This window comes from Acartia tonsa, chromosome 12 (assembly GCF_053477335.1).
Source record: "Acartia tonsa isolate MP-2025a chromosome 12, ASM5347733v1, whole genome shotgun sequence".
Lineage (NCBI taxonomy): Eukaryota > Metazoa > Arthropoda > Copepoda > Calanoida > Acartiidae > Acartia > Acartia tonsa.
The window spans coordinates 40,028,385-40,172,563 of NC_137271.1; the positions used below are offsets into that span (position 1 = coordinate 40,028,385).

Here is a 144,179-nt window from a genome sequence, read left to right on the forward strand (position 1 = left end):
AACCATACAGCCCATTTTTCATCTAATAAATGAAATTGTAAAAAATAGTAATGATAAAAAGTATACAGTTGGAGTTTTTTGTGATTTACAAAAAGCTTTTGATTGCTGTTCTCATAGAATCTTGCTGGACAAACTTTCTAAGCTTGGAACCAATGGTACAGAATTGACATGGTTTAAAAATTACTTAGCAAATAGACAACAATTTGTTTACATCAACAATGAAAAGTCTAATATGAAATATATTACCAAAGGTGTACCTCAAGGATCTATTTTAGGACCCTTACTATTTTTAATTTATATCAATGACTTAGCTAAATGTACTATTCTATTTACATTACTTTTTGCTGATGATACCAGTTTTTTAATTTTGGGTAAAAACCATCATGATATTATTGATATTCTTAATATTGAATTAAGAAAAATAACTTATTAGTTTTGAACAAATGAGTTAAGCCTACATCCATCAAAAACTATATTTATGATATTTACAAAAGATGAATCAACAATTGACTTTGATAGCATTAGTATTAATCTTGATCACAATAATGATAACCAAAATGATCCAAATTTGGTACACAAACTTTCATATGTCAACTCAAGGAGTGAAACTCCTGCAATTAAATTTCTAGGTGTTTATCTAGATCCTAAATTAAACTTTAAATATCATATTGATATGATAAATAAAAAGATTTCACGCTCATTATTTGCTATAAATGCTGCAAAACATATTATTGGTGGAAAAGCATTGCAAACTCTATACAATTCACTTGTCCATAGTCATCTTACATATTGTGCCCCTATTTGGGGAAGTGCAGCAGCATCAACTCTTGATAAAATTGTAAAACAGCAAAAAAAAGCACTGAGAATAATTACCAACTCAAAATATAATGCACATACTACAATTTTATTTAAAAATTTAGAAATTCTTCCTGTAACTCAACAAATTGTCTATTCTAAATTACAATTTATGTTTGATTACGTTAATCATAGGCTTCCATGTTCTTTTGATAACTTATGGATTAGAAATAGCACAAGAACAACAAGAGTTCTTAGAAATAATCAACAGTACAATGTTCCATTTGTTAGACTTGAGACATTTAAAAAATTCCCTTACTCTGATCTACCAAAGTTATGGAATGAAATCATTATTCCTAACACTAATCCTAATCCTGAAAATGATAATAATAATGATGAGGTTATGTATACTTTTAGCACAGTTATGTCAAGAAAACAGTTTTGTATGAAACTTAAAGATTTTTTGTTGGAAAAACTTAATTTTATTTGTATTAGAGAAAACTGTTCTGAGTGCATAAACAGATCTTAAAAATTGATTTCATAAAAAAAACCTAGTGATTTTTTAAGGAGGGGGGGGAGTTGTCTTTTTGTCGGGGGGGGGGGGGTGTTGTTTGTTTTTGGCGGGGAGGGGAGGGTTGAATATAGGGCAACGATCAAAGTGGCATTCTATAAAAAGATATTATTTTGAATTGAGAAATTTCTGTTTTTGAAAAAATAATAAAATTATAGAATGACAAAGTTTTGAAGTATTGCTTTTTTTTTCCTTTTTATGTGCTTTTTTCTTTCTCCTTTCTTTTTAAATAAAAACTTTACTTATTAATCTTCAATGAAATTTTAAAACTTAAAATATGGTATTAAAATTATGATCTATCTTATAATTTTTCCTTTTATACTCTCTTTGCTTTCATAATTGATTTATTTTGTTTTATTTTTCTTTAAAATCCTTTATCTATTTTTTTCATTCTTCTTATTATTTACTGATTTCTCTAACATAATATAAATGTTTATTTGTGTTTTTTTTCTTTTTTTTACCATCCTCACAACTCAATTTAACTAAATTAAAGTTTCAATTTTCCCTTTAACATTTAATTTTTTTATGTTCTTTTTTTTCTTTTCGTCTTCCTTAAAAAGGGGCTTCAGGAATCAAATACACTATCCCCATTTTCGTCAAGATAGTACTCCTGTAGCTCCTGGTGCATATCCTGAAAATTTTCCTTCTTTTCCACCAATTTATATTTAGCTAATAATTAAACTCTTAGTATATATTATTTTATTTTTGTATGAGACTAAACCTCATAATGTAAACTCTAAATTGTCGATAGATAGCAGCATTTTAGAGTATTGTATGTGCTATCTCCTAAGCTAGGGGGTACCTAGCAGCACCAAATAAACATTATTATTATTATTATTACTAATTATATTTTTGAAATTTTAAGTCTAGGCAACGTAATTTAATATTGTAATTTCTTTTATAAGTATTGAAAATCTTTCAAAATTGTCATTGTAAATAAAAAGTAATTTTGAAATGCCTAGAACTTTTTGGTTTTTGAAGGTGAAGGCTTCAAATTTGGGGTATTGGGTCTACTTGAGGCAGTCTTTCAGTAGTTCAAGCATTGTATTACTTACAGGGTTCCTTTAAATTATCAAAGAGATACTCACTACATTAATACTTATTTGTGATCTAAAGTATGATTCTAACATGCCAGAATTTACAATCCCTGCAACACATTTTGCACTCATGGACATATAAATGGGCTTGCTTGTAAGTTTATACTTTTTCTTATTTATTTAGGAATACAGGAATAAATAATAGTTATTTCTCACATCGTATTATAAACGGCTTTCCGCGGATATAGAATGTACAATCATAAGGTTAAAACTAGTTTTTCTAGCCCGGAGGTGCCGAAGGCACCGGCTAAAAATCTGGTTTTAATCTTATGATTGTACATTTTTATATTCGTAGAAAGCTGGATATAATATGATGCTAGACATAGTTTTTTCGTATGGATGAGAACCGGTTCCTATCCACCGGATTTGAATGAATACGAGAAAATACAATAATTTTACCTAGAGGTTTTTAAGCTTTGCATACAAAATTAGATGATCTAAATTATTATTATTAACTAGTGCCTTCGCCCCAAGAGGTAATGAACTGGGTTTGATCATTTAAGAGAAAAAAAAGAAAAAAATAGGTATTTAAAAGAAAAATAAATAGCTACCAAAAAATTATTAGGTACCTAAAAAAAACAAATTATTAGGTACCTTCAAAAGTTATTTCTAAGAAAATAGCATAAAACCACCACAGGACCAGTAGTTTTTTCCCTGAAGAGTAGAATAAAATCGGTTCAGAGGTTACCAAGATCTTAAGCTTCTGACGGACAGAGGGACAGACATCATTCTACTTTGTATTATACATAGATATAGATTGACCCACCATTTTTACAAGACTATAAAATACTTTTACCCTTCTTTAAGACTTTGATGTATTTGAAAAAATGTTAAAAATAAATTCGATGTAAAATATTTTAATAAAAACTATAAAAAAAATAACTTACTTAGACTTATATATATTTTAAAATTAAGGGAGGGTTGAAATTTACTCCTTGGATATTAAATTAGATATCTTTTACAGGTTGCATAGAATATTATTAAAACTTTTATGAATTGATAATTTAAAAAATTTATTTACATTATTCTTAATTTATCAAAGTTTTACTCCTAAAAACCCAGGACTGTAGCCTAAAATGTATCCACTCGTGTTTGAAATCTTGGTCCTACACTACGACACTACTAAAGACATTTAAAAAGGATCCTACTGTTGCTATGTCAGATGCGCGATATAAATAGTTAGAGTAGGTGGAATGCTTTGAATTACCATGCAAGGTTAGGACTTCAAGACAAAGATTGTGTAATCATACTATTGGCTGTCTTAAGGTCGTTTGATCATATAACCATGCATGTCATTAAGAAGGTTTTAAATAAGATTTAATTGTGCAGGCTTCCGAGGCTAAACTTCAATGAGTAACTAAGTTTCTTAAATTCCTATTCCATTACATATGTGTCTTACCTGGATGGTGATAGTTGAACCAAGGTCCAGGACGGAATGACATAGAAAAATATTTGATATTGGTTATAAATGATTCTGGCCTAGCAATAACCAATAATTTCATAATTTTGATAAACACATCTAGCTTGAATAAAAGTTTAGCATATCATTATTCATAATAAACACAAAATCAAATTTTAGGTCTTTGTTGCCATTTTGTTATATTATAAAATTGAAAAAAAATAGTGTAATTTACAAATTCTTATTAGTTGTATGTTTTAGATATTAAAAAACTTCTTTTCTTAAAGAAATTGAGGAACATAAAGAATAAAGTATTATATAAAGATAGTTGTATTTTAATCTTTTAAACAAATTTACCTACATGTGTTTTTATTTATTTAGTAGTAGATTTACCAGTAAATGTATAATTGTTAAATGTCTGAAAAAGCTATAATCCTGTAATGTAAATATTTTTTCTTTCAAATTTTAAAAACAGTATTTCAACTCAAGCAATATGTGTTAAAGAGACAGTAAAGTTTTTTATTCTTCTTTAAAAAAAACTTTATAGAAGTCTAAATGAGGTATATAACACATTTCTAATAAATATTTGATTTAACTATGTATCTTTTTTGCAAAATTTTTTCAAAAGTTAAATGATGTAATACTAAATTAACAGCGCTGTCTCTTTGAAATGTTTATTCGGATATAGTCTCTTTCGTGGCAACGCCCCTTAAGGGGCGATTCGTCGTATTTTCAAAATGGCTTTTAATAGGTTATTTTAGGTTAGGTTATATTCGGTTAGGCGATTACTCCACAGGGTTAGAGCCCCCACAGGGGCTAAAAGTAGGAGAAAAGCTACTTTTAAAATACGAAGAAACGCTCCTTAAGGAGCGTTGCCACGAAAGGGACTATACCCGTTTATTCACGTAATAATTGATCAAGTCTTTCAGTTTGGTGGGGGGGGGGGGGGGGGGGGAGCCAGTTATTGTGCCAAGGGAAAAACCCAAATTTATTAATAATATTCGTTAAATTGACAGATAATTGTATTAAAATTATTGGTTCATTATAGGTTTATTGAAAATATAATCATGCTTTTAAATTTTATTTAAATATAAGTAAAGCTTTTGATAAAACTAACCGAAACCCGCGCTCATAAAACCTACTAAATATAATTTACCTATAGAATTAACAAAACATATTATCTATAACAATTACAATAACAGAGATAATCTTATAAAAAGATGTTTTTAAATTAATGACACAAGCCATTTAAATTCTAGTGTTTCATATAATAATTTTAATGATAAAAAATGTTAGGTTTTAGATAAAAAAGGATGACAACATCCATAAAAGCGAAGCACTGAAACGGTGGGAAAAACGGACATTAACACTTGTATAGTGCCAGAACTGAATAATCAGAATATAAATATATAAGAGTCGAGGCAAAATTGTAAGTAAATTTGTTGAAAAACTTCTTGATGCAGGATAATGTTCATGGAAATACTTACATTTTTAGGGCTTTGTTGTCCCAGGAATCAATATACCAAAAATCAGATCAATCTGATGATTAGATCACATAAAAATTTGTTGTTAAAAAAGTAAAAAAATAAACATTTTAAAATGGACGTACGTACATTCTGGTAATGATTATAGAGTTACTACACTTCCTAAATCGTACCTAACTACTAATGGAATCACCATGCAAAGTTTTAGGACAAATCTAACATGCCTAACTTAACGAAAAAAGCTATCCGTCATGGACGGACCGACCCTAATTATAGAAACGCTTCGCTTTTAAAAATGTTAATCAAATCAGGTAGTCAAAAAATAATATTTTTCTATTAAAAAGAAAAAAATTCATTCGAACAATTTTAGAACCAAAGCTGAGATTGAATCCTAAAAAAATGCCTACCTTCGTACAATCATCTGTTCTGTTTTTTTTATGATATGGTTGATTACATATGATTTCTACCTTGTTTGAATATTTATAATATAAAGTAGAATGATGTTTGTCCGTCCGTCTGAAGCTTAAGATATTGTAACCGCTAAACAGAAAACAATCCTACAAGACCTGTGTAAGTTTTAAGCTATTTTATTAATGTGTAAGCGACTTGCTATTTTTTCTGGTTGTCTGTGATATGAAATATAGCACAACCTTACCACAAAACAAGATTTTGAATCTTTGTAGATATATCTAAGCTATAGTGCCGCCTCTCCCCTCTTTCAAATTAAGAGCACCTATAATGCTATGAGGGAAGCCACATTAACTTTTAAAAAGCTTTAGAAGCCTAAAAATTTATTGAGATAAGTTAAGTCGGAATCAAAGATGTGATGCAATTGGTTTGTGAATTATTGTTTTCATCTACTCTTGTGTGTTCGTTTTTTGTTTGTCTTTCCATGTGCATCAAATATTTAGCATCCTATTACAGAAAGAAATAGCTCTATGAACACTGAACAGGGTCTATACCATTAAACTAGGGATTAATTACATGATTTTTATTTTATTTCCATTGAAAATTGTGTATAGTTTAAGATGTGATACATGTGTTCTCAGTACTGTTTATAAATGGTTAGAACCTGCAACAAAGTTATAAATTGCGTTGCAGATTTGGGCCTTCAGAAGGATGTAGTACGGGGATCTCCAGCTCTTCCAAATAAGAAATGTTGCCGACTAAAAACGATATGCATACCACGTAATATATGCAAATACATCCTTTTAAAAATGGAAATACAATTTTTTGTTTCTTTGTTCTATAAAAATTCTTCAACCATTGAACCCATTGATCTTCTCATTCAAATCAGGCTCCATATGTGTCCTGATAAGGTTTTCTAACCCGCTGTACCTATAAGGCTTTCCTGTACAGTGCCGATTTGTAGGTCTATTAGAAATATTAAACTTTTCGAGGAGGGTACCTCTACCCTCCCAAGAGGAATCGCCTCGAATTAAGATCCTCGTTATACTAAATTGTTAAATTTTTTTATTAAAAAAAAGTTCAAAAGATGGGTTAAATCAACCCCTCTCATTAAATTGGCCTTAGAGACATCTAGGGGCGCCACCACAAGTTAGTTTAAATTAATGTATACACTAAAATTAATATATTTGAGAAACTAATTAATTAATGTTAACTAAATTCTTTAATATTACCAACGTGTTAGAAAGTATTGACGTTTGGACGTTTGATAACATTTCATGAGTTTATTTTTAGTTTTGATCAATTGTTACCTTAGTTAATATAACAAATAATAATTATTTTTTCAATATATTCAAGGTTTTATAAAATATTGGTTCTTTATCGGGTTTTTACAAGTTTAATATTTTTTTCTCCATACGTTTAATTTAATTTACTTTAATTTTACAAGCGGACAAAGTAAGCGTAAAGTGCCTCCGAAATATGACGTCATACAATAAAATGACTAATAATAGGCCAGTATTCATTTTAATTGACCAATAGTAAATTTTGTACTTGCCTTTCATTGGTCATTTTATTGTATGACTTCTTTTTTTTGCGGCTTTTTACGCTGTGTCTGAAACTTTGATATACAATTATGACATGACCGTCAGAACAACAATTAATAAGTAAATTATGTACTAGATGCTCATTAGTTCCTAAGTATAGTTCAATTTCACAAAAAAAATTCAGCCTTAGTCGTTACATCCTAAAAATGTTTAAACCAGATAGACATAATCAAGGATGACAAAATCCATAAGTAGCGAAGCTAAAAATATTATGAATGGACATTTGGAAAAAATTTACTACAGAACAGTGTCATACAATAAACATTAAATTTGGTAAAATATGGAAATCAACAAACCTTTAAACTCACAAAAACTTAAAAATCTAGGAATCGATCTAGCACCGCAATTAATAGACAAATCTTAATGAAACTTCGTGAAAATATGTGTAGAATGTAAAATTAATCAACCCCTGAAAATTTCAGCCCTCTATCTTGAAAAGGAATCTAGGAATCGATCTAGCATCCCAAATAACAGACAAATGGACAAAACAAGGTATAGATTAGATGGGCATATGTCATAGAAATCTTGACTAAAAATTTCAGCTGTCTATCTTAAATAGGAGCCTAGAAAATCACGTTTCCCCCACTTTGTCTTTGTCTCTGACGGACGGATATTGCGAAAATAAACAAGGATGACAACATCCATAAGTAGCGAAGCTCAAAATTTGTTTATAGACATCAGGAAAAAATAATCTTTTGAGTATGTTAAAAAAAATAATTGAAATAAATCACGAAACCTTTTAAAAATGTATAATATATTTTGAAGCATTAAGCCAAGAAGACAAACATAAATTCTAGGAGTTGATCTAGCACCCCAACCAATAGCAAGTCTTTATTAAACTTAATGAAAATATGTTTAATATTGACTTATTTAATCCTTAAAAATTCCAGCTGTTTATCATAAACAGGAGTCGAAAAAATCATGAAAACTTGAAAACTAGGAATCGATCTAGCACCCCAACCAATTATCATATCTTTAAAAACTATATAGACTTGTTTTGAATTTGACTTGATTAAACCCTAAAAGTTCCAGCCGTTTATCTTGAACAGGAGTTGAAATATTCATGAAAACTTGAAAAACTAGGAATCGAGCTAGCACCCCAATCAATATACAAGTTTCAATGAAACATATTAAAAATATGTAGGATGCAAATTTACTTAATCCCTGAAAATTTCAGTCGTCTGTCTTGAAAAGGAGTTGAGAAAATTACGAAAACAAAAAAATCTAGGAATCGATCTAGCACCCCCAATAACAGACAGATGGACAAAACAAGGTATAGATTAGATGGGCATATGTCATAGAAATCTTGACTAAAAATTTCTGCTGTCTATCTTGAATAGGAGCCGAGAAAATCACGTTTCACCCACGTTGTCCCAGACAGACGGACGGACGGACATTTCAAATTATAGAGTAGCTTCGCTACTAAAAAAGGAAATATAGTGAGTGTGTGTGTGTTTGTGAGGGAGAGAAAGAGGAGAAAGAGAGAGATAGAGAGACAAATAGGAAAAGATAGTGAAAACGAGAGGAAGATAGAGAGAAAACAAGGATGACAACATCCATAAGTAGCGAAGCACAAAAAATCGTCGATGGGAATACGTACAGGTACGGTAGATTTAAAAGGTTTTTACTAAAATCAAGAATAGATTTATTGGATAAAATAGACATGAAACCTTGTTTTATTTTGCATAATGACGATGGTCAAAGTAAATTATATTAAAGATGCTCATAACAATGGGAAAAATTATTTTGATACTGATACAGTCATATCGTTAGTTTCAAAAACTAATTTAAGGCTTCAAAATATTAAAATTGGTGGCAAATATTGCTAAATTCCCTAATTTTCATACTGGGGTTAAACGTGTGAAAAAAAGGGGTTAAATGGGTATATGATAAATATTGAAATAGCTATACATTTTCATACGGCCAGGATATCGTTGTAAATCACTAATTATCCCTTTCAAAAACTTAGCTAGACCGTTTAATTTTATTGGGCAATTTGAGTTTTTTAAAAAATATTGGATTTCTCAAATAAAATAGCATGTTCATATGATCACAGAACCTTCGGATATTACAAAAAAAATTTTCTAGCAAAAGTTTTTTTTTGTTGAAATATACATGAAAAAAATTTAAATAGATATAAAATTTGTATAATAGATAAGATTTTTAACACTGAAAGGTTTTTTTACTATATTTACTTAATATGCATGTCATTATAAAGTATAAACATTGTTTACTGAAGCAAAATGTTGTCCAGATTATATCCGCGGAAAGCCGTTTATAATACAATGAAAGAAATAACTATTATTGTCCATGTTTTACCTTTTACCTTTATTTTGGCAGAAAATAGTAGTAAATCATATTCAATTGAATATGGGGGGGGGGGCAACTCTGTTTAACTTTAGCCAAATAAAGGAAATCGGAGGGTTTATCCAAAGAAATAATATGAAATGTACATGGATATATTGAGAAAGAAAATTTGTAGTTAATTTAGCTTGCTAACATAGAACTCGTTTATTGTTCATTAGTTCATCTAGTAGAAGGGGAGTGGGTAGATTGGGGGGTGGGGGCTATGAGTTTCACTTTATCAGAATACATGAAAATATGATGCAGCATCCAAGTAATAATATTTCCGTTGTAGTAGCGCCTCTAAAATGGAATGGACACACACACAAATAATCTTTGATTCATACCCAGGAATCTGAGGGGATTAGAAAATGGACTTTGCATTGATGTACATCACCAAAAATTATAAATAAAAATCTATACAATATAAAACATTGGTTGAAAAGATTGGGCACTACAAGTTCGGACCCTACCAATCACAATTCAATTTTTATAACCTACGATTAAAAAAACTTATTAATAAAACTTTGAGTACTTGTGTCATTAATTATCAAATGTCCTTAACAGTGCAGTGGTCCTTTTTTGGGATAGTATCGACTTTAAAATGGATTTATAATTACTTGGACATTACATCAGATTTTTATGTTCTATTAAAAAGTGAACTATTCGGCAGGCTAAAATTTATATCTCCCCCATTCCTCTTCTTTATCCCTTCCCTTCCATCCCGACCAACAAATGTGAGGGGATATTGCAACCTAAATTTTTCACTTCTTGTAGTCGATATAAACCAATAAAATTGCATGTTGACAAGGATATTGATCAGAGATCTAAATTGATAAGACAATGGCCGATAAATTGATGTACATCGCTAATATTAATACACAAATTTACCCCTTTTTTTACTACAATTAGTGGTTGAAACATTGGACACCCAACTTAATGAACAAACCAATCAAAATTCAAAACTTAATAAAAGTCCCCAAATTTCTAAAGCCAACAAATATATGATTAGTGTGATCAACAGCCCATTGTCCCCTCCCTCTCTGGATATTGATAGAGCTATATTATAAAATACTCATGTTGCATGTTGCCGTTGTTTACTCAGCTGGGCCCAGGAAGGGAACTTTGATGATAAACAAAAATACCCCTCATTAGATTAAAATTTAAGTTTAAAATGTCTGGACTCTTAACTTTATTGTGTTTTAAATTGTCACATAATCTTTAAGCAACGATCACAGAGTTGATAAATACATTTTATACCCAAATTTTTTAAGCTAATATAATTTACAGTCCAATGTCCACTCCCTCCGTGACTCTGCTAGTTCAATAAGCTTAGTACTCAGATTTCATACATTTTCAACCCCCCCCCCCCCCATAAAATAGGGTTAAAATCATATCGATGCAAAGAAACAATAAGTTATAAAGACATCCTGTTACTTTTTTTTACAAGAAATACTGGTTAACTTCAAGCGTAGTTTGTAGTATATTTAGAATTGAAAACAAAACCATATGTTAAAAATAACCTCCCATTAAAAAAAATATTTACCCTCCCCCCCCCCAAAAAAAAAAAAATAAGCTTGGATGCCCCTGGTACATCCCCAGTAATGATAAACAAAATTACCCCATATGTAGATTAAGATTATTGGTTGAAAAGTGTGGACACTGATAGTCTTAAACCAACCAATGAAAATACAATAAAAGTACCCAAAGTTTTGCGCCAACCAATAAAATAAAGTAATTTTAAAACTTTGGGTACCAATTTAATTTACAGTCTAATACACCCTCCTCCCTGGGGACAGTAAAGAATTTCTGTTATGATCTTTATGTAAGAATGTTAAAAAATATTGAGAGGGTTTTACCTATTAGAAGCTAACCTGTAAAGTTCAGCTAGATCAAAACAGACGCACACATTCAACGGCAAAATTTGTGCTGTGTTGTTATTTTTGTTTTTTTTGGGTCAGTAGCTTAAAAAATATCTGAACTAGTATCCTATTATATGTATACTAGCAGCTACGCCCCTAGCATCTAGAGGCTCTTTATTCGAAGGGGCAAAAAAAGAACTAAAGAATAGCTTAAAACCATCGTAAACCTTAAATATGAAAATATAACAGCATAAAACCATCACAAAAATTATGTGAAGCTTACCTAGAATAGAGAACCCAATCTGTTTAGCAGTTATTGAAATCTAAAGCTTAAGACAAAAAACTCCAACTTCTTTATATAATAGGATGTTATTTTTTTCTAAATACTTATACTCTTCTTATATTTATTTAAGTCTCGTTGTAAGTAAAAGATCCCTCCCCTCCCCCTATTATGATGTATGATATATGATGAATGATCATCGGTCAACTTTTGCTAAAAGAGATGGGGGGGGGGGGGAGTTCAGTATAGGTCAAGTGAAAGTTAAATCCTAAAGGGTATTATTTTCTTCCATCCAAAGTTGTAAGTCAAATATAAATATGAAGGGGGGGGGGGGGTGAGGGATATTTTTAAGGTTTAATTATATCAACAAGGATCACAACATCCATAAAAGCGAAATGGTAGTACAATCAAACATTAACATAAGCATAAATGTATAAGTATAATCAAAATTATAAGTAAGTATTATATAGTTGCAACGCTTTCTAAATCTATACAATATCTATACATTAAATTAATGATGCACAGACCAACGCGTCAAGTCTCAAGAACCAACACAAATCATAGAAAAACCTCGCTTAGCTTAGACATACATTTATTAAACTTTAACAGTATATAGTCCTCCCCCTCCCCTTTATGATAGGAAGTTGGTCATGAATATGATGTTTACAAATGAGCAATTTTTTTATAAGTTACAATACACAAATTGTCAAAATCCATAAAAGCGAAACAAATTTAAAATGCATGATAATTTTGATTATTTCATTTAATTTAAGCATTCTTATAATTGTACATTCTATATCCTAGAAAGCGGTTTATATTAATTGTAAGTATGACTGAGTCTCTGAGAATTTGAATGTTTATTATTTTTTGGTTAGATTTATAATAAAATTTGTTCAACATGATTTTTAATATTAAATGCGCTGTTAACTCTATATTTGTTTGTCTGACTTTATATTCACTGAGCTTTGCTTTTAAGGGTGTTATCATACTTGTTTAGTTACATTCAGAGCAGAAGCCAAGCTACTCCTTTTTAAACATTTTGATTTTTTGAATTTTTAGTTACAAAGCTACTCTGTAATATGTTATTTGACAAGGATGACAACATACATAAAAGCAAAGCTCTAAAACGAACATTAACACATTTAGAGTTGCAAATAACAACTTTGGAGACTTTTTTTCTTTAATTTTGATTGGTTGGTTTATTAAGCATGAAATGCTGCCAAAATGAAAATAAAAAAACAAGCGAAATTAGCAATAAGAACTAAGATTAACTATCTTGCTACGAGATTGCGTGATGATAGAAAAAAAATGTATTCACCAAACCTTTATTATTCCAAGTCATAAAATTCTAGTGAGGCCATAAACCTTCTTCGTATGATAATATTTTCCGGAATTTTTTTGATTTTCTGACAATGTTTGACCGTAAAGATATGTGAACATATGTAGTATCTTACAAATACATCCCAAATCTAGCATAAGTTGACCCCTTCTATCCGTATGAAAATGTTAACAAAGGTGTGAAGTCTCAATTTCCGGTCGTTTGAATATATCGGGGAATTTGTATATTTTTAGGGTTATTTTAGTATTTTGAAAATATTGAAAACAGTAACATTTCTCTACGAAATCACCCATCGTTTAAGATTTTGAGTATGTTTTGAAAAATACTATAAACTAAAACTATCATTGCCAAAAATAAGATCAATCTGATGATTAGATCACATAAAAATTTGTTGTTAAAAAAGTAAAAAAATAAACATTTTAAAATGGACGTACGTACATTCTGGTAATGATTATAGAGTTACTACACTTCCTAAATCGTACCTAACTACTAATGGAATCACCATGCAAAGTTTTAGGACAAATCTAACATGCCTAACTTAACTAAAAAAGCTATCCGTCACGGACGGACTGACCCTAATTATAGAAACGCTTCGCTTTTAAAAATGTTAATCAAATCAGGTAGTAAAAAAATGATATTTTCCTAATAAAAAAATTACATTCGAACAATTTTAGAACCAAAGCTGAGATTGAATCCTAAACAGATCTATAGTATATGTAGATGTATTTACAGACAACTACCTCCCTTTATTTTTCAAAGACCTCTTTCGTCTGCCTCTAAATGATTTTCTCTTACTTGACTGTGTTAATATAAGCGACACCATTGGTTGATTTTCAATGACCCAATAGGAAGGTTGCACAAGACTGTTGCGATGGGAAGATACAAGTTCAGTTCACAAAAGACAAAGGACGACCTCTGGAAATTTTAGGTCGACCTATAGAAGCTTTAGGTTGACCAATTTTAGAAAGGTATTTGTGGGTTGTACTTTTTTAGGTTGACCTACAGAAAAAATCGGTCGACATTTAAAAGTTATTTGTGAACTGGGCAACAGTTATTTAATCCTTTCTCCCTTTAGTGTTTTACTCTAATAAATCCTAAAAAAATACGTACCTTCCTAGAATCACCTGTTATGTTTTTATGATATGGTTGATTACATATGATTTCTACCTTGTTCGAATATTTATAAGTAGAGCGATGTTTGTCTGTCTGATGCGTAAGATATCGGTAACCACTAAACAGATAGGTGTCTACTTTAAAGAAAACAATCCTACAAGACCTGTGTAGGTTTTAAGCTATTTTATTAATGTGTAAGCGACTTGCTATTTGTTCTGGTTGTCTGTAATATGAAATATAGCACAACCTTACCACAAAAATAGATGTTGAACCTTTGTAGGTATATCTAAGCTATAGTGCCGCCTCTCCCGTCTTTCAAATTAAAGCACTTAGATGCTAGTAGGCATAGACGTCTAAGGGGGGGGGTAATGGGGCGATTACCCCCCCCCCCAAAATAAAAAATCTCTTATAAAATAAATTTAGTTTACCCACCCCAAAAATTTTACCCCGGGGGTAAATTTGGGGGGGGGGTAAACTAAATTTACCTCTGCCAACAGATTTCAGGGGGGGTAATTACCCCCCCCAAGCAAATTTTACCCCCGGGGTAAAAGTTTTCTGGGGACAAAAAAAAATTTGCGGCGCGCTTCGCGCGCCATTTTAACCCCCCCCCCCCTAAAAAACGAATTACCCCCCCCCCCAAAAAAAAAAAGCTTGGCCGCCCCTGCTAGGAGAGAAGCCACATTAGCTTTTAAAAAGCTTTGAAAGCCTAAACATTAATAAAGAGTGCGGGGATAAGTTAAGTTGGAATCAAAGATGTGATGCAATTGGTTTGTGAATTATTGCTTTCATCTACTCTTTTTTGTTCGTTTTTGTTAGTCTTTCCAAATGCATCAAATATTTAGCATCCTATTACAGAAAAAAATAGCTCTATGAACACTGAACAGGGTCCATACCATTAAACCAGGGATTAATTATATAATTTTTATTTTATTTCCATTGAAAATTGTGTAGAGTTTAAGATGTGATACATGTGTTCTCAGTACGGTTCAGAAATGGTTAGAACCTGCTACAAAGTTATAAATTGCGTTGCAAACTACCACGTATGTTAGGTTCACTTAAAAACGATTTGCATACCACGTCTTGTAGATTAACATTATGTAACACATCCTTTCAAAAATGGTAGTAAGGTTTTTTGTTTCTTTGTCCTATACAATTTCGTCAACCACTGAACTTATTGATTTTCTCATTCTTATCAAGCTCCACATGTGTCCTGGTATGACTTTAGGCTTTTCATTTCTAAAACCGCTGATCCAATAAGGCTTTCCTTTACAGTGCCAATTCCTGTAGGTCCATTAGTGATATTAAACTTTTTGAGGAGGGTACATCTACCCTCCCAAGATAAATCGCCTCGAATTAAAGTCCTCGTTCTCCTAAATTGTTTAATTTTTTAATTTTAAAAATAAAATTCAAAGTATGGTTTAAATCACCCCAATCCCATTAAAATAGCCTTAGAGACATCCAGGAGCGCAACCACAAGTTAGGTAAAGTTAATGTATACACTAAAATTAATATATTTGAGAAACTATTTAATTAATGTTAACTAATTTTTTATATTAACGACGTATTAGAAAATATTGATTTATTTTCGGGCTTTTTACGTTTGATAACATTTCATGAGTTTATTTTTAGTTTTGATCAATTGTTACCTTAATTAATATAACAAATAAAAATCATTTTTTCAATATATTCAAGGTTTTATAAAATATTGGTTCTTTATCGGGTTTTTACAAGTTTAATATTTTTTTATGCGTTTAATTTAATTTACTTTAATTTTTCAAGCGGACAAAGTAAGCGTAAAGTGCCTCCGAAATATGACGTCATACAATAAAATGACCAATGATAGGCCAGTATTCATTTTAATTGACCAATGGTAAATTTTATACTTGCCTCTCATTAGTCATTCTATTGTATGACTTTTTTGGCGGCTTTTTACGCTTTTATATACAATTATGGCATAACCGTCAGAACAACAAATTAATAAGTAAATAATATACTAGATGCTCATTAGTTCCTAAGTATAGTTCAATTTCACAAAAATAATTCAGCCTGAGTCGTTACATCCCAAAAATGTTTAAACCAGATAGACATAATCAAGGATGACAACATCCATAAGTAGCGAAGCTAAAAAAATTATGAATGGACATTTGGAAAAAATTTACTACAGAACAGTGTCATACAATAAACATTAAACTCACGAAAACTAAATTTTTTTTTTAAATATAGGAATCAATATAGCACCGCAATTAAGAGAATAGTAAAACATGATGAAAATATGTAGAACATGAGCATATTCAATTCCTGATAATTTAAGCCGTCAATCCTGAATAGGAATAAAAAATTCTTGAAAACCTAAAAATCTAGAAATCGATCCAGCACCCCAATAAATAGACAAATCTTTGTGAAAATATGTGTAGAATATAATAGTTATTTCTCGTATCGTATTATAAACGGCTTTCCGCGGATATAGAATGTACAATTACGGCACCACGGGGCTAAAAAAACTAGTTTTAATCTTATGATTGTACATTTCTATATTCGTAGAAAACTGGATATAATACGATGCTAGACATAGTTTTTTCGTATTCATGAGAACCGGTTCCTATCCACCGGATTCAAATAAATACGAGAAAATTAATTAACTCCTGAAAATTTCAGCCCTCTATCTTGAAAGGAATCTAGTAATCGATCTAGCACCCCAAATAACAGACAGATGGACAAAACAAGGTATAGATTAGATGGGCATATGTCATAGGAATCTTGACTAAAAATTACAGCTGTCTATTTTTAATAGGAGCCGAAAAAATCACGTTTCCCCCACTTTGTCTCTGACAGACGGACGGACGAGAGGAAGATAGAGAGAGGAGAAAAAAAGAAGGAAGAGACCAAAAAAAGAGTGTGAAACTCAAATAGAGAGAAAGAAAGGGAGAGATATTAGGAGACAGAGAGAGAGAGAGAGAGAAATAGGGAAAGATAGAGGAAACGAGATGAAGATAGAGAGAGAGAGAGAGAAAGAGAAGGAATTGAAAAAAATAGAGTAGGAAATTCAAATAGAGAGATAGAAAAGTAGAGATATAAAGAGATAGAGAGATTGACAGATACACAGAGAAAGAGGGAAAGATAGAGAGAAGAGAAGGAATTGACAAAAAGAGAGATAGAAAGAGAGAGAGATCTTAGGAGAGAGAGAGAGAGAGAGAGAGAGAGAGAGAGAAATAGGGAAAGATAGAGAAAACGAGATGAAGATAGAGAGAGAGAAAGAGAAGGAATTGACAAAAATAGAGTGGGAAACTTAAATAGAGAGATAGACAGGGAGAGACATAAGAGAGAGAGAGATAGAGATTGCAGATACACAGTGAAAGAGAAAAAAGATAGAGAGGAGAGAAGGAAGTGACAAAAAGGGAGATAGAAAGGGAGAGATATTAAGAGAGAGAGTAAGAGAGAGAGAGAGAGAGAGAGATATCCTGTAACGTATCAACGTAGATGTTAGTATATCGGAAACATCACAGTTTCTCCCATCAGAGAATGAATAGGCTCCGACATACAGTGATTTTTATATTTATTTTAAAAGATTTTTATTAAAACATGATGATTTTTAACTTTTTTTAACATCAAGTTTTTATATGATATAATTATCTGATTTTTGGAATACTGATTACTAGGACAACAAAAAATTTAAAAGCTAAGCATCTCTATAATCAAGTCTTAAAAATGTAAATATGTCCTGAAACATAATCCTGTTTTCATTAAGTTTTTCAACAAATTTACTTACGATTTTATGTCGACTTTTATACATTTATGTTTTAATATGTATTTTTTGAGCAATATAATTAGGTGAGAAAAAAAAGTAGAAGCTATGCTTAAGCATAAATACATTTTTTTTTATATAATTCATATCAATTTATTAAAGGATAGAAAAAATTATCTGGTGCAGTTCACGGTAAAAATTTTCTATGTTCGATTATCTAAAAAAACTATGAACTTAAAAGGTTGCTAGCTCCCAATCGGATAAGCTTACATTTTAGGTCCGCACATTTACAGACGGCATAAAATGGACTAGCCAAGAACCTATAAAGCACAAGTAATAAAGTACAAATAATCAAATGCTTTCTTAAAGTCTAAACTACACTAATTCATGCTAAAATATATGCTTCGCCCTTAGACTCCGGGGAGCATATTGGACCTAACATCTACGAAATCCTGAGCTTTAGACAGAAAACATAAGAATACGTGGACATAGACGTCCAATGTATAGGGGGGGGGGGGGGTAGGGTAAGGGGGTGTTACCCCAATCAAACTATAAACTTTAAAACCCCTCATTTTACCCCCTTTAAAAAGGCTTGGACGTCCTTGTTCGCGGAGATAATTAAATATCATTTTAATTGTAATGTGATTTTGCCCCTAGATTCTAGGTATTAAAACATCCAAAATCATACAAATATTTTAAATCCAAATTGCAAAATTTGCACCTCGCAATAAATTATCCGTTTGCTTGTTTTTCTCAAAAATCCAATTATTTAAATGAAATGTTTATTATCATTGTGTATATTCCCAATAAATTAACGGTTATGACGTAACCAAAATTTTTTAGTTTGTATCTTTAAATTTGTTTATTATGATTATTCTGTGGTCTCAAGAGTTTTGAAATTTCAAATAAAAGTTTAAATTAGATATTAATCCTACTTATATGAGGGTGCTCTAGGCTTGTTAAACTTAGATTATTGCAAAGCTACTATTTATTTATGTTTGTTGGTTAATAATTTAATAAGTAAGTCAGAATAAATCAAACAAGTTTGGTTACATGCCAAACGACATATTGTGTCAAAGAACACAGTAATAGTGTCTGACTGATTATGACGTAACAAAAAAAATTAGCCAATGAGAGGCCGTTATTGACCAATGGTAAAATTTATAGTGGCCTCTCATTGGCTAATTATTTTTGTTACGTCATAATCAGTCAGACACTATTACTGTGTTCGTGTCAAAAAGTTTATTAGGGTTTTAGGAAGAGGTAAGTAACTCCTACCTGAATTTTTTTTTTGGAGTGGGGGAGATTTAAACTCCAATTATGGTGTTAAAAAACTTCTTTTATTTGAAAAACCAAATTAGCTTTGAATTTTTTATGCCTTTTTTTCAAGAGGCCACTTCTTCTCTTAATTAAAAAAAATCAAATTGCTTTTTTTGGTAAATACACGTCATATTTGTAAAAAGCGTAGAAATAATTTGATTTAATATTAAATTAGTTCATTTATTATTTTTTGGGATTGTTATAAAATGTATGATGTTTACATTAATTTATTTTCATTTAAAGAAAATTTCAAATGGTTATTCAGAAATACAGACGTCATTTATAAAAAATCTTTATTGCTAGTAAAAAAAGGTTGATCAAAAAATAACTAATCTATATTGGAAAAGTGATTATGATACCAGCATTATCAGTTATCAATTTTAATATTCATCAAATCAGCCATTAAGTATTTAAATAATAATGCCACATATTAGAATATTAAAGTAAAAAGTTGTTTTGTTATACATTATTAAAATAGGTTCTTTAAAGCTTAAAGTTTTATAAGTGTTTAAATTTTGATTTTAGTAGACATATATACAGATATTTGGCTGAGATTAGATAATAGACATAAAATAAAAAAAAACCTAGACGCTCATGAGTTATACATTAGAGTAAAACACAAGAGGGAGAAAGGGTTAAATAACTGTATCTCCCCATCACAACCGTCTTGTGCAACCTTCCTATTGGGTCATTGAAAATCAACCAATGGTATCGCTTAAATTAACACAGCCAAGTAGCAGAAATTTAGAAGCAGACGAAAGATGTCTTTAAAAAAGGAAGGGAGGTAGTTGTCTGTATATACATCTATACTATAGATCTGTTAGTTATCCTAAGAAATTGAATACAGTCCTTTTCGTGGCAACGCCTCTTAAAGGGCGTTTCGTCTTATTTTCAAAGTAGCTTTTGAAATTTTTTAGGTTAAGTTATCTAATGATTGGGTAGGCAATTGGCCCTGCAGGGTTAGAGCCCCCCGCAGGGGCTAGAATTAGGAGAAAATCGACTGTGAAAATGCGAAACGCACCTTGAGAGGCGTTGTCACAAAAGGGACTATACCCGAAATTTAATATGCATCATTTATATTAGTTGATAAATTACATTGCTTCCATAAAATCCGCAACAGATGGACTATACTATCCTATAATATAAAGTAGTAAGGTTTTGTTTGTTGGAAGCTTAAGATCTCAGAAACTGATGGTCCGAATGCGTTGTACTTTTCAGGGAAGCCTTACAACAGTCTTAGATTGGTTTTATGCTTTTTTCAGACCTCTAGAGGCTAGGGACGAAGCAACTAGTGTGAGCTATAAAGTAAAGTCTACTTGGCGAAAAGATTCCTCAAAAGTAATTTCAGAAGCACATTTTAAATAGTAACTTTAAGTAAATTACATTTTCTGAGCAGTTTTAGGATATTTGGAATTATCACACAGAGTTTGAAATTGTTAGGACAATTTTAATGTGTCTACATTAGCGATAAAAATCAATGGTTACAGATGAAAAGACCAAAACTAAATGTTGAAAGTCTTCGCTGTCCAAAACAATTGTAAAAAGAAAGTAAGAAGAAGATAAGACAAGACAATCTAAATTCTATTTGGGATTATCTCTCTTTTATCTTCTTTACAGTGTGGTTTAGTTTTTCATCTTCTAGAAAATTAAATGACTATTTTTTTTTTAATACGAGCGGCTACGCCCCTAAAGGCCTAGAGGAGCACTTGAGGATTTTCTTTTGTAGGGGGGGGGGGGGTAATTTTTTGTCTGGGGGCGATTTCTCTTGGGAGAGATCGAGGTGCTACCCTCCCCAAAAATATTTATAAACCTTCCCGGGACCTATGAGAAGCTACCCTGTAAAGGAGAACCTGATTGGTTCAGCAGATAGCGAGATCCTTCTGTACAAACAAACAAACAAAGAGACGGACAGACATCTTCCTACTTTGTATTATAGATATGTAGATTGTAGGTACCATTTCTGTTTTAAATTTTGACCTGTTTTTTAGTAGCGAAGTTGCTCTATAATTCCAAATGTCTGTCAGTCTATCCATTATAGACAAATCAGCTCCTATAATAAATAGAAGGCTGAAACTTTTGACAACATTCCCATCATTAAGGAGCATAATCAACTATATAACCTCCATGACGCTTATATAGCGTGGCAAGGAAAATTAATATTTATTTATCTAATTATGATAATAATATATATTATATATTCAACACAAAAATAATATAATATACATGTAAATTATTTATTTAACAAGAATAACAACAAAAATAATACATTTATAAATATATGATTGTATTCTTCGTAAGTAAAAATGAAAATTTGGATATTGAATTATCTGATTAAAATGTTATTTCATACCATTTCGCTTTGACACCTTTATATTTTGTATTTTAAAAAAGATATTTTAGTATTTTTGGTCATTTAAAAATGTTTTGTTGAAATAAAAAAAAATCTTTACCTGGTTAAACCTGGCAAACTGTAACCGTCAGGATGGAGATATAAGTTTGTATAAATAGCAGAAATGAAAAAGTCAGTAAACTATAGACCTCTATCTTTACTCATAGAAAATGAGACAGAAAACCAGGTGGAGCGTTTATCCCCCTCCCCTGTTAATTAGGGTAAGTACAATAAAATATGCAGGGTCCGCTATTCAGCCAATTAAATCCATTTAAAATTGCCGAAAATCAAACATTTTGTTGGAGTAAAACTTGTTTTTTGGTGTAGCTTACAGGGAAGTGGGTAAGAAGAGGAGAAAAAAAGAGAAGGGAGTTGAAGGGAAATTTTTAATTTTCACTTATTATTGTTTGTCAGAATCACAATCCCTTTTTCCTGAGAAATGTACAATCATAAGATTAAAACCAGTTTTTTTAGCCCCGAGGTTCTATATCCGCGGAAAGCCGTTTATAATACGATGAAAGAAATAACTATAATAACATTTAAATTTTACAAAACAAGTAATCATTTTAAAACTTTAATAATTTTTCAAACTTTAAAAAGAAGTATGTACTTACGTATATTATGTTTACATTATCAAATTAAACAAGATCAATTATTTCCATAAGTAACATAGCAGTAACATAAAACTGACTACATGTTGAATGATATTAAACTGTTATACAGTAATTATATCTGCAAGATAAGAACAGAAGTTTAAACTCCTCTTATATAACTTAGTAAGGTTGTTTTGTCTGCCTGTCTATCTTTATTACCTAATTAAACTCTTAGGCCTGGTTTTATGCTATTTTTTTGCCTTCTACATCTCTTTCCATTTCAGGGATAAAGGTGGATGCACTAAAAGAGAAAAGGACACGTAAAATATATATATACTAGCGGCGCTTCGCCCGTAGCCTCTAGGGGCTTTGCCCCAAGAGATAATTAAAATATAAATAAAAATAAAGTACTACTGGTGCTTGGTCTAATGTGTTCCCAAGAAATTTTTTTTTTTTTTTTTTTTGGGGGGGGGGTTGGGAGTGTCCCACCCCCCAAGAAAATAGCTTAAAACCACCACAGGACCAATAGGTAAATACCCTGAAGAGTAGAATCCGATCGGTTTAGTGGTTACCGATATCTTAAGGGACGGACGGACGGACGGACAGACAGACAGACAGACGGACGGACAGACAGACAGACAGACGGACAGACATCATTCTATTTTGTATTATAGATATATATTTAAAATTTTAATAACATGCCGATTAACAATTGGATCAATGCAACTAAATAAATAACAAGGATGACAACATCCATAAGTAGCGAAGCATAAAAAATAAAATCATGGATGGTAATATGTACAAGTAGATTTGAAGTGTATTTATTAATTGATTTATTGAAGAAAATAAACACGAAACCCTGTTTTATTTGTATAATGATGACGGTCAAAGTAAATTACATAAAAGATGCTCATAACAATGGGAAAAATTATTTTGATAATGATATCCCAAAAAAAGTTTTAAAATTGGACCAAAAACACCAAAGATATGGGGGAAAATATAAAAATAGCCAAAAACCTGCAAAAAGGAAGTCTGACCGTCATGGTTGTTTTCTTTAAACAACAGGAAATTTAATTTTGATATATATAACTGAAAAAAATTTTGAAATCGTACCATAAACATCAAAGATATGGAGAAAAATTTGAAAATACAAAAATAGCCTAAAACTAGCTGAAAGGCAGTCTGACCATCATAGTTGTTTTCTTTAAAGGACAGGAAATTTAATTTTGATATCTATAACTAAAAAATTTTTGAAAATCGGACCATAAACACCAAAGATATGGAGAAAAATGTGAAAAATACAAAAATAGCCTAAAACCTGCTTAAAGGCAGCCTGACCGTCATAGCTATTTTCTTTAAACGACTGGAAATTTAATTTAGATATCTATAACTGAAAAAATTTTAAAAATCGCACCATAAACACTGAAGATATGGAGAAAAATGTGAAAAATACAAAAATAGCCTAAAACCTGCTAAAAAGCGGTCCTACCGACATCAATGTTTTATACTTAATTGTGCTCCTTAATGATGGGCATGTTGTCAAAAAATTTCAGCATTCTATCTTTTATAGGAGCTGAGTAAATCCCATTTCCCCCATAGCGTTACGGACTGACGGACTGACGGACTGACTGACTGACTGACGGACGGACAAAGTGAATTATAGAGTAGCTTCGCTACTAAAAATACAATAATTATTCTTTGTATTAGGCACGACTTGGCCTCGCTGAGAAATGAGATTTTCTTGCAGTTCATATAGGATTTCTCACCTCCAGGTTGACTTTGGTCTATCTGGTTTTATCTTTCCTTTGGGGTTCCACGACAAGTCTTGATTTTTTCAAATCATCATGTCTTTTCCTTAGTTACATACTAATATTTTTCAGTTTTTTACACTTATTATATAGTTAAAGAGTAGCTGCACTAAACTATATGTTTTAGATAAAATGTTTTAAATAAATGACTAATATGGAAGAAATTCGATATGAAGATGTAAGTTGATATACTTTATCAAGATTATAGCGAAGCTACTCTTTTATATTTGAATATGTTAGATGGTCAGCCGGTTTTATTGCACAATTATGGCGATATCATTACGTATATGTAGGAAAGCTAATTAATATCGAGTTTTTTTCTGTACCTTTATTACCCTCTAACCACTAAACTGATTGTGTTCTCCATATCAGAAAAACTTCGGGATAATGTTAGTATATAATTTTCAAAATTCAAGTCTTGGAATGGTTCTTGGCTATTTTATGTCCTATATCTCCCTCCAACTTCAAATTAGAGCTCGGTATGATAGGGGCACTAAAAGATGCATGAAAAAAAATATTTTTTTTCTAGATTGCAAGTAAGCTGAGCAAAGAAAAGATCAAAGAGTTTAGAGAAATATTTTCATTTTTTGACAGGTAAACACAAATCTTATTATTTTGTTCAGATTTTTTTCAACTGTTAGGTTTTGCCATCAGGTTTTGGACGGACGTACAGACAATGTTTTAATTTATATAATAGACTAGCGGCTACGCTAATAGAGGCCTCCAGGGGCACTTTGGAGGGGAATGGAATCCAAAAATTTATTTTTTTCATTTAAATTTTCTAAAAAGTAAAGTTTATTTTTTTGGGGGTAGATTTCTCTTATGAGGTTGATAGTACCATCCCCCAAAATAGTTATAAACCTTCCCGTGACTTATGAGAAGCAATCCTGTTAAGGAGAACTTGATCGGTTCAACGGTTAGTGAGATCCTTTGGTACAAACATACAGAGAAACAAACAAACAGATATCCTGTTACTTTATTATAAGGATTACATTTTAGTTATTTTTTGTGTATTGTATCATCCTTGTATGTGATTGGAGATTACATGTTTTTTTTTTCTAAATTAAAATAAGTTGTTCGTTCAATATCTAAAATAACAAAAAAGATCAAATTTAATTTACATATGCACATATTTGTTATCATAAATATAAAATATCCCAAGTAATCAGATAGTGTATCTGTTCTCAAACAAGGATTACAACATCCATAAAAGCTAAGCTCTAAAACGGAAGGACAAACGCACATTAACACTTGTACAGTTTCAGAACTGAATAATCAGAATATAGTATAAGAGTCGAAGCAAAATTGTAAGTAAATTTGTTTAAAACTGCTTTATACAGGATAATGTTTATAGATATACTTACATTTTTGGAATTTGTTTATAGAGTTGCTTCGCTTGAAATATTGTACTTTCTTGTCCCAGGAATCAGTATACTAAAAATAAGGTCAATTGGATAATCGGATCACCCCCCTTCCTTTGGACGTCCCTACCTCCAACTATGTTAAGTAAGAAATCTAGGGGGTATTATGAATGCTTTAGTTGCAAAATAAGGGATCTATAGAAGTAATAGAACTTTATAGTAATTAGTATTAGCTAACATGTTCTACAAACATATAAATCTTAAATTACTTCCTTAAAACTTTTAGAAGTTTTTCGTTGTTTTAAAGAATGGAAGAAAATTAAAAGAGCTGAGTTGACAAAAAAAAGTTTGATTTGTGTTTTCATTCTTGTGGGAAATCATAAGATTTTCCATTTGATTTGATTTATTTCAGTGAGGCCTTAAAATATGTTGAATCTGATTGTATGTAATTGAGCAGCTTTATATGTTTGATAGATTTTAAAAGTTTTATTAATTTATCCCCTTTTTTAAAAGCGAAGCTTTTCTATAATTAGGTTCGACAGTACGTCCGTCCATAAGTAACGGATAGCTTTTTTCGTTGATTTAGGCATGTTAGAATTGTCTTATCGATTTCAAACTTTGCATGATGATTCCTGTAGTAGTTAGGTAAGATTTTTTTTTACCAGAATGTACGTACGTCCATTTTAAACAAGTTAATTTTTAACTTTTTAACAATTTTTAATGTGATATACTCATCCGATTGATTTTGGAGCACTGATTCCTATTACAATAAGGTACAATATTATAAGTGAATCATCTCTATAATCAAGTCCTAAAAATGTCAGTATGTCCTTAAACAGTATTCTGTATTTAAGAAAGAAGGTGTATCAACTATTTTTTTTATAGCTAGCCGGTTCTTTTAGTAAGTAGTAGATGTAAAATTTTTCATAGAATTCAGATATGCAATCGGTTTTTTTTGTAGACCTCTTATTTTTTAAGTAATTTAAGTTTAAAAAAAAAAAAATTAAGTCGATTTTAAGGTACTAAAATGCAACAAAAAAAAGAAAGAAAATGGTCATTATGAACAAAAATAGTAAGATCTTTAATTTGACACCTTACTTTTTCAATTCTGTCAGGTAATTATTGAAAAAATCGATTTTTTTAAACCCACGAGAATAAAAACTTTGAACTTAATTTTATTATTTCACAAATAAAAAAATATGGGTTCATATATACCATTAGAATCAGAAAAATATTACGAATCCATTGTAAGCAAAATTGAAAAAAAAAGTTTACAATATAGTATATAAACTACAATAAAAGGAATTATATGAAAATATCATATTATGTTGTACAGGCAACGTCTTAATTCTTCAATTGAGTATAAAAATGGGAAGGGGGTAAAGAGGGGGTAAAGAGGGGGTAAAAAAGGGAAGACAATAGTGTTGTCTGAACAAAAAAAATAATTGGCCATTTCTGTAATTTTTTAATTTTTTTCAATTTTGCTTACAATGGATTCGTAATATTTTTCTGATTCTAATGGTATATATGAACCCATGTTTTTTATGTCTGTTTGAGAAAATATTTAGGTCTAAAGTTTTTATTATACCGAGGTTAAAAAAATAGATTTTTTCAATAATTACTCAACAGAATTTTAAAAGTAAGGTGTCAAATTAAAGATCTTACTATTTTTGTTCTTACTGACCATTTTCTTCTTTTATTTTGTTGCGTTTTAGTACCTTAAAACCGACTTAATTATTTTTTTTAAAAACTTAAATTACTTAAAAAATAAGAGGTCTACAAAAAAACCGATTGCATATTTGAATTCTATGAAAAATTTTACATCTACTACTTACTAAAAGAACCGGCTAGCTATAAAAAAAAAAGTTGATACAACTTCTTTAGAATAAATTTACGTATAATTTTGTCAAAACTTGTATATCTATATTTTGTATATTCAGTTTTGAAACTCTACAAGAGTTAATGTTCGTCTGTCATACCGTTTAAGAGCTTCGCTTTTATGGATGTTGTCATCCTTGTTCCCATCAATGAATACAAGTTCCTTAATGCTGTATATTACAATTATATCTAATCTTTAGGTTTTTTTTGGTTGCCCCTCCCTTTCTATTATTTTTAAATGATAAGATAGGGGTGAAAGTCCTTTAAATGGTGATGGGCTAACACTCTTTTAAACCCTACTAAACTTCATAATTGGTCCAGCTGTTTACGAGAATCTTCAGAACATACACGCGCTCATATATAATTTCTAGTTGCTCAATTACACTGTAATTGCACTAATTTCCTCACCGCAAAAAGATTTTCCATTCTGATTATCTTAATTGATTTCTATCAAGCTAAATTAAAGTGTTTACACAAATATACATAAATGGAAAAGGGTACTTTTGTAAGTTTTAGATTAGGTTCTATATAGGCACACTTGAGCATTGCTTGGTTTGTTAACCCACTAGGGTAAAGCATACATAAGATAGAGAAAAGGATATTGATTGCCTGCAAGTAAAGAAATAAGGGACTAAAATAAAAAACATAGTCTTGACTATAGTTTTAGTAGCTATAGATTTTACTTTGTCTGACAATTATAATTTCTAATATTTCTTAAGGGAGTTTTTCAATGGTTTCAAGCCATGTTTTTTTTCCATCCCAAAAAAAAGAATGAATGGCACAGAAATATTTTTTGTAAACAAAAAAAATATGGAAGTTGGGTTAACCTCACCAAACCTTGGATCGAAGTCCCCATTTTAAAAAAATTACCCCATCCAAACTAATATTTAAAAAATAAAAAATGAAAAAAAAGTAAAAAGTTTACAGTTTCTGTTATCCAAAATTTGCCACTAGTATCATTATATTGCATCTATGCTACTAAAAGCATTACATATCATCCATTAAAAGTTTTGCATAATTTTCCATTACAAATACACAAACTTTTTCTTTCTTTCTTTTACATCAGGAATAAGGTCATAAGTATAATTGGTAGTGAGAAAATAACAGATGGATGTAAAATGGCGATATTTATGACATGTTTACAAGTTAGTTACCTATTTTTCTAAACAGTTGCAATATATTATGACTTAAGAATATTTTTTAGAAATTGAATTTATAGTGACATGAAGTTGGCTGATACTAAATATATGAGGGGAAACAGCTGAACATGACTGCGGTTATATTATTTAGACATATATAGATAGATATTATATATTTAAATTTTATTTATCACTCTATCCAGAACACAGGGTATGTATTATAATGTTTGTACATAAATTTTTAATTAAAGCAAAACAAAATTAATGAAAACCAGCTGTATATCAGTCGGGGCTTTGCCACTTACCTATAATTTTCTAATAGAACATCTTGAATATAACTATACAAAAGCTTCCTTGCAAGGACGTCGAAGCTTTTTTTTTGTTGGGGAGGATAAATGAGGATTTTCAAAGATTTTTTTTGTGAGAGAGGAACATAATTTATTTCTCAAAATATGGTGGGTACTAACTTCCCTTTACCCCTCCCCCCACCCCTCGTTTTGGAAGTTTTTGCTTCTTTAAAAATTTTAAACTTAAGTTTATAAGATAAACCACTTTATAACTACATCCCCCCTTTCACTTTTTGCTTAAAAAAATAGGGTAATAATGGGTTGATCTTCAATTAACCCTGTAAAACTACCCTTCCTATAAAAAGCTTCGCCATAAAGACAGACGGACGGTTAGATAATAGGACATCCTATCTCATGCATAATGGTGATCCTGCGACAAGGAAAAACTTGATTTGACCTCATTAAGTATTTGGAACAATTATAGATAATAATATTAGTATTATTATTATATTGGGCTGCATAATACATAACATAATCCTCAATATCAATAAATATTAATGTTTTATGTAAATAACCAAAGGAGGATCGAAATAGCAATTTCTTGATAATTTTTAAATTCAATTATTTTTTTAAGTTTACAAAGGAGAAGTTAAACAACTAATAATTGGAAATTGAGAAAACATTACATAAGTGAAGCTACCAGTTGCGTGAACAGGGTTTTACCGGGGGTGGGGGGAGGGTGGAGTATTCCTGAAGAAGGTGAAAAAGGGAAAGGCAATTTCAATTTTGAATTTGGTTGTTGACATTCCATTCCCATTCCATACTATGCATCTATAAAAAAAACCTTTTATAGAAGCCTGCTTAATCATCACATATTACAACAAAAGAATGTTAACGGCAAGAAATAATTATGAAACACAACCTATTTATATTACAAGCAGTACAGCTATTCTTATTACCAAGCATAGAATAATCTTCGCAAAAAAAACAAAAAAAAACCTAAATATTATTATTACCTTTACAGCCATGCGGTAAGTTGAACTGGAAGACATATTTAGTTTTAATTAGTATCGCTACTTATTATTATCGCTAATCAGGTAAAATTTCCAATGCAGGAATATAAACTTACTGGTTTCCTTAGCCTTACATAGATACTCAAAGACTTTTAAGCCCCTAGGCAAGCCTATTGAAACAATGTGGTAATTTTTAAAAGATAAGCTTTTCTATAATTAGGTTCAGTAATCTGTCCATCCGTCCGGAACGGATAGCTTTATTCGTTAGTTTAGGTATGTTAGAATTGTCCTATCGATTTAAAACTTTGCATAGTGATTCCTGTAGTAGGTAGGTAAGATTTAGAAATCGCAGCGACTCTATAATCCAAATTTTGCTGGAGCCGGAGTTGGAGCCTTAATTTTCGTTAAAAAACGGCTCCGGCTCCGTACTAGATAAATAAAGAGATTTTTTTTATAAATCATAATTTGGTAACTCTGTTTTGTCATGTGCAAATGCCCCTTTTAAGTTTTTCAAGTCCCTTTTTATCAAAAATTTAACTTTTAAAATCTTCAAAAGTCAAAATTAGACGTGGGGAAAAAAATATGTCGAGTTTTTCTAGATTTTAGGTCGGAGACGGAGCCAAATCTTGAGCCGAAGCCAGAGCCGCACCAAAATCAAACGGCTCTGCAACACTGCTATAATCATTACCAAAAGTACGTCCAGTTTAAATATGACGATTTTTATAACAACAAGTTTTTATTTGATATGATAATCATATTGATCTGATTTTTCGAATACTGATTCCTAGAACAACAAAGTACAATGTTATATGCGAATTATCTCTATAATAAAGTCCTTAAACATTATCCTGTATTTATTCAGTTTTTCAACAAATTTACTTACAATTTTGTTTCGACTTTTATATATTTATGTTCTGATTATTTAGTTCTGACACTTTACAAGTGTTAATGTTCGTTTGTCCTACCATTTCAGAGCTTCGCTTTTATGGATGTTGTCATCCTTGTTATTATAAAAAGAAAGAGGCAAAACTATCATAAAATATTTGTCTTATCCAACTTCTTATCCAATTGTCTATGTCTTTCTTATTATGATTAGTTATACAACTAATAATACTATGCTTTTTTCCTTATTACACACAAATATTTTTACTGAATAGCCCAAACTTAATTAAATAATATACATAATTAATATCAATTCTTCAAATGTTTCATTTCCAATATACTATCAATTACAAAAGCTTTATTTTTTAAGGATCTTATGTAAATTAATTTGTGACTGGGAATTTTTGGATATAGATTTATAAAGTCTAGATGACCAATCTCTTAATTATACCAATAGGAATGCATGGTAAAAAGATGAATTTTTTTAAAGTTCATTATTGTGTCTAAAATGACCATCTAGTGTAATTAATCTATTGTTTTAGGGATGGTGAAGGAAATATCACTTCATTTGAATTGGGACAGGTAATGTATTTTTAATTTTATTGTAATATAAATGAAATATACCTATAATTTTACCCTTTCTTTACTGTAATTTTTTTTTCTCGTATTCATTCGAATCCGGTGGATAGGAACCGGTTCTTATCCATACGAAAAAACTATGTCTAGCATCGTATTATAAACCGCTTTCTACGGATATAAAAATGTACAATCATAAGATTAAAACCAGGGCTAAGAAAACCGGTTTTAATCTTATGATTGTACATTTTTATATCCGCGGAAAGCTGTTTATAATACGATGCAAGAAATAACTCTAATATTTGTGATATTTATTAGGGAAATTTTAAAGATACAAAATTCAATTTGCATTTGTGGTTGTAATCATTCTTTTTTTTGTGAATACTTTTTTAGTTTTTTCCTCAAACATATTTAGCTATAAAATCCCCCAATCTAAAACACACAGAACAAATATAAACAATTCAGCATTTATATAAACAATTTTTTTCTAACTTATGTATACATCACTATATTATTATTAGCGCAGCTACTCTGTATATTGGTATGTTCTTTTGTTTGATTGCAGCCAGTCCTTAAATATAATATTGATAGTCTGTTCTTTTGAATGTCCATAGTCAGTACTTTGGAGTGTTATTCGTTTGTCTATTAATGTCAGTTGTATGTCTTGTAAATGACTGTTTTATGTCCTTTTAAATGTCTATAGTCTTTCTTTGGAATGTCCATAGTATGTCCTTTTGAATGACCATAGTCTATCAGTCAGTCCAAAGTCAGTACTTTGGAATGTTAGTAGTTTGTTCATTCATGACAGTTATCTTATGAATGGTTGTTTTCTGCGCTTTTAAATGTTAATAGTCTGTACTTTCAATTTCCATAGTCTGTCTTTTTAAAGTCCATATTCTCTTTTTTAATGTCCATAGTCTGTCCTTTTGAATGTTAATAGTCTATCTTTTTAAATGTCCATAGGCTGTCTTCTAAATGTCTATAGTCTGTCTTTTTGAATGTCCATAGTCTGACATTTTAAATTTCCATGGTCTGTCCATCAAATGTTAAATAGTCCGTCTTTTTAAATATCTATAGGCTGTCTTTGTGAATGTCTATAGTCTGTCCTTTTGAATGTCCATATTCTGTCCTTTTGAATGTCTATATTCTGTCCTTTTAAATGTCCATATTCTGTCCTTTTGAATGTCCATAGTCTATCCTTATGAATGTCATTGTCCACTGTCTGTAATTTTAAATTTCAATTGTTTGTCCTTTTGAATGTTCATAGCCTGTCCTTTTGAATGTCCATATTCTGTCCTTTTGAATGTCCATAGTCTATCCTTATGAATGTCATTGTCCATTGTCTGTAATTTTAAATTTCAATTGTTTGTCCTTTTGATTGTCCATAGTCTGTCCTTTTGAATGTTCATAGCCTGTCCTTTTGAATGTCCATATTCTGTCCTTTTGAATGTCCATAGAGTCTGTAATTTTAAATTTTAATTGTTTGTCCTTTTGATTGTCTATAGTCTGTCCTTTTGAATGTCCATATTCTGTCCTTTTGAATGTCCATATTCTGTCCTTTTGAATGTCTATAGCCTGTCCTTTTGAATGTCCATAGTCTGTCCTTTTGAATGTCCATAGTCTGTCCTTTTTAATGTCCATAGCCTGTCCTTATGTTTGTAATAAATAGGGGAAATGTAGACTTTTTATGGATAATAAAAGTTTAGTCTTCACAGTAAATTTTTATAAAATTGGAATCTTTACACCTCTCTAAATTCTTTTTACTAACAATTGCATAGAAAACATAAATTTCACGTCTTGTAGAAAAAAAAGTATCTTTTTAATTTTAAATTATCTAAAAGAGTTTTTTTTTGGAATATAAAGATTGAGTAAACAAGGTTGACAACAGCTATAATTATCAAAGCACAAAAAGTCACAGATAATAATAGTAATTTAAAGATGCTCAGTAGTCATAAAACAAGAATAAATCAATAAGAATCACGAAACCTCTCACATTTTTCAATGTGTTTTAATTTATATGTTTTGTAGCATGACTGATAAATGAACGGTCAAAGAAAATTATATAATTAATTCTCAATAGTAAAGGGAATATTCTTGAAAATATTTAGCAGTCAGTCTTAAATAGAAGCCGAGAAAGTCAAATTTCCCCTATAGAGTTACAGACTGACAGACAGACACCCAGATAAAGTGAATTATTCAGTAGCTTCGCTACTATTAATGTAATCTACCCTACTACCCTATCCATAATTCAGGTAATGAGAACCTTTGGCTGGAATCCAACTGAACTAGAATTGCAGGTATTAATCAAATTAATGTCTATCTATCTATCTATGTATATAACTATCTATCTATCTACATATCTATCTGTCTATCTATCTATCTATCTATCTATCTATCTATCTATCTATCTATCTATCTATCTATCTATCTATCTATCTATCTATCTATCTATCTATCTATCTATCTATCTATCTATCTATCTATCTATCTATCTATCTATCTATCTATCTATCTATCTATCTAACTATCTATGTATCTATCTATCTATCTATCTATCTATCTATCTATCTATCTATCTATCTATCTATCTATCTATCTATCTATCTATCTATCTATCTATCTATCTATCTATCTATCTATCTATCTATCTATCTATCTATCTATCTATCTATCTATCTATCTATCTATCTATCTATCTATCTATCTATCTATCTATCTATCTATCTATCTATCTATCTATCTATCTATCTATCTATCTATCTATCTATCTATCTATCTATCTATCTATCTATCTATCTATCTATCTATCTATCTATCAATCTAGGAATTGATCAACGAGATAGATCAGGATGGAAATGGGATGATCAGCTTTACTGAATTTCTTTGGCTTATGACAAGGTGTGTTTAAATTATCATTAACGTTATTTTATTTAAACCATTTCTAACTACTTCCCTTTTTTATTTCCACCAATTCAATTTTTGAAATAACGTTTTTCCAAATATTTCATTTGTAGTATCAAAACTTGAAAAAGAAAATTGCGGGGGTAATTTTTTTGTGGGGGGAAGGGAGCAAAAAGCAAATATTTTATATAATTGTTTTTGATAAAAATTAGAAGAAACTTTTTCTATCCAAATTAGGTAAAATTCTAAAGTACATAAATTTATTCGACTTTTTTCTTTTTCTTGTTTTGTATATGAGAATTAGGGACATTTATGACATGCACTTTTTAGGGATACTTTAATAAAAAGAGAAAAAATTGCTTATTGTATTATTGTAAGAGAATAATGGGGAGTTTAACCCCACGATAAAATTGTTTCCCCCCTTACCCCAACCCCATACAAGTTTTACCCTCAAAAGTTTTAGGGGGTTATAGGCAACTCCAAGAGAATTTTTCTGTCAAAACAATATTATGTTGTTTTTGCTCCTAATGAATCAGGCTTACACACATAAAACATACATCTACGCCACTTATGTTTACGTAAAACCCTGGAGAATTGACTAAATATACAATATAATTATTGCATACAGGGGAATATTATGTTACACAAAATTATATCAACTACATAATTTATAAAAAAAAGCTGAAATTTTTTAAATTATCAATTTTTGTTCGATATCTGTCGACCATCAAGGATCTATTGATGTGTTATTTCAAACATTTTTCGTCAAAAAACAAAAGAAATCACATTAAATAAATGTGTTTAACTTATTCAATCACCAACACCTTTATTGTATAAAAAAGCCTTTTCTCCCTCGCAAATATCTCGTCTACCATAAAATCAAAAGTTCATTTGTCAGTTAGTATTTTTTACAACGAAATTCTTTTTTTAAGCTAAAAGAAGTTATCATAACCCTAAAAAATATACAAGTATGATTTTTTCTACGACAAGTTGGTGATTGTGAGTGCCTCACTGGCAAAAAAATGAATTTGCAGATTTACTTTTCTTCAATACAAATATAAAAATAAAAATATTTTTGCAAACTCAGGACAGAGATATAGTTTCTAGAATAGAGAAAGGTATTTTAAAGAAATATTGAGATTAAACAAAAAATTGGTCAATTGAAAATAGTTGATAAAAATATTGACTTTCATTTTTTAAAGTACATAATGAAACAAGGATGACAACATCTATAAGAAGCGAAGCTACAAAATCATGGATGGACATCCGGAAAAAATGAACTATAGAGCAGTGCCATAAATTATAATAAACTAAAATAAATCACAAAAACTTTTAAAATTTATAATGTGAAAATCTACGAATGAATCCAGCACCCCAACCATTAAGTAAATCTTAACGAAACTTTATGGAAATATGTAAAAAGTAAATTTATACCATCCCTGAAAATTTCAGCCGACTATCTTGAATAGGAGTTGAGAAAATCATAAAAACTTAAAAAACTAGGAATTGAACTAGCACCCGAATCAATAAACGAATTACAATGAAACTCTAAAGAAGCATGCAGACTCTAACAGACGGACGGACGGACATTTCGAATTATAGAGTAGCTTTGCTACTAAAATGGGTTTAAATAATCACAGGGCCTTTTTTGCTGTAAATTATTATATTTTGTTATTTACATGTTATGTGAAAGACATTTTAACACATTTTTCGAGATTTATCATATTTAGATATTATCCCCCTAAGTGGGAACCAGGTTCACAAAACTTTCACGTGCAATTAAATTATGTCGAAGTTGAACTAAAAATCAGGTCCCCAACAGGTGGCAAATTTCAATACAATTCAACTAACCTAGAGGCAGTATTTGACGCAAATACTAAAAAATAAGCAAATTTAGGGGTCATTGAATCAATTTTGAACGGATTTATGCATTGATTATTCTGAAACATATTTAGTAGAAATTAGTTATCTTCCAAAATAAGATAATTTTGTAAAGAAGTATTTTCTTGAAATTGAAAGATATCTTAAAGCATTTTGAGTTATGGCTAAATAATGATGTAACATATAATAAGTTGACGAGCCCAACATGTTTACAGTAAAATCACCCTAAATGAATAATAAAGCTGCTATTCTGAAAATTCAGATTTGCCTATTTTTTTGGTTCGCAGTTTATATACCAACATTCTCATATTAATTAAATTTTTATTTAACTTTTCTGTGTTTGATATTGTATGTGCTAAAATGTTATTTATGTTTTGTTTAAGAAACATGGAAAATATTTTCTTTTTTTTCTTTAGAAAATAATTATTAGATTCAATCGAACAAACATCCTATATATTCAAAGAAGCAAAGCTTAAAAATTGTTAATTAAAAATATGGCATTCTAGTTTTCTTGATATGTACCTCTACATTTCGACCAGCTTTAAGAAATATTAGACACCTAAACTAACGCTTTTCTGATAATGAGCACATGACTCCAGGGAACTTGGAATTTTTACATTACGGCCCTTGAGGTGTGGAGAGGGGGGGGGGGGAAGTCGACCACGCCCACTTTTAATTATAGTTTTATAAAAATAGATTGGGCCCTCTTGTACGTAAGTCATACAGTGCAGTGGCAGCACATTTGATTGAGTATTTCATTGTTTAAGGCCCATTTTTCTTGGAAGGGTGGTGGTACTCTCCATCAAAATAGTTTAAAACCTTCCCAGAACTTACAGGAAAACCATATCAATTATCGAGATCCTTCTGTACAAACAAACACAGATGCTGTCACTTTATTAAAGGAATATTAAATTGATCAATATCACCGACGTTAATTAGGTATGATACTACTGCAAAGAGCTTTTTAAAAGCGAAGCTTTTCTATAATTAGGCTCGGTCCTTCCGTACGTCCGTCCGTCCATCAGTCCGTCACGGATAGCTTTTTTCGTTAATTTAGACATGTTAGAATTGTCCTATCGATTTTAAATTTTGCATGGTGATTCCTTTAGTAGTTAGGTACGATTTAGAAAGCGTAGCAACTCTATAATCATTACCAAAACGTCCGTACGTTCATTTTAAACATGTTGATTTTTTTACTTTTTTAAATAGCTTTTTTCGTTAATTTAGGCATGTTAGAATTATCCTATCGATTTCAAATTTTGCATGGTTATTCTTGTAATAGTTAGATACGAGTTAGAAAGCGTAGCAACTCTATAATCATTACCAGAATTTCCATACGTCCATTTTAAACATATTGATATTTTTACATTTTTAACAACAAATTTGTATGTGACCTAATTATCCGATTGTTCTGATTTTTGGTATACTGATTCCTGGGACAACAAAGTACAATGTTATAAGCGAAGCAACTCTTTAATCAAGTCCTAAAAATGTAAGTATGTTCATAATCATTATCCTGTATCAAGCAGTTTTTTAACAAATTTACTTACAATTTTGCTCTGACTCTTATACATTCGCATTCTTATTATTCAGTTATGACATTATACAAGTGTTAATGTCCGTTTGTCCTACCGTTTCAGAGCTTCTCTTTTATGGATGTTGTCATCCTTGTTGATAAACAACGTTTCAAACAGACCTACACGACAAAAAATCCAATATTAGAAAATCTTTGTTGTAGAAAATCAATTTTTGTTTGATAAATTGTTAATAGAAAACAAATTATATTATTTTTTTTACGTAAGTAATGTATGTACTTCATGGAGGAATCGAACTAAATAGTACAAAAAAATATCCTGTAAATATATCCTTCTGTGCGTTTTCAGTACTAAAAGTTAACTGAAGCAAAAATTATTTGGTTTGTTGTTCTTAGTAGTAAAGATTTTTGTAAGTCTGGTTTTAAACTATTACAAGATTTACTATCAAAAGATCAATCAGACTCGAAGAAAACCATTTCAATCTTTTTTTCCTTAACGAAGCTACTTTATAATTGGAAATGTCCGTCAGTCAGCCAACTTTAGAGAAAAAAAGCTGTTTTACTTTGCTTCTATTTACGATAAACCAATGATTTTTTTTGAAAATCCATAAATCAATATGCGTCCAATATGATTTACTCGTTTTGTTTATTTACTTGTTTTCTATAAATTAATCATCTGCTTTTTCAATCGATTGGTCCGTAAGTTCATCCATGATTTTTTGTGCTTTTCTACTTACAGATCTTGTCATCCTTTTGTTTATATTATTTTAGGACAGGAAAAATAAATGCTAAGTTAATTAGTTGATTCCCCACCCCCCTTGCCATTTAATCTATATGTAAATTTGCCTTTGATAGATGTTAAAACTTAGGAGAAAGACGGCTAATAAATCAACTAAACCGACATTAGCGCCTGTCTTTCTGCATGTAGTAAACCTCAATTTTTGTTTCTGTAATTTAGTAATTTTAGTATGTATCAAATGCGTTTCTAAAGTCAAAGTGACACTAATTTAAAAAGTTTTTTATTTGTTTGATCATTTATTATTAACCACTGAACTGATTGAGATCTCCAAATAATAGATTCCAGGTCCCATGATGGTTCTAGGCTATATTATTTTCTGACGTTTCTTTCCTATTTTCTGCACTTTCCCTTTCAATCTGTATGCATGCAGCATAGCCCATAAAAAAGCTAGATGCGCAACAGCTAGTTAGATTTATAAAGTAAGTCATCATTGTTAACGTTTAAATAAGAGAGGGGTAGGTTTCTGGTAGAATCCGTAAAGGTGTGTGTTTTAAGGCCTAAAAATAGTAGTAAAACGATAATATTCACTAAATATGTGTATTTTTTATTGAAAAGAACTATAGCCAAAAAAATCTTTTTTAAAAGTTAACATAAATTTTTATTGTTCTACTACTGTTGTTTTTAACTTATAACACATAACCTTTACGGATTTTACTAGAAACCTACCCCTCTCTTTCTAAAATCAGAAATAAACTTAAAGTTCATATTCTTTACATACCTTGAACTTTGAAGTGATTTCCAAAATATGATATAATGCTTTAATTAATGAAAATTAAGAATAAGTTTAAAATCAAAATATACCTCTTCAAATGGTTAATGTATTAAATTAATTCAACAAAACTTGTTATTTTAAAGTGGATTTTAACTAAAAATCAAAACATTATGTAATCTATTAAAGTAACAAGCAGTGCCGGAACTCTAAAATTATTGTAACCTTCAAAGTGTATATTTAGGCTTCTAATCGGTGGCCTTCATTCAAGGAAGGCAGATATCTTAATGTCTATATTTTAAGTATGCGTTGACCCCCCCCCCCCCACCAACATCCCTCTTATGTACATTCATTATTCTAATGCTGCACACTTTTTGACATTAATGTTTTTAATCCTCAACGTATAAACTCTTACAAGTATCAAAAAGTTTTTACACATTTTTAAAAGCGAAGCTTTTCTATAAATAGGGTCGGTCCGGAACGTTTTACGTTAATTTATGCATGTTAGAATTATACTATCGATTTCAAACTTTGCATGGTAATTCCTGTAGTAGTTAGGTACGATTTAGAAAGCGTAGCGACTCTATAACTCTTACCAAAATGTCCGTACGTCCCTTTTAAATATGACGATTTTTAACTTTTTTAACAACAAGTTTTTATATGATATAATTATCCAATTAATCTGATATGAAGAGTCTCTATAACCAAGTCCTAAAAGTATAGTATGTCCATAAACATAATCCTGCATCAAGCAGTTTTTCAACAAGTATACTTACAATTTTGCTTCCACTGTTATACATTTATATTATGATTATTCATATCTGACATAATACATGTGGTAATGTCCGTTTGTCCTACTGTTTCAGAGCTTCGCTATTATGGATGTAGTCATCCTTGTTATGTAGGTACTATAACATTGTTTATTGGCAATCAACAACTAAATTATTTGTTTATTTATCCAATAACATTAAATGATAATTGAAATAAACTAATTGACTTTCTTATGACAAATGCCAGGTTCGCCGTATCTGCTCTTGCTGAACTGCCACACTATGATTTTGTGGTTTCGGCCGGCCAACATGCATTATGCATCAAGATTGGATTACTTATAACCAACCTCCTTCTTGGTTTTCTAATAATTTCCCCCCGATTGCTTTGTACACTTTTTATAAGAAGCGAAGTCACTTGATAATTTACATTCTCTGTCCACTCATCCTTCCATTGGGCTCCTTCGAAGGAAAGGGATTCTGATAGCTTTATGAGATATTTTTTAATCTTCTTTGTTACTGTTTCTGATACTTTATTTTCTTACTTCTGTTACTAGTGACTACGTCCTTAGAGGCCTCTAGGGGCACTTGAGGCGGGGGAGTAAAATTTTTTTTTGGAGGGGTATTTTTTTCAGGGGCAATTTCTCTTGGAAAGGTGGTGGTACCCTCATAAAATAGTTATAAACCTTCCCAGGACCTATGAGAAGCTACCCTGTAAGTGAGAACCCGATCGGTTAGTCGGTTAGCGAGATCCTTCGGTATTGACAAACAGACAGACATCCTGTTACTTTATTATAATGATTTTTTTTTTCGTTGGTAGAGTAGACAAATTTCCATGAGGTAATTAATCTTTTTTTTCAGGGAGGGCTACAAGCCCTCATTTTGAGTGATAAATGTTGTTAATTCTACTTGACTTAATATTATGCGCCATAATATTTTACAGGGTTTCAAAGTATTTTTTTGGGGTTAATATATGGATAGGAGTTATTTTTTTTAATGGGGAAGGGAGGTATTCACCTATTTGCCTTCTCTCCCCTTCCCTTGAATATCAAAGTAAGTCCATTATTAATTTTTTTGTTTTATAGTTCCTTGTTTCCTGCCCTGCAAAATGACATCGTCATTGTCATCCTTGTTTTAATCCTCGTTGATTTTTATTGCCTGACGCGTGTTGATCACACTAATTGGATTATACACACAGATTAGGGTGTTACATCAATGTCAACACATTTATTTTCAAAATGTGTCAGCTGTTTATTTTATACTAGAGGCTGCGTTCCTAGCATGTTGGAGCTCTGTATTCCAAAGAGTAACCTCAAACCAAACTTAGATATTAAGATTAAAAAACGATAAACCCTTCCTCGGAACTTGACGATCTTTTGGTACAAACAGAAAGACACCCAGTTACTTATATATAAGTGACAATGTCTTTGATAGACAGAAAACAAGAAAGTAAACGTGTAGGAGAGGAAATTTGCCTGTAGGCTATATTAAGCACTTTTAATTTGGTTGTTTTGTATGAAAACTTTATAGGCTTAGCTTCAATTAAGTTTGGTACTACGATTTTTCCCAATAAAAACTGTCAACAAATAAAACACAAAGTTCCAAGTTTATACTAAACAAGGATGACAAAATCCATAAAAGCGAAGCTGAAAAATCAGGCATACAAACGAACATCGGCCTAAATGTAAAGTAGCAACGGATTCAATATTCAACATTATAAAGAAATATAAACAAAATTTTTGTTAAAACCTGTCCCAAAGTTCTAAAAGACAAGATGCTTGAGATACTTTGCTTATAATATATTGCAATTGTGATTTTCCTAACTGTTATGTTCGGACGTACCGACCCTTATAATATAAATCTTTGCTTTTTTTTAAATTAAAAAGGTTGTGAAAAAAACTATGATAATATAAAAGAAATTTCTATACTCTTATATTGCCATGCAGTCTTTATTAATCCTCCTTAATAAAGTAAGAGGATTTTTGTTTGTCTGTCTGTCTGTTTTAATGGACATTATACGTTGTTTCATTTTTTTACTTTTTCTTTTAAAATCTAAAGTATAAAAAATGGTAGCCCCTAATATAAAATAGATTATGAATTTTGTATGATTTTAAAGTTTTTTTTCACAGATATTCTCTAAAATGACGCAGATTTATGTATTTCTAAGATGAGAACAAAATTTCATCTTTTTCTTTTCACACAAAGGGGACTATCCACGAACGAGAGCAAGTGATTTTAAGCACCTTCCAGCATTGATTCTAAACGTTATTTAGGCGAATATACTAGGGTTATGTTCAATATCATTATATCAATTTAAAAAAACATTAGTTTTATCATAATTTTCTATGAATAAAACTTTGAAATGTTAAGCATTTTCTTATATGAAACATCATCAACTGTTTTGTTGAGTTTAATGGTTCAAATAAAATAACACGCAAAAACATAATCAAATGCTGTAAATTATGAAATTACACTTAAAACTGTTAACAAGTTACCATCCCTTTATCTAAATTAACACTTTTCATTTTAAAAAGTTTACTTTTGTGTCACAGTAGTTTGAACTCAACAAAACATTCGATAATATATAGTAAAAAATTACTAACATTTAGAAGCTTTTTTTATGTAAAACCATGGTAAAACCTATTTTTTTAAAAATTGATATGACGATATTAATCATATCCCTAGTATATTCACTAAAAAAACATTTAGAATCACTGCTAGAAAAGCTTAGAATCACTTGCTCTTGTTCGTGGATAGTCCCCTTTCAGCTTGTTCAGAAATTGAAAGAAAAAGAGATAAGTTTTTTTTTTATAATTTTTTTACATAAAGTAAACAATCTAACTAAAGCCTTTATTTAACTTTAACTGTATTTTCGCTCTCTTATTACTTAAGACTTATAATTTCGTTAAAGCCCAAAGGTATAAAAGAAGAATAGGGGGTGAGGGGTGGTGGTGTATGGAAAGAAGTCGACATTGCACTTTAATTTTTGTTAGAGAAAAAATAAAAAAATAGGAAAGGATAATTTTTAAAGGGTGATTTCTCTCAGGGAGTAAGGGAGGGGACAATGGATCGAATATTCAATTTTTAGGAGTCTCAGACTTTGGGGACTGGCTTAAAGGGAATGTGCAAGAATTTAGCAGTTTCTGACTGAGTTTGGGGACTTGCGCATAGAATGCCGCTACTCGTTATGTATGTTTTGAATATTGCAGACGGGGAGAAGGGATAAGGGAAGTGGGGGGAAGGGAAATAAACACTCGTTGTGTTAGTTTGGAATGTAGCAGACGGGGAGAAGGGAGAAGGGAGGTGGGGGCAAGGGGCAAGGGAAATAAAAAGGGGCAGTCATGTTCTTGCTAGCAGCTGGCCGGGTCCAATAATCTTTTAATATAAAAATCACACCAAAAAACCTCAATATATTTCATCAAAAACAAGTTATAATTTCACTTTACATGACGCTATGGAAATCTATTATTCAATTAACAATCCCTTTATAATTTCCTACAAATTTATTGGATTAAACTGGATTTCATGCCCTTTCTTTGATAACTCTTATATTGAATTAATTGCCCATTGTCCCCTCCCTTACTCCCTGGATTTCTCTTGTTTGAAGGTACCCTACCCCAAAGTAGCCATAAACCTGTATGAAGCTTAAATGTTAATAACTATAACAGTCCAGCGGTTAGCAAAAACCTTCGCTACATACAGACAGTCATCGTGTTGCTTTTCAAATATTAATTCATCATTCTTTTATGCTGAGGAAATTTATTTTACAAAAATTTAAAATCTAAATAAGCAATAACTTTATTCTAAGTTCTTTTATGTTGAGGAAATTTAATAAAACCTTACATGTGAAAATTGAAATTTAGAACACGGAAATTTCAATTTTAAAATAATTTTTTTTTTATCAATTTAGGTAGTATTTTTTACTAAAACAAACCCATCTATCAGGCCCCTTTTATTTAAAAAAAAATCTAAATTGAATTTCAGTAAAATTTATCTTTTTGGTGCTTCGAAAACTTAGATTTAAATGATTTCAAAGTGAAAAAAATAACTGCTCTACTAGTTTATTTCATTACAAATGCCCCAAAGACTTTTAGGAGAATCATATCGGCCCAATAATTAGAGTTATCTTCAGCTACACACAGACACTTAAATGATTTTATCTTACTTCTATCTACATATCTTTTTTTCTCTTCAATATTTTTATTTATTAATTTTAATTTCATTTTCATATTCATCTTTTTTACAGGGAAATTCATGACAATGAAGTAGAAGACGAAATACGAGAAGCATTTAGAGTATTTGATAAGGTATTCAATTTTGATTTATAGAGAAATAAAATATTCTTAAAGACAAAGGTTAACAGAAATCAGCTCATACAATGAACACATTAAAAGTGTCGGACTGATTATGACGTAAAAAAAAAATTAGCCAATGAGAGGCCATTATTGACCAATGGTAAGTTTATAGTGGCCTCTCATTGGCTAATTTTTTTACGTCATAATCAGTCCGACACTTTTACTGTGTTCCATACAATCTTTAAAAATCAGTCTAAACTGTTCCCAAATGGCGATATTCTATTGAATAAGTTCATTTTGAACCGGCTTTTGCGTGGCGAAGGCACGGCTGATGATACTTTGATGAAATAGACCACAACCCCCTTCACTTATAGAAACACTTCACTTTAAAAATAGAAAGAGTAATATCGTCCATAAACCAGGACATGATATTGGGAAAAGGACATTTATTGAACATTTGGTGCTTACAAATATAATTCAATGGATTTTTCAAAACCTGTACCAGGTACCACACTAGTAACCCCCCCCCCCCCCGAATAATAGTGGCAAAATCGATTTATCTTTACGTTGGTATGTTCAAATTTAAAACAAATTCCTCTCTTTGAAGAATTTACATATTTTAATAAACACTCGAGGCTCACATATATAATAATAATTTATATAATGTGCTTTAAAGAGAACATGAACCTTTTATAGTTTTTAAAAGCGAAGCTTTTCTATAATTATGGTAGGTCCGTCCGTCCGTCCGTAACGGATAGCCTTTTTCGTTAGTTTAGGCATGTTATTTTTTTAATATTTATGATTTTTCTAGCATTACCAAAAGACTAACGGGCCAAGTAAATTAATTGCTTAATGCTCATTGGTATAGAGAATCTTTACTATAAATTTCAGACGTCTATCTTGTGTAGGAGCCGAGAAAATCATGTGTCCCTAAAATGTTTCAGACAGACGGACTTTAAGACAGACTTTTTGAATGATAGTATTGTGGTAGGGGTGAAGCGTTTCAACCCTACATAAGCTGGGATAGCTGGGATTAGCGCCGGGGTGTTATTTGATAAACTCGGAGCATCGCATACTCTGGAAGGGCTTGTCCGTATGCCGCCTACCACAGTATCTTTGTTTTTATCTAACCTTTAACAAGATTTATATTTTTTAGGAAGGTCATGGTTTCATAACAGTTACAGGTCAGTTTTTTATTTTAGTACCAAGGCTACTCTATAATCCACTTTGTCTGTCAGTCCGTAACGCTATGGGGTAATAGGATTTTCACAGAGACTATTCAAGGTCATATATGATCTTGAATAACTTTGTAGCTTTTAATTTCCATTCGTGATTATTTGTTCTTTGCTACTTATGGGCCATTGTTGTTTAATTTGATTCTACATGTCAGAAATTGAATTATAAATGAGAAAGTATCAAAATCATGAAGGTAATGTTCATGAATAAAGCAAAAAAGAAATAGAATAAACATAAATAAACAATTGCTGCGCCACTAGAATCATGGTAAATTTGTTTAGATCTTGCAAATGTAATGCAGAGCCTGGGGGAGAAGTTAACACCAGACGAAGCCAAGGTTTCTTTATCTTCTTATTCATATATTTTCTTACATATATTTTCTATCCATCTTTTCTTCTATTCAATCCAAGCAATTTTAAAGGGATGAGACAATGACTGATAAATTGATCCAATATTGATGCACAAAATTACCCCATCTGTAGATTTAAATTACTGGTTAGAACGTTTAGACACTCAACTCAATGAACCAACCAATCAAAATTCATTAAAAGTCAACAAAGTTGTTCAGCCAAAAAATAAGAAAACGTTAATATAAAACTCTGGGGAAAAGTGTAATAAACAGCTCAATTCCCCCTACCTCCATGAGTTACTCCAGTTTTAACCACCATTTTATCATACAAAATATTGATTCATACAGTGGCGTGCACAGCAATTCACCAGGGAGTGGATTCATATATCTACCTATATTTCTTTGTAGGAGCTAACAGAAGAAGCAGATCTAAATGGAGATGGAATTGTCAATTATGATGAATTCATTGCCATGATATTTAAGGTAAATAAAAAATAGGATTTTATTCCCATTGGGCAATTTCTATATTTCTTTTTTTACACAAACGTCTAGCAATCAAAATCCCTCCCCCTCTACTTTTTTTAATAGATTGAAAAAAGGATCTGTTTTTTTCTTTATGCCTAACACCTGCGGGGCCACCACATGAAGTTCCCAAATCCTGCGGGGCTACCATATACCTATTTCCTTACCTGACCTGATCTTAAGTAACCATAAACACCCCTTTCTCTCAATTAGTTTTAAAATAACTTCCATTAGCTTTTATGTATATATGTAAATTCTACTTATTTTCAAATAATTAATATCTTTACCTCCTTTTTTATATTCTTTTAGAGATTAGTTCTATATATCATTCTATTCTCAAATCAATCAATCAATTTTTTAATCAATCAATCTATTATCAGAGAACAAGTACTGGAGTGACAGAAGACAAGAAGAAAAAGAAAAATTATATTGGACAAGATCCAAACAGAGGAGTCAGCTTTGTCTAAAAAAACTCAAATCTCTAATTGAATAATTTTTATTTTAAACAAGTATGACAACATACATAAAAGCGAAGAGGGTCAACAGACGACCATTTGTTAAATGTCAAGTCACAATGTATGTCTTTTTTAACATCGTTGAGATTTCTGAATAAAATTCAGAACGGATTTTAAATTATACCTGTTACAAAAATCATGATACCAAGCTTGAAATTTTAAACTGTAAAAAGTTATTTATAATAGAACATCTAGAATCATTTGAAGTTTCAAAAGTTAGAACATATTTGAGCTCTTAAAGTATGTTATGAAAAAATTTATCTTCAGTAAAAATACTTCAACATTCCATTAAATGTATTTATGTAATATGTCTTTTTTTAACTCTTGATATCTCCTTTCCGCAATATATTTATAAAAATTAAATTGTATTGTTTTTCAAAAAGTGAATGATTATGATAGGTGGAGAAAGTCACTCAAATAACAGCTACGTAACGTCATTAAAATGAGAGATCATCTGTTTCTTTTTTAGGGGTTTTCTTTCCCACTTTTCTATTATCTCCCTCATTTTTATGACGTCACGTGTCTGTTTTTGAGTGCCTTTCTCCCCCTACATGATTATAATTTTAAATATGAAATTTTTTAATGAAAACCATCCTTTAATGACAACTTGCCAATTGGAAACTTACAAAATTATATCCATAAAGACGAGGCAAAATAATTTCAATTATAACTTAATTTTAGATCTTTTTTAATTTTTTGATAAGGTTAACTTGATAAACAAACAAACAAAAATATAGCTATTCTTGCTTATGTTCTCTTTAGTATAAAAATAATTTTAGAGCAGCTGTGCTTCTGAGAAACCATTATGTATTAATTCTAATATTATTTCTTACTAAGTATGTTCAAATGTTTTGTAATGTTTATGTAAGCAAAACTTAGACAAGTGTTATTTATAATGTTATATTCTGTTTTTTAAATCAAATATATTGTATTTTGTTGTGTATCTGTTTTTTTTATCATCAAAGCTTAAATTTGTTTAAGGGTAGGTTTTGGGTGAATTAAAATTTAAAGGCTGTGGCCGCGGCTGAGGGTAGCTAAATCTTCATCAAAGTTTTCGCGAATCAGCTGCTAATTTAGATTAGTCTAAACGGTTTGACTGTGTAATACAGTGGCTACGGTTAACTGAGACTGAATAAAAACGAGTGTGGCCGAGGATTAAAGTGGCTGATTTTAAATTTTGGTGGCTTAGGTTGAGTAAGTCGTGCAACTGACAGTGAGGTTGATTAGATCGCTGGTGACAGGTACCTTTATTGGGTGGCTTTCGAAGCCTCATGACTAATGGTAGCTGTTGCTTGCCCTACATTTACCTCTTTTTTAAAGAAGATTAATTGACTATAAGATTACTTTTTCAGGTAATCAAAAACATACATTTAATCGAATAAAAGATCTATAGTATAGGTGTATATACAGACAACAACAACCCTTTCTTTTTTAAAGACCTCTTTCGTCTGCTTCTAGATTATTTTCTGCTACTTTGCAGTGTTAACATAAGCGATAGCATTGGTTGATTTTCAATGACCCAATAGAAAGGTTGCACAGGGTGGTTGCGATGTGGGAGATACAGTTATTTAACCCTTTCTCCCTCTAGTGTTTTACTCTAATAACTGAATAAAATGATATTGATTAGGATTTATAGGAACAGAAAAGGACAAATAGTGAAAAGAAAAAACAATCCACTGCAAATCCATACTAGAAAGCATTTTGTTTTTTTTTGTCTGAAGCTTGAGATTTCGATAACTATCGAGCTTTAAATAGGTCAATGAATGGTTTTAGGCTAATTTCCTTACTCCTAATTGACTTACTCCTTCGAATGCAGCGCTCCTAGATGCTAGGAGCGCAGCTTCTAGTGTACAATATAACAATAATAACAAGTAATAACAACCTTTTTATCTGGCTTCAAAAAAAAATTATTTTGACTGTCGGTTATAACTTATTCCTGGTTAAAATAAAGTTTTTCTTGGGACAAATTATCCATTTCTGGAAATTAATTAGGTACAGTTACATGTAAGTGACCACAGTTGGAATGAATAGGGTTTTTAAAGAAAAAGTAGAAAAGGCTGACAAGGATATATTGATAAAAATGCCGCTTATTTCTCTTTTTAGTACGTTTCTCGGAGGCTATTTAAGATAGATGGCTTGTTTTTGTTGAAAGATTCCTTGTTATCGATGTGGATAACTTGGATGTTACACAAGATTTTCATGTATTTTAGTATAGTGATACTCCTGGAAAGCTAAAATAAAAATAACCTCCTCCCCCTTCTACCGGATGAACGAACTGACCAATAAATGAAGTCCATGTTAGCAACCTAAAATGATAACCTGTTTTTCCTTGTAATAATATCCACACATATCCTAAATCCTTTATTGTGACGTCTAACAATTATTTACGGGTGAAAAATAATATTATAATTGTTACAATTTATTTGCAAGTATAAGATTTTTTGTTACAAATTTTGTAAATAGACAAAAAATATAAATAATATTAAAAATACAAAACAGTGAAAAAATAAGTAAGATTATGAAAGAGCACACATGAAAACGAAACAAATTCAAAAAATATCAAATCAAGCCAAATACCTTTAAAATAAAGGAAGTAAACATTGATAGCTCAAAATAATAAATTGATAATAACCTTAAATCTGCAGGGTTATATACATTATACATATTCTTAAAAAATTAAAATACTTTTTATAAAAATTGCATCATTAGTTTACCATTAATAACTGCTTGATTAGAGCAATACTGAAAAATCTTGTATAGTTAGCAAGGGCGTCCAAGCTTTTTCATTTTTTGGGGGGAATGGGAAGGGAATTCAAAATTAAATTTTTTTTGGGGGGGGGCGGGGGGGGGAAGGAAATCACCGCTTTACCCCTTTAATGCCTGTTTTGATGGGCCTGCGATAAAACCATTAAGAAAGTTTTATTTTTTGTTTACTGCGTCTGTATATGTGTTTGTACCGAAGGATCTCACTAACCACTGAACTGATTCGGTTCTTCTTTACAGGGTAGGTCCTGGGAAGGTTAATATAACTATTTTTTACTTTTCTTTTAAAATTACAATGGTAAGTGTAGGGGGGACTATTCCCCTACCCCCTCAAGGGCTCCCTGAAGCCTCTAGTGGCGTATCCGCTAGTAATGAATAGAATATTTAAGACAGAATTGTTGGTTTCAAATGAATATTCCAGGGTTTTTCCAAGTCAACTGGAACAATAATATCCACAATAGTCGCGCATTTCTTACCCAGCTTCAGAGAAAATACAGGGTCGGGTCTAGAAATAAAATATGTTGATAATGAATGTTAAGAAAAATCTGACATTTACCTTAATTTTTGCCTAAAACGTTTAATCATAAAAGAATATAATTAAATTATGATTAAACGTTTTACATATTATATTATTCTTCATATTTCATACATACAAAGAAGATAAAGAAGAAGAAAAAAATCCAGGTAGAAGATTCTGCCTGCCTAGCCTGAAATTAAATTGAAACATTTGCAAGACCCAAAAGTTATTCTGGCTGTTAGTAAAATTGCATGATTTCAGAAATTATCCAGATATAATATTAAAATAAATGCTTTTTGAATAGTTCAGAACGACTGGCATTCAACCATCTTTCCCCAATACACATATGCAAAACACACATCCTGATACTTTATCTTAGTACCTGGTTGCCAAAATATTTTCACTGTTTCTGAGATCTATTTGCAGACTCTGTTCTTTTTCAGATTTGTTTTGTGCAACCAGAAATGCACAATCTTCCATTTTCTACAAAAAAACAAACAAGTATTACTCCATCCATTCAAGAAAAGCTTAACTAATCAAACATTTGAAATATAAGTTAATGAATGAGGTATACGAACAGTTTATCATTGATTTTGGTCCTAATCGTCTCATGCATCCTTGAGTCAAGTTTAAGAACAATATGATGGCCTTATCAGGTATATATATTTTAAATAGTTCGAACAAGTTTATCGTTAACATACGATACAATATCCTTGATATAATTCCAATATTGGTTTACGCAACCCGCGACCGTGGCTAAACACGTAGCGCATCTGCTCGTCGTCGGGAGGTGATAGGTTCGAATCTCGGCTTAACACCGGGCCATAACTAAAGACGTCAAAAATGGTTTCTACTGCTACTGAGTCAGTTCACGACCTTAATAGTTAGAGTAGGGCGAATGCCTTGGCCCATGAACAGGCTGAACTCACAAGCATGCACTGCACAGTTAGGACTTCTCAGACAAAGGTAGTGCAGTCAAAGAGTTGGTTGTCTGATGTGTGTTACTTTAACCTAATACCCCGGGTGTTTGGACAGAAAAGAGAGACATTTGGCTCCCCTTGGTTATACTGGGTTGTTGGATCATGGAGTTTGAGTGTGATGGACAGCGTCCCTGCCCCCTTGACCTGATGATGTAATAATAGTTTAGAAGATCCCCCAACCTTCATGGGATTCTTACCAGAGCTTGATCTTTAAATCATTTTAGTGGTGATTTAAAGATCAAGCTCTGATGATGTAATAATAGTTTAGAAGATCCCCCCACCTTTATGGGATTCTTACCTGATGATGTAATAATAGTTTAGAAGATCACCTTCATGGGATTCTTACCTGATGATGTAATAATATTTTAGAAGATCCCCCCACCTTCATGGGGTTCTTACCTGATGATGTAATAATAGTTTAGAAGATCCCCCCACCTTCATAGGATTCTTACCTGATGATGTAATAATAGTTTAGAAGATCCCCCCACCTTCATGGGATTCTTACCTGATGATGTAATAATAGTTTAGAAGATCCCCCCACCTTCATAGGATTCTTACACTGCTGCATGGTTGACCTGATAATATTAGTAAATATCATTAGGGGAGCTTTATAACAGATCAATAGCATAGATGTATAATACATACAACTATCTCCCTTTTTCAAAGACCTCTTTTGTCTGCTTCTAAATTGTTTTCTGCTACTTGGCTGTGTTAATATGAGCGAAACCATTGGTTGATTTTCCATGACCCAATAGAAAGGTTGCACAAGGCAGTTTCGATGTGAAGATACAGTTATTTAACCATTTCTCCCTCTAGTGTTCTACTCTAATAGCCTTTTTGTCTTAATTAAAGAATCTAGCTAACTGCTGAACCGATAAGGTTCTCCTTTACAACGTAGCTTCTCCTAGGTCCAGAGAAGAATTATAACTACAGTGTGTTTTTTTTTATGAGAACTTTTTTGAAAGAAATTTTACCCCACTTGTAGTTATCAGAATTTAATAATAAACGGCTTATTTTCTTCGTTTTTTATAACCATTTATAGAACATCAAAAAAATATTTAAGTTTTTATTAAAAAAGTACAGTAAAATCAAAAATTCAAAACCTGGGTGTCAACATCAAAAAATGATTTTAGCGCATTTTTCTCATGATCAAATCTTCTACCCTTTGCAAGAATGGCTGCAAAACGCTTCAAAGTTGAGATACAGAGTTAAAAATTGATACAGATACTTTTGGGGACATGTACTATAACATATTGAAGTTTGAAGGCCATATCTCAACCAGGGAGGGAGTAATGGCCCCCCAAAGTGGACTACTGAAAATCCAATTTTTTTCTTGCAAAGGGTAGAAGATTTGAGCTTAAGAAAAATGCGCTAAAACCTTTTTTAGATGTTGACACCTAAGTTTTGAATTTTTTATTTTACTGTACTTTTTAATAAAAACTGAAATATTTTTTTAATGATTTATAAATGGTTATAAAAAACGAAGAAAATAAGCCGTTATTCATTAAATTCTGATAACTATAAGTGGGGTAAAATTGCTTTCAAAAAAGTTCTCATAAAAAAAAACACACTGTATATTTTGAGAGAGGTTACACAACTCTCTCAAATTTGTTTTTAAAGTTAAAATTGAAAATGGGCAAGGGTTGACTAACCACTTACCCCCACTAGATTCATCTGGGTGACGTAGTCTCTAGTTATTTATTTAAAGGCTAAATCCGACTGAGAATTGGTCATTTAAAATCTCACCAAAAAGTTCTCCCACTACCTAACGTTGTTATTCTATTAAATTTATCTATCTATATGATCATCTATCAATACATTAATCTATATAACTATGTAACTATATACTTTTTGTAAAAGCGAAGTTTTTCCATAATTAGGGTCGGTCAGTCCGTCAGTCCGTAACGGATAGCTTTTTTCGTTAATTTAGGCATGTTATAATTGTCCTATCGATTTATAACTGTGCATGATGATTCCTGTAGTATTTAGGTACGATTTAGAAAGCGTAGCAACTCTATAACCGATACCAGAATGTCCGTATGTCAATTTTAAACATGTTGATTTTTTTACTTTTTTAATAACAACTTTTTATGTGATAAAATCATCCGATTAATATGATTTTTGGATTACTGATTCCTATTACAATAAAGTACAATATTTTAAGCGAAGCATCTCTATAATCAAGTCTTAAAAGTGTCAGTATGTTTTGCAACAAATTTATGTATAATTTTGTCAAACCTTATATTTTGTATATTCAGTTCTGACACTCAACAAAAGTTAATGTTTGTCTGTCATATCGTTTCAGAGCTTCGCTTTTATGGATGTTGTCATCCTTGTTACAGTTGTAACCTGATAATAGCATCTTCAATAATGTTTCCACTTGACTTTAGACCAAACACCTAAAATTAAAATAAATAATTAAAAATTATCTTCAAGAATAGCGCAACACAAACAGCTAAAAACCTTTTTCACGAAATAATTTATGTACTAAAAAAAGGAACTTTTGAAAGATAAAAAAGGTAGTTTTGTCAATGAATTACTAAATATCGCATTTTTTTTTTATCTATCCTAAGCTTCATTCAGATATAGGCAAAACCAGCTACTGTCAACCCCACCAAACAGCTTGTTAGAAGCTATAGCCTCAGTAATACCCATTAAAACAGCTTTTATAAAACTAAATTAGCTACAGCAACTTATGGTGCGGATTCAAGAAAGCTTAGTGGGATTGCAGAAAGATTCAACCACCCCCTCAGAATCAGCCGAGCTAGTGAAGGCTCGGCAATTAGCTCATAACATAACTATTAAAAACAGTTATGAATTATTTCAGTAATGGAATAGTTATTTCTTTCATCGTATTATAAACCTCATTCCGCGGATATAAAATGTACAATTATAAGATTAAAACCAGTTTTTTAGCCCCGAGGTGCCGAAGGCACAGGTTAAAAAAACTGGTTTTAATCTTATGATTGTACACTTTTATATTCGTAGAAAGCGGTTTTTAATACGATGCAAGACATAGTTTTTTTCGTATGGATGAGAACCGGTTCCTATCCATCGGATTCGAATGAATACGAGAAAATTCAATTCTCGAATTAATAAGAAGAGTCTTAGCCTAATTAAGATATAGCAATCTCTCTTTTTTTTTTAAATTTAATTGCAAAGCATCCAAACGGGTTTAAATGTGGAGCCCAGTCGCTACTGCCATGCGGCTGCCGAGCCCTGACATATCGATAGGGAACAAAAACGAAAGAATTGGTGTATTACCTTGAGTTTCAAAGGTTGGTCTAGCTGGTCATCAGATGACACATGGATCTTAAAACTGGCAGAACTTGTTTGGGACAGATTCTTGTTAAACCTTAAAAAAAACGCCACGTCAAAAAATTGTCCTACGACAAACGCAGGAGTCCCAAACATCGGAGTGGACACTTAACCTAACCTAACCAATTCAGACCATCTTATAGATTTTTAAATGCCTAACCCCTGTGGGGGGCTTATTTGTTCATTCATATCTTAACCCAACCTAATCTGTATAGAAATACTTAATAAAATTATTTTAACAATCCTGCGTTTGTCCACTCCGACGTTTGGGACTACTGCGTTTGTCCTGGAACCCAAAAAATGCATACATAAGTATGTCGATATCGCTAATAAGTTAATAACCCCTTTTTGCTTTTTTTAAAGTCAATGTGAATATTACCAAAAAAAATTACCATTGATATTGTATATGTAAAAAAAAAGGATTTTATTCAATGATATACTTTTTCTTTGAGTAAAATTTTATAAGGAGATTATAAAAATTCATATTTTACTAAAAATGAGAAATATTGGATTCCTATAATATTAATATTACAAATACGTAACATGTGCAGAAATTCAAAGGATTTAAAAACTTTTTAGTGCGAAGCTTTTCTTTTATTGGGGACGGTCCGTCAGTCCAGAGCGGTTAGGTCTTTTCATTAATTTAGAGATGTAAGAATTGTCCTTCCGATTTCAAACTTTGCATGATGATTCATATAACAGTTTGGAACTATTTAGAAAACGTAGCAACTCTATAATAATTACTAGAAAGTCCATACGTCCATTAAAACATGTTGTTTTTAAATTAGACTAGCGGTTTCGCAACTAGCATCTAGAAGGGAAGGGTAGATAATTAGCCTAAAACCATCCTAGGACCTATGTGCAGCTTTCCTAATATAAATAACCCAATCAGTTCATTAGTTATAGAAATCTTAAGCTACAGACAAAAAAACCTAACTACTTTATATTATACTAGCGGCTTCACCCCTAGCCTCTAGGGGCTTTTTTTCCAAAAGGTTCAGGGGAGAATTTTGAAACTTTGTTTACATTTTTTTTTAGATATTTTCTGAATTTTATAACTTTTTAAAACTCTATAACTCATTATATAACTTTTTATATTTATTTATATTTTTTAAAACCTTAGAATTTTTTCTCTTTTTTAATGTTTTCAAAAAATCTTTTTGCCATTAGCCTTTTTGGGGCTTTGCCCCTACAGGAGAAGGAAGGTTTCACAATATTTTTTAATTTAATAATACAAAGTTCAAAAGAAGAAAAGAAATTCAAAAAGAAGAAAAAAATTTTAAAATATAAAAAACTTAAAGAAGTATAAAAAATATAAAAATTTTAAAAATATATAAAAACATAAAAAAAACATTAAAATTAGAAAAAAAAGAAAATTCTTTTTGGGTGGGGGGGAATTTTCATTTTTGGGGGTTGGGGATTTATGGATATACATTGCTATTATTATGTACACAAAAGAAGGGTTTGATTTAAGTTTAAGAGATTTTTTTTATTTAAATTTTTATGAACTGAATCTTTTGTATCCAGATTTTTTAATGATCTCACAATTTAAAATCAACACAGGAAAAACACAGAGTTAGCCATAGTTCAGAATCTAGACCATCATTATCCTCTGCTTCCATTTCATGCAGAGTTATGAAAATAATAATTACCCTACAGACTGCAGAGTTAAGAATAATACTTACCCTACATACTACAGAGTTAGAAATAATACTTACCCTACAGACTAGAGAGTTAGGAAAATAATAATTACCCTACAGACTACAGAGTTGAGAATAATATGTACCCTACAGACTGGAGGGTAAACCATAGTTCAGAATCTTGACCATCATTATCCTCTGCTTCCATTTCATACAGAGTTAGGAAAATAATAGTTACCCTACAGACTACAGAGTTGAGAATAATACGTACCCTACAGACTGGAGAGTGAGCCATAGCTCAAAATCTTGACCATCATTACCCTCTGCTTCCATTTCATGTAGAGTTAGGAAAATAATAATTACTCTACAGTAGGGCGGGTTCATATCGGAATTAGACAAAGAGGGGATGTGCAAGAGATAAAACTAACTTAAATAAAATGTCTGACTGAAAAAGAATTTTAAAAAATTGATATTTAGAATGCAACCATTTAACAATTATTCCTTAATAAAAAAATATGCAAAGACGACATTCAAGTCCTTTCCACTTATTATCTCAGTTGCTATTAGCGCTAGAGGGCTAAATATTTTTGTGCATTTTCCCAGTTTAATAATGAATTTCCGACTGTCAAAGTCATATTCCTTACCCTTTATTTACCAACCTTTTACCAACAACCAGAAATACAATTGTAGAGCTATTTGTAACTGGGAGTAAAAAAATTATTGAATCAGAACTATGGCTTCATGGTGCTCCCAAGAAAGGCCTTAAGTAGTAGAATCAGGAACTTTTGTCCGTTTCAAAATATCTCGTTCCTAGCCATAGAAATTAATAAAAAAAACACCATTTTTAAAGGTTTATTGAGAATTGTCAAATTTGAAGAGGTTTTATGAGGTTTTCTCAGACTAGAAACGAGATTTATTGAAAAGGTCAAAAGTTCCTGATTCTACTCCTCAATGCCTTTCCTGGGAGCACCATGAAGCCATAGTTCTGATTCAATAAATTTTTGACACCCATTTACAAATAGCTATACAATTGAATGCCTGGTCGTCAGCGGTTTTAAGACTTAGGATAAATTTTTGATCATCCAAAGGTGTATTATACTCATACAAATCATTTGCAGATCCACTCTTTGGTCTCAGAAAAAAATGTCCAAAATTGACCCACCCTACTCTACAGACTACAGAGTTGAGAATAATACTTACCCTACAGACTGGAGAGTAAGCCATAGTTCCGAATCTTGACCATCATTATCCCCTGCTTCCATTTCATACAAAGTTAGGAAAATAACAGTTACCCTACAGACTACAGAGTTGAGAATAATACGTACCCTACAGACTGGAGAGTGAGCCATAGCTCAGAATCTTGACCATCATTATCCTCTGCTTGCATTTCATGTAGAGTTAGGAAAATAATAATTATCCTACAGACTACATAGTTAGGAAAATAATATGTACCCTACAGACTGGAGAGTGAGCCATAGTTCAGAATCTTGACCATCATTATCCTCTGCTTCCATTTCATGCAAGGTTAGGAATCCCTCTAGTGTAAGTTCACCATCCTAGAAAGCAATGGATTTATTATTACTTTGATCTTACATTAGATTACCATGTACTCTAAAAGAGTTGTAGCTGACTAACTAATTTTTCCCTACACTATAATATCTATGTATACTGTATCCATTTAGAAAGCAGATGTTAATAACTTGCTGCAAGCTAAATTTTGATACTTTCCCTAAAAACTATTTTCTTTCAACAAACCTACAATTTTCTAGCTATGTAGCCGTCTTTACGTTACCTTTAGAGGAAAGTTTTCCAGCACAACCTCCCATTCCTCATCGGATATCTAAACATATAAGTAATTTAAATTATTTCTTACCAATTTATGTTTTGTATTGTCTTACTAATAGCTTCGAATCTAGCCTCTAGGGGATGGTGGGAAAGATTATTAAAAAGTACAAACAATTTAGACCAGCAATTTCCGAGATCTTATGTTTCAGACAGAAAAATGTTTTGATGCTATATATGTACATACATATATGTATATCTATTTTTGATTCCGTAATGATTGATAATAAATTTTTTATCAAAATTCATATTATGTGGTTAGAGTTTCAAGGAGTCCAGCATTAGGGGGGGGGGGGGGGGGGTTGAAAAGAGGCGGGTACCTGTTCACCGCTTGTCCTCCAGTTAAACAAGTTAAACTCTTCTTTTGATAATGAACCATTCTCATCCAAATCCATCTAAATTAAATTACAAATCAAAATCTTAAGGTCTTTTTGAATAAAATTTTATTTTTAATTTTTTTTATCCTTTTGAATACATGATTGACTTTACTAATTATAATAATTTATTGGTTAATTACATTATACATCAAAGTTGAGATAAAAGGTCAAAACAAATTCTGTTTGTTAACATATCAGAGATTCTGAATTCGAGTATGGATTTGCAAAATTGCAATCATGAGTGACATACTAACAATAAAATCTTCATATGGATCGCTCAGCTTGGACTATGAGCAAAATTTATTTCAATTTAAATGGTTGGTTGTCTGTAATGCTTTTAATGCAACTATTGTATGCTTGATTTTGCCTTTTTGGATTTGTTAACGTCCATATGAAGTTTGATTTAAAAACGGCGATTCCAACACCGTAAAAACAAGCTTACCATGTCAAAAATTAATTTTAGAACATCTTTACAATCATCTGTTAGCTTGATTTCTGGAGATCTAAAAATAGATTATTTTCTATTTCACAAACAAATCAAAATGCTGAAATTGTAATTTAAATGCTAAATTTAGATATAAAATGATTAATAGTATATAACATTAATTAGCGGCTTGGCCCCTAGCCTCTAGGGGCTTTGCCCCAAGAGATGATAAAAAAAAGTTTTGTTTTTTGGGGGGTTGGGGGTGTTCCATCCCCCAAGAAAATAGCCTAAAACCACCACAAGACCAGTAGGTATATTCCCTGAAGAGTAGAATCCGATCGATTCAGTGATTACTGAGATCTTAAGCTTCAGACGGACGGACGGACGGTCGGACGGACAAACGGACGGACGGACAGACATCAAGCTACTTTGTATTATAGATAGAATTATTTTGAAAAAGTCAATTTGTTCTGAAAACTTTCACTAGCCCTAATCTCAGTGTAAGGCCATCTATAATACAAAGTAGAACGATGTCTGTCTGTCCGTCTGTCTGTCCGTCTGTCTGTCCGTCTGTCTGTCCGTCTGAAGCTTAAGATCTCAGTAACCACTGAACCGATTGGGCTCTACTCTTCAGGCAATATACCTACTGGTCCTGTGATGGTTTTAAGCTATTTTCTTGGGGGGTGGGACACCCCCAACCCCCCAAAAAAATGAAAAATACCCCCCCCCAAAAAAAAAAAAAAAATTTTTTTACTTTTTCTTTTAAAATCTAAAATACGAAAAATTAGGTTGATCAAACCTCTTGGGGCAAAGCCACTAGAGGCTAGGGGCGAAGCCGCTAGTAATTTTATAAAGAACAAAAATTTAATTAAGAAAATTAGTTTGTGCTCTAGCTTTACTAGAAGCTAAGATAATAAAAATGATAACCCCCCTGGATTCAAACCCCAAGGGTTAAGGATTAAATACTTGCTTTCAACCATGCATTTTTTTATTTTGTTTTCATTTTTATATTTTTATTACTTTTTCTAAATACGCGTGTTTGGAAAATTTAATATTTTAATTCTAATCCTTTTTTAAAACTAAATTAATAAATATGAATTGCGCTTAAATATTCAAATTATAAAATTTGCGAGAACTTATGATTTTACAATTTTATTCGAAATCATAAATTTAATTCTAAATTGAAAGGATTAACAAGGTTTTTTACATCCAAATACATCAAGCTATGATAATTTATTATACTTTGTACACAATCAATGATGATAAACAAAAAGCCCCTTTTGTAGTTTAGAATTAATAATTTAAAAATTTGGATATTGCTAGTTTTGCCAAGATTTTCAGCAAATAAATGAGACAATATAAAACTTTGGGCACCAGTATAATCTAAAGTTCAATGCCCTCTAAGTCACTGAAAATAGGGATTAACAGATATTAAGTGAAAAGAAAGATTCAAAAACAGACTGACATACATGTTTTAATTATAGAGTAGCTCGCTACTAAAAATAATTCTAATACTTCTCAACAATTTTGATCTCCTTATCGTTTTCTTCGGCTAAGCTCTGTCTGAAAATTAAATAAATGTTTTAATAGTGGATATAATAACATTACCAGTAGGGCTTCGAAACCGATTAATATCTTCTGGATTAGAACCGATTCTTTTCCATACAAAAAAAACAAGTTTAACATCGTATTACAGACACATTTCCACGAATATAAAAATAAAAATTATAAAATCAAAGCTAGTTTTGTAAGTCCGGATCATTGTCCCTCGGGTCTAACAAAACTGGTTTTAATATTAAAATTATTCATTTTAATATCCACAGAATGCTTTCTATAATACGATGCAATAAAAAAAAATAATTTTGCACTGTATAGTATAACTAGCTACTGTGTCACTAGCATCTAGGTTAGAGAGGCCAATACAATAGCCTAAAACCATCCCTTGAAGACTTGAATGCAAACATAAAATAGCTTTAAACCACCCGAGGAACGTATGTGCTGCTTCTCTAAAATGGAGAACCAAATTGGTTCAGTGGTTAGCGAGATCTTAGCGACAAACAAAAACACTTACTACCTTATGTAATAGGAGGGTTACTTGAATGTTTTCTAGAACTGGGTAACCGCAGGGAAAAGGGAATGTGATTCTGACAAACAATTCTAAAGGAAAATTTCCACACAACCCCATTCCCCTTTTTCTACCCTATTTACCCACCCCTCTTCAGTTATGTAAAAAAAAACAAGATATACTACAACCTTACACCACAAGGTTTGTGATTTTTCGTAGAATTGATTGTTAAAATAACAGATCTATAGTATAGACGTATATACAGACAATTACCTCCCTTCCTATTTCAACGACCCTTTTCGACTGCTTCTAAATTATTTTCTGCTACTTGGATGTGTTAATATAAGCGACACCATTGGTTGATTTTCAATGACCCAATATAAAGGTTGCACAAGGTTGATGCGATGGGGATGTCAATTATGATTTGTTTTGAATGATGAATACTTCATCCATTTATAGTTAAAGCAGTTCATTGGAATTCCAAAACAAATTATTTTAAATCCTCTTAAAGAGAAATACAATTACCTAAATTCTATTAAATGTTTAAATCATCATAGTTTTATTTTAAAAACAAATTAGGTATATATTAAATTAAATTGTTATTTAATGTAATTTCGAAGCATCTCTTCGAACCTATATTTGCAAAGCATGGCACAAAAATTACCAAAATTATACAAAAAATTTAGTTTTGAATTCGAACCTTTCTAACAAAAAATACTTTTTCCAGTATGGCTTCGAAGCGGATTGATATCCGCTGGATTAGAAACGGTTTCCAGCCAATCATATTTTATACATTTTTCCGCGAATATTAAAAAATTACAATAAGTCTGGTTTTTAATCTTTTCATTTTTTATTTTAATGCTGCTTAAAACTGTCTATAAAACAATACGATAAACAACTATTTTACCATTAAATTTTGTTGTTATTTACCTCAATTTAGATCCAGCAGAATGTGGGATGAGAAAATAAGTTCCAGGATCCAGGTTTCCTATCCAGGTACTCTGCCCATTCTAAGATAAACAGATAGATAGAGAGAAAATAGAGAGATAAATAAATAAATATTTAGTATACAAACAGATAGAAAAATAGTAAGATTAATAAGTAGATAGATAGATGGACAGATAGATTAATAGTTATTAAATTATAGATGGATAGATATCTAGATACAAAAAATAAATAGACAGATATATATACAATAGATAGATAGATAGATGAATACATAAATAAACGGATAGATAGATATACCTGAATAGTTGTCATTCCAATGTATTTTCTCTCTTGTCCAAAAATAAATAATCTCCCATCCACTTTTTTCCCTGATCTATGGCTTGATAGAACCTGAATGAACAAAAGGTAAAACCAAAGATTAGCAACTCCAAATGAATATGTTGCATATGGGTAAAATAGGTATAAAAATCAAATCACATGTCACAAGATTTTAAAATACCAAAATCAACAGCTATTACTTTTTACAAATTGTTTTGTTTTTGCTAAACTTTTTATGATAAAATTGTTTTATAATGTATGTATATTTTAGTGTTCTTAACCAGTGGCGTGCTCAGGTTTTGTAAGAGTTGAGCGCGAGGCATACTCGAAAGTTTGGATCAAGTCAAGCTGAGTATGCCAATAGCCTGTTTTGGCACACACTACTTGACTTGGGGGAATATTGGCATACTCTACTTGACTAGGGGGAATATTGGCACACTCTGCTTTACTTGGCGTCATATTGGCATACTCTGCTTTACTTGTCAAGATATGCTTATTCTAAAATTTTGAAATAATTTATGTGTATATACGTCCCTAGTAGTTTTTAAATCTGACAAGTAGTGACAAAACCTTGTCTAATCTGAGTTTTGACAGGTTTTCCTCAGGTTTTAATCTGCCCGCCCCTCATCAATCAACTCTGACATTTGATTACATTTCGTCAGATTGTAATCTGACAAAACCTGTGTTTTTGCGCAAAAAGGTACTAAAACTCAGATTACTCAGGATTTGCCGCCAAATTTTTAATCTGTCAGGGGGGATTTCAGATTATAATCTGACGAATCTGACTCAATGTGAGCAAAGTTCAGGTGATTAAGATCGTAATCTGTGATTAAATTGACCCTCAAAATTTGCCCAGTTAATCCCTTATCTGACATTTGATGACAAACAGTCATACTCTAACCTGACATTTGATGACAAACAGTCATACTCTAATCTGACAATTGATGACAAACAGTCATACTCTAATCTGCCATTTGATGACAAACAGTCATACTGTAATCTGACATTTGATGACAAACAGTCATACTCTAATCTGACATTTGATGACAAACAGTCATACTGTAATCTGACATTTGATAACAAACAGTCCTACTCTAATCTGACAATTGATTACAAACAGTCATACTCTAATCTGACATTTGATGGCAAACAGTCATACTTTAATCTGACATTTGATGACAAACAGTCATACTCTAATCTGACATTTGATGACAAACAGTCATACTCTAATCTGACATTTGATAACAAATGGTCATACTCCTAACTGACTTTTAGTGACAAACAGTCATACTCTAATCTGACATTTGATGACAAACAGTCATACTCTAATCTGACATTTGATGACAAACAGTCATACTCTAATCTGACAATTGATGACAAACAGTCATACTCTAATCTGACATTTGATGACAAACAGTCATACTTTAATCTGACATTTGATGACAAACAGTCATACTCTAATCTGACATTTGATGACAAACAGTCATACTCTAATCTGACATTTGATAACAAATGGTCATACTCCTAACTGACTTTTAGTGACAAACAGTCATACTCTAATCTGACATTTGATGACAAACAGTCATACTCTAATCTGACATTTGATAACAAATGGTCATACTCCTAACTGACTTTTAGTGACAAACAGTCATACTTTAATCTGACATTTGATGACAAACAGTCATACTCTAATCTGACATTTGATGACAAACAGTCATACTCTTATCTGACAATTGATGACAAACAGTCATACTATAATCTGACATTTGAAGACAAACAGTCATACTTTAATCTGACATTCGATGACAAACAGTCATACTCTAATCTGACATTTGATTACAAACAGTCATACTCTAATCTGACATTTGATGACAAACAGTCATACTCTAATCTGACAATTGATGACAAACAGTCATACTCTAATCTGACATTTGATGACAAACAGTCATACTCTAATCTGACAATTGATGACAAACAGTCATACTCTAATATGACATTTGAAGACAATTAGTCATACTCTAATCTGACATATGATGACAAACAGTCATACTCTAATCTGACAATGGATGACAAACAGTCATACTCTAATCTGACATTTGAAGACAAACAGTCATACTCTAATCTGACAATTGATGACAAACAGTCATACTCTAATCTGACATTTGATGACAAACAGTCATACTCTAATCTGACATTTGATGACAAACAGTCATACTCTAACCTGACTTTTGATGACAAACAGTCATACTCTAATCTGATATTTGATGACAAATAGTCATACTCTAAACTGACTTTTAGTGACAAACAGTCATACTCCATACTGACTTTTAGTGACAAACAGTCATACTCTAAACTGTCTTTTAGTGACAAACAGTCATACTCTAATCTGAATTCAAGTGAAAAATAGTCATACTCTAATCTGACTCTTAATGACAAATAGTCATACTCTTTTTTTAAACAAATAATAATTCTGATATTTTGATTTTAATAGCAATAAATTTTACAAAATTAAAAAATATTTAATTAAAAAATATAAAACTATAAAATTAAATGATGGTACTCTTCAAAAGATTCTGGTTGTTCTAGTTGTGCAAATGGGTCAACAGAAGTAACTATCATAAACGATTTTGTACTTATGTAACAATCTTTTAATTAAGTTATTCTATTGAAAATTTTCTCTTTCTTGGTTTCTCACTTCTTTGTTTGTGTGGTAACTGCATCAAAAACTGTTCATCAACAATTTAAAAATAAGTTATGATGTAGTTTTAAGATTTTCAAAACCACCTCAACACCAGACTAAAAAAAATAACAACCTGACATTGAAGTGATTCTAAAATTTTGTGTTAAATTAATTTTTGACAATAGGTATACTAATTAGAAATGATTACAAATCAACATATAATATCTAAAGGGATAGTTGCATAAAGTGCATTAAAAAAAGTTTGATGGCAAACATAAGTTACAAAAATACCATCTAACATATATAATTTTCAAGTCTTGATATTTTTAAAACTACCTGGTAGAAAATTGAAATTATTACAAATGTATGTCCTCTAGATAAACTATTGAACATAAAAAAATATGCAGTTCACTAAATTCAAGTTTAAATGCAATTCTTGCAACTACCCCTTTGATGCAAAAAATAAGGAAAAATTTAATACTATTAATTAGATATCTATGAATATTTGATTTCAACATTCAATTATACAAATTATACATTAAACTAAATAATAATAATATATCAGAAAAAAAAACTAAAGAACACAGAATATGCAACAATATTTTTTGTTTTTGTTAATTTAGCTAAGATCAAGATTTATATTGTGATATATTTTGAAGTAGTTTCTATATTTTTTTAATATCCTCCCCCCCATAAAGTTTTTTTGTCTCTTATTTTGAATGTTAGATTTACAAAATTTCTTTTTAAATTACACAAATATGCAACCTTTACTGTAATTATTTTACTCCTAGCTATCACCAATTTTTTTGTAACAAAGTAACATTGATTATAATCCTACTAAAACCTTTTTTTAAATGACTCAGTACTTATAATCTAAAGTGTTCTTCTAACTTTTACACAATTTTAATGAAAATTTTTAAAACTTTCAGTCTGTATGTTTGGCATGTAACATCCAATCAATATTTTTAAATAATATTCAAAGATTTTAAGCCAACAAATTAGAGATTATAGAACCAGTATAATTTCCAGTCCAATGTCCACTCTCTCTGTGGTTTATGCAAATAACTTGATTGTTATATAACACAAAAATTTAACCACAAAAACGATTATCTAGAAAAAAAACTAACCGGAAAGGATATCTAAAAAAGATACAACACAAAATATTTTCTCCAACTATTTAAATTTAATATAGTTTTTTTAATATATTTTTTTTCCTTTTAAAACTTAAACTTTACTATCTATCTATTGAAAGTAACAATTCATATATTTGTTTCTCCTTATATAAAAGTAACAGGATGTCTATATGAGAGTGTCAGTTTGTCTGTTAATACAATGGGATCTCTCTAACTGCTGAACCAGTATGGTTATAATTAACAATGTAGCTTCTCATAGGTCCTGAAAAGATGTTTTTTACCTTTTCTTTATAAAACTAAAATTGAATATTAAGGGGAGTTGATTCGTCCCCCCCTCTCCGATTAGAGGCTTTTAGGGGTGTAGCCGCTAATTAGAAATAAAATACAGGGAGGGTAAAACCATGGGCATTTTAATACACTATTCCCCAAAGTTTTCTAATAACCTTTCCTTGTTCTTTGTCTCGCCAGCTCTAGGGATATTTATTGTATTTTTATTGATTGGTTCATAAAGTTGAGTGTTCAAACGTTTCAACCACTTATTTCAATCTACAGATGGGTTAATTTTGTGTATTATCATTGGGGATATACAACAACAATTTATCGGCCCTTGCCTTATCCCTTTAGATCCCTGAAGAAAATAGCAATATGTAATGAAACTCAGGGATAAGACAATGGCAGATAAATGGATGTACATATCAATGGCACACAAAATTACACCTTCTGAAGATTAAAATTAGTGGTTGAAACGTTTGAACACTCAATATAATAAATCAACCAATCATAATTTTGTAAAAGTTATTAAACCAACGAATGAGAAAACATTATCATAAAACTTTGTGTACCAGTGTTATAAACAGCCCAATGTAGGGAAAAAGAAAGTACCCAAAGTTTTATCACCACATTGTCCAGAGAGAGAGGGAACAATGAGCTATTTATTACACTGGTCCCCAAAGTTTTTTTAATAACGTTTACTCATTCGCTGATTTAACAACTTTAGGGACTTTTACTAAAAAAAATTGTGTAAACAAAAAAGTGGAAAATCAACCCGCCTTAACATACATCTCCAATGATGATGCACAAAATTACCCCTTCTGTAAATTATAATTAGTAGTTAAAACATTTGGAGACTCAAAATGAGTAAAAAGTCCCTAAAGTTGTTGTGCAAATGAATGAAAAAACGTTAAAGATTTAACAGGAATTCAAGAGATAAACCAATGGACAAAACAATTATTCATATCCCAAATGATGATAAACAAGATAATCCTACTGTAGAATAAAATTATTGGTTGAAAAATTTGCACTCTTCTAATGTAGAAAAAAAAAACATTCAAAATTTAATAAGAAAAACCTGTAAGTGTTGTCAACCGAATATAACTTTGGGTGCCAGCGTAATTTAAAGCCCAATGTCACCTCCCTACCTGGTCAAAAAGAGAGGGAGGAGACATTGAACTGTATATTACAATAATACCAAAGTTTTAATTCATTCGCTCTACACTTTGGGTACTTTTATTAAATTTGATTAGTCAATTAATATACCAGCAGTGTCCAAACGTTTTAACCAATAATTATAGAATTTAGAAGGGGTATTTTGATGTATCATCCATTGTTTTATCCCTTTTATCACTGACAATGTTATACGTCTCTGAAAAGCAGGTGGATTCTAAGCTGTGAAGGATTAATTGTAGTATTAATTATAGACAGTTGACCAATGATATTGGTCATCTTTTAGCTAGGCTACTTCAAGTAAGAGCATCATCTAAAAATCAGTCTGCTAAAATGAATATCAGGAAATATCTCTCAATTTTATAAATGCACCTCAGCCCCCCCCCCCCCCCCCTTATATTAAACTTTCCAAAATTTCACCTAAACATATCAAAGCTTCTCTTTTGACGAGGAAACATACAAAAGCGAAGCTCCAAAGTAGTAAAACCAGGGAAAAGGGATTGGATACTAACAAACAATTCTAAGTGAAAATTTCCCCACAATCTCCTTCCCCTTTTTCTGCAGTTATTACCCACTTCCCTTCATTTACATCAAGAAACAAGTTTTACGCTAACTCTATGCCAACAACATATTTATCAAAAAAAATAATATTTGTTGATTATCAATAGGATAATTCTAGCTAACCGGACCGACCCCAATTATACAAAGTCGCTTTTAAAAAAACCAGGGATCTAAAGGGATAAGACAATGGCTGATAAATTGATTTACTTCCCCAATGATTATACACAAAATCACCGTTTCTGTAGATTAAAATTATTGGTTGAAACGTTTGAACTTTCAACTTAATGAAACAACAAATCAAAATTAACTAAAGAGCCCAAAGTTGAAAAGCCAATGAATAAGAAAACATTTTTATAATAATTTGAGGACTAGTGTAATAAACAACCCATTGTCCCCTCTTTCTCTGAAAAAAAAACAGTTTAGTATTTGGGGAGGGAGGGGACATTGGGCTCTTTATTACTATAGTCCCCAAAGTCTTATGATAATGTTTTCTTATTCATTGCAAACTTCGTTGAAAACTTTGGGGACTTTCAACCAATAATTGTAATCTACAGAAGGGATAATTTTGTGTACCATCATTGGGGATGTACATCAAATCATCGGCCATTGTCTTATCCCTTTCGATCCCTGAAAAGAAGTTAGCTATGCATAAGTAACAATTGTTAAATGTCCTATAATTCTGGTTGGTCTTTCCATATGTCCGCTCAAAACGCATAGCTCTTTTGAATAATTTAGATATGTCATAATTGTCCTATCAAATTCAAACAGTTAGGTACGATCTAAGAAGCGTAGTATTCAATTCAAGTATTTTATAAAGATGCATGCTTGTCATTCTTGTTCAAGGGCGTGCAAGCATATTTAAATAGGGAGGGGGAAAATAACCAGTTTGTAAATACTAGACTTTGCAACATTAATAACAAGGATGACAATATCCACAAGAAACAAAGCAAAAAGCTTATTATTAGAGAGGATGGTCAGCTGATATAGAAAAGAAAAAAAATATGAAATAAATTTTAGTACCAAATATTTAAGGGGTCAATATTAAATATTAGCATCGCCCACTTAGAGTTACTGACGGACTGATGGACAAAGATAATCATAGAGTAGCTTTGCTACAAAATAGAAGTGGAAAAAAATTTAAATACCAAATATTTAAGCGGTCTATCTTAAACATTAGCATTGCCCACATAGAGTTACGAACAGTCTAAAGGACAAAGATAATTATAGAGTAGCTTTGCTAAAAATAGAAGTGGAAAAAAGTTCAAATTAATATAGTCGTCGACTATATAGCTGTTAAAATGATAGCCTTGGCAGACATATTATCGTCAATCTATTTTTTCAAGTATATTACTTAGAGAATCAATTTGAATATCTTCAGGGAGGAGGGCAAAGTATCCAAAGTTTTAAAATCACGTTGATCTATTCGTTGGATAAAAAAAAACTATAATTTTATTAAACTTTACTTATAAAGGGATGGCTACCCCCCCTATCCAAAAAAAAGCTTGGACGTCCTTGATACCACGAGTTTTTAGGAGGTAATTAAGTTAGGTCTGTACATCCGTAATTAATAAATTCTGTCCCATTGCAATGCATTAGTTTCAAGCTTTGCACGATAAATAGTTGGCTGGTTTTGCTGTGCTACTTATTGTTGAAATTGTACTTGGTTAGAATAAGTATAGCTAGTTTGAAGTGCACTTTTATTTTATAGCTGTTTATTATTAAAATAAGAAACATATATTGCTGCGGTATTTCTTCTATTAGAAATAATTACAGAATGCTATTGTTATGTTAGTATGGATAGGATTTCATAGTTCTTATTAGACATTCTATTTAAAATATTTTGCTTCGCTAATCATGATCATAATTTTCCTTATTAATATAAAATTGTCAGCTAGATTTTCTTCAAGAGACGGAGAGGGAGGGAGGGAGGGAGAGAGAGAGAGGGAGGGAAGGGGGAGAGAGAGAGAGAGAGAGAGAGGGAGAGAGAGAGAGAGAGAGAGAGAGAGGACAATGAGCTGTTTAAAACACTTGTTCTCAAAGTTTTATATTTACGTTTTCTTATTCGTTGGCCAAACAATATTGAGAAATTTAAATGAAATTAGATTGGTTGGTTATTAAATTGAGTGTCCAAATACTTTTACCACTAATTGTAATCTACAGAAGGGGCAAATTTGTGTTTTAAAATTGGAGATGTACATCAATTTATTAGCCAGTCTCTTATCCATTAAGTTCCCTGACTATTTCAGGACATAAATACTAGGACGTCCAAGCTTTATTTTTTTGGAGGGTGGTTAAAATGAGGCCCTTCGAAGGTCAGAGGGGAGGAAATTGGGGATCAAATGTACTTTCAAAATTTTTTGGGGGGAGGGTATATAATAGTTAGTTCTATATAGCTGCACATCTTATAGACAAAAAAAAACTTCACTACTTAGAGATAAATTGTTCATAAATGTATAAATAGATTTAATTATATCTGCACTACTTGACTTAATTTTTAAAAGCAAACCTTTTCTATTATTAGTGTCAGTTCGTCCGTAGTAACTGATAGCTTTTTCCGTTAATTTAGGCAAGTTATAATTGTCCTATCGATTTCAAACTTTGCATGATTATTCCTGTAGTAGTTAGGTACGATTTAGAAAGCGTAGCAACTCTATAATCGTTACTAGAATGTCCGTAAGTTCATTTTAAACATGTTGATTTTTATCTTTTTTAATAATATAATTTTATTTCATATCCGATTGACTGAAATACTGATTCCTAATAAAAAAGGTACAATATTATAAGCGAAGCATCTATATAATCAAGTCAGAATTCTGTATTTAAGAAGTTTTGTTACAACAAGGATGACAACATTCATAAAAGCGAAGAACTGAAACGGTAGGTCAAACGGACATTAACACTTGTATAGTGTCTGAACTGAATAGTCAGAATATAATGTATAAGAGGCAACGCAAAATTGTAAATAAATTTGTTGAAAAACTGCTTGATACAGGATACTGTTTATGGACATTCCTACATTTTTAGGACTTGATTATAGAGTTGCTTCGCTTGAATACTGTTCTTTGTTGTCTTCGGAATCAATATACCAAAAATCACATCAAAAATTTGTTTTCAAAAAAGTAGAAAAATCAATGTTTAAAATGGATGTACGGACATTCTGGTAATGCTTATAGAGTTGCTACTCTTTCTAAATTGTACCTAACTACTACAGGAATCACCATGCAAAGTTTGAAATCGATAGGACAATTCTAACATGCCTAAATTAACGAAAAAAGCTATCTATCTCGGACGGACGGACCGACCCTAATTATAGAAAAGCTTCGCTTTTAAAAATATACATATAATTTTGTCAAAAATTTTATATTTATATTTTGTAAATTCAGTTCTGATACTCTTTAAGAGTTAATGTTCGTCTGTCATACAGTTTCAAGGCTTCGCTTTTATGGATTTTGTCATTCTTGTAACTTCATAAAAATGCATGTTTATCATTCTTGTTAAAAGCAACGCTATTCTTATTATATCAAACAAGGATGACAACATCCATAACAGCGAAGCACTGAAACGGTAGGACAAACGTTAATGTAAACGTTATGGTAATTGCTACGCTTTCTAAATCGTACCTAAATACTACAGGAATCACCATGCAAAGTTTGAAATCGATAGGACAATTCTAACATGCCTAAATTAACGAATAAAAGCTATCTATCTCGGACGGACGGACGGACGGACCGACCCTATTTATAGAAAAGCTTCGCTTTTAAAAAACGTTGTCTGGGAGGTAATGGTGTGCAAGCTTTTTCAAATGGGGAGGGGGCAAATACCCAGATTTAGAATACTAGACTGCGAAATATTAATAACAAGGATGACAACATCCATAAAAGCGAAGCTCTGAAATGGAAGGGCAAACAAACATTAACACTTGTAGATTGTCAGAACTGAATTAGCAGAATATTAATGCATCAATACAAACAATATTGTAAGTAAATTTGTTGCAAAACTGTTTATAGAGATGCTTTGCTTATAACATTGTACCTTGTTGTAATAGGAATCAGTTTTCAAAAAATCAGAAGAATCGGATAATTTTAACATACAAAATTTGTTGTCAAAAAAGTTAAAAATCGACATGTTTCAAATGCAAGTACAGAATTCTGGTATTGATTATAGAGTTGCTACGCTTTCTAAATTGAACCGAACTACTACAGGAATCATCATGCAAAGTTTGAAATCGATAGGACAATTCTAACCTGTTTAAATTAACGAAAAGAGATAACTGTCTGTGACTGACGTACGGACGGACGGTCGTACGGACAGACCAACCCTAATTATAGAAAAGCTTCGCCTTTAACAAGAAAGATAACATCCATAAGAAACAAAGCACAAAACTTATTATTATAGAGAGGATTGTCGGCTGATAAAAAAGAAGAAAATATGAAATAAATTTTAGTACTAAATAATGGGTACAGTCCCTTTCGTGAAAACGCCTCTTAAGGGGCATTTCTTCTTATTTTCACATTAGTTTTTATAATTTATTTTAGGTTAGGTTATTTTAGGTTTAGGTGAATTTCCCGCATGGGCTAGAAATAGGGGAAAAGCTACTGTGAAAATACGACGAAACACCCCTTAAGAGGCATTGCCACGAAAGGGACTATACCCCCAAAAATTAAGCAGTCTGTTAGTTTACAACATTGCATCGCCATCCATAGTGTTACGGACGGACTGATGGACAAAGAGGATTATTGAGAGAATTGTAGAGTTCTACACAACTTATAATTATTACTTTATTTTTATCCAGGGATAATAGGAGATAAGTCAATTGACTATATTTTGATATACGGCCCTAATGCAATGATAATAAATGAAGAAAGTTGAGGAAGGGGAAATTACACTAGAACCCAAAGTTTTAAAATCAAGTTTTTAATCGTAGGATTAAAAACTTTGGGTACTTAAATTAAATTTTTATTTGGTAGTTTTTTTTAAAGCTTTCAACTAATAGTTTTAATTTACAGAAATGGTAATTAATTATGTTTGTTTTATCCTTTAAGGTCCCTGACAAAGTTTCCCCTTCTGTAGATTAAAATTATTGACCAAAAATTAAGACAAAGCAATCAAAATTCATGGAAATAAAATAAGATAATGCGGTTATAAAACTTTGGGTACCAAAATGCGGTTATAAAACTTTAGGTACCAATGTAATTTACGGTCAAACGGCCCCTCCTTCAAAAATATAAAAAAAATGAAATAATTATGCCTAACAAACAGCAACCCAATTTCAACTCTATCCAATGGCCGAGTTATTGATGTATATCCCTAATGATGATTTACAAAAGAACCCCTTCTGTAGATTACAATTAGTGGTTGAAACGTTTGGACACTCAACTAAATATTACACAAACCAATCAAAATCTAATAAGTCCCCAAAGTTGTTAAGCCAACGAATAAGAAACGTTTTTATAAAATTTTGGGGACTCTAACTTTCGATAAAGGGTTGTGGGAATCTTAACCCTATCTTATATTTTATTTGTTTAGGAAGGGTAATAAATCAGGGATGTTAAGGGATAAGACGATAATACAATGGATAATAAATTGATGTACATACCCAATGATGATAAACAATTACCCCATATATAAATAAAGTTTATCTGCTACCAACCAACCACAATTCAATAAAAGTACTCAAAATATTTGTAGCAAGGAATAAGAATAAGGTGGTAATAAGATTTTAAGTACCAGTGTAATTTACAATTTCTTGTCCCCTTCCCTGGATATAAATTGATCATAAATGCTTGATTAAATCCCCCATCTCTTCTTATACTCTATCATTCTTAACCCAAGCTATTTCAACTCCGCCCATTTCCTTATTAGTATTCAAAACGTTTGGGATTTGATAATATACACAAATTTAAAACAAAATGTATTAATCATTTACTAAATTATTGTTCTTACCTCTTGGTTTACTTTTAGATGATCATGTTGACGTTTTTCGTTCTATATATTTTTTTCTCTCTTTGGTTTAAGGTTAAATGAATTATAATTAAACATTGCTAATAAACAGCCAAATTTCAAACCGTTAAATTGCAGCATTTGAATTTAACTGATTAAAGCACTATTTAAATAAACAATAGAAATATAATTTGAACTTTGAGTTGGAATTCCTTATTTGAATAGTTATTATTAACTTATTATTAAACAACACTTATTACATTGAATCTTTGCATCAAAACTCACGTAGTATCTTCACACTGTAACCTGTTTTTCACAACTGGCTGACCGAAAGCAAGTGCGCGCGCGCACACACACACACACACACACAAACCCATTCACCCATTCTCTCATGACTAAAGGTTACCTTGCGGTTATTAGAGAGAGAGAGAGATTTCAATTCAAGCAATAATTTAAATCTACAGATGGGGTAATTTTGTGCATCACAATTGGGTATATACTTCAATTTATTGGCACTTGTCTTATCTTTTTAGATCCCTGTGCGGTTATACTTATTTAGATTGACGTATCTAACAATTTAGGTTAAGTTGTGTACATTTGAAGTTGTTAAGGTAGCGAATAAGAAAACGTTATTATAAAATTTTGGGAACTAGTGTAATAAACAGCCAATTATTCCCTTCCTTTCTGCAGACTAAACCACTGGGAGGGAGGGGGGGATTGTTTCTCCATTGAAAGTTTGAGAATAAAATGCCTATTCTTTTTCATATTTTCCATTTCACATTTTTTATTTAGTAGAATGCAGGGAGGGAGAAGAGATTGGACTGTTTATTACACTGGCCCCCAAAGTTTTTTAATAACGTTTTCTAATTGGTTGGCATAACAACTTTGGGAACTATTATTGATTTTTTTGGTTGATTAATTAAGGTAACTTTTCAACCACTAATTGCTTTCTACAGAAGGTGTATTACATCAATTTATCGGCCACTGTCTTGTCCCTTTAGATCCCTGAGTAGAATTAGATCAATCATGTCCATATCTAGCGAAGCATTTTGTTAGAACATCCAGGGACCTTGGGGGATAAGACAATGGCCTAAAAATCATTGAAATTTCCCCAATAGTGGTTAACAAATTTACCCCTTTTGTAGATAAAAATTATCAGCGGAAAAGTTTGGACACTGCTAGTATATATTGAAGCATTTTAAAAAGCGCATCTTTTCTATAATTAAGGCTGTTCCGTCCAAACGTCTATGTATATACGAAACGATAGCTCTTATTGTTAGTTTAGGCATGTTAGTTGTCCTATTGATTTCAAACTTGGCCTAATGATTCTATAACAGTTAGATACAATTTGAAATCGTGGCAACTCTAATAATTACCAGATTCCTGGGACAAAATGATAGCGAAGCATCTCCACAATCAAGTCTAAAAATAAACAGAATTCTGTATTTAAGTAATTTAGAACATATTTTCATACAATTTTGTTCAGACTTATTCATTTAAATTCAGCTTATGAAGTTCTGACACTCTACAATTGTAAATGTTCGTTTGTCTTTTGCTTCTATAGATGTTGTCATCCTTGTTTTTATATAATAGTAATTCTATACTATAAGAACATAATAGCGGCTACGCCCCTGAAAAGCTTTAGGATCGACCTCCCCCCCCCCCCCTATTATTAATTTACGTTTTAAAAAGTGATATTAAAAAAAATTGAGGGGGGGGGGTTTCAAGACAATTTCTTTATTTCTCTTGGGAGGTTGAGTTACCAACAGCAAACCCTTCCCTAAACATATAATAAGATTCACTGTAAAGGATAACTATATCGGTTCAGTGGTTAGAGAGATATTTCGCTATGGATAAAAAAAAACATACTACTTTTTATTAAGTACATAAAATGCCTTAAAAAAATAAACACTTTAGACCACTCTGTTACTAAAAAATATTTCCAGTATGGCTTTAAAACCGATTAGCATCTGCTAGATTAGAACAGGGTCTCAGTCATACAAAAAAATCATGTAAAGTATCATATTACAGACAATTTTCACAAATTCAAAATAAAAATAATAAAATTAATACCAGTTTTGTTAGACCCTTGAGACTAACAAAATTTTTGAATTTTTTTTTATATCTGCGGAAAGATGTCTATAACTAGATAACTATTCTAACTAGTTAGGGGGGAAGGGGACATTTGGCTGTTTATTACACTAGTCCCTTATTCGTTGGCTTAACAAATTTGGAAACTTTTATTGAATTTTGAATGCTTGGTTTAGAGTAACTACCATGTTCAAACGTTTCAATCACTTATTGCAATCTACAGATGGGGTAATTTTGTGCATCACCATTGAATATACACTTCAATTTATCGGCACTTTTCTTATCCCTTTAGATCCCTGTACGGTTATACTTATTTAGATTAAGATGTATATCTTAAAGAACAGTGTATGCAGTATAAAACATTACATCTCGAAAATTGAAAGATTGGGCTCTGCTTTTTGAGAATATACCCACTGGTCATACCAAGGCTCAGAAAATACACTCAAAACTTTCATCTTTCCATCTGCCTGTTTGTACTTTTGTCTTTATGTCTATCCCTCTGTTTGTCAGTCTGTTTGTTTGTTAGTCTTTCTGTCTGTTTTCATGTCCGTCTGTCTGTCTTTCTGTATGTCTGTCCATCTTAAAAGTTTATTCCGTTTTTGCACAGTCTTATTTTTTAGAGTCAACTGAACATCTATAAAATTAACTCTGTCTGTATATTTGTCCAGTCCAACCATTTCTTTGTGCTTTGCTACCTATGGGTGTTGTCATCCCTGTGTTTGGAGGCTACAAATGTTTCAATCTTGTAATATGTACTAAAAAACAAGAATAACAAAATATATATTAAAAGCGTAACAAAAATTATGGAATGAACTAAGTAAGTTTTAAAGTGGATGTTCAAATGTAGTAACAACAAAAAGAAAGAGAGAAAATATATTTTTAAAAATCATGATTTATAAAAAAAAATTATATTTTTAAAAGAAAATGACTGATAAAACAATGTATAGACTAGATGTGCATGTGTCATGGATCTCTTCACTATTAATTTCAGCAGTCTATCTTTTATAGCACGAGAGAAAGTTAAATAGCTTTATGGACTGACTTGGAGACTAATCCAACAAAAAAAAGTGTAATTACTTTTCTCGTATTCATTTGAATCCGGTGGATAGGAACCGGTTCTCATGAATACGAAAAAACTATGTCTAGCATCGTATTATATCCAGTTTTCTACGAATATAGAAATGTACAATCATAAGATTAAAACTAGTTTTTTTAGCCGGTGCCTTCGGCACCACGGGGCTAAAAAAACTAGTTTTAATCTGATAAATGTACATTCTATATCCGTGGAAAGCCGTTTATAATACGATACAAGAAATAACTATTCCAGTATAGCTTCAAAACCGATTAAAATCTGCTGGATTAGAAACTGTTCACAGCCATACTGAAAATCATGTATAACATCATATTATAGAAAATTTTCTGCAAATAGTAAATTCATTATTCTTAATACAATTGATACCAGCTCTGTTGGCCCGTGCTTTTGAGCCTCAGGGATAACAAAACTGGAATAATTCTTACAAATTATCATGTTACTGCCTATAAATGATGCAATAAATAACTCTTAACATTTTTGCCAGTTATCCCTTAACAATTTGGCCCCTTCCCCTCAATTATCTCAGCCCTCATTAGAGCTAGAGCTAACATTTTTTGTGCATGTCCCAAAGCTAGTAATAGACTGACTCAGAATATGACGTCAAAAAAATTAACCAATGAGAGGCCAGTATACACTGCAATTGTCCAATGGTAAAATTTAGTGGCCTCTCACTGGTTATTTTTTTGACATAGTCTGAGTCAGCCACTTTTACTTGCTTCCATGTCCTCTGTTTGATAATGAGTTTCCGACTATAAGTGAATCAAAGTCAAATTTTGCTTTCTTCAACCTTTTTTTTAACAACGTTTGTTTTTTACTTACAAATTTCTAACGGCTGTAAATTTTTTTTTTTGAAGCTAGAAATACATCTAAAAAAAAGTTTTTTATCTTTATATAAATTTTATTAGAAATAAAAAAAAAAAAAAACAGCCGCAGCTGTACTAGGCAGTTGCTACCCTCCAAAGTCGGCGGTCAGGGGAGGCTTTAAAAGATTTCTGGAGACCTTAGGGATCAGGACCTGCAGGATCATACCTGGAACCTGAAATTTAATTGAACACCTTAAGTTTAAGTCAAAAAATATTTTGCTTTTTACCTGGATGACCCTGCCAGGTTTGCTGGAATCCTGTGCCTTCCAGGATGGAGGTATTAAAAAGATTACAACTCTCAGTTATGTTTCATATCCATATTTAAAAAATCACTCATTTTTTTTGTGGGTAAGATGGAGAGCTGTATCTTCATGACTTTTTAAGTTTAGTAATTATACGTCGGCAAGAGTTGATTTTATTAGGATATCTGGTCTGTGTCAGTCGTGGTGTCTGGTCAAAGTCGGTTGATTAGCAAAAAAAATTAGAAAAAATTCTAAATAAATCTTAATTTCTACATTATGACTTTTGTGTATAAGGTAGAAACCTAAAATTTTTTTGGTGAATACTTAGATATCAATGACCTTCTGAGAAAAGTGGTGTTATGACCGTTTGACCGCTCCCTGACCGACTTTATGACCGATTTTTGTCCGGCTTTTACTACAGACATATATCATGAATATCGTAACTTCTATTACAGCTAAAGACCTATATTTTTTTTTGGTAAATCCTTGAGTAATAATAAACAGATAAAAACATTAATTTGCGCCGCCAATCGCCGTTTTACCGCCGTAACCGCCAAAAATAGCGCTTTCCGTTATTAGCCGTTTTTCGGCAATGATCAGAAAAAGTAATTTTTTTGTTATGAAAAATAAAAGTTCGTCCTAAAATTTGGTCATCCTAGCTGCAAAATTGGCCGCTCTACAGCTGTTTTAAAATTTAGTCTTTATCTGTACCAGGAGCCGAGATAGAGGGGGGCTCTTGGAGCCCCCCCCCCCCCCCCCTGATCTATTAAGGTGGGAATTGGGGCCTGATCTGTAAGGGTTAAGGGTTAAAGTTAGTTTATTAAATTATATAATTCATTTCATGTTGAACCTTTTACTTAAACAATGCACTGGGTGTATCTAAACAATGTCTATTCAAAGAAGTAATATTTTTCAAATTATTAAAGGAAGACTGCAAGAAATACCACGCTTAAAGGACGCCTGCAAGAAATAACACGCTTTAACTTCTGAAAGACTGCCACAAGTAGACCCAATACTCCAAATTTAAAGCCTTTAGCTTCAATAACAAAAAAGTTCTAGGTATTTCAAAATAGCATTTTATGTACAATGAAATTTTTGAAAGATTTCCAATGCTCATAAAAGAAAAAACAATATTAAATTACGTTGCCCAGACACAAAATTATAACCTTATCTTTGTCAGAAACTTAGATTACCGGTAACTGAATACATATTTACAATAAAAACACCACATTTCATGTCAAAATCTATGAAAAAAATTCGATTTAAATTGCATTAAAATCAAAACCCCAAATTTGATGCCTTCAGCTTCAATAAATAAAACGTTCTAATCATTTCAAAATTACATTTTATCTACAATAACAATTTTGAAAAATTTTCATTGCTTACAAAAGAAATTACAATATTAAATTACATCAACTAGACACAAAATTATGACCTTATGTTTGTCAGAAACTTAGATTGCTGGTAACTGATTTCTTTTCTATAATAAAAACACCACTTTTATAGTCAAAATCTCAAAAATTTGGTTTAATACGCATTTGTAAGCAGAAACAATTGAAACTAAATTAAGCTCAGCTGTGATTGTTCGTTGAGCTGATTCAGCCTTCTGATTGGCTGGAAATACTACAGTACTCTAGGTACAACGTAAGTTAAACTTATTTTGTTTAATGATTTTGACTATAAAAATAGGTATTTTTAAAAATAAATATAATTAGTTACTGGCAACCTAAATTTATGCCAAATAAGCTTATAATTATGTCTCTAGGATACGTAGTTTAATTTCAAAGTTTTTAACATGAGTGTTGAAAATCTTTCAAAATTTTCTTTGTACATAAATTGTCATTTTAAAGTGCAAACAACTTTTTTGTTATTAAAGCTGAAGACTTCAAATTTGGGGTATTGGATCTACTTGTAACAGTCTTTCAATAGTTAAAGCGTGGTATTTCTTGCAGGCTTCCTTTAAGTAATTTTCTCAACTCTGACTCTATGTCAATACATGTGATATATGAATTCTAGCAACAATGTGTCAGATAAGGTATTTTCCCCAACTTTGACTATGTTGCTAAATGTTATATCTGACTTTTGGTAACAATATGTCAGATTAGGTAATTTTCTCACACTGACTCTATGTCACTAAATTTCATAAATGATTTTTGTTACCAATGTGTCAGATTAGGAAGTTTCCTCAACTCTGACTCTATGTCACTAAATATCATATATGACTTTTGGTAACAATGTATCAGATTAGGTAATTTTCTCAACTCTGACTCTATGTCACTAAATGTCATATATGACTTTTGGCAACAATGTGTCATATTAGGTACTTTCCCCAACTCTGACTCTTATGTCACTAAATGTCATATATGACTTTTGATGATATTGTGTCAGATTAGGTAATTTTCTCAACTCTGACTCTATGTCACTAAATGTCATATCTGACTTTTGGCAACAATGTGTCAGATTATGTAACTTCCCCAACTCTGACTCTATGTCACTAAATATCATATATATATTTTTGTAATAATGTGTCAGATTAGGTAATTTCCCCAACTCTGACTCTATGTCACTAAATGTCATATATGACTTTTGGTAATAATGTGTCAGATTAGGTAGTTTCCTCAACTCTGACTCTATGTCACTAAATATCATATATGACTTTTGGTAACAATGTGTCAGATTAGGTAATTTCCCCAACTCTGACTTTTTGTCACTAAATATCATATATGACTTTTGATGATATTGTGTCAGAATAGGTAATTTTCTCAACTCTGACTCTTTGTCACTAAATGTCGTATATGACTTTTGATGATATTGTGTCAGTTTAGGTAATTTCCCCAACTCTGACTCTATGTCACTAAATGTCATATATGACTTTTGATGATATTGTGTCATATTAGGTAATTTCCCCAGCTCTGACTCTATGTCACTAAATGTCATATATGACTTTTGGCAACAATGTGTCATATTAGGTAATTTTCGTAACTATGACTCTATGTCACTAAATGTCATATATGACTTTTGGTGATATTGTGTCAGATTAGGTAATTTTCTCAACTCTGACTCTATGTCACTAAATATCATATATGACTTTTGGTGAAATTGTGTCAGATTAGGTAATTTTCTTAACTCTGACTCTATGTCACTAAATGTCATATCTGACTTTTGGCAACAATGTGTCAGATTAGGTAATCATTATTTACCCCTCCCAACATATTGGAGGGGGAGTAATTAACTCCCCCCCCCCCCCAAGCAAATTAGGTAATTTCCCCAACTCTGACTCTATTTCACTAAATGTCATATATGACTTTTGGTAACAATGTGTCAGATATGGTGATTGCCCCAACTCTGACTCTATGTCACTAAATGTCATATATGAATTCTGATAACAATGTGTCAGATTAGGTAATTTTTCCAACTCTGACTCTATCTCACTAAATGTCATATATGACTTTTGGTAACAATGTGTCAGATTGTGTAGTTTCTCAACTCTGACTTTATGTCAATACATGTCATACATGACTTTTGCAAACAATGTGTCAGGTAAAGTAAATTCCTCAACTATGACTTTTGGTAACAATGTGTCAGATATGGTAATTGCCCCAACTCTGACTCTATGTCACTAAATGTCATATATGATTTATGGTAACAATGTGTCAGATTAGGTAGTTTTCTCAAGTCTGACCCTAAATCACTAAATGTCATATATGACTTTTGGTAAATATGTGTCAGATATGGTAATTTCCCCAACTCTGACTCTATTTCACTAAATGTCATATATGACTTTAGGCAATAATGTGTCAGATTAGGTAATTTCCCCAACTCTGACTCTATGTCACTAAATGTCATATATGACTTTTAGTGTTATTGTGTCAGATTAGGTAATTTCCCCAACTCTGACTCTATGTCACTAAATGTCATATATGACTTTTAGTGATATTGTGTCAGATTAGGTAATTTTCTCAACTCTGACTCTATTTCACTAAATGTCATATATGACTTTTGGCAATAATGTGTCAGATTAGGTAATTTCCCCAACTCTGACTCTATGTCACTAAATGTCATATATGACTTTTAGTGATATTGTGTCAGATTAGGTAATTTCCCCAACTCTGACTCTATGTCACTAAATGTCATATATGACTTTTAGTGATATTGTGTCAGATTACGTTATTTTTTCAACTCTGACTCTATTTCACTAAATGTCATATATGACTTTTGGCAATAATGTGTCAGATTAGGTAATTTCCTCAACTCTGACTCTATGTCACTAAATGTCATATATGACTTTTAGTGATTTTGTGTCAGATTAGGTAATTTCCCCAACTCTGACTCTATTTCACTAAATGTCATATATGACTTTTGGCAATAATGTGTCAGATTAGGTAATTTCCTTAACTCTGACTCTATGTCACTAAATGTCATATATGACTTTTAGTAACATTGTGTCAGATTAGGTAATTTCCCCAACTCTGACTCTATGTCACTAAATGTCATATATGACTTTTAGTGTTATTGTGTCAGATTAGGTAATTTCCCCAACTCTGACTCTATGTCACTAAATGTCATATATGACTTTTAGTGATATTGTGTCAGATTAGGTAATTTTCTCAACTTTGACTCTATTTCACTAAATGTCATATATGACTTTTGGCAATAATGTGTCAGATTAGGTAATTTCCCCAACTCTGACTCTATGTCACTAAATGTCATATATGACTTTTGGTGATATTGTGTCAGATTTGTTTGCATTGCCAAAAATGAGAAAATAACCTGACATAATGTCACTAAATTTCAGATTGAAATCTGAAATTTGGTCAAATTTTGTCATATCTGAACTTTGGTAACAAAGAGTCATATTGAGACAGATTTAAATCTGAAATCTAGTGACTGTGGATTTCTAATCTGACCGAAAAGGGGTAAAAACTACTAGGGGTATATATATATGTACTAGAGGCTCCACCCCCCCCCCCCTCGATGTCTCTATGGGCATTTGGGGGAAGGAGAGAGCTGAAAATCTCCTTTACATTTAAGTTTTAAAAAGAAAAAACTATTGTAACCAAATCATGGTATTTTAAAGGACCAATAAGAAGCTTAATTGAAAGAAGAACCATAACAGTCCATCGATTAGTGAGATCTTTTATTTTGAAATTTTAATGGTTTTAGGCAATTTTCGTAACTTTTCTACTACTTGGAATAGGGAGCTCCTAGATCCTAGGGACGTAACTGCTAGTTTATATATTTTACGTACATAAAGTAGTAAATTTGTAGGTTATATTATTATAATATAAATCGGAAAATATGTTAAATTCATTTTTTTGTTATGCTGCTTTGTTTGATAAACTATTGGCATACTATGCTTTACTTGATGAAAAATTGGCATACTATGTTTTACTTGGGGGAATATTGGCATACTCTACTTGACTAGGGGGAATATTGGCACGCTCTGTTTTACTTGTTGCCATTGGCACACTCAGCTTGACTTGATCCGAAAGTTTTGACATCTCCTTATTTAAAATCAAGGGGGATGTGCGCTTTAGAAGGGTAAAACTTTAATTGTGAGAGGGATGGATACACCCCCTACATAATCAACATAATCAAAAGTCAAACAAGTAATCTTTTATTGCTAATTGACTCTTGAAGCGCGCAATTTTATAAGCCTCCCCCCCATCCCCCCTCTAAATCTTAACCTCGGGTATCAGAGGGTTGTAGTCACTTTCCTTCTACATGACATTTTCTTACCTCAAAATGTATAGCAATGTTTGCTTTTTCTGTTATTGCCAGGGTATACTGGTGTGATAATACTGTTCCATCTTCAACATAGAAACATCCCTAGATAGATAGATATTGCTAGGGTATACTGGTGAGATGAACTGTTCCATCCTCAACATAGAAACATCCCTAGACAGATAGATATTACTAGGGTATACTGGAGAGATAATACTGTTCCATCTTCAACATAGAAACATCCCTAGATAGATAGATATTACTATAGTATACTGGTGAGATAATACTGTTCCATCTTCAACATAGAAACATTCCTAGATAGATAGATATTACTGGGGTATACTGGTGTGATGATACTGTTCCATCTTCAACATAGAAACATCCCTAGATAGATAGATATTACTAGGGTATACTAGTGTGATAATACGGTTCCATCCTCAACATAGAACATCCCTAGATAGATAGATATTTCTAGGGTATATTGGTGAGATAATACTGTTCCATCTTCAACATAGAAACATCCCTAGATAGATAGATATTACTGGGGTATACTGGTGTGATGATACTGTTCCATCTTCAACATAGAAACATCCCTAGATAGATAGATATTACTAGGGTATACTGGTGAGATAATTAGTAAACACACTTTCCTTATACTGATAACAAATAACCAAATGATTCTGTTTAAAGATTTGAAACCCTCATAGTAACAAAAGAACAGCATATTGTCAACAAATTATACTGCTTTGAATAAATCAATAGGAGACCCATAATATTTACAGATTTTTTAGTCTTTCATTTTGTCAAAGAAAAGCCCAACTTTGGGGGGCTACTCTGTTAATAATAATTCACCATTTTATTTACCTTTTTCATAACTGAAACATTCTTCAATTCATAATCCTAAAATGTAGAAAATAAAATCATTATCCAAAACCAAGATCTTTATTTTTCAATTAGTAACTAACAAGTTATGTTTAGCAAGATATGTAGAGCCGCTCTGCAGTGGAAAAGTTCCATAATACATAGGTTTAGTCAACTTTAATTTTCCCAAAAAAGATTATGCCAAAAATCACAAAACCTAGACGACGAAAATTAAATCTAAATCTAACCTGTTGATGCACCATTGCCCTGACTGTGCTCAAATTCTTTTCAGGGGAGCTTGCTCCACTTTTAGAGGTCTTTCTTTTCACCTAGATATTTGAAAGATTCCCTAGGGAAGGTACAAAGACGACATTGTTTTTTTTTTATGAGAAGAAAGTTGCTTTCGAGAAGTTGTGTATTTTAGCTGTTGAAACTAAGAGTGGCGTAGTTTTTCTTTTGATTGTTTATAATTTTGATAAGTTGTATTGGGTTATGGGTAGCACTCATGTTATAGGCCCTACAATTTTGGGGTTCCCCAAAGGAGTGCTTCACCAGACACTTGTGCGAAAGCACAAAAATTTGCTTTTACTGCACTATCATCAATATAAAATATTATTTCTTGCTTGGTGTGTTTTATTTCAGATATCTCTTATGAAAATATTAGTTAAAGACCAGCACCTATGACTCTATGGGATATTTTTAATTGATGAAAGGGGGGGGGGGGGGGTCGGCCCTAACCGTAGATTTTTGATCAATAAAGGAAAAGTAGAAAAATTTGAGGAAAAGTTGATTTTTTCTCTTGGTAGGGTATAAAAACCTCTCCCAAAATAGTTATAAACGACCCCTCGACAAACAAAGCTTTACTTTATAAGAAAACCATTTAGGTTCAGTGGTTAGTAGGACCTATCACTAAAGACAGACATACATCCGGTTACTTTAAGGATTGTTCTTATATACCTTAAATGTTCGTGTCTTCACTAAATGATCCTTTTCCTCCAATTTCAGTTTTTCTAAGGCTGAAAAAATTTACATTTCAATTTTTTGTAGAGATTTTCCAAGTATTCCAGTATCTATCTATAATACAAAGTAGAACAATGTCTATCTGTCTGTCTGTCTGTCTTTTTGTCCGTCCGTCTGTCTGTTTGGCCATCTGTCTGTCTGAAGCTTATGATCTCAGTAACCCCTGAACCGATTGGACTCTACTCTTCAGTGAATATACCTATTGGTCCTGTGATGGTTAAGCTATTTTATTGGTGGGTAGGACACCCCTAAACCCCTAAAAAAAATCCCCCCCCCAATTTTTTGTTGTTGTGTTTCTTCCACTTTCTATTTGAGGGTAGGTACAAGAAGAAACTTCCCTGTCAAAACGTTTAGCATTCTATCGATATGCAATTTAAATAGTTTATGTCGACTGTTTGGCTTTAATAAAACTGAGGTCTTAGCTGACCTAATATTGCATGGGACTTATATTTGGGTACTAAAGGGTGTTTAAAAAAAAACCAGACGCTTCACTCTTTTCAATATAAATCCTACAGTTTTGGTCAAAAACTAACAAAAAATGACCCAAATCATGTCCAAGCAATGACAATGAGGAAGCAATATTGAATTTTGATTTCTACTCACATCTCCTGAGCACTACAGCTCGAGTCCTAGCCCTTGTGAAGAATTTTTCCCTACGTGGAGAGTGCATATTTTATTACAAATTAAGACAGTTTTGTCTTTTTTTAAAAAGAATAAACTGTCTAAAGTACTTGAAATCTTGTAGATAGACCCCATAATGTTTTGAGTTTTTGATGGGGCATATAAAGACCTTTCTATAGACGCCTTAACCAGATTTCTGACTCAATCCTTGCCAATTTGGCATCAAAAAGACAGAGCAATCAAACATTGAGTCATGACTGCTCTGTCTTTAAGAAAAAGAACAAACTGTCTTAAGTACTTAAAATCTTGTAAATAGAACCCATAATGATTAGAATTTTTAATGGGACATGTAAATATCTTTCTATAGACACCTTAATCAGGTTTCTAACACAATCTGAGCCATTTTGACATCAAAAAGAAAGATCTGTCAAACATCAAGAACTATGGAGAATTGTCATGTCTAAATGTTTAATGGGTCTGTCTTTTTTATGCCAAATTGGCTAGGATTGAGTTAGAAACCTTTTTAAGGTGTCTATAGAAAGGTCTTTACATGCTCCATCAAAGATTCTAAACATTATGGGGTCTATCTACAAGATTTTAAGTACTTAAGACGATTTGTTGTATTCTAATCTCCATGTAAGGAAAAATTCTCCACAAGGGCTAGGACTCGAGCAAGATTTTAAGTACTTAAGACAGTTTGTTCTTTTTCTTAAAGACAGAGCAGTCATGCCTCAATGTTTGATTGCTCTGTCTTTTTGATGCAAATTGGCAAGGATTGAGTCAGAAATCTGGTTAAGGCGTCTATAGAAAGGTCTTTATATGCCCCATCAAAAACTCAAAACATTATAGGGTCTATCTACAAGATTTCAAGTACTTTAGACAGTTTATTCTTTTTAAAAAAAAGACAAAACTGTCTTAATTTGTAATAAAATATGCACTCTCCACGTAGGGAAAAATTCTTCACAAGGGCTAGGACTCGAGCTGTAGTGCTTTGGAGATGTGAGTAGAAATCAAAATTCAATAGTGCTTTTTTATTGTCATTGCTTGGACATGATTTGGGTCATTTTTTGTTAGTTTTTGACCAAAACTGTAGGATTTATATTGAAAAGAGTGAAGCGATTGGTTTTTTTTAAACACCCTTTAGTAATATTATGCACGTCGATTTTATTGTTCTAATAAAACTAGCAGTTAGTGTCCTCCCCCCCCCTCACTTTTTTATTTTAGTTAAAAAATTAAATTAACAAAAATTTTGTTATAAACCTTTCCAGGACCTATGAGAAGCTACCCTGTAAAGGAGAACCTGATCGGTTCAGCGCTAAGCGAGATCCTTCGGTACAAACATACACACAGATAGACAGTTAGATATCCTGCTACTTTATTATAAGGATTTGCATAATTTGTTATATCGATAATAATTATAATGACATCATAATGACCGAAAAGTTTTGTACAAAAATGTTTTCTTCATCTGACATATCTCTCCCTCAAGTAATTGAAAAATTCCAAAGAGATTAAAATAATAAAAACTCTTTTACATATTGAACTATTCTACGCGTTGAAATTAAATTGAAAATAACAAGGATGACAACATCCATATGTGGCGAAGGGCACAAAAACATGGATACCACAAAAAAACAGCAATGTTTCCCAAATATCAGCCAAAATAGTAACATTTCCACAACCCTAGCTTTACAGACCGAAGGACAAACAGACATAGCTAAGAATAGGGTAGCTTCAGTACTAAAAATCGATGTATTTTTAGTTGAATGTTGCACCAAATTTTAATATACTCTGAAAAAGTGATGCTCGCAGCTGGCTAAAATAACTATACCCCCATCCACTTCTTTTACCCAATTCCCTCCAATCCAATTGGATGAACGAACTGACGAATAAATCATGTCCATATAAGAAAGCTAAATTGACAACAAATTTTCCCATGGATTTACATCTACTAATATTCTATATACATTGTTCTTGAAAATAATCGATTCCAGCAAGATTTTACCCTGAACTGCGCCAGATCCTAATAATTTCGTTTACCTTGATTTTGTAGCTCTTCTGAAGTTTTCATTACAGTTGAACAAAAATCCCTACAAAAATATATTGAAACTCATTAAATTCATATATTGTAAGACGAGAAAACGAACAATACTATATCTAGTATTACAGACAATTTTCCATGCATATTAAAATAAAAATCAGCCCGGGCCGTTCGGCCTCTCGTGGTTAACATTTACTGGTTTTAATCTTATAATATATCCTTTTAATATTCACGGAAAGCTGTCTATAACACGATGCAAGAAATAATTATTACATAGTTGTCTGAAATAAAAAAATCACCTGTAATAAAATTTTCTGTCTTTATTGTATTCCTCATTGTTTAGAAGATTTCTCACTGTTGTCTCATCTAATTATTGGATATTTTAGCGTTTTTATTATGGATATAATTTATAATATGTACTTTTTACAGATTTTCTGGTAAAAATTTAATCTTCTAAAAGACTCAGTTAAGGCTTTTTTAATCCAAAGCCATCAATAAATGATATATTTTTAAAATTAATTCATATAAACCCTTTATATATTTTTTGACTCCAATATTTTCGACAGACATTTAATTTAGCCAGCGCACATCTAGTTAATTGAGTATTAATTAGCGGCTATGCCCATAGATACCTCTAGGGGCATTTCAAACTTTTAATTGCAGTTTAAAAAAGAAAAAGTAAATAATTTATTTTGGGTGTAGTCATCTTAATTCTATTGGTGGTTGGACCCTCCTACAAAATAGTTAAAAACATTCACTGAAAAGCTTATCTGGAAAGGAAAAACATGTCACATGAGCGGTAAGCGAGATCTTAATTATTAGAAACCATTATTCCTACCTAATTTATCCCCTTTTGTGGTTAGATCCGAATAGAATGTCTCATGATGTATCCAACCATTTCTACCAGGATCTAGCTTCTCAAAGGCTCCTATCAGGCTGTTCACTAGATAGATAGATACTTAGATAGATAGTTAGTTAGATAGTAAGATAGATGGTTAGTTAGATAGTTCATAGTAAGATAGATAGTTAGTCAGATAGTTTGATAGATAATTAGACAAATGCTTACAAGTTAGTTAGATATATATCTAAATAGATAGTTAGATAGATAGTTAAATAGATAGTTTGATAGATAATTAGACAAATGCTTACAAGTTAGTTAGATAGATATCTAAATAGATAGTTAGATAGATAGTTAGATAGATATTTAGATAAATAGTTGGATAGATATATAGATAGTTAGATAGATATCTAAATAGATAGTTAGATTAATAGTTAAATGGACATATCTATAATACAAAGTAGAACGATGTCTGTCCGTCTGTCTGTCCGTCTGTCTGTCCGTCTGAAGCTTAAGATCTCAGTAACCACTGAACCGATTGGGCTCTACTCTTCAGGAAATATCCCTACTGGTCCTGTGATGGTTTTAAGCTATTTTCTTGGGGGGTGGGACACCCCCAACCCCCCCAAAAAATGAAAAATACCCCCCCCCAAAAAAATTTTTTTTTTTACTTTTTCTTTTTAAATCTAAAATACGAAAAATTAGGTTGATCAAACCTCTTGGGGCAAAGCCCCTAGAGGCTAGGGGCGAAGCCGCTAGTATATTATATAGTTAATTAGGTACATGCACAATATATGTATATAGATATGTTGATAAAAAGATTATGAACATCTAGATAGATAGTTAGATAAATAGTTAAATGGATAAATAGTTATATAGATAGTTAGATTGATAGTTAGATAGATAGTTAAATAGATAGTTAGAAAGATAGTTTGATAGATAGTTTGATAGATAGTTAGATAAATAGTGAAGTAGATAGATAGATTGTTAGATAGATACTTAAATGTATACTTAGATTGGTAGTTGGATAGATACATATAAATAGATAGTTACATAGATAGATAAATTGATAAGAAAATAGCCAGCTTAATAGCTAGATGAATAAATAGTTAAATTTAATATAATATTATGATTTTTAAGAAAGTTATAGATATATACCTGATGGTTTAGGTTCTATCTCCACAATGTCCAGAAAATGGTTGAATGTCATACTGGACTGACCGGAAGGCCAGAAAGTATTCAGACGCGTCATACTTGGATTAAATCCTAGGTAAATTTTATAAATATATATGCAGAGAAAGGAACATGGCATTTGAAAACGAATTATGCTATTGTACTCTAAGAAGATAAAGGCTTAAACGATATCTAGTTTCAAAAATATCCTTTGGCCATTAAAGCAAAAATGTGAATGTAAATTTCCCCTTTTGAAGTAACTTTACAAAGTGTCTCATATTCAGCCATGGGACGTCATAAAAATGAGGGAAATGAGATTAGAAGTGGGAAAGAAAACCATTAAAAAAGAGATGGATAATCCATTATTTTTATGACGTCACATGGCTGATTTTTAAGATACTTTGTAAAGTTACCCCCTTTGAAAAAACCACTTTATACAAAATTTCAGAAATTTATTTTTCAAAACTCCCGAAAAAAATATCATAGAGCATTAACCCTTACAGAACGGGGGGGGGGAGGGGGGCTCAAAGAGCCCCCCCCTCTAGTTTTTTCAATGTCATTTTTTTGTAGGTAAGATGGAGAGCTGTAACTTCATGACTTTTTAAGTTTAGTAATTATACGTCGGCAAAAGTTGATTTTATTAGGATATCTGGTCTGTGTCGGTCGTGGTGTCCGGTCAAAGTCGGTTGGGTAGCAAAAAAATTAGAAAAAATTCTAAATAAATCTTAATTTCTACATTATGACTTTTGTGTATAAGGTAGAAACCTAAATTTTTTTTGGTGAATACTTAGATATCAATGACCATCTGAGAAAAGTGGTGTTATGACCGTTTGACCGCTCCCTGACCGACTTTATGACCGATTTTTGTCCGGCTTTTACTACAGACATATATCATGAATATCGTGGCTTCTATTACAGCTAGAGACCTATAATTTTTTTGGTAAATCCTTGAGCAATAATAAACAGATAAAAATATTAATTTGCGCCGCCAACCGCCGTTTTACCGCCGTAACCGCCGAAAATGGCGGTTTCCGTTATTTGCCGTTTTTCGGCGATGATCAGAAAAAGTAATTTTTTGTTATGAAAAATAAAAGTTCGTCCTTAAATTTGGTCATCCTAGCTGCAAAATTGGCCGCTTTACAGCAGTTTTAAAATTTAGCGGCTGGCCGCTAAAAAGCGGCTAAGGAGCAGTCTGACTGCTATGACTAGAAAAAGTAATTTTCTCTAAAAATACACATGAACCACCAGAAAAAAAAATTTACGTCTTTATCTGTACCATGAGCCGAGATAGAGGGGGGGGGGCTCTTTGAGCCCCCCCCCCCCCCCCCCCCCGATCTATTAAGGTGGGAATTGGGGCCCGATCTGTAAGGGTTAATAATAGACCAGCGGTCAGTATGGTTGAAAGAGTAGACGTGCATTGGTCATTAAAATTTTCACCAAGAATAACCCTTCTATATTACAAAGCAAACATAAAAATACATTTTCACTATAGAAATTTAATGTTCAATAGAGTATTACAGACGGAGAGATGGACGTTTATAATTGTAGATTAGCTTCGCTACTAAGAATATTAGAATATACATATGGACTATGGAAAAAAAACACTTCTTGTGAAAAAATAAGATACAAAGCAAATTTAGAAGACAAATAAATAAAAACACATTGTTACTAATCCCAAACAAAAATTGACTTGTAGAAAAGCCTTGATGATAAAAATTAATTGTAATATTTAAAAAAAATACCTGCAAATTGTAAAGCTTGTTGCAACTGTTGTTTAGACGTTAAATCCTGGGCTGGTGAAGCCGCTACTAGACAATAAGCGGCCCTGCCCATATCTTCCCTAAAAAAATAACATATTTAGATGGGTAAATAAATTAATAGATAGATAGATAAATACATATATGGTTCATTAAAAATCGTCAACTGAAAAAAAGTCAAAATTTCTCCTAACCCGTTTTGTTAGCCCAATGGATTGATGGCCTTTAATAACAAAACTGGTATTTGATTAATGATTTTCATTTTAATATTTGTGAAAAATTGTCTGTAATATGATGTTACACGTAAGATTCCGGTAAGGCCCAGAACTAGTTTTAATTCAGCGGATATTAATCGGTTTCGAAGCCATACTGGAAATATACATACCAATCTTCAGCAGACAGCAATCTATCGTCTTTCATTTTCATAGATTTTTTTTCTAAAAAAAAATAACATAAATAAGAAAATTAGATATATCTAAAAATAATTCTTAATTTCTTTTAAATATAATCTTTAATAGCAGCCAAGAAATTCACATTTCTTTCTTCTACACCGTTCCTTGCGGACGGAGACACAGACTTGCAGATATTTCGTATTAAAAGAGTAGTTTCGCTCCTAAATGCACTATAAATTAGACAACTATCTATTTTATTACACGCACTGGTTATTTATGATTTATTTTAGTTTTTCACATAATAAACAGAAAGAAAGCCAGTTAAACTCTTTCATATATTTGAATGGATGTAATTTATACATGGATATTATGACAGGGGGAAAATTGTCGTCAATTTAGCTTGCTAACATGGAATCCGTTAAGTAGGGGGGAAGGGGTGGATGGTGGGTATCGTTATTTTAGCCGGCTGCAAGTTTTACTTTACTCGTGAATAAGAAAATCTCATAAGGAAAAAGAAAATCTGGTATAAGATCAGAGTAATAACATATCCATTTTCCATATTTGTATACTATACATATACGTATGCAGGTAGACAATAAGGAATTAACAGCTTTCTAAATATAACCATTCACTAGCGGCTACGCCCCTAGAGGCCTCTAGGGGCACTTGAGGAGGGGGAAGTCGAATTTGATAACCCAATTTCTTATTTTAGATTTTTTTTAAAGTAAAAAAAAAGGTTGGGGGGTAGATTTTTTTTTCTTTTGGGGGGGGTGCCCCCCTCCCTCATTTTTAATTCTAGTTAAAAAATTAATTTTTTTTTTGGGGGGGGGGAGATCCTTCGGTACAAACAAACACACAAACACACAGACAGACACACAAACAGACAAATAGACAATGTTACTTTAGTATAAGGATAAACAAGGACATTTTGTCAAGGAGGGTGGGGACATTGGACTGTTTATTACAGCAGTCCCAAAAGTTTTATAATAACGTTTTCTTATTCGTTGACTTTGGGGAGTAGAGTGTCAAAACATTTCAACCACTTATAGTAATCTAAAGACGGGGAAATTTTGTATATTATCAACAGGGATGTACATCAGATCATTGTCTTATCCCTTTATATCCCTACATTTTTGTATATGAGTATCGAAGTATAAGCAACTGTTGAAGAACAGTGAACAGAAAAAATGGATGTTCAGACCGTTTTGTTTCTATTTATAGAGGATCTAAACTATATTATTTTCTTTAAAAATTTATAGCTTATTATAGTCAGAGAGTAAGGGAGGGGACAATGGGCAATTAATTCAATTTAAGAGTTTTCACTGAAAAGCAATAAAAACCAGATTTATCCAAAAAATTTGACAAAAATTATAAAGGAATCATGGTAATATAATTGAGAACAAAATTAGTTCTAAGAAAAAATCATTTACTTGAAAATCAAATTACCAGTACATCACAATGCAGTAAACATTCTGTAATTAATCACTAGAAAAATCACCCTTAAAACTTCATCAACCCTTCTCATAAATTTTTTAACTGCTACCTAAATTCAAGGGGTTCTTAGATCGTTTAATACATAAATATCACAGTAGAGTTTCTATACATGACATTTTCTTGGGAAAAATATTTGTTAAAACCAGTCATCTTAGGACAAATTTTTCTATTTGCTTTATTCAAAACTAACTCAGCTAGTTAACGGGGCATTGATGCACTAGTACCCAAAGTCAGTCAAAAACTGCTGAATTCCTGCACATTCCCTTTAAGCCAGTGTCCAAAGTTTGAGACTCTTGAAAATTGAATATTCGATCTATTGTCCCCTCCCTTCCCCCTGTATTATAGTACAACAGTTGTAAAGCTCATACCTTATTTTTAGAGAAGATTCTCTTTAAAAAAATTGATTTAAATATGGTTCTTGTTTGAAAAATAACAAGTCATAAATCTTCTCAAATTTGTTTTTAATTATTGTAATATTTATTATGTAATCATTGCAAGATAGAAAGTAAAATAATGGATACATTATTACATGGATCTTACTCCAAGTTCTCTAAAAAAGTTAAACACGCAGCGGGCTTAAATAACGATTTACCCACTTCCACTCCCTCCCTACTGTAAAAACGAACTGACCAATAAGATTCCTATTAGCAAGCTAAATGATTTTAAGGGTTCAATACAATAGCATAAAACCATTTCATAATACTTTCTTGAAAAGCACAACCCCTTAGCGCTAACCGTTTCGGAGATCTCTGAATTTTAAAAAATCCTTACTGCTTCATATAATAGGACTAAAGGCTGAGCCCCTAGCATCCAAAAATTTAACGAGAAGGGAGGAGTAACAACTCAAGTCTAAAATCAAAAATTTATACCCTAACCCTTAATACTTTACATGATAGGATAAAATATGTTGGAAGTTTGATATTCTCTGCTGTTATGGATGATGTCATTCTTGTTTCATTATCAATTACCGAACGATTTAGGGATCTTAAGGGATAAGACTATGGCCAATAAATTGATGTACACCCCTAATGATGATATACATATTTCCCTCCTCTGTTGATTACAATTTTTCAACCAATAAAAATTCATTGAAAGTCCTCAAAGTCCGGGTCAACAAGAAAGAAAGTATTATCATAAAACTTTGGGGACCAGTGTAAAAAGCAGAAAATTGTCCCTTTCCTTTCTGCGAACGAACACTATAAATCAGTGCAAAAAAATGAAAGATTGATTAACCCTTAATTATTATTATAAACTCGTTTGAATCAAGGATAGTATTGTCCAACACAGCTTATCTTATATTTCATTAAAAAATATGCTTATAATGTTAATTAGTAGCGCAAAAATAAGGATTTTATTTTATGATAATCATAGAGTTGCCAGTCTTATTAAATTTAACCAAAATGTTACATGAATCATCAGTTTGAAAATGAAATGACGATTTTAACAATATTAAATTATCGTTGAAACCCAACAGTCAGGCCGGCTCTAAGTGTAGAGAAGTTTCTTCGCTTTTATATACAGAACAAAACTTTTAGATATATTTAGATTAGATGCAATATAATACTAGCGACTACGCCCCTAGAGGCTTTTAGGAGGAACTTAGTCTTGAGGTAATATAGGGGAGGGGGGGGGGGGTGACCCTCCACTATCCATATGTGTATTAAAAGAAAGAGGGAAAAAATGTTTGGGTAACTTTTACATAGGAAAAATGGTTTAAATACATCCCTGGATATATAGGAAGCTTCACTACAAAGAAGAACCATATAAGTTCAGCGATTAGCGAAAATAACTAGAGACACGCCTATTAAGGCATTTCAAGGTATTAACAATTGATTTTCTCGTATTCATTCGAATCCGGTGGATAGGAACCGGTTCTCATCCATACGAAAAAAACTTTGTCTAGCATCGTATTATATCCAGCTTTCCGCAGATATATAAATGTACAATCAGAAGATTAAAACTAGTTTTTTAGCCCGTGCCTTCGGCACCTCGGGGCTAAAAAAAACTAGTTTTAATCTTATAATAGTACATTCTATATCCGCGGAAAGCAGTTTATAATACGATGAAAGAAATAACTATTATCTAAACTTGCCGTTAAATAAAAATATTAAAATAGAAAATGACTAAAATCCAACAAGTTAGAAAGGTTACAAATAACTAACTAACAGCAGAAAATCTATTAGTTAGAGAGCTTTCTCTTTACATTTGGGGAATATTACTATTTTACCGACGTAAATATATTTTTGGTTTCGGAAAGGAATATTGATTAAACTTACGGCATCGCTATAAAGGGAAATGAAACAAGGATGACAACATCCATAAAAGCGAAGCACTGAAACGGTAGGACAAACGGACATTAACACTTGTATAGTATCTGAAATGAAAAATCGGAACATAAATGTATAAATGTCGAATCATAATTGTAGGTAAATTTGTTGAAAAACTGCTTAAAAACAGGATAATGTTTATGGACATACTTACATTTTTGGACTTGATTATAGAGTTGATTCGCTTATAATATTGTTCTTTGTTGTCCCAGGACGTACGGATGGACGTACGGACCGACCCTAATTATAGAAAAGCTTCGCTTTAAAAAAAAATATTTATGTATTAGAAAGTATGGCTTTGAATCCAATTGAAATTCGCTGGATTAGAACTGGTTCTCTCATCCATACTGAAATATCATGTATAGCATTGTATTACAGACAATTTTACACGAATGTCAAATTTGTTAAACCTTGGGGCTAATAAAACTCTTTTTCTTTTTATAATTTTTCAATTTTAAATCCGCCGAAATCCGTCTATCATACGATGCGATAAATAACTATTGTTGATTTATACATCTTAAACATTCTTATAATGAAGTTTTTCTATATTTGTCCGTGTCTTTCCGTCAATTTAGCTTGCTAATATGGACCTCTTTTATTAATCAGTTCGTTCATCCAGTTAGTGGGGAGAGAAAGGGACAAAGGAAGAGGAAGGGAGGGTGTCGTTATTTTAGCCACTGCGAGCATTACTTTATCATGCGAGTACATGAAAATCTGGTGCAGCATCCAAGTTATAATATATCCATTTTTATAACCCTTACTTAGCCGGGTTTATTGTAGCAAATACTGTACAATTTCAATAGTTTATTGTCGACTATATGTTACTAAGGCAAAATGGTAATGGCTGATATATTATCACTAGAGTTGGCTGAATATAACTATATCGCTATTGGCTAGTTTTCTATAAGTACAAATCTATTATCTATTTCTCAATAAATCTATTTTCCTCCCCCGCCATTACTATCTAAAAGAAAGAAGTAAATATTTATTAATTTAAATGATTTTAAAAAGATTTTTTCAATTATATTTTTTTCGCATTACCATCACCAAAGGGTTAATATGATTAAAATTTTAGTTTTAATATTTTAACACAAAGGAAGTGTCGCCACAATCGAATTCTTTTAAAATACAGTTTTCTTAGATTTACTCTATTATGAACGAATTTTTTTTATTTATAAAATAAGGATTAAATACTTCAATGTAATTCAAATATCTACATGAAGTGAAAAACTTTATTCATTCCATAAACAAAAAGAATAAAGGTCCTATTGCTTTGGTAAATGAGAGTTTAATGAGGATTATTGGAGCACTATAAGTTTTAAACACTTTACCATTGGAAGACTCGAGCTCATTTATAGACGTTTATTTTCTATATAGATCTGTCATGGATCTTGATGCAATAAAGTAGGCTGTTTTGTAAATGTTAAAAATTGGAAGATTTCATTAAATAAAAGTAATCGCAAATATACTTAGTAAATAATGAAATTAACTACAGAAAAATAGCCCAAAACCAGATTAGGATTAAACCAACGTCTTTACTTTAGTTTTTGAATGATATTAAGAAATTTGGATCATGGAAAGAAAATGAAATTGCGGGCTTCGTCGTTTTTCACAGTAGCTTTTCTCCTATTTCTAGCCCCTGCGGGGAAATCATTAAGATTTACCTAATCTGACCTAAGATAAACTATCATATTCTACTATAAAAACAGACGAAACCCGCAACTTCGTTTTCTTTCCATGTTTAGAAATTTTATTTTGTACTCTAAGTATGACGACATTTTAATTCTTCAATTTATCCCCTTAACTCGAAATATAAAGTAGTAAGGTTTTTAGGTGTAAAGCTTTATATTTCGCCTTTAGATGCTACGGGCTCAGCCTCTAGTATAAATGTAAATCTATATTTATCTTCAATATTTTTCAAAAAGACAATAAACTAGTTTTAATTGGAATAAAGAGTTTATTTTTAGATATCGGACAGTGAAAATCAGGGCTCGGCAACCGTGCCGTAGCCTCATATTTAAACTCGTCTGGGTGCTTTGTAAAATATTTGAAAAGAGGGATTGCTATGTTTGCGTCAGGTTTAGACTTCCCCAGGTGATTTTTGAAATTGTAAACGGCTGATTTTCCTGAGGCTTACAGGCGGTAGACGCGTGGCTGCCGAGCTCTGTTAAAAATCTCCACATTAGCGGTGATTCTGTTAGATTTTTAAAAACCATTGTCATATCGATCAAAAACTTGGCATAAACTTGGCAAAAATTCAGATAAAAAAATTTTGCAACCTTGTACTAAATATTACAGCATTAGAGTATAGATCTGTTATTACTGCAAACAAATTTGTGATTAAGTTGTATATTTTTTACAATTGATTGTAAACTTTAATATTTCATACTTCTTTGTACAAGCAAGGTTGTATAAAATGTTTCTAAATTAAAACAAAATTTCTAAGAGGAGAACGCCCAAATCTTTTTTTCTAGGGGCAATTTATCTTGGCTTGCTGCCAGGGTGTAGGCTCCCCAAAACTATTTATAAACCTTACCAGGACCTATTTGAAGCCACACTTAAAAAGGAGAATCATATTGGTTCATGAGTTAGCAAGACTTGTGAGTTAATTATGGTGTTTTCATGTATAGGAATGAGATACTACTAAATATTTTATAGTACTTAGGTATTAGGTATTATTAGGTAGGTACTTTTTTACATTATTAAATTACCCCTCCAACAGTTTATGGGGGGGGGGTCAATTACCCCCCAAGCAAAATTACCCACGGGGCTTCTCGCGTCATTTTACCACTCTAAACCCCCCCCCCCCCAAAAAAAAAAGCTCGGATGCCCCTGAAGGTACCCAAAGTTTTTGATCAAACTCATTAAGATAACTTGGTTATATAACTTTTGGTACCAGTGTAATTTACAGTCCAGTGTTCTCTCCCTGACTTCTGACTACATAGATTGCTAAATATAATTATAAGCAATAAAAAGTGCAGAACGCCGCAAGCAGGAAAAACAAGAATAATAATAAAATATTAACCAGAAGTAGTATAGCTATAATAACATACAATTTTATACTCTAGAACAAGAAACACCAGAGAACAGATTTATAAACATAGATGGCCAATCAGACTCTAAAATTCGCAAAGGGAAATATTAATGATATACTTCACTTTTTCCTATTGGCTGATTTACTGGGTGTATATCTAGATTTTCTATTTAAAAGATTAACCTAATATGGTAATGTAATGTAAAAATAGTTATTTATCGCATCGTAACATAGACAGTAAACGCCCGAGCTACTAAACTGGTATTAATTTTACAATTTTATTTTTAAATTGGTGGAAAATTGTCTTTAATACGAGGCTAAACATGATTTTTCAATATGTCTGGGAACCACTTATAATAAAACGGAAATTAATCGTTATCGAGGTCATACTGGAATAGTTATTTCTCGCATCGTATTAATAACAGCTTTCAGTGGATATAAAATGTACAATTATAAGATTTTTTAGCCCCGAGATACCCAATTGTAAGTTATAACATACTCAGTTTACTTTACTAAAGGAATCTGAGAAGCTGCGCTAAAAAATAACGCCAATGTTTACAATTTATCTTACTTTTCAGATAATAAATTGTTAAAATTAAAAGCAAAGCTGCAAGTCATCTTTTCTGCTAGTCTCTACTTGATGGAAAAGGGCTCGCGGGTAAGAAAATTCCGAAAATAGAAATGACGCAAAAGTTACGCAAATTCTGATCTCAACTTTGACGTTTTTTTTAAAAATGCAATATATAATAATAGCTATCAAAACAATTTTCAAGCATAACTTTTATCTTATTAGGATATTAATTAAATAAGAAAAATATGTTTACCATATGCAATTCGTGATCAAACACCTAATTGAAAAAAAAATGCAAGACATAGCTTTTATTTTAAGAAAGACTAGGGGCAACGCCCACTAGAAGCCTCTAGGTGTTCTTAAGGTGTGAGGGGGATAAGTTAACCGCCCCCCTTTTACTTTTAAATTTGAGCTTTAATAAGGAATATTCAAAAAAAATTGTGGCGGGGGATTTTAAATTGGCAGGGTGGAGATACGTTTTCCCAAAATAGTTAAAAACCTTCCCTGTACCTAAGAAAAGCTTAATTGCACTGGAAAACCAAACAGGTGTAATTTTTATTAAAAAAAAAATTATTAAAAAATTGGCGCATTTGTATAAACATCAAGAATGCCGCTAATAAGGGGGGAACGAAAAAGAGGGGGGGGGGATGAATGGGTTTTAAGATTTCCAATTTATATAATAACCCAATCTCCTGTCATCGGAAAAGGTGTGCACAATTGGGGTGTAGGACAAGGACGTCCAAGGGGGGGGGGGGTGGAGGGGTAAAGTTGTGATTCCCCCCCGCCCTAAACGATTTTTTTTACAATTTACCCCCCCCCCATATAAAAATTACCCCCAACCATTTTGGAGGGGGTAGTTACCCCCCAAAAAAACATTTTTGAGGGGGGCAATTACCCACCCATCGCGCGCATTTTTTGCTTCCACTATTAAGGTTTTCTACAATGCAATATAGTTTCACTAGATTAAAACAGTTCTGAACCATGATAAAAAATACATGACAAGGTTAGTGTGTCTAAAAAATGTCTATTGAAAGAAGTAACATTTTCCCCAATTATTAAGAAAACAATAAAAGAGCTTGGACGCCCTTGGTGTAGGGGGTGTATTCACCCAACTGGCAAACTTAAGGGGGGAGATTGATACACTCCCTTGGGTTTCCCATCTCACCCCCTTGGACCAAGATTACCAGGGTAAGCCGCGTGTAAGCCTCAGTGAAATCTTCATTTTATCACTATAAAATTCAGCTGGATGTATAAAACTGCTCTTTAGCAGACAATCCTTCTTTCTGAAAGTTCTTTTTCTGCTCACAAGCAGGTTTAAAACTGAGGCTTATGCGCGGCTGAGGCGCGGCTTCCGAACCCTGAAGATTACCCCTCCACCCCCATGATACACAGCCTTAAACCAGCCTAGGAGGGTGTCAAGTTGAAATGTTAGGCACCCTTTAACTTTAACTTCATGAAGTTCATCTGTCTTTCTGTCTATTATGTATTACTGAGAAATTTAAGTTAAATGACTGAACATCCTTTCTTTAGGTTCTATTAACTGCATATCCCCTGCGGGTGGCTTTATCTTAATATAGAAAGACTTACTTACACTTTATCTTTAAAACACAAACCTGTAGAGACCAATGCAAAAAACACGGATGCGCTAGGGATTTTTTTGCTTGGCTGCTTTTGGAAATTGGCTTTGTGTGTGTGAAATTTGCAATACACTTTTTGAAAGCGAAACTTTTCTATAATTAGGGCCAGTCCGTCCGTCCGTAACGATTAGCTTTATTCGTTAATTTAAACATGTTAGAATTGTCCTATATCAAACTTTGCATGATGCATCTTATAACTTAAAAAGCGTAGCAACTCTATAATCGTTACCAGAAAGTCCGCACGTCCATTTAAAATATGCTGATTTTTAATTATAGTGTGTCCTTAAACAGTATTCTGTATTCAAGAAGTTTTGCAACAAACTTACGTTTTTATTAAAACTTATTCATTTATATTTTTATATTTATTCAGTTCTAACACTCTAAAAGAGTTAATGTTCTTTTGTCCTACCGTTTCAGAGCTTGGCTTTTATGGATGTTGTCATCCTTGTTTATAATCCAATTATTAAAGTAGTAAATTGTGTGTCTAAGGATTACTAAATCCATTAAAGCCAAGCTCTGAAACAAAACTTTACGAAAATACTTTCAAGACTTACTTATAGAGATGCTTCGCTTAAAATATACAATTGGTTGTCCTAGAAATCAGTATTCCAAAAATTAATGTCACATAAAAAATTGTTGTCAGAAAAGTTATAAATCAAAATTATTTGAATGAACCTACGGACACTCAATTATAGAGTTGCTACACTGATATAGGAATTATAATGCAAAGTTTGAAATCGATAGGCCAATTTTAACTTGCCTAAATTAACGAAAATATCATGTATGAAACTATTAAGAATATTGAACTAATATTCGGAGTTAATCAAAATCTATCCTTATTTAAAAGTGATATGATGTCTGTTGAGTCTATCTGTCTATCTGTAACGAAATATCTCGCTAATCGCCGAAGGCCAAGGCTTTTTTGTGATTTTTATTTCAATATTCGTGGAAAATTGTCTGTAATACGAAGCTACACATGATTTTTTAGTATGGCTGAGAAACGGTTCTAATCCTGCGGATATTAATCAAGTGTGCAAAATTTTAACCTTGACAAAAATAATTATGAAACGCGCGCTTTTGTAACTTAACATATTTTGTACTGGATAAAATACCTCAAGAAGGGAGGGAGGAGACAATTGAATGTAAATCCTACTGGTAACAAAAGTTTTTATTGTTATTTTGGTTATTGTTTTTGTTATTGATGTAATGTATAAATTTATCATCAATTGTTTTGTTCCTTAAGGTCAATTTGTATTTTACTATTTTAATTGACAATGATTTTAATTATTAGGACAAAATAGTAACTTTAAAATACATTGCCACTTCCATAATGTTCAGTGCGCAGTCGCAGAGTTTTTGCTAACAGCGGGCACTGTTCTGTCCAATACACACTAATTATAATTGATGACACTATAGACAAGAAGATGTCAATATCCATTAGTAGCGAAGCACAAATATCATGCAATAGACAAACGGACAACGTGTGTTTCAGAGCAGATGTTCAGCTGACATAGCAAAGAAAAGATAGAGAGAAAATAAGCAAATTCTTTTCAAGCATTACCGACAGTCAGACGGACACAAAAGTGTATATACTAGATGCGCATGTCATAGGAATCTTGATTGAAAATGTTAGCAATATATCTTAAGTAATAGCCGAGAAAGTCAACTATAGAGTAGCTTGGCTACTAAATATCATTTTTTTCAAAACCATACGCGCAGAGTTATTAATGTATAGAAATAGTTCTTCTGATAGTTAGTGTTAGACCTCTGCGCGTGTTATTTGCGCATTAAAAAAATATGTATGGTCTTGATATTGTAAAAGGTGAAGATCGACAACTATCAAGTTATGACTGGTAAAAGTATTGTGGAGAGAAGGGGGTGGGGTGGCTTATTTTGCTCCCTCCTTTTGTTCCTATCAGGCACCTAAAATCAAATAGAGTATGAACAAGGATAACAGCATCAAGAAGTAGCGAAGCTCAAAAATTATGAATGGATACCGGGAATATATTTACTATAGACCAGTTGTCATCCAATATATTTGATGAAACAGGGAATTGAAAGGACGAAAACTTCAAAATCATGAAACCTTTAAATCACGAAAAATAAAAAATCTAAGAATCGATCTAGCACCAAAATTAATAGACACATCTTCATGGAACTTGATTGAAAATAGGAGCTTATTCAATCCGTGATGATTTCAGTCGTCAATCCTGAATAGGAATAGAGAAATCTACGAAAACTTAATAGCCAAATCTTACTAAAACTTGGTAAAAATATGTTAAATGTAAAATTGATTAATCTCTGAAAATTTCAGCACTCTATCTTGAAAAGGTATTGAGAAAATTACGAAAACTTGAATACCTAGGAATCGATCTAGCACCCAAAACAACAGACAGATGAACAAAACAATGTATAGATTAGATGGGCATATGTCATAGGAATCTACACTAAAAATTTCAGCTATCTATCTTGAATAGGAGCCGAGAAAATCACGTTTCCTCCAAAACGTTTCAGACGGACAGACGGACATATCAAATTATACAGTAGCTTCGCTACTAAAAAGGAGATAATCATGGAACTAACCAAGAAAAATTGAAATAAAGTGCTAAAATTTTCTGAACCATTATGAAGATAACAAGTTTTAAAACCTTTGGGTTAAAAACTGTGTATTTTTCGTCCTCGACCACCCTACATGGAAATAAGGTCTTAATCTAGACAATTTTATCAAGGATTGAAAGCAAAAATGATGTTTTTTTAATAATCTTTTAAATTGCCAAGTTGGTTTAAAGGCAAAATATGCTTGGCGTCAAATATGTACAGTGTGAATAGTTATTTCTCGTATCGTATTATAAATGGCTTTCCGCGGATATAGAATGTACAGTTATAAGATTAAAACTAGTTTTTTTAGCCCCGAGGTGCCGAAGGCAACGGCTAAAAAACTGGTTTTAGTCTTATGGTTGTACATTTCTATATTCGTAGAAAACTGGATATAATACGATGCTAGACATAGTTTTTTTTCGTATTGATGAGAACCGGTTCCTATCCACCGGATTCGAATGAATACGAGAAAGATATAATTTCATTATCATAGAAACTTTAATATTCAATTTGTCACAAATATTCAACTTTTGGTAAAAAAAAGAAATATTCTATTAATCATATTCGTCAAGGATTTAATCAGAATCTAGGTATATTATTTACATCTTGGAAGATGTCAAAATATAATCATATATTTTAATGGGCGTTTTTGCTCAAAACACAAAGATAATTTTTATTAAATTTACTGAAGCAGCTTTTTACTTAAAAGAGGTGTTAGACATTTTTAAAAGCGAAGCTTTTCTATAATTAGGCCGGGTCGGTACGTCCGTCCATAACGGATAGCTTTTTTCGTTAATTTAGGCATGTTAGAATTGTCCTATCGATTTCAAACTTTGCATGGTGATTCCTGCAATAGTAAGGTACGATTTAGAAAGCGTAGCAACTCTATAATCATTACCAAAATGTCCGTACGTCCAATTTAAACATGTTGAACTTTTTACTTTTTTTTAAAACAAATTTTTATATGATCTTATTATCCGATTCCGATTGATCTGATTTTTTGTATACTGATTCCTGTTACAACAAAGTACAATATTTATATTCTGATTATTCAATTCAATTGTCCTACCGTTTCAGCGCTTCGCTTTTATGTATGTTGTCATCCTTGTTATTGTACATTTTACACTGGAAGTATCTTGTACTATCTAGTAATGCTTAATTTAAACAGTCATTATAAAAAAATTTGATTTTATCGGATTTTATGACTAAAATTATAAAAGATATTATAAAGGGGATAAATTTGAAAAACTTTTGGCCGAAATGTCACGAATAACGTCTTATTAGAATAATCCATTATTCTAATATGATAAGAAACTTTGGACAAAAGTTTTATATTTTTTGATTTTATTCATTTATTATAGGCATTAGAGCTTATATCTTTTTTTTCAGATTTTAAATTTAAAATGATTCGTATGAAAGCATGGACTACAAGACAGCTTGCTTTAGTATGTTTTAAAATAATTTTCAACGGGGGGGGGGGGGGAATGGGGGGAGATTTCCCCGGAGAAAAGGGTGTAAACACTATGCAAAATGAAAAATCAATTAGAATTGAGAAGGCTTGAATAAAACGAAATATATTTTCTACAAAGAAGTGTGTTCTCACTGTGTAGTTAGCTCTAGCCGCGCGTTTTTTGAGAAAAACTCTTTACACGTTCGTGTATTTGTTTCGCTTGTTAGACTTTTTAAGGGAAAGCACCCAGGAATAAGGTATAACCAACAAGCTATAATATTTGGGGGGCAGATGTAAAGGTCGTCAATTCTACTTTGTTGACCCCAACAATAGCTGAAAAAAAACCTATAGCTTTCGTGATTTTTTTTCAAATTAATTTCGTTGTTGGTATACAGTTTAGTAATCTACTATTCCACTTTCCCCTCTCTTGGTGATGATATCATATCATCAACGCCAATATGGTTTTTGTAATCTACCATTCCAATTTTGCCTCTCTTGGTGATGATATTATCAATGCCGATGCGATTTTTGAAATGTACCATTCCACTTTCAAGAGAGGCGAAACTGGAATGGTGGTTTACACTTTTAACATCGACATAATTGAAATCATACAAAATATTTTTAAATTATGTTAATCGTAGGAATGTATAAAATACTATTTATAATTAAAAATTTTTATGTAAAATAAAAATAATAACTAGAATATACCATTACTATTATGTCGATTTAAATAAGGAAATCAATGTTTATGAATATACACTGATATTTAAACATAAATGTACCATTCCAGTTTCGCCTCTATTGAAAGTGGAATGTCAATGATACTTTTCAAAAATCGTATCGGCTTTGATGATATCATTACTAAGAGAGGGGAAAGTAGAATGGTAGATTACGTTTTTTAGAGGGTCAAAATCGTAGTCATAGATTATATTTCTGCTTCTATAAAAAAGGATTCAACTCTTCAACTGGTATAAGCTGATATAATGGATTTATATCAATTCAACCATAACAAATGATTCCCCGCCTAATTAAAAAGAACTTCCATTTTAAAATATTTTTTCTTCTCAAAAATCGTAAAAATTGATACAAGATATTTTTAGGGGTTTTGTTGCTTTCTTTCTATGTTGTATATTTTCATTGGTAAGTTTTTTTTTACACTTTAGATATTATCTTTTGATATTATGCAAAGTAGTAAGGTTTTTTTTTCAGGATTAAGATCTTCATATTCCGATTAAGTTCACCATTTAAAGAAAGCTTCATTTAAATCATTGGATTGTTTTACGCCTTCCAATTTCCAAGCCTTGTTGTTGTTTAGTTAATTTTCTGCCTCCTCATTCACTTGAATACAAATGCACAGCCGCTAGTTGTGCAATAAGCTGAAAAATGTTAGAGAAGTTTAAAGCAAAATTGTTTACTTGAATAATCTTTCCAGTATGTCTACGACACCGATTAATATCCGCTGGATTAGAACTGGTTCTCAGCTATACTGAAAAATCATGTATAGCATTGTATTACAGACAATTTCCTTAAAATACTAAAATAAATAATAAATACTAAAATAATCATAAAATTAATGCCAGTTTTGTTAGAACCGGGTCTTTGGCCCATCTGGTCTATAATACGATGTTATAAATAACTATTTATTTGTTAAGAATTCATTATTGGACCAGGAATAGTAGAAAATGGAATTGATCTAGAAAGATTAGATCGGTACAGCAGTTTTAACAAAAAAGCTATAGGTAATATTTTTGCTCTTTTTCTGTCGAAAATCTTAAAGAATAACATAAAATTGAGGTATTTATATTTTTAAAAATGCATTTAAAGAAATAAAGTCAACGTAACACATTGAAAAAACGCTTGGAAATGCTTGATAGAATACTTTTTTATAATATAGAGTTGATTGAAGAGTTAAAGGATGAATAAGTTTTAAAATCAAATTATAATCTTTAGACCAAAAAATATATTTTGTATATTGTATAGAAAAACTAAAATCAAGGACAAATATATACATTGATATTGATTTATCATTTGGCATAAAATGTATGCATTTAAATGCACCACTAGTTTCTAAAAGCACAGCTTCTCTAAAAAAAATTGTCTTCGAAATTAAAAATTTGTCTTTTTTTTTACTTAATAAGTTTAACCATCAATAATCAATATACAGAACATATTACTAATTTAATTAGGAGAATAATTACCTAGTTTGGCTGTGCTCCTAGAGGCCTCTAGGGGCGTAGCTGCTAGTTACAGATATTTTGTTATTACTGCGCTACTTATGGATATCAAATTTTAATCATGTTCATGTTTTGTACATTAATTATTCTGTCAAAATTTGTCAATCAAATAATGAACATTCAAAAATTTTTTTAATTTGAAAAGTGAACATGGATAATTAGAGACGCAGGGATAGGTTAATGAATAATAATAGTACCAAGTTCCTCAAGTTCCTCGTCCTGTGAATATCGTAGTATTATATCTGTAGTTTCTTTATAGTGTTTTTACATGTGGTTATTTATCCTTCATTATTTATCCTTCATGTAATCATAGTTATTCAATTAAAATTTCAAAACTATCAGAATATCGTGGAAAGAAAACAGAGTCGCGGGTTTGGTTGTATTTTCACAGTAGCTCTTACAGGTTATTTTAAGTTAGATGTTAGAGCCCTCCGTAGAAGCTATAAATTAGGGAAAAGCTATTGAGAAAATACGACGAAACCCGCTACTTCGTTTTCTTTCCATAATCTATTTTTTTATTTAGATAAGAAGGAAGTCAACTATTTGACAGGAATTGTTTTTTTTTACCAAAATGATATGCTTTTCTTGTTTGTTATCCCTTAAGATCTCGAAAACAGCTTACATTTTTTTTGGAGGGGATGGGTGGTGAAATTTCTTTCCCCTTTTCTTACCTTGGGAGGTGGTTTTATACAATTTTCTGACCCGTAGACAATTTTTAAATAAAAAGTATTTAAATGCTAGGGGCGAATCAAATTTTTCAAAATAAGAGTGATACAAAATAATACACCGTAACTGGTAAAGCAAAGATGACAACATCATTTTATAAGGTCAAGACAACCAACGCAACGAATGACGAAAATAATTCACTAATTTTTAGTAGAGAAACTTAATAAGAATACATTTTGATATCATTAATATGACTCAATTATATTCATTTTGTATAAAGACAAATTCATGTATAAAAAACTGTTGAGATAAAGTCCAAGCATTTTATCTCCAATATTAGCTGAGAAAACAGGTTGGAGCATTTGACCCCCCCTCCCCCCCCCCCCCCGGCCCTCCCTTTTACCAAATAAGGTGGGGAAATAGGATAGACTTTTAAGGGTGAAGAGAATGTGGAAAGTTTATGAAAAAATTGGGGATAAGTGATTGGATCAAGAGCTCAAAGATGTAATTAAGAGAAAAGGATGTAATTAATAAGGCTAATTCAAAAGTAAATCATTTAAATATTTTTTTTTAACCTATTCTTAAAAGGTATATAAAAAATATACTCTGACACTTTTAGAATCATACTGCAGAGCTAAAAATACAAATAGGCCCCCACATAAATGGGGGATATTAAAGTTTTTACTATCGTTTGAGAAAGTTTTTACAGATATTTAATTTTTTTTTTTTGGGGGGGGGTAATTCTTATTTAAAAGAAGTTTAGACAACACTCTTTTTTAAAAAGTTAACATAAATATTTATCGTTGTACTACTGTTTTTAACTTAAAACACACAACCTTTACGGATTTTACCCGCAACCTACCTTTTCCTTTATCGTTACTAAATCAAATATCTGGTAAAAAAAATCGAATGATGACAGATTTGCCCCACATTGAACCACATTCGTGTGTCAGGTATTTTTTGTTGCGCGGCTACTTTAAAACTAAGGCAGTTTGATACATATTTTCATCCAAAAAAGTCGTACCGCTTCTGTATGCCTGATTTCGCAATCTGAGATGCTTATTATTATGATTGTTCTTGTGTTTATAAGTTTTATCTTTAAAATGCCTAAAAGCCCCTGGTCGAACACTGAAACATTTTTTCTTCAAACGCATTGTTTCTACCAGGGATCGGCAGTCGCGCCACAGTCTCAAATTTAAACCTGTTTGTGCGTCAAAAGAAGTTACGAAAAGACTGAATGTCTGTTTAGAAACAGGTTTAGATATCCAGCTGAATTTTAAAGTTTCTATATGACGATTTCACTGAGACTAACACGCGGCTTACGCGCAACTGCCGAACCCTGATTTTGAATGTAAATTATCATCCTTTTTTATTTGTAGATGTTTTATAAAAGAGCCCCCCGCATATAATGTTGATTGGACTATGTGTGTTAAATCACCTGTAGAGGTAATTAACATAATATACTGCAAAGAAAGTATATTTACGTACTTCAATATACGTGGATACATCAACAGTGGAAAATTTTTCGTCAATTTATCTTGATAACATGATCCTCAATTATAGGTCAATTTGGTTATTTAGTAGGGGGGGGGGTGGGGGGATGGGGTAAAGGGGATGGATTGGTAGTATCATTGTTTTAACCAGCTGCGAATATTACATACTTAGAATTCATGAAAATCTGGTGAAAAGTATTTATTTTCTATTTTATTATTATTTTGTTTTGTAATAATTATATTTTTTAGGCTATTTCAAATGTCATTTTATCTACAGGTAAAATTTAGCTCGTGACTTTTTTCTCCAACTAAAAAAATAAATATACTTTTAACCTAATAGGAAGACTTATTATTAATCCATTCACATGAACTAACAGACCATCAATTCCTTTGTATTATAGTATAAACCAAAGAAAAATATTATTCTGGGCTTTGTTCCATATCCTACTGAATAGAAGTGTTAAAGTATTATTACTATAATTCATGCATTTTCGTTTTAAATAACGTATTTTGAATTATTGCAATGCACATACGGGAATAAGTTTTTTAATTATTCTGGCAACAATGGTGACATGATAAAAATTGAAATTTCAACTTTTCTGCTCACGAAAATGAGAAAATTCAAGTATTGCTATGTGATAAAAAAATAACAAAATATTTAGAATAGTTATTTCTCGCATCGTATTATAAACGGCTTTCCGCGGATATAGAATGTACAATCATAAGATTAAAACTAGTTTTTTTAGCCCCGAGGTGCCGTAGAAAACTGGATATAATACGATGCTAGACATAGTTTTTTCGTATGGATGAGAACCGGTTCCTATCCACCGGATTCGAATGAATACGAGAAAACTCATTCTAGCATAATCAATAGCACAAAAATAGTTAAATATATATTCTGCAATAGGATCTAATCATCCTTGTTAATGTATTAGGCCATTGGGAGTTGAATTCTGAGAAAAATATGCTGGAAATGGTTAGAAACTATCCGGATGCAGTTTTCTTAGGTGAATTCGTTGTTTTTTTTAGTATCAAAGCTTTTTTACAAGTCAATCTTAATGAAATGTATGTCTATTTATTTATGAGCGTGTTTTTCTATAAGTTTCCTCTTGTAAAATAATAGTTATTTCTCGCATCGTATTATAAACAGATTTCCGCGGATATAGAATGTACAATTATAAGATTAAAACCAGTTTTTTTAGCCCCGAGATGCCGAAGGCACGGGCTAAAAAAACTGGTTTTATTCTTATGATTGTACATTTCTATATTCGTAGAAAACTGGATATAATACGATGCTAGACATAGTTTTTTTGTACGGATGAGAACCGTTTCCTATCCACCGGATTCGAATAAATACGAGAAAATTAAAAATTATTTTATTTTTTATTCGAAATAAGGACGGTTACGTACAATATTAGCGAAGCTAGTTGTAATAATAATTAAAACATAGCTTCAAACCTGCAGAAAGTTGAAAGAAAGGAAAATGTAGAAAGTTAAAAAAAGGTAACGGAAAGAAACAAGGATGACAACATCCATAAGTAGCGAAGCACAAAATTTCGTGGATGGGAATGACTGTCATAGTTGTTTTCTTCAAACAACGGGAAATTTAATTTTGATATCTAAAACAGATATTTTAAAATCGGATCATAAACACCAAAGATATGGGGAAAAATGTAAAAAATTTGAAAATAGCCAAAACCCTGCAAAAAGGCAGTCTGACCATTATTGTTGTTTTCTTCAAACGACGGGAAATTTAATTTTAACATCTTTAACTGAAAAAAATTTGAAAATTGGACTAAAAACACCAAAGATATGGGGGAAAATGTAAAAAAAATATAAAATAGCCAAAAACCTGCAAAAAGGCAGTCTGACCTTCATAGTTGTTTTCTTCAAACGACGGGAAATTTGATTTTGATATCTATAACTGAAAAAATTTTGAAAATCGGTTCATAAACACCAAAGATATGGTGGAAAATGTAAAAATAGCTAAAAACCTGCAAAAAGGCAGTCTGACCGTTATTGTTGTTTTCTCCAAACGACGGAAAATTTAATTTTGATATCTTTAACTGAAAGAATTTTGAAAATCGGACCATAAACACCAAAGATATGGGGGAAAATGTGGAAAATCTAAAAATAGCCTAAAACCTGCTAAAAAGTCGTCCGACCGCCAGTGATGTTTTATAGTTAATTGTGCTCCTTAATGATGGGAATGTTGTCAAAAAATTTCAGAATTCTATCTTTTATAGGAGCTGAGTAAATCCCATTTCCCCCATAGCGTTACGGACTGACGGACTGACTGACTGACGGACTGACGGACGGACAAAGTGAATTATAGAGTAGCTTCGCTACTAAAAAAGGTTATGAACAGTTACAATTAGCCTCGAGGCTTACATAAGCCTTAGTTTCAGCTTCGCAGATTCGTAGCCACCCAATAAGCCGCTTTGTTAGCTGTTTTCCGCCACCAAGTAAACCAGAGCCACCAAATTTTCAAATAAGCCATCCGCAACCGTATCCAAAAAAGGCCTCACTCTGTCTTTGCTGCCGTCGCGGCCACCCTCGAATCAAGCGGCTTTTAGCAGCTGTAGCCGCTGTAAAACTAATCCTTTTTGTTTATTAGATATTGGTAGTAACATTGGACCTTTTGTGACTATGATTGCAGCTACTCAACAAAAGTATTAATTCATTGACTTCCGCGACCGTAGCATTGACGAGTAGCGCAACCGCTCGTCGTCGGGGAGGTAAAAGGCTCGAATCTCTACTTACTACCGCATCATAGCTAAAGACGTTAAAAATGGATGTCAGGTGTGCGTCATAAATAGTTAAGTAGGAGGGAATGCCGTGGCCCAACACAAGCGCAATGAAAAAGATAAAAAAAAATAATTTATTCTTTTAAATTCTTCAATAAGGTTGCCTTTAGATGACGACATTTAGATCGCATTTCAATAATTTTACAGAAATATATTTGTAAAGAAGCTTAAATAAAATATCGGGAATAGTCCCTTTCGTGGCAATTTAAGGGGCGATTCTTCGTATTTTTAAAATGGCTTTTGATACTTATTTTAGGTTAGTTTCAAACAAACCTTTGTACAGTAAAGAATAATAGAAGGTAGACAAGGATTAGATGTGATTTAATCGAAATATATTCCTACAAATTGAGCTGTGTGTTTTTCCTTGGATAGTCTCTTTTCAACATCGCTGCCGTGTATTATTCCATTTTAGGTTAGGTTAGGTTATATTGGGTTAGGTGATTGCCCCACAGGGTTAGGCAGTTGGCCCCGCAGGGTTAGAGCCCCCAACAGGTGCTAGAAATAGGAGAAAAGGTACTGTAAAAAAAACAAAGAATCGCCCCTTACGGAGCGTTGCCACGAAAGGGACTATACCCAAAATATCCCATATAACTTTCATTTTAAATAAATTCAATTCTATCTATTTTCAGAGTGGTTGCAGTAGATCCATATATTGTTAACTTAGCATATATCAGGTAAAAGGGAACTAATTATATAGTAGCTGTGCCCTAATATAAATAACAATACATTCTAATATTCAAGACAAGCAGCATGGACTTATTGGGTATTCTTTTCATGGAAGCTTGATATTTAAAACCTATGTTTAAAATCTACACTATTTTACTTTTACTTTTATTTTAGAAAGAGCACAGATCTTCATGGTACAAGTGAACGTGTTAAACTTATTCAGAACGCTGTCAAGTATATTTTTTTCTCATTTTAATTTTTGAAAAAAATTTTTAATGACCAGCCAGGGAAATTGGACTAATTGCCCTTAATTCTTATTCTCTTATTTGTTGGCTGAAGAAATTGTGTTCTATTATTAGATCTAGTTCAAACAATCATTATCCAAACTTTTTAACCAATCATTTTAATCTAAAGAAATACTTTTAATTTATTATTGGCCTCTGGGATTTATATCAATGTATATATCGTCTCTTGTCTCTTAATATCTCTGATTATCACCAATTTTCGTCCTATTCAGACAAGGTTTCGTGATATTTTGATAAATTTAATATTTATACAATAGCATAGTTGTGTTAAATGAATTATTTTCTTTATTCACCCCCTCAAAGTTTACACCCCACCAGTAAAAACCCTGTTCACGCGCCATTGACTTGAAGTGTTTTATAGTAGTCACTTTTCAGTGTAATGATTGGTTTATACAAAGTAACAGTGTCCAGTGTTCAGACAAATAAAACCTTACTACGGATAGTCCTTTCCCTTTATTCCTGATGAGTTAATTGAATACAAACTTATTTTATTTTCAAGTGATGAAAAGATAAACCTTTACCCGTGGGTTCAAATTCCAACTAATGAAGGTGATATATTATTATTTCCAGTATGGCTTCAAACCGGTTCTCAGACATACTAAAAAATCATGTATAGCATCGAATTACAGACAATTTTTTATGATTATTAATATAAAAATAATAAGATTAACAGTTTTGTTGGCCCGGACGAAAAAAAACTTGTTTCAACCTTATTTTTTTTTCAGTTTAACATCTACGGAAAGCTAACTAAAAACTGCATAAAAAAAGGGTTTTTAAATGCCTAACCCCTGTGGGAAGCTTATATTTGTTTATTAATAATTTAACCTAACCTAACCTGTAAAACCTAACCTAAAAAAAATTTTACCCCGGGGGTACAATTTGCTTGGGGGAGGTAATTACCCCCCCTGAAATATGTTAGCAGGGGTAAATTTGTTTAACCCCCCCCCAAAAAAAAAAAAAAAAAAATTACCCCCGGGGTAAAATTTTTGGAGGGGGTGGTAAATTTTTTTTTTGAAATCTGTTAGCAGGGGTAAATTTTGTTTACCCCCCCCAAAAAAAAATTTACCCCCGGGGTAAAATTTTTGGAGGGGTTGATTTAAATTTTATTAAATATTTAGTATTAAAAATGCGCCTTGGACGTCTATGCAAACAAACAAAAAAGCATAATTCTTGAATGGACGATTTCACTGAAAAACATCTAAATTATTTCCAGTTTTAGCAAATTTAATAACAAATATTTGTTGTTATATAAACATGAATGATAAAATAAGTTATCCTCTTTTTAGGTTATGTGGTATTTTTAACCGAAGAAGAAGCAGCGTCAAAACCCGTAAGAAAAAAATTAATTAAGGGTTTCCAAATATTCTGGCAATGTTTGATCGCCTGACAAAAAATTCTCTCCTTATTCTTGATGAAGAAAGTAGAAATTACAAATTCTGCCATGTGATCATTACGTATATTATTGACAGAATAATTTGGAATCTTTATACTTAATTTTGTATTTAAGTGAAATTGTATGATTTTTATTACAAACAGGGATGACAACATCCATAAAAGCGAAACACTGAAATGGTAGGACAAACGGACATTAACACTTGTATAATATCAGAACTGAATAATCAGAATATAAATGTATAAGAATCGAAGCAAAATTATAAGTAAAATTGTTGAAAAACTGCTTGATACAGAATAATGTTTATGGACATACTTACAACTTTAAGATTTGATTATAGAATTGCTTCGCTTATAAAATTGTACTTTGTTGTTCCAGGAATCAGTATACCAAAAATCAGATCAATCGGATTATTAGATCACATAAAAATTAGTTGTAAAAAAATCAACATGTTTAAAATGGACGTACGGACATTCTGGTAATGATTATAGAGTTGCTACGCTTTCTAAATCGTACCTAACTACTACAGGAATCACCATGCAAAGTTTGAAATCAATAGGACAATTCTAACATGCCTAAATTAACGAAAAAAGCTATCCGTTACGGCCGCTTTATTGATAGTTCCATTTATAAATTCAGGCCTATCAAATTGGTATGCCAGTATCCTCAGTCACCTTTGAAGAGATTTTGGATACTATTCAGGAAGAAACTGTAGTCCTTAAAATTGACATTGAAGGAGCAGAATGCAAGGTAAAAATCAGGAGTCGGCAGCCGCTGCACGGCTGCCGCTGAATGCAAGGTTGTGGCTGCAGATTCCTGTGACAAAATTAAAAAATCGGCTGCGACTGAGAGTGGCTTTAGGTAGTAGGGTGGCTATGATTGGCTGAAATAAATGTGTTAACTGTAGTAAAATGGCTTAGTGGTTGGTGGTTGGGTGCATTTTTTATTGCTGGAAGATTTATCCACTCAATAAAGCAGCAAAAAAAGAATGTTTTTTTTTATCTTTAGTGGATTTTTTTTGTCCTTTTTTTATATTTTTCTTATCTTTTTAGGTTTTAACAAAATACTTACACACTACAAATAAGGTAATTTTCAACTTTAATAGAAAAAGCTGCAAAATTTATATAATTTGTTAAGTAATTTAGAATTAACTTCTGATTAGGTATTGATAAAATCATTTCTATCTGTTTAGAGCAAATATATTCCATTTATTTTTATGGAATGGAGGCATGTTGGAGTAAATAATTTTGGCTTGTGTCCTAATATTCAAACATTATTGGAGGTAAATTTTTGTTACGCGTTTGCACATTTGTTAGAGTTTCTGCACTAAGTAATCTTACTACTGCTATTACTCAGGTATAAGGTATAACCAACAAGAGAAAAAGATCTAAAATATTATTTGGGGGGGCAAATGGAGAGGTCGTCAATATTACGATGTTGTGTTGCCCCTCAACAACAGGTGGAAAACACGTATAGGTTTCGTGATTTTCTCCCGAATTTATTTCGTTATTGGTATAAGCTGGCTATTACTGGACTGTAAATTACACTGGTACTCAAATTTTTGCAACCACGCTTATTGGGTACTTTCATTGACTTTTGATTGATTGATTCCAAACCATCAGTGCCCAAACTATACAACCCATAGACGTCCAAGGGGGGGGGGGGGTAAAATGGCGATTACCCCCCCCCATTTAAAATTTACCCCTACTCTGGGGGTGCCCAAACAATTTACCCCCCCCAAACAATTTTGGGGGGGTAAATTCCCCCCAAAAAATAAAAAATCTCTAACAAAAAAATTTGGGTAAATTTTTTTTTTTGGGGGGGGGGTAAACAAAATTTACCCCTGCCAACAGATTTCAGGGGGGGTAATTACACCCCCCAAGCAAATTTTACCCCCGGGTAAAAATTTTAGGGGGAGTAAAAAAATTTTCGGCTCGCTTCGCGCGACATTTTACCCCCCCAAAAGCGAATTACCCCCCCCCCTTAAAAAAATTTACATCCCCCAAAATAAAAAGCTTGGACGTCTATGATACAACCTATAATCTTAATATACTTAAGGGATAATTTAGTTTATCATTATTTGGTGATAAACATCAATTTACTTTTCATTGTCTTATCCTCTACATTAGATCTTTTCATGAAAATACCCTTTTTCGAATTTCAATCTTCTGCTAACCTAAAAAGTTACTTTAGGGGCCTAGAAATATATGTACAAAATTTCAGCTCTCTATCTCTACTGGCGACCTAGCGCCAGGCATGTAAAATATCAACAGATAACGGTAGCACGGCGGTTTTAACAATATCTCAGTAATGTGCAGGTTTTCAGCTCTTCTGCATATTTCAATTTAAACACATAAGGCCAAAGATATTATATCCAAAAAATCTTTTGTCAAAGTCTACTCTAGACCTAGCGCCAGTCAGTTTTCTAAAATCATGCATTTTATACCTGTGAAAAATAAAATCGCCAGCGCTAGGTCTAGAGTAGACTTTGACAAAAGATTTTTGGGATATCATATCTTAGGCCTTATGTGTTTAAGTTGAAATATGCAGAACACCTAAATTCACCTTCCAAACCATTCACTAAGCATTTTAATTTTTTTTTTAACATAACGGGATTTCAAAACTGCCTTTTGAAAAGGCCTAAAAAATATCTTTTTTTGTCCCTTTTTTCACTGTATATAGTTACAACTTATTAAGATATTATTTTCAGGTAAAAAAAAATTGGCGCTTCCAGCACCAAAACCGGCAAAAACAAGCAGTTAAACTTCTGAACCCCTACTTAACCCCCTGACAGACCCCCCCTCTATCTCGGCTCCTGTTACAGATAGAGACGTAAAACTTTTTTCTGGTTGTTCATGTGTATTTTTAGAGAATTACTTTTTCTGGTCATAGCGGTCAGACCGCTCCTTATCCGCTTTTTAGCAGCCAGTCGCTAAATATTAAAACAGCGGCCAATTTTAAAGCTAAGAAAACCAAATTTTATGACAAACTATTATTTTTTATAATAAAAAAATACCTTTTCTAACCATCGCCGAAAAACGACAAATAACGGAAACCGCCAATTTAAAACGGCGGTTGGCGGTGCTAAATAATATTTTTATCTGTTTTTAGTTACAACTTATTAAGATATTATTCTCAGTTAAAAAAAAATTGGCGCTTCCAGCAGCCAAACCGGCAAAAACAGGCAGTTAAACTTTTGTATCCCTACTTAACCCCATAACAGACCCCCCCTCTATCTCGGCTCCTGTTACAGATAGAGACGTAAAACTTTTTTCTGTTGGTTCATGTGTATTTTACTTAAATTACTTTTTCTAGTCATAGCGGTCAGACTGCTCCTTATCCGCTTTTTAGCAGCCAGCCGCTAAATATTAAAAAAGCTGTAGAGCGGCCAATTTTAAAGCTAGGAAAACCAAATTTTATGGCGAGCAATTATTTTTCATAACAAAATAAATGCTTTTTCTGACCATCGCCCAAAAACGACAAATAACGGAAACCGCCAATTTCGGCGGTTAAACGGCGGTTGGCGGCGCCAATTAATATTTTTATCTGTTTATGATCACAATAAAAGACTACATACAAAAATTGGCTGATTAAGGTCCGGAAAGGGGCAACACAGTTAATTGTTCAAACTAATGTAATAGATTTTTATTTTAGTCAGATGCCAGACGCAGACAATTAAAAAAAAATAACATTTAGAAATATTATCAATTTGTCTACAAAGGGTTAACAACAAAATCAAAATATAAAAATCTAATTATTAAAAACATCAAGATTATCTTTTCCATCCTATTACATATTATCTTTCTTATTTTCCTTTTCAAATGCAAGATGTATTTTCAAAATTTAACTGTTCATAGAAAATTCTGGATCATGGAAAGAAAACGAAGTTAGATTCTTATGTGCTAGTATGCATAAAATGACTTTAGAAATGTCTTCTGATTTTAGTTGAAAGGTGGATACGATAAGTGAAGGACCTATTTTTATAGTATCTAACAAAAAAAGTTTATAATCAGTGATAGTGAGAAAAATTGTGTCCATGGTTGTCTTTATATAAACTTTTGTAAAATATTTAATATTGATATAGTGTAAAAAATAATTGTAGTAATATTACCATTCTCCCTTTCAAGGACGTCCAATGGGTTTATTAGGTGGGGGGGGGGGGGGAGGATATTTTCATTTAGGGGGGATAACAGGATGTCTGTTTTTATGTCTCTCTGTTTGTACTGAAGGATCTCACTAACTGCTGAACTGATATGGTTCCTCATAACAGGGTAGCTTCTCTTAGGTCCTGGGAAGGTTTATAACTAATTTGGGGTAGGGTAACACCACCTTCCCAAGAACTTGAAAATCTAGGAATCAATCTGATTGGACACCCAAAAAGTGTAGAAAAGTATAAAAAAATATATATTATTGATCACATGGTACCTTCTGAATAAATTTTGACAAATAAAATAAAAAATGAGGGACAACAAAAACTTATGTAGTACAATAAAAAAATATGGATCAACAAAATGTGTATAAATGAGAGTTTAATAAAAAACAAGGACCAATAGAGATGATTTCTTAAACTCAAGCTTTTAATGATATAAAGTAACTTTTGGTTGAGAAGTCAACCCCCTGTTGTCAACCCCTAGCCCTCCGGGGATCAAAAATGAACCTAACCTTAATTTTCTTGGAAACCATTTGATCAATAGAAATGATTGCTTAAACTTAAGCTATTATGCTAATAAACTAACTTTTAGTTTGGAAGTCAACCCCATACCGCCAACCCCTAGCCCTCCGGGGCTCAAAAAAACCCTAAAAATGAACCTAACCTTAATTTTCTCACAAACCATTTGATCAATATAGATGATTGCTTAAACTTAAGCTATTATGCTAATAAACTAATTTTTAGTTTAGAAGTCACCCCCCTTCAGCCAACCCCTAGCCCTCCGGGGCTCAAAAAACCCTAAAAATGAACCTAACCTTAATTTTCTCAGGAACCATTTGATCAATAGAGATTGTTTCTTAAACTTGAGCTTTCATGGTTATAAACTAATTTTTGGTTTAGAAGTCACCCCCCTGCCGCCAACCCCTAGCTCTCCAGGGTTAAAAAACCCTAAAAATGAACCTAACCATAATTTTCTCATAAATTATTTGATCAATAGAGATGATTTTTTTTAAATTTAAGATTTCATGCTTATAAACTAACTTTTAGTTTAAGAGTTACCAGTAAACAAGTAACCACATTATTAAAAGTTAAGATATTTTGGACTGAAGCTTTTATGTGTATAAACTATTTTTTTGTTTGGTGACTTCTAAACTAAAAATTAGTTTATGAGCATAATAGCTTAAAGGACGCCTGCAAAAAATACGACGCTTTAACTGCTGAATGACTGCCACAAGTAGACCCAATACCCTAAATTTAAAGCCTTTAGCTTCAATAACAAAAAAGTTATTTCAGCATTTCAAAATAGCATTTTATGTACAATGAAAATTTTGAAAGATTTACAATGCTCATAAAAGAAAAAACAATATTAAATTACGTCGCCTAGACACAAAATTATAAACTTATCTTTGTCAGAAATTTAGATTGCCGGTAACTGATTACATTTTTACAATAAAAACACCACATTTCATAGTCAAAATTTATGAAAAAAATTCGATTTATATTGCATTTGTAAACAAAAATCATTGCGGAAACAAAGGGGAAAACTAATACAAGCTCAGCTGTGATTGGTTGCTTAGCCTATTGATTGGTTACAGTACACTCGGTACAACGCAAATTAAACTTAATTTTTTTTAATGATTTTGACTATAAAATTAGGTATTTTTATTGTAAAAATATAATTACTTACTGGCAACCTAAATTTATGACAAAAATAAGCTTATAATTTTGTTTCTAGGCCACGTAGTTTAATTTCAAAATTTCTAACATTAGCATTGAGTTTCTTTCAAAACTTTCATTGTACATAAAATGTTATTTTAAAATGCCTAGAACTTTTTTGTTATAGAAGCTGAAGGCTTGAAATTTGGGGCATTGGGTCTACTTGTGGCAGTCTTTCAGCAGTTAAAGCGAGGTATTTTTGCAGGCTTCCTTTAAGTTCAAGCAATCATCTCTATTGATCAAATGGTTTCTGAGAAAATTAAGGTTTGCAACAGGGGGGTTACTTCTAGACTAAAAGTTAGTTTATTAGCATAATAGCTTAGGTTTAAGCAAAAATCTCTATTGATCAAATGGTTTCTGAGCAAATTAAGGTTAGGTTCATTTTTTGGGTTTTTTTGAGCCCCGAAGGGCTAGGGGTTGGCGTCAGGGGGATGACTTTTAAACTAAAAGTCAGTTTATAAGCATAAAAGCTTAAGTTTAAGAAATCATCTCTATTAGTCAAATGGTTTTTGAGAAAATTAACGTTAGGTTTAATTTTGTAAGTTTTTGATCCCCAGAGGGCTAGGGGTTGGCAAGGGGGGGGGGTGACTTCTAAAGACTTTAAATCCATAAAAGCTAAAGTTTAAGAAATCATCTCTATTGGTCCTTGTTTTTTAATAAACTCTCATTTATACACATTTGGTTGATCCATTTTTTTTTGTTATACTTCATAAGTTTTTGTTGTCCCTCATTTTTAGTAGCGAAGCTACTCTATAATTTGAAATGTCCGTCTGTCCATCTGTCCATCTTAGTTTGGGGGAAACGTGATTTTCTCTGTTCCTGTAAAAGATAAAGGATGCAATTTTTTGACAACATTCTCATTATTAAGGATAGTGTGGCGGATCTGGATCCGCAAGGATCCGCATTATTTTGAGTCCAAGGATCCGGATCCAGATCCTGGGGTATAAATTTATGGAAAAATATACCTAAATTTAAATAAAATAGTCACTTACAAATTTTGAAATATCTGATAACCTTGTTAAGATCAGCTGATTCACTCCCACACTCTTTAGGTTCAGACTTGAAAATCAAAAGTATTTGTTTTTTGAAAAATTTGGTGATTTTATTTTATTGTCAAGGATCCGGAACCGGATCCGGTGGGATCCGGATCCGCACTGACCAAATTTGGAGGATCTGGATCCACATACAATCAATGCTGATCAGCAACACTGATTAAGGAGCACAATTAACTATTAAACAGCAATGGCAGTTGGACTGCTTTTTAGTAGGTTTTATGCTATTTTTGTATTTTACACATTTTCTCCATATCTTTGGTTTTTATGATCCGAATTTTCAATTTTTTTTCAGTTATACCGTGTGGTTTTTTTATGAGAACTTTTTTGAAAGCAATTTTACCCCACTTATACAGCATGACCCTCAAAAAAGTATTTTTAAGCATCTGCAGCCTATATTTCTCAATAAAATATTAGAAGATTCATATGTACTTGTTCTCTATATTTTCTACATCAAAGGATATCAAAATATTTTTTTTACATCAATTAACAGCCGAGATTTTTAAAGCCAAAGTTTGGAAAAAGTGCGTGAGAAACTGGATATTGCTAAATATTTCTTAGTTTTTTATTAGTATATTACTTTTTATCAACCAGTTAACAAACAAATAAGAAAGAAGAGCAAGTTTACAATTGATACATTTTTTATTGCATTAAAAAACGTTACTTTTACATATAAAAAACTACTTTTCAAATTTTACTGAATACATTTTTCTTATAACCATTTTCCCTCAAATCTTATAATATCTCCAACTTATTAATATGACCTTAAATAAACCCCTTCCCAATTTATGCTCATTACCAGAAGGATTAGCGCCACCTTTACCAATAAATTCACGCCCACTCATCAAATTAATCTAAGACACATAAAAATCATTTAAATTGTTAAATGTTTAATAAAAGTTTGTAGCTGTAACTTTTTGGTTTTTTAACTTATTTTGATAAAATAAAATGTGTTTGATTTCTGTTTATGTAAACTTTCAATTTGCTACTATTTTTTATAGGTTTTCTTTCTGTAAGGGTGTTTTTGCAATTTACACTAATCTAAAAATGCCTTTTAGAGAAAGTGAAAAAAGTGCTTTCAGCATGAAATAAATTTCTTGGAAACATCTTTATATAAGTTTTATAAAAAGTATTGAAATTATGAGGAAAACACGTCATTTCACTTTAAAAAAACATTTTTCTTGAAAAGTTACTTTTTCCTCAGCCACTTTTTCAAAACTTTGGCTCTAAAAATCTCAGCTGTTAATTGATGTAAAAAAAATATTTTTATATCTACTTATGTGGAAATCTACAGAGAACAAGGACATATACATTTTTTGATAATTCATTGAGAAATATGGGCTGCAGATGCTTAAAAATACTTTTTCGAGGGTCATGCTGTAATTATCAGAATTTAATGATTAATGGCTTATTTTCTTCGTTTTTTAAGGCAATTAATAGAACAACAAAAAAATATTTCAGTTTTTATTTAAAAAGTACAGTAAAATCTAAAATTCAAAACTTAGGTGTCAACATCTAAAAATGGTTTTAGTGCATTTTTCTTATGCTCAAATAATCAACCTTTTGCAAGAATGGCTGCTAAACACTTCAAAGTTGAGATATAGAGCTAAAAATGTATACAGATACTATTAGAGACATGTACTAGAACATATCAAAGTTTGAAGGTCATATCTCAACCAGGGAGGGAGTACTGGCCCCCCAAAGTCGACTACAGAAAATCCATTTTTTAAAGAAAAATGCGCTAAGACCATGTTTATATGTTGACACCTAAGTTTTGAAATTTAGATTTTACTGTACTTTTTAAATAAAAACTGAAATATTTTTTTGTTGTTCTATTAATTGCCCTAAAAAACAAAGAAAATAAGCCATTAATCATTAAATTCTGATAACTATAAGTGGGGTAAAATTGCTTTCAAAAAAGTTCTCATAAAAAAAACACACTGTAGACATTAAAATTGAATTTCCTGTTGTTTAAAGAAAACAACTATGACAGTCAGACTGCCTTTAAGCAGGTTTTAAGCTATTTTTGTATTTTCACATTTTTCTCCATACCTTTTTGTGTTTATGGTCCGATTTCAAAAATATTTTCAGTTATAGCCATCAAAATTAAATTTCTTGTCGTTTAAAGAAAACAAACATGATGGTCAGAATGCCATTTTGCAGGTTTTGGGCTATTTTTAAATTTTTCAATAATTTTTCTATATCTCTGATGTATATAGTCTAATTTTTCAAATTTTATCGGTTATGGTAATAAAAATTTAATTTCCTGTCATTTTAAAATACAACCATGGCGGTCAGACTGCCTTTTAACTTTTTTGGGGATAATTTTTCCCATTGTTATGAGCATCTTTTTTGTAATTTACTTTGACCGTCATCATTTTACAAAATATGTGTTTATTTTCTCCAATAAATCTTCTTGATTTAAATAAATACACTTTAAATCTACTTGTACGTATTGCCATCCATGATTTTTTGTGCTTCGCTACTTATGGATGTTGTCATCCTGTTTATTTTATTTGTTAATTCTTGAGTAATAATAAACTTCCGTGAATAGTAAGGCCATGACCGTTTGGCCACTCCTTGACTGATTTTTAACTGATTTTTTATTTCCTACCTGTAGTTTTGCCGTTTTTAAGCTGCCAGTAGCGGAATTCTAAAACAGCTCTAGACCAGCCAATTTTTGTATGTAGTCTTTATTGTGATCATAAACAGATAAAACTAGCACCGCCAACCGCCGTTTTACCGCCGAAATTGGCGGTTTCCATTATTTGTCGTTTTTTGGCGATGGTCAGAAAAAGCATTTTTTTTGTTATGAGAAATAATTGCTCGTCATAAAATTTGGTTTTCCTAGCTTTAAAATTGGCCGCTCTACAGCTTTTTTAATATTTAGCGGCTGGCTGCTAAAAAGCAGATAAGGAGCAGTCTGACCGCTATGACTAGAAAAGGTAATTTAAGTAAAATACACATGAACCAACAGAAAAAAGTTTTACGTCTCTATCTGTAACAGGAGCCGAGATAGAGCGGGGGTCTGTTATGGGGTTAAGTAGGGATACAGAAGTTTAACTGCCTGTTTTTGCAGGTTTGGGTGCTGGAAGCGCCAATTTTTTTTTAACTGAGAATAATATCTTAATAAGTTGTAACTATAAACAGATAAAAATATTATTTAGCGCCGCCAACCGCCGTTTTAAATTGGCGGTTTCCGTTATTTGTCATTTTTTGGCGATGGTTAGAAAAGGTATTTTTTTATTATAAAAAATAATAGTTTGTCATAAAATTTGGTTTTCTTAGCTTTAAAATTGGCCGCTCTACAGCTGTTTTAATATTTAGCGGCTGGCCGCTAAAAAGCGGATAAGGAGCGGTCTGACCGCTATGACTAGAAAAAGTAATTCTCTAAAAATACACATGAACAAGCAGAAAAAAGTTTTACGTCTCTATCTGTAACAGGAGCCAAGATAGAGGGGGGGTCTGTCAGGGGGTTAAGTAGGGGTTCAGAAGTTTAACTGCCTGTTTTTGCCGGTTTTGGTGCTGGAAGCGCCAATTTTTTTTTACCTGAAAATAATATCTTAATAACTATATACAGTGAAAAAAGGGACAAAAAAAGATATTTTTTAGGCCTTTTCAAAAGGCAGTTTTGAAATCCCGTTATTTCAAAAAAAAAATTAAAATGCTTAGAGAATGGTTTGGAAGGTGAATTTAGGTGTTCTGCATATTTCAACTTAAACACATAAGGCCTAAGATATGATATCCCAAAAATCTTTTGTCAAAGTCTACTCTAGACCTAGCGCTGGCGATTTTATTTTTCACAGGTATAAAATGCATGATTTTAGAAAACTGACTGGCGCTAGGTCTAGAGTAGACTTTGACAAAAGATTTTTTGGATATAATATCTTTGGCCTTATGTGTTTAAATTGAAATATGCAGAAAATCTGAAAACCTGCACATTACTGAGATATTGTTAAAACCGCCGTGCTACCGTTATCTGTTAATATTTTACATGCCTGGCGCTAGGTCGCCAGTAGAGATAGAGAGCTGAAATTTTGTACATATATTTCTAGGCCCCTAAAGTAACTTTTTAGGTTAGCAGAAGATTGAAATTCGAATAAGGGTATTTTCATGAAAAGATCTACTCTACATGTCTCAGAATAGTGTATTTATATTTAAGAAATGTTGAAAAAAATTTTTTTTTACAGTTATAGAGGGGAGGAATTACCTAATTCATAAAATCGCACAATATATTTAAAAACCAATTTGTTAGCATGAAAATTTAAGAATTTATCAAAAAGTTAAATCTATCAAATAGAATTAAATAATACTGGATTTGTAGTGCTAGTAGTTATTGAGGAAAAGGATTGGTTTATCTTCCGTTTGCCTATTCCTGATACTGATTTTTTTATAAGTTTTTTTTTCTGTTTTAGGGATTTGAATTATCGGGTTATTATCCATCGACAATTAGTCTCCCACATCCAGTTAAGTTGAAGTAAGTTCACATTTATTTTACATTAATGGATATAGAAAAACATGGATATTGTGGCATGAGAATTTAGGTTGCTAATATAGTCCTCAGATATTGGTCAATATTTTCTCTCAGTTATTGGGAGGGGATGAGAAAAATTCCTCTCAGGAAGGAACGGGACTTTGGACCGTAAATTACTCTAGTACCCAAAGTTTTAAGACCATGTAACCCTTATTCGTAGGCTCATAAACTTTAGATACTTTTATCGAATTTTGATTAGTTAGTTCCAGCTTTTTAACTAATAATTTAAATTCATTCAACAGCCTTCACTTGTGGCTAGGTGCGTAACCGCTTGTATAGTTAAATAGGATGAAGAAAGTTCTTAAATGACGTCATAAAAATGAGGGATGAGGAGAGTAGGAGTGGGAAAGAAAATCCCTAAAAAAGAGATGGATCATCCCTTGTTTTTATGACGTAACATGTTGATTTTTGAGGGACTTTCTTCGTCTTCAATAGGATTACTCTTTTTTTTTATTTGATTGGAAATTCTAGCAAAAGGCACAAATTTATCTATCTAAGAAATCCGCCAATTATATTTTAGTGCAACAACACATCAAGAATGGGATGACGTGCTCTGGATCCATAAAGATGCTCGTATTGGATTGTAACAAGGATCATTTTATTCTGAGGTGGATTCTTAAAAAAAATTAGGGTAGCAATTAGTGAGGAAAAATTATTTTTGTAAAAAATCCTCCAAAATCACATAAAAGTCTACAAAAATTAAACAAAATCTTATTTTGAAAACCCTTTGCATTTTATTCTAATATTTGTCGATTTTTTATGCGATTTTGAAGGATTTTTCACAAAAATTATTTTGCCTTACTAACTCTAAGTTTTGCGACCCTAATTTATTAAAAAGAATACACCCCTGAATATTTTTATTTCAAAATTATCATTATTAAAAAAGAAAATGTATGTTATTCAAGTAACCGAAACTCATATGGCTAACCTAAACTATAGTGTTCCATAGGCATAGACGTCCAATGGTGGTGTGTGGGGGGGGGGCAATTAGGGGTGTTAACCCCCATAAAACTTTGAAACATTTTATTTTACACTCCTAAAGAAATTAAAAGATACATAAGATTACCCCCCTCAAACTTTTCAATTCCTCTTTTTACCCCCCTCAAAATAAAAAAAGCTTGGACGTCCCAGTCCATGGGCTATATATGGGAAACCGCCAGTATTTGTTCTAAGGAGCTTATAACAATATCTGGTAAGCCGAGCGTTCTCGGCCCACAGGGTAACAAGTTCGGATTCAACGAGCCCTAGCCTTTAATTATTCTACCAAAACAAACAAGCAGGATTCAAGCATACAGAAATTATATATTTAAACTGAATAATATTTACAAGCAATGTTTACTATTTATATACAACAGATTATAACAATGGTTAGGTTTGAAGGGGGTGTGGGACGCTAGGGCTTAGCTCCCGGCGGTAGACAGGCTGTGGGGGCAGCGGTGGTAAAAGGGGAGGCAGCGCCTCCCGGTTATATAAGCGCGTGAGGGACGCGTGATAGTTGCATGTTTGAGTCCCCTCCCCACATTTAGGCAGGCCAGTTTGACCGCTGGGTTGCGGGGTCAACAGCGGTCATGAGATAGATGGTGATATAATAAGATTAGTGCAGGGGGTTTGTTATCATAAGTCACAGCGAAGCAACTCTGTAAACTGCCTGTCCGTCTGGATGTCGTATTACCACAACCTCCCCTTCAAGGGTTGCGTGGCTCCCGAGCCACCAGGCCTTGAACCTGGGGATACGACAGCCTTTGCCTGCGCAGGACAGGCTCTTCTTGAGGCACAGCTCGATGGAGGACAGCTCGGGCTACACAGGCTCCCCGGGACACTCGTTGCTCGGTCTGACTGTGGTTGGATATCAGCATTGTCAGCTCCTGGTTGGCTTCTAGGCGTGGGTTGGCGACGGCCAAGCCCCGCCGCTGGAAATTTTGCCTCGTCTGCAGGATTAGCTCTGCCTCAGCTGGTAACTGGACACGGAGGCCTAGGCTGACTCTGGTGGTTCCTAAGGGGGGAATGACGATGGCAGAGGGCGCATAGAACTCCATGGGGGCGCCTGCTTGATTCAGGTTGCTTGGTCTCCTAGCTCCTACCCGGATGGGGATGGCTGTCATCAACAGGGGGCACATGGCTTCAGCTTCGTCTTCTGGGGCGGCCTCTTCCATCGCAGTGGCTGGTTCTTCTCCTACAGGCTCGCTGCTGGCTGGCAGGTTCTCCATGTCCGCGTCAGGATTCCAGATGGCATCTCTGGGTGGCTCTGGAGCGGGCGGCGGCGGCGGTGGTTCGTTGGGCTGCTCCTGCAGGTTCTCCTCTACTGGGTCACGATCCTGGCCGCTAGGCTGTGGGGCGGCTGCGGCTGGCTGGTGCACTGGGAGCTGTCCTGGGTCGCTAGCTGCGGGCGCCGCCGCTCCAACTGGCAGCTCGGTGGCATCCTCGTCGCCGTCCATATCAACTTGGATGTCTGCTGGGATCTGGTGGGCAGTCACGTCTCCAGTGTATTTGCGCAGTCGGCCTACATGCGCGGTAACTTCTGAGATCCTGGCTACTGGAGAGGCAGGTTTGATGACATAATGTACTTCTGTAGCTTGCCTCACTACTTTCCAGGGGCCAGTCCATCTCTTGGTAATCTTGGCTGCCTTCCCTGGCACCAGGCGGGGGGCCAGGTACCAGACCAAGTCTCCAACCTCATACTTGGCCGTGCCTTCGTAAGCTGCCGCGCTCCTCCGGATGGCTCCCTCCTCCTTCTGCTGGATGGCATCATACACTGCATAGTAGCGCTGCAAGAGAGCTTGGACGTTGGCTGGAACTGAAGCATATTCGGTCTCTGGCAGCCGTAGTACCATGTCCACCGGAAGTTTGGCCTCTCTCCCAAAGAAGGCCAGGAACGGGGTCACGCCAGTGGATCTGCAGGCCTTGGTGTTGTAGGCGAAGGCGATGGCAGGCAGGTGGGGCTCCCAGTTGTTATCGTCTCTGTCTAGGAACAGGCGCATGCCTGTGTTGAGCGTCCTATGAAACCTCTCCACTCGGTTGGACTGCGGGTTGTAGGGTGGTGGATGTGTCAGGCCAATCTCAAGCCTGGAGGCCAGTTCCTGGAATACCTGGCCGGTAAACTCCATTCCATTGTCGGAATGGATCTTCAGGGGGCATCCGAACGTGGCCAGGTGGCGGTGCAGCAGGGTCTCAGCCACCGTGAGAGTGCGCTTGTTGGGGATGGCGTAGAGGCTGACAAACCGGCTGAACCCATCTTGGCAGGTGAGGATATAGCGGTTCCCAGCTGGGGTCTCTGGCAGTGGCCCCACCAGGTCGATAAATAGGACTTGCTGTGGATACCCCTGGCGGGAGGGCACGTGGATCCCTTGCTTCAGTCTCTCCTTGGTAACCTTCTGGACACACTCAGGGCAAGTCTGAACCATCAGACGGATGTCACGGGCCAGGTTGGGCCACCAGAAGTGCATGGCAACGCGGGCGATGGTCGCATCCATCCCAAAGTGCCCAGCCATGGGGGTCCCATGGGCTAGAAAGAACGCGTCCTGCTGGAGGGCCGAAGGCAGCAGGTATCTTGTCCTCTCCCCTGTCAGGGTCTGGTCAGTGGTGGTGAGGCAGCCATGCTCGTCAAGCCCCAAGGCTGGGAAGCGGCTGGCGTACTGCTGCTTGTCTCGTTCCTTGCCACGCAGCTCAGCCTTCGTTGGGGCTTTGCCATCAGCCACCCATTGGCGGACACGGAGCAGGAGGGGGTCCTGTGTCTGGGCCTCCAATACTCTAGCTGGATCCAGTCGGGCGGCAGGGGGCCGGCTAGCTGCGGACTCCCCTAGCTGGCAAAGGTTGTGGATATACTCAGCCTGCTCTGCTAATTCTTCGGCGCTAGCCGTTGGCATGTTGGCGTCTTCCCGGCGGCTGAGGGCGTCGGCGTTGGTATTCTGGGTGCCAGGCCGGTGGCAGACGGTAAAGTCTAAGGCCGCTAGCTCCTCCTGCCAGCGGGCCACCATCCCTGTGGATGTGTTCAGTGATTTCATTTGTAGCAAGGCTGAGGAATCAGTGTTGATCTGGAAGCTGCGGTAGGACAAGATGCCGTGGAATTTTCGGATCCCATACATAATGGCGGCCATCTCTCCCTTCCAGGACGGGTAGCGCGTCTCAGGGTCGGTTGTCTTGCGCCCCACGGCCGCAATCAGCCTCTCCTTGCCATCCTGGCATTGACTCAGTATGGCAGAGATGGCGCGGCTGCTGAAGTCTGTGGTGAGCTGGAACACCGCTGGCAAATCAAACCTGGGCGGCGCTCGGATGGGGGCCTTGCGGAACTTGTCCTTGAGTTGCAGCAGCTGGGCTTCCATCTCAGGCGTCCAGGTTAGGGTCTTGGCCGTCTTCTGCCGATTCATCTCGTAGGTGAGGTCTGCATACTCTGGGATGAACAGGCGGTAGTATCCAAAGAACCCCAGCAGCGCCAGCAAATCCTTGGGGGTGCTGGGGGCCGGCCAGTCCAGGATACGGTCAATATAGTCCTCCTGCATGGCTATCCCCTCACGGCTGAGGGTGTGGCCCAGATAATCCACCTTGGATCGGAACAGCTTGGTCTTGGCTGGCTTGAGGCGGATTCCTCCCCTGCGGTGGGCTTCCAAGACCTCTCGGAGCCTGGCCAGGTGGGCCCAGGTATCCTGGTGGAAGGTCAGGACGTCGTCAAGGTATGACTGGAGGTTGGCTGTGCCTAGTGGGTTTAGGACCCCTGCAATAAACCTGGAATAGACAGACGGTGCCGTAGCCAGGCCAAAGGGCATCCTTTTCCATTGATACAAGCCCCTGGGGGTGGTGAAGGCGGTGCAGGGCCGGCTGTCCTCGGACACACGGATGGTGTAGTATGCGGCCACCGCGTCTAAAGCACTGTAGACACGGTGCCCTCCAGCTCGTTCTACCAACTGCTGGATCCTAGGCAGGGGGTAGCTGTCCAGTTCCAGGCACTTGTTGAGGGCTCTGTAGTCGACGGCCCAGTGGGTGCTCCCGTCCTTCTTCTTGATGGGCACCAGGGGGCTGCTCCAGGCGGAGTCTGACGGCTCTATAACTCCCTCCTGTAGCCAGGTGTCCAGTTGTTTCTCCAGTTCAGCCTCTTGCCGCGGGTTCAGATCCCTAAATCTCTGGCGGATCGGCTGGGTCCCTGGCTTGAGGCGCAGCTGCAACTCAACCACATCTGTGCAGCCGGGGGTAGAATTGGAGAAGACGTCTCTGTATTCTGACAACATAGTCCAGACCTCCTTCTTGAGCAAGGGGTCCTTGCGTAGGAACTCATTGTCTTCCATCTCCAGGGCCTCCCACAACTCCTGCATTTCTGGGGGCTCAGCAGGCTCTTGGAACGAGTGGAGACGCGGGGGAGGCGTATCAGAGACCTCTAGAATGTCAGGCTTGACCAGCTCCCCAGCCACTGGGAGGCCAGCATCCAGCAAGAGGGGCACCTCCCCTTCATTTACCACCAGTACTCTAAACACAGTGGCGGAGCCAGGCCTGTGGGCATACAGGCCCTCTGGGATGACAAGATCCTCCTCAAACCTCTGTTCTGGGGCAGCTAGTTGGATGGCATCCTTGGTGCGATGGCCTACTAGCTCAACAGGGACCGCCATGACCCCGCGGCCAGGCAGGACCACCCGCTTGGCTGTGCGGAGCTGGGGTGGCTGGCCATCAGTTGGAGTGACAGCGCTTAGCCTATACGTGGCGGGTGCGGGGTCAGCTTTGGCTCCGGGACCCACCGGCCGCGACTTGACGGGCTTGGCTTCTGGAGGGGCTGACGTGTCGGAGCCAGGTGTGGCTCCGAGGGCGTCCGGCCACGATTTGACGGGCTTGGCGCTGGGAGAGGCCAAAGTGCTGGGTCCAGTTTTGGCTCCGTGGGCGTCCGGCCGCGACTTGACGGGCTCGGCGCTCGGAGAGGCTGAGGTAGCGGAGCCATGCATGGTTCCGGAGGCAGCCGGCCACGACTTGACGGGCACGGCGCCGGGAGAGGCTGAGGCCTGGGAGTTGAGTGTGGCTCCGGGTACATCAGACCGCGACTTGACGGGTCTGGACTCGGGCTTGGCTGGTGGACTGGCTGGAGGTCCCAGGTAGAGGGGGCCAGGTGGACACGGCTGGCCGTTGATAAAGGTGTCGGCGGAGAAGATTGGTTCTGGAGGGCTGGCAATCTCAGGAAACGTTGTTGGCAGGCTCTCCCTCGGCACCTTGGGCACTGGGGGCAACCCCATGGCTAGCAGGTTAGCCCCCTTGTGTGCATTGAGCTCAGCGTCCACCCAGTGTGTGCCTTTCTCAACCACACGCGGCTGCTCTGGCAGGGGGCCTGGCAGAGGCCCCTCATAACTTAGCTCTCTCTCGGCTGTCTCCCGGTCAATGGGGACGCCACGGAGTGGGATAAACTCCCCACGCACCCACAAGCAAGGTGGTTGCATGTCGAAACAGAGCCTAGTTCCGAACTCCTTGAGAAAATACCCTCCTAGGTTCAGAGGGTGTGAGAGGTTCCGGACCACAGTCACGGGGTATAGATGGAGTATAAGGGTGTGTGAGACTGCCATATATAACTCTTTTAATTTTCCTATTACCTGGAGGGGCTGGCCTTCCTCGTTAGCAGTCAGGATTTGGGTGTTGTCCGGAATCAACATGCGTTGCACGCCCATTGCGTGCATGAGGTGTTCAGAAATTACAGCAGACCCTGGTACACGGTTGCCAGAATCGATCATGGCATCAACCTGTACATGCTGGGCAGGGTCAGGAGTAGGAAACCTCACCCTGACATGGCAGGGGAAGTGGAGGTCCTGCCCTTGAGACAAGGGGGCCTCTCGTTCGGCTGGGGTTGGCAGAAACTTCGGTGGTGGCCGAACCGCAGCTATGGTGGTATCGCTTACCATGGTGGCTTAGCCTGTAGCTTTGAATCACTAGAGCTTATTAATTATCACTGGGTCAACAATTTTATATTTATTTTTATCACTTGGTTGACATTTATACACACTTATGTGTTGTTATCACTAGGAGCTCTAGGTGTGATTCTGGAAGCACTGGCAGCAGGGAATGTCCGTCCTGCAAGGTTCAGAGGGGTGACGGCGGTAGGGAATGACCCGTCCTACAGCGCCGCTGGTTCGAATCCCGAAAATGGCGGCAGGGAATGGCCCGTCCTGCAGCGCCTCGGGTTCGAATCCTGGGAGGCAGCGGCAGGGAATGTCCCGTCCTGCCGTGCCTGTGGCTCAAAATCTGCTATCCGTCGCAGTGGTAGGGCTTACTTGTGTGCTGAAGCTTCGCAGCCACACATTGCCTTCTTAAGGAGACCAGCACCCAGCTGTCTGTCTCGTAGGTTTGGCCTGGGTGTCCTGGGGCTTGTCCCAGCTACACTTGCCAATTTAGACTCAGTTCTGTAGCCGTCTGAGCTAAATTATCTGATTGCCGTGGCTGCGCACCTAGCGCTACTCCTACACGGCACGGAAAAAGCGTCTTAACTGGCGCTTTTAGCAGGCTAAATCTGCTTGCCGTAGGCCAGAGGCCCACATATTGCGTTCAAAATGATGGAAATTCGACCTAGAAAGGCCGTCTCACGGGTCAGTTGGCTTCTCAGTTGGCGGCTGATTGTCCCCTTACTTGCCAAAGGGTCCAATCAGAGGTAGAATAGGCTAGTTTCTGTAAGGCTCGATTGAAACACGCTGACACCAAGTTCTGGTAAGCCGAGCGTTCTCGGCCCACAGGGTAACGAGTTCGGATTCAACGAGCCCTAGCCTTTAATTATTCTACCAAAACAAACAAGCAGGATTCAAGCATACAGAAATTATATATTTAAACTGAATAATATTTACAAGCAATGTTTACTATTTATATACAACAGATTATAACAATGGTTAGGTTTGAAGGGGGTGTGGGACGCTAGGGCTTAGCTCCCGGCGGTAGACAGGCTGTGGGGGCAGTGGTGGTAAAAGGGGAGGCAGCGCCTCCCGGTTATATAAGCGCGTGAGGGACGCGTGATAGTTGCATGTTTGAGTCCCCTCCCCACATTTAGGCAGGCCAGTTTGACCGCTGGGTTGCGGGGTCAACAGCGGTCATGAGATAGATGGTGATATAATAAGATTAGTGCAGGGGGTTTGTTATCATAAGTCACAGCGAAGCAACTCTGTAAACTGCCTGTCCGTCTGGATGTCGTATTACCACAAATACAATGCAACGTAAGACTATATTTTTGTTATTAATTTTTGTCTGTTTTTATGGCATTTTAACTAAAATTATATATCAAATAAAATAATAATAAGTTAATTGTTTTAATACTTTTTTAATATGGACGATTATATCTTTATAGAAAAGTGGAGATGCCTCGCCTCTGCTTGCAACAAACAGTGTGTCTCATTGTTGTGGAAATCGACAATCGAAAAAGTAAAATAAGAGGGGGGGAAGTTTTGACACATTTGCGTAAACAGTGATTATAGGCTTTATCTTTGGGCTGAGAGGATAGTTAATTAAAGATAAAATCATTCTTATATAATGAATTTGCAAATATTTTAAGCTTTTTTGGATAGGCCTCCAGGTTCAAGAGCTGCAGGCCTCTAGGTGGTCTATGGGCAGGTAAAAATAAGAATTAAATTTTTTAAAGACGAATTAGAGGTCAACTTATAAAACAAAATATTCTTTTTCTTAAAATATGTAAATACTATTGATAAAGATGCATATTTTGTTTCATAAGTTGATTTAATGATTTTATCCCTAATAACCTATTCTCTCTTATATCATGTAAAATTTTGATAAGCACGTAGAAATAGAACCATACAATCAAAGTTTAAAACAGATGGGACAAGTATAACATTTCTAAATTCATTCTCGCAGCTATCAGCGGACGGACGGACACGACAAAAAAAACTTTTTTAATTATTTAAAATCACGAAACCTCTACCCAAATATTTTGCGTACTTAATTATTCATGAGGCTCTGTAGTCCTAAAATTCGAAAATGAGAAATTTGGGATATGGTAACTGAAGAAAAACTATTTTTTACTGTTAAAGAATAAAATTAATTATAATTTATAATTAATCATACACTAAACTATTTTTCTTAACAAAAATATTTTTACAGATAATGAGAAGCGCCTTTTTTTGGTCCAAGGCATTCTACCTTCTATTACACTAGTTTAATTTGTTGACAGCAAAAGTCAGCAATTTTAAGTGCGGTCAAGACTCAAACCTAACACATCCACAGCAGAAAGCTGATTTACTCCAATGCCGCGAGTCTAGAATATTTTAAAATTAAAATGATATCACACCTACAGATTTTTCATATAAGTTTATAATAAAAATATGATTCCATGTTTATTACCGATCTATATTTAGATTTGTTTCTACTAATGTATTATTAGACACATAAAATATGAAATCAAATTTTAAAGATGGCTTGCTAACATTTGATGTAAAGTAAAAACAAACAATTTCAAATTGTTAATCTAACAGATCTATACTATAGATGTATATACAGACAACTACCTCCCTTTCTTTTTCAAAGACCTGTTTCGTCTTTTTTTTCCTGCTACTTTGCTGTGTTAATATAAGCGACACCATTGGTTGATATTTAATGACCCAATAGAAAGGTTGCACAAGGCAGTTGCATGGGGAGATACAGTTATTTAACCATGTAGTGATTTACTCTGATGTTCATCTATAACTAAGTTTAAGTCCAAGGGATTTCTGATCTATACGTCTATTATTCAAAGTATACAGTGAGTTCATTTTAAATTATATAAAAGATATTGTATTTCGTCTATGTTCCAAAATAATGATAGCCAACATAATTATATTCTTTGTCTATGATTGAAAGTGTATATAAGTTTAAGTCCATATGTTTTACGTGAATCCACTCAATTTAGTCCATATTATATACACATAGATGGTTCTTCAAAACAACACAGTTTTTTAGCAGCAGAGATTCTCTATAATTTGTAAATTTTAGACCAACATTTAAAATATTTTTTTATGTACATATTTACAAATCAATATTCATTTCAATTTTATGTTTGTTTATATTCCTATGACATTTCTAGTCTATACATTGTTTTGTATGTTTTTATGTCGGTCATGCTTAAATATACAAAGTCTAATTTTGCTTTAAGTTTTCCATAAATAGTTTTTTAAAAAGCTTTTCTATAATTAAGTTCGGTCCGTACGTCCGGATACCTTTTTTTTGTTAAATTAGGCATGTTCAAATTGTCCTATCGATTTCAAACTTTGCATGATGATTCCTGTAGTAGTTAGGTACGATTTTGAAAGTGTAGCAACTCCATAATCGTTAACAGAATGTACTTGTGTCCATTTTAAACATGTTTATTTTCATATTTTTTAACAACAATTTTTTATGTGATATAATCATCCGATTGATCTGATTTTTGGAGTACATATAAGTTACAATATTATAAACGAAGCATCTCTAAAATTATGTACTAAAAATGTCAATATGTCCTTTAACAGAATTCTGCATTTAAGAAGTTTTGCAACAAATTTACATATAATTTTGTCTCTATAAGAGTCAATGTTTGTCTGTCATACTGTTTTAGAGCTTCGCTTTAATGGATGTTTTCATCATTTGTATTGACAACTGAAAATTAATAACATTTTAACATTGAAATAGGATTGTTTTATGAAAGGATGCAATAAGAAGGATCAAAGAAAATGTTTATTGCTATAATGATAATGTATGGTCATGCGTAGATTTTGCATACGTGTAGATTTTCTGAATAGTAGTATTTCTGAAAAGGTCTATTCATAATCTATTCATAACAGTTCTAATTATATGCAATGCAAACAGATCATAATTTTAAAGAAATTTTATTTTATTAAGTACAACTTTTTTCTTATTTAAAAAGTAAATGTATTTTTAAAGGTAAATAGAAATATTTTAAAAATAATTTAAGATTTTTTAAAATTAAATTTTTTCAAATATTTTTTTTTATATTTAAAAAAAACGTGATTGTATCTTGGAGTACTGTAAACAATTATAGGTCAATAAATGATAACATAATCAACCTTTACTTTACAAGAAATCTTAGTTTGTAAAGACTTAAATTATTTTAGTGGAAACAATTTATTTTTAATTTACTTATCCCTGTATCCCTGATTAAGGATGAAATTACAAGAAACAGCTGCTGTGCAGTTTTCAATAATTTGTACCATCAGGTTAAAAATTAAAGTCATACCTTTCATGCAAACTCAGCACTTTTAATTAGAGTGCCTTTTTTGGAATCAGTTTTTTTAGTAGAGTGTTTTTTAATTAGGTTTAAAAAAAGATTTAAAAAAGAAAAACAATTTTGGATATTTTCACTCATATGGACCATCATTTTGTGTTACTCTCCCTCATTACAATAATATTAATTTCTAATAAAAAAAACATGTTTCTAGTACTTTCAATAGGGCATTTACCTTGCAGGACCCTGTGTGTTATTTTGTGTTAACATTTATTGTTAATTAACTTTTTAAACTTGTTTGATAGTTATCCTTGACAGAAAAATTTTGGACAATTAAACAACTTCCTGTGTGAAAATTAGAGTTGGGAAATTAATGTAATAAGGATAAGCAGTTGAATTTTAAACAAACATAAATATTACCATAATTTCACAGCATAAACAAGCTAAAGATAATTTTCTTCTTATACCTTTTAAAAAAAAATATTATTTTATGAAAATTAAATCGAATTATACTTCAATTCGAGTTTTAGCTAAGATTTTCTAAATCTACGGATTGACTTTCTATTATAATATCTAAAAAAAGCAGTGGCATGCACAGTGTACACCAGGAGTTGGTGCAACCGTAAGCGGTTGAAAAAAGTGGAAGACAAGCGATCCCAATTTTAGTTTTAAGGGGGGTGTTGACACCCTTCTATACACTCCTATCATATGCCACTGATATCGCGTGTTTTCCACATTTTTACGACAAATTGAAATAAAATTTATGTTCAGATCCTTAACTTTACGAGGGGGAGGAGTAATGTGATTAATAAGGAGGAGAATACCAATACAAGAAATTATGTTTAGTTGGCAGCGCAGCTACTTTATAAAGATGATCTTCAAACAACATAACATTTAAAGTAAAATAGGATAAAATTGTTTTAAACATTTACAACCAAAACAAAAATTCATGCCTCTTGGGCCATATTTAGTACATAGATTATCTTGAAAATTGTGTATTATTTATGTAATTGAACATATCATCACACAAATTATATCGACGTTCATGAATGTCCTTGTTAATTTGTCTCATTTTACTCAGCACGTTTATTGACAAAATTTTTAAAAGCTAGGCTTTTCTACATATAATTAGGGTCGGTCCGTCCGTCTGTCTACAAGTCCGTAACGGATAGCTTTTTTCGTTAATTTAAACATGTTTAAATTTTTTAAAAGATATCAAACTTTGTATGATTATTTCTATATTATTTCTATTGAATGATTTAGGAAACGTAGCATCTCTGTAATCGTTACCAGAATGTTTTAACATGTTAATTTTTAAAAAAAATTTGACAGCAAATTTTACTATATGATATAATTATCCTGATCATCTTATTTTTACCTATTACAACAAGATACAATGATATAAGCAATGTATCTTTATAATCAAGTCCTAAGAATTGTAAACATGTCCTTACACATTGTCCTGTATTTAGGCATTTTATTTAGACTTATACATTTATATTCTATTTATTTAGTTTTGATACTCTACAATTGTTAATGTTCGTTTGTTTCAGAGCTTCGCTTTTACGGATGTTGTCATCCTTGTTAGAATATAAACTTGAGATAATTTATAGTACAGTAACATTATGATGAGAGTTTCTAATTAAACAAGGATAACAACATTCATAAAAGCATAGCTCAATAAATCAAATGGATATACACATATAAACACATGTAGTGTTATAGGACATTAAATGTTAATAATATAGGTATACAAGTTCGGACAAAAATTAATTAATTAAAGGGACCTTATTATGGATATACCAATATTTTAAGGTAAATATGCTTCGCTTAGAACATTAAAAAAAACGACAGGAGTGGATGCTGTGCTGTTTTTAAACTAGTCTCCAATATAATTATGTTTTATTCAGTTTTGGAGAATTCTTTTGAATTTGATTGGTTGGTGCATTGAATTAAATGTCCGAATGTTTTAACCACTCATTGTAATCTACAGAAGTTTTGCAGTTTTATAAAAATTTATCGTTCATTGTCTTATCCCTTTAGATCCCTGACAAAAAAGGAGGAGTTACATTTATAAAAGGCGGGACAATACAACCCATACAGATTATATTTTTAGGAGCGAAGCTACTTTAAAAATAAGATTTTAAATTACAGTAATCAATGATATGTATTAAAACTTTTTAGTGAATAAATGTTATCCTATGCAAATATGGACGATAGATTGACGTACATTCCAAATAATGATAAAACAAGGATGACAACATCCATTAAAGCAAAGGATAGGAGCCGAGAAAATCACGTTTCCCCCATAGCATTACTGACGGACGGACGGATGGACAGACAAAGTGAATTATAGAGTAGCTTCGCTACTAAAAACTTGGATTATCATGTAATACAAAAAGTTAAAAAGAACAGCATGCTGTAAGGTGACGCAGAGACTATACAAGCTATCCGTTATTGACTGGTAGACAGAAGGAACGACTTACTCATATTATAAAAATCTTTGTTAAAATTCATTCATAACAAGATGACAACATCCATGAAAGCAAAGCTCTAAAATCACAATGAAGGACAAACGAACAATAACTCTTGCAGAGTGTCAAAACATAATAAGTAGAACTTTAATTTGTAAATCTGAACAAATATTATATGAAATTGTTGCAAAATTGCCACATTGCTTAAATACAGGATGCAGTAATAGAACATACTTCCATTTTTAAAATTTGATTATGAAGATGCGATCGCTTACTATAATGTACCTTGTTGGCCTAGGAATCATTATTACAAAAAAATCAGATAAATAGGACAAATTTATCATACAAAATTTGTGGTAAAAAAGTTTTAAAAGGCATGTTTTAAACAAACTTTCTGGTAACAATTAAAGAATTGCTACGCCTCTGAAATAGTTTTGACATTTGTTGTGAATACATAACAACAAAGAAAAAACGGATATCAAAGTTTAGAGTAGACTGGTTTTGCCCAAATCAAGTACATTCATACTATATATTCATCCTATTATATAAAGTAGTTAGGGCTTTTTGTCTGTCCCGAAGGATCTCGCTAACCGCTGAACTGATATTGCTCTCCTTTTCAGTAAAGCTTCTTATAGGTCCTGGGAAGGTTTTAAACTATTTTTGGGAAGGGTGTCTTGACCCCCTCCATCCCAAAAAATATTTATTTTTACAATTTTGAAAATCAAATTTAAAATGGGATGGAGTCGAATTTCCCCCCTCCTACCTTATGTGCCCCTGAGGCATCTAGGGGGCGTAGCCGCTATTGTATTTAAATAAGATATGAAATATTGTAAATAATAATATTGCTTCCAGCTTTTTGTATTTTAGTTTCTAAAATATATTGGGGACCGAAAGATTGTTGTCTCAAGTATTAGAAGAATTTTTTAAAACAGGATAATTGAGTATCTATCGTGATACAATTTAGCCTCTTTTTTTAAAAATCTTCTATTTATAATCATTTTCCTATTTCATTTTTTTGTGTAAATGTATAAACACAATGTATTCTTTATTGTTGCACCTGTTAGGTCAACTGATATCTTAACATGGCAGGGATAAAGAGAATGATCACTACTTTAATATAAATTTAGGAGTGGTATAACTGCAATCATGAAACCATAATTAACCTCCCAGATAACTAAAAACATAAAAAAAATATTTTAAGGTGCAAGTTTTAAGAATTACATCCATAAGATACTAAGAAAATGGTACAGATGGTACAGTCAATAACCAATGCCAAAAACCAAAAATTCCAAAACTCAAGAGGGGCCCTGAGGAATAGTTAATATTGACAATTTTAATCAACTTATTCCGAAGTTACTGCTATTGTCTTAGAATTTTGTTTGTTATTAAATGCTCTAATCAAATAGCCCGACTTTTTTAGGATTTTGAATATTCCCCTGTCCCCACGCAGTCTATTCGTTTTTTCTAAATTTATGTCCATTCAGAAAATCTAATTCAGAAAATCTATAGTCAATCTAATGTATCTATTTAATTGAAATTGTAAGGAACAGGCTCTTTTGCAGATTTAAATAAGCACCCACAGATATTATCTGACTAATATATTTATTCTGAGTTTATTCAACATCAATACGGTGGCTATCTTTCGGATAGGTTAAGTAGTCAAAATATTCTCTTAATTAAGTCAAAGTGTTCTTAAATAAACCAAAATAGTATATACATAATTGAAGCTTGGTTTTATAAGAAGTTCCCTGTATAGTAGTTAAAGAAATGTACAAATTTAATAATTCTAATTGTTAATACTAGGCCATGGATTTTTGTGTATGATTTTTAAAAACATACTATTTATTATTTTAATTATAGTAACTTAATTAAAGAAAATATTTGATTTCCTTCAAAGCTAGCTTTTTGAACTCAAAAAAAACAGTAAAACCATGAATATGGTTCTTTTTCTTCTGTTCCCCCTTACCTAACTTTGATATCATATGTAGAGGTAGAAAAAAGTGTTTATTAAAAAAAATGTTTATAATAAACAAAGATACATTACAAATATAAGTACATTTGAAATAATGCAGCTGTCTCTGTAACTCACTTTGTCTACCTGTCTATTGAATTGTAAATAGAGAATTTTATATCAAATATACTTAAAAGATTTCCTTGAACAATAATCATCTATTAGTCTGCAACTAACTTCGCCAATCGGTCCTCCCAAAAAGAAGAAACTTTGAAATTTCTTGTTAATTTTCCACTGCAAAATTACGAAATATTCTACAGAAAATATTCATTAATTTTAAATATTTTTTGGCAGATTTATAAAATTATGCTTGGTATCTTCTTTATCAATTGCCAAATTGTGTGGACACTTATGGATGATGATCTCATGGGATTTCCCAGAGTGATCAAATAAAATTCCATGTTCACTCATCTTGCCAAAGGTTTTATTGTGAAGTGAAAGAAATGATGGGGCATGAGCTTTGTGTATCTGTCCCTAAAAGGCAAAGAGCTTTTCCGGATTTTGTATTGGATTTTTAAAATTCAGTTCATAGCAGGTAAAATTTCTGGAATCATAAAATAGCCAGTTCTATTCAAGAGAACAACAGGCAAAATGTAACAAAAATATCAGGAACTTTAGTGAAAAATAAAAAAAAAACACAATGAAAATTGCATAAAAAAGATACTAACATCTTAATTGAGAGCAAAGTTTGATGAAATTAATTTTTGTCTGCTAGCCAAAGGGTCCTTGTTATTTGGGGGAGGTAGTTGTCTGTCTGGAGTATACATTTATACAGAACTGATACATTTATTGGTCTATAATAAATAAACCAAAAATATTCACCAAAGCAAAGTTTCCTTGCAAAGTGCAACCTAATTTGTTTGTCAGGTTATTTAAAAAATGAAAGAATTATATTTTGAAAATTTATTCTCAATTAGTGAGTTTTTTTGTATGATTTTAATAGATCTCGGGGAGCTAAAAACATTACAAAATAAAGATCATTAGAAGTTGGGGGAAGTCGACCCTCCACTTTCAATGTTAAAACTTAAAGGGATGAGGTTATTTCTCAAAAAAGAATTGTCATAAACCTTCCCGGAAGCTTCAGTGCAAAGAAGGACCATGTAGGTCCACCGGTTATCGAGATCTTAAGCTAAGGAAATAAACACAGACAGACATCCTATTTCTTTTATGCAAGGATCAATTTCATATATTCCCCCGTGATAAGAATAACCATAAAATTGTAACCAAATCAACATTATATACAATTATACACATACATACACATGTATCATTGTATACTGTATATAAATATTTACAACAAGCATCAAAATATTCAAAAAAGCAGCAGTAGTTACTAATTTTTAAATGTTAAGGTTGAGATAGATTTATAACTTTTAAAATAATTAAAAAAAGCGAAGCTCAAAACAGTTCTCAATCATTTTTAAGAAGCCTTAAGTTGTACATTTTACATTGGCAGTTTTTATGCCATTTATTGATAAGTTAGCAGAATATTTAAACCTTCCTTAAATAAAGAAATGGCAATGGAAAGGAGTTAAAGCGCCAAAAATAAAAATAAATACTTTAAAATGTGTAGTATCATTCTTTTTAAAGAAACTAGCGGTTGCGCTCCTAGAATCTTGGAGTTAAAAACAAAATTAGATATTAAATAGCCTAAAATTATCCAGGGACCTATAAGAAGCTTCCATAAAATCGATGCAGTAGATATCAAAATCTTAAGCTACAGAAAAAAATTTCTGTTTTATGTAATAGGATACTAGATGACGTAATTCACAAATACTCAAGTTGTATAAAAGTTTCGCTTTGAACAATTACAAATATAGGAATTACACACAGCGACTGAAACAAACCTGCTATCTATCTCTTTCACAGTGGAAAAATGGTGACAGTTTTATTATTGTTCTAACAAACCAATGGTGTCAAGGACATATCATAAAAATGGTATTAATTAATGTTCTGATA

At 32.8% G+C, this 144,179-nt stretch overlaps 3 protein-coding genes across 3 annotated transcripts; 2 read left to right on the forward strand and 1 right to left on the reverse strand.

The window, feature by feature from the left end:
• The first annotated feature begins 24,272 nt into the window (after positions 1–24,272).
• Positions 24,273–47,731, forward strand: LOC145333970 (calmodulin-alpha-like). The gene is made up of 10 exons (XM_080179234.1): positions 24,273–24,325; positions 24,677–24,741; positions 31,250–31,289; positions 33,536–33,580; positions 34,108–34,181; positions 44,121–44,181; positions 45,326–45,353; positions 45,687–45,742; positions 46,163–46,237; positions 46,657–47,731. The coding sequence occupies exons 1-10, from the start codon at positions 24,293–24,295 to the stop codon at positions 46,741–46,743; spliced, it is 564 nt and encodes a 187-aa protein (XP_080035360.1). The 5' UTR covers positions 24,273–24,292; the 3' UTR covers positions 46,744–47,731.
• A 1,911-nt stretch (positions 47,732–49,642) lies between these two features.
• Positions 49,643–92,497, reverse strand: LOC145333343 (EF-hand calcium-binding domain-containing protein 7-like). Its single transcript, XM_080178462.1, has 23 exons — positions 92,450–92,497; positions 92,050–92,147; positions 90,293–90,400; positions 89,135–89,239; positions 88,596–88,662; positions 88,296–88,345; positions 85,572–85,630; positions 84,863–84,943; positions 84,618–84,653; positions 83,769–83,858; positions 61,963–62,055; positions 61,648–61,727; positions 60,168–60,215; positions 58,671–58,731; positions 58,172–58,246; positions 57,802–57,849; positions 57,462–57,565; positions 54,316–54,406; positions 53,401–53,450; positions 51,610–51,626; positions 51,504–51,556; positions 50,454–50,554; positions 49,643–50,059 (listed from the first exon to the last, which is right to left on the reverse strand). Exons 1-23 carry the CDS (start codon positions 92,488–92,490, stop codon positions 49,939–49,941), a joined length of 1,677 nt encoding a protein of 558 aa, XP_080034588.1. The 5' UTR covers positions 92,491–92,497; the 3' UTR covers positions 49,643–49,938.
• A 13,013-nt stretch (positions 92,498–105,510) lies between these two features.
• On the forward strand, positions 105,511–127,521 carry LOC145333971 (uncharacterized). The gene is made up of 18 exons (XM_080179235.1): positions 105,511–105,562; positions 106,668–106,707; positions 107,220–107,306; positions 108,325–108,345; positions 109,381–109,420; positions 109,847–109,913; positions 110,210–110,237; positions 110,896–110,967; positions 112,578–112,632; positions 113,397–113,441; positions 113,608–113,667; positions 114,238–114,287; positions 115,025–115,068; positions 115,771–115,881; positions 116,184–116,216; positions 116,324–116,413; positions 126,465–126,526; positions 127,104–127,521. Exons 1-18 carry the CDS (start codon positions 105,521–105,523, stop codon positions 127,168–127,170), a joined length of 1,014 nt encoding a protein of 337 aa, XP_080035361.1. The 5' UTR covers positions 105,511–105,520; the 3' UTR covers positions 127,171–127,521.
• Positions 127,522–144,179: the final 16,658 nt, after the last annotated feature.

Excerpts from the sequence above, each read along its gene's own strand:
- LOC145333970 (XM_080179234.1), top strand. The coding sequence starts at position 24,293 with ATGACTAATATGGAAGAAATTCGATATGAAGAT. Across the intron at positions 24,326-24,676 it reads AAGAAATTCGATATGAAGAT|ATTGCAAGTAAGCTGAGCAA; the intron begins GTAAGTTGATAT and ends TTTTTTTTCTAG. Across the intron at positions 24,742-31,249 it reads ATATTTTCATTTTTTGACAG|GGATGGTGAAGGAAATATCA; the intron begins GTAAACACAAAT and ends CTATTGTTTTAG.
- LOC145333343 (XM_080178462.1), bottom strand. The coding sequence starts at position 92,490 with ATGAAAATGAAAGACGATAGATTGCTGTCTGCTGAAGATTG. Across the intron at positions 89,240-90,292 it reads GATAGAACCTAAACCATCAG|TGAACAGCCTGATAGGAGCC; the intron begins GTATATATCTAT and ends CTATCTATCTAG. Across the intron at positions 58,732-60,167 it reads GAGATCAAAATTGTTGAGAA|ATCTCCAGAAATCAAGCTAA; the intron begins GTATTAGAATTA and ends ATCTATTTTTAG.
- LOC145333971 (XM_080179235.1), top strand. The coding sequence starts at position 105,521 with ATGATTCGTATGAAAGCATGGACTACAAGACAGCTTGCTTTA. Across the intron at positions 107,307-108,324 it reads TTTTAACAAAAAAGCTATAG|ATAAGAAGGAAGTCAACTAT; the intron begins GTAATATTTTTG and ends TTTTTTATTTAG. Across the intron at positions 113,442-113,607 it reads GTTAACTTAGCATATATCAG|AAAGAGCACAGATCTTCATG; the intron begins GTAAAAGGGAAC and ends CTTTTATTTTAG.